Source organism: Hevea brasiliensis, chromosome 13 (assembly GCF_030052815.1).
Source record: "Hevea brasiliensis isolate MT/VB/25A 57/8 chromosome 13, ASM3005281v1, whole genome shotgun sequence".
Taxonomy (NCBI): Eukaryota; Viridiplantae; Streptophyta; class Magnoliopsida; order Malpighiales; family Euphorbiaceae; genus Hevea; species Hevea brasiliensis.
The window spans coordinates 80,238,467-80,366,563 of NC_079505.1; the positions used below are offsets into that span (position 1 = coordinate 80,238,467).

Sequence of the window (128,097 nt, forward strand, 5' to 3'; positions counted from 1 at the left end):
GACTCAATGGTAAACTCAATCAATGTATCCTCACCATTTGCAAAAGTCACCGATTTTTTCTACATCCAGCACATGCATAATGCTTCACTATCCAAACTACAGTATAACTAGAACCTACCTTATGTCATAAATTGATAAAGTTCATCAACTATTCCAAAACATAGCTAAAGGATACAGCTTTTCCTTCATAATTAATACTATCAAGCATCGAATTCACCATTCCACTTGGAAACTCACAAATGAAAACTGCAAAACGTTAAATTAAAAACCACATAAAAAAAAGTATTGTAATTAACTCAATTATCACTCAAATTCCCTGATTTTTGGATACAATATTCCCTTCAGCCACAGAATTGTAACTTAAAATAAGCAACTAAAATTGGGAATTAAATCCGTATGAATTGTTCCAAAGAAGAAAGATTTCAGTTCTCATATGCCATTCAAAGTTTCAAACTCTCACTTCGAAAAACAAAACTTTCTAGTACCAAGAAATACAATAGCAGCAATTACAAAGTAAAATTAAGTTCAAAAAAAAAAAAACCCATCATCATTGTGAACGAGAGGGTTCTTTTTCTTTCCATATTTTATCTAATTAGAAACAGAAGAAAAGGAATTGGTTTCCATGACGCTCTTGATTTTGGGGGCGTAGAGAGAGTAGACGGTGGCTTGTCTTTTAGCGACTTCGAGCTGAGCCTTACCGTCAGAGAAAGCAGCGGAGATGGTAGAGGGGTCCGATAGGTTCCGGTTTTCGCAGAAAGCGTCGATGATGCGGCGCTTCGTGTATTCTCTGATGTTGTAATCGCAGAATTGGCGGGCTGTGCGTAGAAGAGAGCGGTACAGAGACAGGATTTCGGCTCTCGAAATAGCTGACAACGACGCCATTTTATTCTGCTGTATTCTCTTCTCCGGAGAGAAAGAGGGAGGCTGCTCCTGCTCTGGCTTATCCAAGATTTCTCGCCGATTGCCTAAGATTCTTTACCATTTTAATATACATATTAGATACACGACAGGTCGTTGTTAAAATTGAATTGCATATACATATTAGATACACGACAGGTCGTTGTTAAAATTGAATTGCATCCATTTAGTGTCTTTTTTGTAAGGTAAATTGCTTTTTAAATAAAAATATTATTTTAAATATTATTAAAAAAAATAGTTTAAAAAAATTATTTTATTATTTTAAAATTTTATAATTAATTTTTATTAAATTTAATTTTAAATTATTTTTTAATTAAATATATTTTAAAAAATAATTTCATCTGTGGCAATTTCAATACCAATATTAAACAGATTTTTAATTATATAATTATTTATTTATTATAAAAGATAATTAATTTATAAAATAAAATTAATTTATTATAAAAATAAAATAATTTAATAAAAAATATTATATTTTTCATATAATTTTCATAAATTGATTTTTTTAAAAAAATTATTAATTATGAAAAATTTATAAACTTAACATAAAAGTAAAGTTTCTTTTAACGTAAAAAACAAAGAAAGATACATATAATTCAATAGTAAATTTTATTAAAAAAATATAAAAAAGTTGCTTATTCATTATAACAAATTATATTAAATTAAAATAATTAATTGTGTTAAATAACAAATTTTATTAAAAAATTACAAAAATAAATTACTCATTAATTATAGCAATTTACATTAAATTAAAATAATTAATTGTGTTACATATAGTTTTCATAATACTTAATTTTTTTATTAAATTAATAAATTTTTTGCAATTAATTATTTTACCAAAAAATGTGGCAGTTCAAAAAAATTACATAAGATGAATTAAAAAATTTATTAAATTATCTTATTCTCCGTAATAAAATAAATTTATTTTGTAATAAAATAAAATACACCTTAAATTATTATCAATAAAAAAAATTAAAATTATTTTTTATTATATTAAATTATGTTATTTTTTTTCCAACTAAAAATGTAAATTGTGCAATATTAATATCAAATAACAATTAATTGAGATAATTGCAAAAATTATAAAAAAAAAAAAAATCATTTCCTCAACCCAAAACCTGAGTAAAGAATGATATAAATTTTAAATAGATTATTATGAAAAGTTAATTGAATAATACAAATTTTAATTAGATTTAAATTCTATTTTTTTATTAATTTAATATTCTTTATGTGAAGTAATTAATTTAAAAAAAAAATAATACCATTTTATTTAAAATTTATAAAGTAATATATAAAATTTTCATGAACTTTAAATTTTATTTCTATAAAACAAAGTAATAATCTAACTTTTTTAAAATAAAATAACAATAGAAGCCACCAAATGAAAATTAAATGCTGGTAGAAAAAGGCAACCTACCCAGTACCCACACAATCAAATGTCCCCATGAGACACACACATAGAGAGAGAGAGAGAGAGAGAGAGAGAGGTGCATAATATTCAACTATCAAGTGATGCATTGCATCTTATTCTAACATCCTTGCCTCATAACATAATAGCATAAGCTATAACCTGTCATAATTACAATTACAACCAAATTACACTTTCTGCAACTTCATATACAACACAGAATAATTATAAAGCTAAGTGCAGCCAGTTATGCACAAGAGGGAGCATCAAAATTAGGGAACACTACGAATGAAATGGACAAAGGACTTATATATATAGGAGAATTCACATTATTGTGGACAGGGTCCAATCTTGGGATGTCTCCACTTTCAGTGAGTTTTAATGGGATTCCATTTAGAACCATGGTTTCACTTCGAAGGTACCCATCTTTCGGAGTTAGATGATACTCCTCCCTGGTTGCTCCGTTGGATGCTTCATTTCCGACCCACGAAACTGATCTCTTAAGGTCACGCGTCAAAGAGTTTTCTTTCTGAATTAATTTCTTTTCCACGTGCAATCTCATTGTCATACTATTTCGAACACTGATTATAAAATCAGTCTGATTGCTTAAATTGATTAGCAGTAAAGTTATACCTGCCTGTAACACAGATGACAGTAGAAAGTAGTCAAGGCATAAGTCAATTCAATGAACTAAAAAAAATTCAGCAGAGGGCTTCGCAAGCAACTTTTAAGAGGTAAACGGACATGTTATTTTGTCCACAAGGTGTCAAATTTTGAGGCATGAGTAAATGATTCAAGGTAACATCAAAATAAGAAGACCACAGGCATGTACAGGAACATACAAGTGATTGCATCGATTGCTCCATTTCATGAAAAAAGCAATCTTCTTTTCCTTGGGAAAGGGAAAATGATTGGTCTCAAATGATAAAGCGATGTTGCTTTGTGGTCTAAGCACTATGTTTGTACTTTATACACATTTTTAACATCCATTATTAGCATAAAATTAACTCAAAAATTGCAAAGAAGTGTGAAGAAATTGATTTCCAGATGAATTTCAGCAGTATACATGTAGTGAAAACCATCTGTGTATCATACAGCTCTTACAAGCTTTAAGAACTCAATGAAATTCCCAGACTAAATATTGTGTAAGCTGGGCGAGAGAAAGCAAGGCACAAGCATATTTTAGTTCAGCAATAAGAATCTTATTTTTCTTTTGTTACAGGAAAGTGTGTAATAAAGCATAAAATAGACATTCCATGTAAAGTAAAAGCAATGATACTTAGAAAGCAAGCTAAATGTGCATGCCATATATCCCTAATCAATTTTAATTTTGACCTCAGGAGACATGAGCAAGTGGGTTTCCTTAAAAGCTAGCTTACTCTAAAGGAATGAACCACAACATGCTGGCAAGTCACAGAAGAAGTTCAGAGATGTGTGGCAACATAGTGGCCAAGAGGAACTATATTTGTGTAGGAAATGCAACTAGTTTGGGATGCTGTTTGGTGTTATATTTAGGTCCCCAAACGCATATGCGACTTATGATTGTCATTCAGTAACCAAATCAAAATGCAGTGATGGGGACTCGCAAAGAACAAACAAGGCCTTCCCAAGCTAAGCCCCAAAAAACCAAACATCATGTAGAATTAATGCTATGTTTGGCAATCAAAATATGACGGGAAAAGAAAGGGAATTATAAGAAGGAAATGCATGGAAAAGAAAGGAAGTGAATTTGTATCTGCTTCCATCATTTAGATCCCTTCTCAAAATGAGAAGTTAAATTTCTTTTGGTTATATTTTCCCTATCTATTCCATAGTAATGTTCATAAACTTCTAAAATAAAGGCTATATTGGTAAATTCTTAATAATTTCTCCTTATTTCCTTTACTTTCTCTCTACTTTGGAAGGAAGCTGTAAGTGTCCAATTTTCCTACACTTCCCTTTCCATTTTAAGAGCCAAATGACAGAATTTAGCACAACTTCTCTTCCTATATTTTCTCTCCATTTTTCTCATGACAAACACACTGTAAAGCTTTATTCAGATATAGCATGAAGCCAACAACTTTGTTAGGTTCCAAGTACCAACACATATGTTCATCATAGAAGCAATAGCCATAAGAATTGGGATGATTTATATCACGTTTATCTCAAGGCTCAAATCATGCCCCATTGTAGACCATACTATACACAAAATTGTAACTCTTCAAAATAGCTGTCTAATTCCCCTACAATGCCCAACTATTCAGAGCAAATAATTTGGTTATGAAGTTAAAACAGAGTGTAGCCTTACTCGTCCTTTTGAGCAATGGGCATAAGCACGCAGATGTGGTGAAGCATCACTTCCAACAGCTAGAACACCTTTCCCCATAAGCCGATGCCACAAAAGGGCACTATTGAGAGAATCCAATATCCACAAAAAGCAAAAACTTTGGATTAGACAAGTCTGACAGGAAAACAAAAACATACAATTAAAATTTAAAAATTTATCAAAATACAGTGAATATCAGCATATGTGAATTTGGTGGATCAAAGTTTGATACAGGATAGATTAAAAGTTGGACTTTTCAAATATGTCATAGGAAGTCAACCTTTACTATTTGTTAATGTAAAATGTGGGAAGTGGTGATAGGCACCATTTTGATGGTGACAATTTTTTTTTTTTTTTAACTAAAAGAAAAGGAAGAAAAAAGCTAAGCAAAAGAACCAAATTCTCAAAGAAGTGCACCCTATTGTACATGAATAGATCGCTACTCTAAGTTGCAATCTTGGTGACGAATTGGGCACATAAGATCGCTATATTTAATGACAATCTATTACCAAGGTTGCCATTCTAAATGGTGATCTTACATGGCATAATCCTTTCTCACAAGTCGACATTTTGAATTTCGATCTATCCTAATTCCTCCTAGCATCCACCCCAAACCTAAACAAAAAATAACAATTAAAAAGGAAATGAAGAAGCTAGCATATAAGCTCCACACTTGAAAAAAAAAAAGGAAGAAGAAGAAGAAGAAAGAATGAAAGAAAGAAAGAAAGAAAAGCTGTGCTCTTGCCTGTAATAGTCAGGATTGGGAACAAATGTGGTTGTATTGAGAAGACCATAGTTTCCGCCAATTAATGTTTGCCTGCAATATACCTTTGTATGGTACTTGGCTGCCATTCCAAGCTGATCTAAGTACCTAAAAGCCATATACAAACAAAATTAAAACTAAACCATCATCACTCCACATAAACACTATAGCCTGATAGTTAAATCCTTTTTTCCTCTAATAGAAAGCATAAATGGAAAACTTAGACCAGAAAGAATACCAAAAGCTATTCACGAAAGTATTAGACACATGACGACCACCACTGTTATAGGCACCTCCAGATTCTCCAACCCAAGCAGAAGCCCAAGGACCATTCTGTTGAATGGTTTGCACAATACCACTGAATGTTTCTGATATCTTGCTCAAATGATGGGGATCTAATATCTTATTCACAAGGTTGGGATCAACACCTGCAATAGGCAAGGAATTATATATTTTACAAGGAAAATGGACTTATAGATAATAATGCATTTGCCTTGCAATCAAACCCAATCCATCAGAAGAAAATACTCCACTAGATTCGAAGCCATACGTGGAGATTTCTGATTTATAAATGACATAACCTGTATTAAGACCACGTCAGACACACCTCCTAAAGGTTAAAAAGTAGGCAATGTGATCTAGAAGACTTCCTAATCAAGAATTTCACTTATATTGGATGATATAAGACTTTTGGACGGTTTTTAGTTTCATAATAGATGATAAGTAGTAAGGTCAGAGAAATTCTAAAAACTTGTAATTAAGAGCAGTATTTCATAGTTGATATATGAAGAGAGAAATATTATACTTACCAACATTGGTTTACATGTCTTTCTAAGTGCTTATTGGCACTGATATACTAGATTATTTATTTCACAAGAAGAAAAGAACAATAGATTTCTGGAATTCAATGAAACATGACTCAAAATGCAGCATCTGACTATGCAACTGGGTTTAATCTAGTAAGTCTACAAATGGTTATTACAGATGTTTATTTCCAGAAATACCATTTCAAACTGTTAACAGGCAAACATATATATTATTGCAATTTTCAACAACAAACAGATCTCACCATGATAGTAGCTCACCTGCACCTAAGTTGTATATATGATGAGTCATAACATTGACTATGCCTGAACCTGAAACCTGAAGAAGTTTAGCATACCACTGCTGGTTATAAAATCCTCCAGGTGCTACAAGTGAAGGTTTGAAATTAGATTTCTTATACAAATCCTTGATAATTTCTTTAAGGTTGATCACATCTTTCCCATAGAGTTCTGCACTGACACTGGCACCAATGCCACTTCCACTCAATTCATTACCTGCCACGGCAAAGGCAATACAAGAGATGATGTGCAAGACAATGACTCTAAACAGAAAAGAGCTGTGTAAATTTTATACCAAATTCCCATGAATCTAACTTGTATCCCTTTGAGACGGAGTAGTTCATAAAATCATAAGCATTACTTGAATCCCAAGCTCCTCCCCAAACACCCTTCCTGATCTGGTGCCTACCATGGAGGGCATTTAAGCTAAATGTCACAATGGCCCTGCAAATACAAAGTTAATCCACATGTGAGCACCTGAACCCCTCCCCCAATATCTTCCAAAGGCCCACTTTTTGGCATGAGATATATGTTGATGAAACTTAAATATGTAAAACCTCAAGAGGACACTAGTTGTAAAGGCTTGGGAATTCCTTTGGGAGGTCTCAAACTGAAAAGGAAGAAGAAACTTAAATATATGAGATAACTAGTGTGAATGAGCAGGATAAATACATAAGTGTCTGAAAACGGTCTAGATGGTGGAAAATTTTAGTGCCTAACCAGAAAAAAAAACAAAGAAAAAAAGGACTGCAATGCTTAATTTAAAGAGAGAATTAAAGAATGAAAGATGCAACATTGTTACCAAATACAGCTTATATTCTTGGAGGAAGGCACGTCCAAAAGAAGGATATTTTGCTCAATAACATTAACAAAGCAATTTTACGCTTAGAAGACTCCAAGAAATCAAAACTCATGGAGAAGTTTCAAATCCAAAAAATATCAATTATTTAAATACCCATTAAGCTTAATAATATAGCAACGTCATATATTGTACAATTTTAAATACTTGTAGTTCACATATTTAGATAAAAATTGAACAGATAAAGCTGTTTCTTAATTAAGTTAACTACTTTGGCATATTAGCATCAACAGTTTGTATTAGTGCATACATAATTATCTGACCTGATGATTGCATTTTTTTTTAAATTGGGAACATAAAGAAAGAGGAAACAAATGGTTCACGTACTAAAATCTTACCCTGTTCTACTGAATAAATGATTCAGCTCATCCCAACGGTTCATGTGTAAACATCCCTTTGAAAATCCAAACAACCCATCTTTCATCTTTCTAAATGGATGGCAAGTAGAATTCAAATTTCCTACATCATACAACACTTGGTCTTGCAAAGAACCTCCAATTCTTATCCTCAAGTACCTGAAAGCTATAGAGCAACAAAGACTACTAAATTATGTTCTATCTAAATGTTAACCACAAATGATGCAGATTCATCGAGCTTAAATAGTTCTTAAACAATGATACAAACCTTGGATAGCTTTTGCTAGAAGAGGATGAGACAAGTCCTGAAAACACCATAACAACACTATCTGGTTATCAAAATTCCTTCAATTCTTTATGCAGTTAAAAGAATTGAAAAGAAGAACCAATAAAATTATTCAAAAGCTGATTCAATATCATTAGAATAGTAGTTTATGTTAATTTGAATTTATATAAGTAATTAGATTGCTTTACACATCAAAATAACTAATCAATTTAATGTTGCAATCCAACCACTTATATATTGCCCTTTTATTTCATATTTTTCCAATGTAGGATTCCCAACAGTTTCCAGAGACTTACCAAATTTATGACAGATGAATAGTGCCATGGACATTGGTTGTAGTCACACTTATCATGAGGCCACCAATCAAGGGTAGCGCATATGAAATTATCATCAGTTTCAGCGGTTGTGACAGTCCCATCAACCACAATTGTAGCATGTTTAACATCTTGCGCAAATATGATAGGGAGAGAAGCCAGAAAGAAAAGCAAGGACAGGCAGAATCCCATTGGCCAATTAATTATGCTAGACTCACCACCACGTCAGCCTATTCAGGTGAACTGCAACTGAAATTGATATGAGAGAAATTTTCCCATGCCGCATGACTTCACAACTAAAAAATTTTCAAATTTGATTGGAAGTTCAAAGTAACATAAACTCTAGATATTTACAGCATCCCAGAAAAAAAGGGGAAATATTCAAGGAGTGTAAGGAGCAAAACTAAATTATGAAATCAGTAAAACAATTGCAAACTGTTAATAGTTAGATTCAAACAAAGAGGGAAACTTTTAGAATACAGAAAACCATTGCTTATATTGTAAATTAAATAGCTGGTCATCCAGGAAGTCCTACTATCACTGAAGTTGAGCTATAAATTTCAGTTTTAGGCGAAGTCCAAAGTTCATCAATTTGAGAACAGAAGGACATCTAGAAAAGAAAAGACTAACAAAAACAGAAACAGGAGATATAAAGATAGGATTTATAAGCAAAATCTGTTAATTGCCATAACAGATAATTGCGTTTCTTCCTGTCGGTTACAGAAGCCAAGAACGAAATGAATACCATTAACTTCAATAATTGCAGTTTTACCCAAACTAAAATAAACAAACCTGAAGATCCAAACAAAAATCACTAATAAAAGGCCATAAAGCAGCATTCTTGAAAAGTAGTAATCATTTACAGAAAAAACATTAACTGACCAAATCAAAGCTACCTTCACATCATTCAACAAAAGCAAGAAGAACCCAGTTGGAAACTGAACTCAAAGACCAAACACCCACCTCAGCATTAAATGACCAAGACAGCAGTGAAGCTCAATCCTGAAGCGATAAGCTTTTGAAGATAAAGCCAACTAATAAAGTAACGTCTTTTATGTAAAAAAAGTCATTTTCTTCTGTCCTTCTTATCTCTGCGCTCTTGGCTTATCTTGAATTTTCTTCACATTCCTGCAGCCATCCACCAGAAGCCAATTACTTTGGCTGAAATGAAATGGGTAGGTGTTAGGAGTTAATCGAATTTGGTTAAAAAGTGCAGGAGTAAGCATGAACTTTATGAGTGGTTAGGCATGTGAAACAGTTTGTTATCTTTCCAAAATAAAATTATATATATATATATATATATATATATATATATATATATATATATATAAAGGAGGCGAGCCTTGGCTTTGACATGTGTTTGAAATTTTGTGAAGTGAGAATCCAAATTGAGGCGCGTGAGGTCTAAGCTTCTTACCTAAAAAAAAATAAAGGGTCTAAGCTTCCTAGCTTTAAGTGGAAGTGATCCCTTCACCAAATCCCTCAGTTTGTAACAATTTCACTGTTTAAGAAAAACCCATTCTTAATTAATTTTTAACCACCATTCTGAATTAATTTAATTAATTTTAAATTATATTATTGTCATAACATTATTTTTTTATTCGGGTAAAAAATTAAACAAAATTAATTTTAATTAAGAAATTAAAAGAGTGGAACTCAAATTTAAGATTATTCTATGAGAAATAGGTGAGCGGATTTTTATATGGTGAATTTTCATTTTATTTTTTATTTTAATTTATTAATATATAATATAAAATTATTTATTAAAAAATAAAATATTATTATAATGTTATTTTAACAATACATTTATAATTTTTTAAATTATAATATTTAAATATATAAAAATAAATTATTTTTAATAAAAAATAATTATATATTATTATGCAGGATAAATTATGAGATTCATGGCAAGAAAAATGCCTTCCCTTCCCTGTCTTGTGTAAATTGAGTCAAAACGAAATTGAAAAAATTAATTCGAAATAGAAGTGTGCATTATTCAGTTAACTGAATAATCGAATCAAATTGATGAAATTCAATTATTTTGGTAAAAGTAAATTCGGTTCGATTCGATTTTTGATTAATAATAATAAAAATTTTCAGTTTAGTTCTCGATTATCGGTTCGGTTATCTTTGATTTGATAACCAAATTAATAAAATTTTAATTAATTAATATATTAATTATAATTTTATTAATATTATATTATTTATAATTATTATTTTTATGATTTATAATAATATTTAACTTATAATTATTATCTCATTAATATTAAATCATATTTATTATTTTTTACAAATAAAAAAGAATAAAAACATATTTTTATTAATATTTTATTAAATAATTAATAATATATAATATATATTTTATTTTTTTTTAATTTAGTTATAACCGACTAATTATTTACCGTTTCGATTAATTTTAATTTTATCTTAATTTTAATTTAATTTAATTTAATATTTTTAAAATTAATTAATAATTTAATTAATTAAAAATTTAATCCGATTCAATTTGATTAACTGAATGCTTTACTTAGCAGGAAACAATTTGCCATTCATAATAATTTATGGTAAAAAACAATTATTATTTATTTTTTTCAATGTATCTGAACAAAACGACACAGTAATTATGCATGTTGAAGAGAATAAATACATTAATCATGCTTGCTGTCTAGACTTTTTCTATTTAACGTGCAAAAGTTTTTTTTTTATTTATTTAAATATGATAATTTATTATATTTTGTAATAGTAAATGTATTTTCTAAAACTCAAAAAATTAATTAGCTTAATTTGCAAGTGTTTTCTTTTAAGTTCGAATATTGGAACAACGCCAAAAGAAGATATTTTCTTGTCTCGTAAGTCCTAAACATGAATTTATCTTTGATTCGACTGAAGAAATGTGAACGTTGAATTGATAATAATATGTATTTTTAAATAATTTTAAGTGCTAAAAATATTATTTAAATATATTTATTAAATTTTTTTTTTTTGAAAGATAATTGTATTTCATAAGTAAGCAAACCTTACATGAGTTAAGCTTAAAATTACAGGCTATAAACAAAGTTTGAAACAATTAAAGAAAATCCAGCCTATACCCAATCCGAAACCCATAACTCAAAAAAGGCCCAACAATCCGAAACCACTATCACCCAACCCCATATTATAAACCTAACTATTGCATAAATAAACATGCAGAAGGCAGCCACGGATCAAGGTAAGCGCCGCCGTCAAGTATATTGAGCAAATTCGGAGACTTTTGAAGACCGAAAAATGCAGGAGGCCATGCAAGATACTAAGACCTCAAAGACAATCCTCAAAAACAGTGAGTCGAGCCTTGAGTCTAGGAGACCAAAAGAACGCACGAGTCATTGGGTGCCGGAGAACCACAAACAGAAAGGGCGACACAGAGCTCTTTAGCTTTAATGGCTGTTAAGAGTCCGCTGCTGCTCAGGTGGGAGAAAGACTCCCGAGTTATCGTCAATCAATATAAATTAAATCCTCCCTAATCCCAGCACCAAGAACTGTAGTACAAAAAAGAACCCAACACCGTATTATCATGAGAACGAGAATCGCCAAACCTACCCACAACACAAGGAAAGCTGGAATGGCAATGCTGGGAAGACGCACTAGTCAGCAGATCAAACATCAATCCCTCGTGTTGTAGCCCAGATCTACATCCAACAAACCAACAAAACAATATTTACAACCCACCCGATGTGGGGAAGGAAACTCACTACCGGGCAGAAGAAGGAGGAGGCCTCCTCTGCCTGAGTGGGGCAAAGGAGGCCGCTAACTCAGCAAAAATAATGAGTCAGAGAAAAGGAAAAATACTGAGAAAGGGAAGAGACGATATTTAAAATTTAATTATTTTTTAAACAAAATAATATTTAAAAATTTACTATAAAGGAAAAACAACTTACTCGTTTTTATAGCCGGCTGATTTGCAAGGTTTAATATATCAAATTTTTACTAAAATTAAAAATATTTTAATTGAAAACTCATTATTTCAAGGAGAATAATGTTTAATGCAAATATAATGCATATTTATACTAATATATGATTTTTTTAATTAAAATATAATAAAATTAAAAAGAAGCCATTTAAGTAATTCTTAAAGAATTAAATATAATTAATTTGAAATAATAACATAAAGGCTAGATGAGTATATATTAAGTATTTATGAATAAAATTTTCAGTTTGGTTTATTTTTCTTTTGGGAAGATAATTAAAAAAAAAATCTGTAATATCACTTATCATCATTGTCAAGAAGGGTAAAATTTTGCTTTTTAGTATAAAAAAAAATTGTTTATTACCTTGAAATTGGTATTTACTGTTTGGTAAAGCTGGGCTTTAAAAAAAAAAAAAAAAGAGAGTTGCACTTTTGCTATCTTCTTCCTTTGGAACAGTATAAAATCTCACATTTCTCTATTCCTTCTTTCCTCTTATTCCCACCAAAAAAAAAAAACCCTAACACAAACACTCTCTCTTTCTAATTTCACACTTAGATGGTTAGTGCTTCCACAGGAATTTATTTTCTTATTTCAACCTTTGAGCTGCCATTTCCCTTAATATTTCAAACCATTTCCCCCCCTAATTTGTTGAAATAAAAATCCAATCCTGTCTTCCGCTTTTTCCACACTCGTTGATCTTCCATTTTACTCATTATCCGTTTCAATTTTGATCGTCGTGATCGTGAACGATTAATCAAGTTTGCATTTTGTTGCACAATTTGAGAGAATTTTAGTACTTCTCGTTTTGTAAATTTAGCACTTTTTATGAGAAATCTAATTATACCCTTTTGTAGATTATTGGTTTCATTTTCTTCTTAGAAGCAACTTGTTTGTGTGTTGATGGAGAACATTGGAGAGGCAGTGGATGATCAGGGCTCAGGATGGTTTGAAGTGAAAAAGGTGGTGTTACTTTGTCATCGATTCTTTTGGCTCCCATCATTATATGTCTCATAATTTAGTTTTTAATAACTGGCTTATGTTTAAATATTAAGACTGTTAATAAAAAATAAATAAATAAAAAAAACTGAATCCTGGGTCCTATGTTTTATGTTAGTTTTGTCCTCAAGAAGGATGGAGTAGATTCTTATATATACTAATTTCTTTGACAAACACTGAAGTTAGATAAGGGTAATAAAATATGTGCTTTTTTTTGTTAACTGTATGATTATCTGTTTATTTAGGAAAAGAATATCAAATTTCAATTTTGAAAACTAGTTGTGATCACATTTCAATGAGTTGGTTTAAGGAGTTGTGAAGTACTGGTCAACAGTTGCTTAGTTCGCTCATCACTGACTGCGGCAAGCGGGCCCTAGAGATAGCTCCTCTGACAACTAAATGTTTAATGGAGTCTCTGTTTTCCTACTGGAGTGTGCTGCATGTATGTTTTTAGTGATCCTGCATCCAACAAGTACATGACCTCATTGTTTTGTTAAATGATAAGGGGTTTCTGCAACCTATTTTTTATTGTGAATTTTGCTGTCAGTCTGTGCCTTCTCTAATGAAGTCATTTTTGAAGTATTTGGTTTTTTGTGCAGTAACTTATCATCATGTTTATTTATGAACCATACATATCATGACTTTGTGGCTTTTCTAAGACGGAGTACCAAATAAAAAAAATAAAATAAAGCTGCGTGCTTGTCCATGGGCATAATTTTATTTATTTATTTTTTAATTTTTCCTCCAGAAGCATAGAAGTAGTGCAAAGGTTTCCATGAAGAGTTGGTCCGGGGGATTTTTAGGAAAAAATAGTTCTGGTTTTCAGCTTAATCAGCCCTCATTGGGTGAAAAAAGTGGGAATTTGTGTGGACAATATAGATCTCGGATTCCAAAGGCAGGAGCAAATCTATCCATACATGACTGTGATGATGTTGCTAATTCTGCTTTAGTGTCAAATGAAAACGAAAATGATGTCATCTGCACTGATAAAGCAGTGGTTAAACAAGACAGTGAAGATGGCAAGTCGCCACAGTTGTCTGGTACTAATTCCAGTGCTAAAAGTGGAAATATTCAGAAAATATTAGATACAGAGAAGCCTGATGTGTTTCCCAAAATCAAATGGGGTGATCTAGAGGATGATGTTTTGGTAATGCATCATGATAATAATTCTCGAGCTGCTTTCAAATTTGCTGATACTGGAGGTAATGATTTAGCGGCTGGGAAGCTTGAGAACAGTTGTCTTATGGTTTCTGAAGTTTGTTCTTGCACCAACCTCCAAGAAAACAAACTGATGACAACATCTGTAGATGTAGATATTTTTCCTAATCAAACTGTTGCCCCCAATAAGGAGGACATAATTGAAATGAGTGACATGATTGGTCCAAATGATGTTTCAAATAGCAAGGAAAAACATAGTGAACATTTTGAACCAATAGATACTTATTTAAGTTCTACTTGTCAATCGAGTGAGGCTGGGATAGTTTTGACACTTCAGGTGCCTGCTGTTGTTTCTGATGTAAATGATTCAGAAGTTTCTGAAGTATCAGTTAGAAGTAGGAATTTAGCAGTGGTTCCACGGGACAGTGGGTCGATTCTTACTGGAAAGTGTGATCCTGAAATTTCTGGTGATGCTGGCATTGTGGTGAAACTTCAGTTGCCTGTCGCATCTGCAGTAAATGAGTCAAAACCTTCTGAATTATCAGTTACAAATGGGAATTCTGACACGGTGCTGATTCCTCTGGATGGTGAATCTCTTCTACCTGAAAAAAGTGATCCTGAAATTTCCAGAGATTCTGGGATAGTGGTGAAACTTCAGTTGCCTGCTATATCTGAGGTAAATGAGACACTAATATCTGAAGTATCTGATATAAATGGGAATTCAAATCCAGCAATAGCTGCCCATAATATTGAGTCACTTGCAAGTGAAAAGCATGGACCTGAAGTTTCAGGAGAATCTAGAGTAACAGTTTCTGCTGAGGACTCTGAAAAAAAAAATGAACTGTTGAAGGCCCAGAGTATGAACCCCCTTGAAGAAGGTGACACAGGTGAAAGCAAAGAAAGGTTCAGGGACCGACTTTGGTGCTTTCTGTTTGAGAATCTCAACAGGGCTGTAGATGAACTTTATCTTCTTTGTGAGCTTGAATGTGATGTGGCGCAAATGAAAGAGGCCATTCTTGTTCTTGAGGAGGCTGCATCTGATTTTAAAGAACTGACTACTCGAGTGCAGGAGTTTGAGACTGTGAAAAAGTCCTCTTCTCAATCATTTGATGGGATTCCAGTTCCTTTGAAGTCTGACCATCGCAGGCCACATGCTCTCTCATGGGAGGTAAATGCTTTTTTACTTTTCTTATGAATGTGACAATTTTAATTTCAAATTCTTTACTTACAGGCGCTGTCAAATCTAATGCTAGAATTTGGCTGATAGTAAAAAGGGCAGGAGGGCAGGGGTTGTTTCATGCAATGAATAATAAATAAATTAAAGAAATTATCAAAACTGAAATGATTTCCAATTCTATTCTGTTTTGACTAAAGGAGAAGTTCCACTGGAGTTATATAATGCAGTTCTTATTATCAATATTGTCAATATTAGTTTTCTACTACGTCTGAGTCTCTGAGATGAAAATTCTTTGACAGTTATCAAATCTGAATTCTTGCTATAATTTGGAGCCTAGGAAAACATAGATAGAAGGAAAGTAGTTTCTACCGTAGATAAATTTTAATTAAAAAGTGAAAAATTAGTGTGAAAATAAAGAAAGTATAATAGTTAATCATAAAACAGATTTTAAGATAAAATGTTATTTTAATGTATTTTTTATTACTTCTGGAATTGATTTTCTTTGATTATTTGTTCTTCTTTTGAGTGTTTTCAGGTTTTGACAGTGTTCAGTTTCTAATTTAATAAAGATATATAATATGATTTATATGTGGTGTCTGCATCTGCCTGCAGATGTAAATCTTCATTGTGCATCAGTAATGGGCGGAATTCATCCTCATAATTCTTTTGGTTTCCTTTGTACTTGTGGCATCCATCTTGTTTCAATGCAGCTTGTTATTAAAAAAGCCTGCATTTACTGTGCATCATTTAATCACTTGGATTTGTGAATTTGTGCTCCCGTTTACTTCTATAGGCTTGACTTCTGTTTGTTGGTGCTGGTAACTATTCAGTTAGAGGGTGGTAACTAGTGGAATGATTTATGTATTCCTATTGGCAAGTAGTCACTAGTCAATTAGAGGATGGTAATCAAAATGTTCTCTTTTCTAACGTTGGAAGTGAAATGCTTAATGTTTTTATGCTAGGTATTCTAAAAGCATATTTATTTTCACTAGCTCTCATATGAAATTGGTTAGTGATTTCTTGCTCAGTACAGGTTCGGAGAATGACTACTTCACCTCACAGAGCAGAGGTATTATCTTCATCTTTGGAGGCTTTTAAGAAAATTCAACAAGAAAGAGCTAACACGCTTCCAGCCAATAATGGAAAAACCCTGGTACTTGAGTGTTCTAATCACCAAAATGTATCTGATGATAATGTGAGGAAATCAGCAGGTAAAAAGGATATGATACTCAATGCTAGAGATTCAATAATAAAATCAAGGAAACAAAGTGGAGGTTCAGATTTCACTCAGGGTAGTTTGAATGTTGAGAAGCGGAATGTTGAATTAGGCAGGTCCAATAAAGTAAACTTTGTGCAAAATGGTCATGTTCATTCACATAACTCATCCTCATCCTATATCAATATGTCTCGTCTGCCTTCTAGAGATACTTCTGCTGCCTCTGGTGCTGGAAAGAGCAAAAGAGAATCTGAGTCAGACAAGCAACTTCATAAGAAAGAGAAAAATTTGGCTGAAAATACCATTGAGAAAAACCCAAAACCCACTGAACCCCCTCGGAAACAGATTCCACTTTCCGAAAAAGATAAGGAAAAGAGAAATTCTGCTTCATGGAAATCAATGGATGCATGGAAGGAGAAGAGGAATTGGGAGGACATACTTTCATCTCCTTTCCGTGTCTCATCCCGCATATCACATTCACCAGGTATGAGCAGAAAAAGTGTTGAGCGTGCACGTATTTTGCATGATAAACTTATGTCTCCTGAGAAGAAGAAGAAAACTGGTTTAGATTTGAAAAAGGAAGCAGAAGAAAAGCATGCACGGGCTATGAGGATTAGAAGTGAGTTGGAGAATGAAAGAGTTCAGAAGCTTCAGCGTACCTCTGAAAAATTAAATCGAGTAAATGAATGGCAGGCTGTACGCACTATGAAGTTACGGGAGGGAATGTATGCTCGCCACCAGCGTAGTGAATCTCGACATGAAGCTTTTCTAGCTCAAGTTGTCAGGAGAGCTGGCGATGAAAGCAGTAAAGTTAATGAGGTTCGTTTTATTACTTCCTTGAATGAAGAAAATAAGAAGCTTATGTTGCGTCAGAAACTTCATGATTCTGAGTTGAGGAGAGCTGAAAAACTTCAAGTGATAAAAACAAAACAAAAAGAAGATATGGCTAGAGAGGAAGCTGTTTTAGAACGAAGAAAACTTATTGAAGCTGAAAAGTTGCAGCGTCTTGCTGAGACACAGCGGAAAAAGGAAGAGGCTCAAGTTAGAAGAGAAGAGGAACGCAAAGCATCAAGTGCAGCTCGTGAAGCAAGGGCCATTGAACAGCTTCGGAGGAGGGAGGAGCGTGCCAAAGCCCAGCAAGAAGAAGCTGAATTGCTGGCACAGAAATTAGCTGAGAGACTTAGTGAGAGTGAACAACGTCGTAAGTTTTACCTGGAACAGATACGGGAGAGAGCATCTATGGATTTCAGGGATCAATCTTCACCTTTATTGCGCAGATCCATTAACAAGGAAGGCCAAGGCCGATCTACACCAACTATCAGTGGTGAAGTGTATCAAGAAAACAGTGTTACAGGTACAGGAGATTCTACTTCTACTCTTGCTGCAGGAAATGTCACGCTGCAGCATTCACTGAAGCGACGGATTAAGAAGATTCGGCAAAGACTTATGGCTCTGAAGTATGAATTTCCTGAGCCTCTAGTTGGTTCTGAAAATGCTGGTATTGGATATAGAACTGCAGTGGCAACTGCAAGAGCAAAACTTGGGAGGTGGCTTCATGAACTTCAAAGACTTCGACAGGCAAGAAAAGAAGGGGCTGCAAGCATAGGCCTAATTACTGCTGAGATGATCAAGGTACTTGTTTGTTGCTTTACACACACATGCACACTGACACTTGAATAATTCTTATCAAATACACACACTTTCAAACACATATGAAAGTCATTTATACTGAATGCTCAGACAACCAGGGTGTATGATGCTCAAAAGTTTAGAAATCTGCACTGAATATAGTTTCAGGAAATAAGATTTTAAAGCTCTGAGTTTTATAGTAGTATTCAGAATTGTCTCTTGCTCTAATTTCTCTTCCATGCCTTAACATATTCCTGGGGCGCTTTTGATGGCATTTTGATTGAATCTGTGGTGGTAAATATCAGAAAACAACTTTATTTAGCTCAGAATTGCAAATTGCATGGCTACTGGCTAGTGCATCATTTGTGTGATGAGTTTACAACTTTCTACTTTCGTCATTACGATTCATTGACTGGAAACATTTACCACTTGAGGATTCATTGGCTGGAAACATTTACTACTTTCATAGTGAATTGCATCATATGAATGTAGTAATTGTGCCCTTGTCATATTTTTGTAGCATTGTAGTCAATTTCTTGTAGTAATCATTAATGGTCATATAAGATGTTAGCAGGACATCAATGAAAGCTTGTAATCTGATGTATTTCATGCTGAAATGTTTTGTTGACAGTGGCTTATGGCTTCTCAATTACCAGCTTCTATGTTATTCTCTACTTTTACTTCTTCACAAGGGGTTGCCAAAAATTATATCGAATATCTAATTTATTGCATTCTAAATGCTTTTGTGAATCAGTTTTTGGAAGGAAAGGAGCCTGAGCTGCAGGCTTCTCGACAAGCAGGTCTGCTTGATTTTATTGCCTCTGCGCTGCCTGCTTCTCATACATCAAAACCTGAAGCTTGCCAGGTTACAATACACCTTCTAAAACTTTTGCGAGTAGTCCTTTCTGTACCTGCAAATCGGAGTTATTTTCTAGCACAAAATCTTTTACCCCCAATCATCCCCTTGCTGTCTACTGCCCTTGAGAACTATATAAAGATTGCAGCATCTTTAAATGTCCCTGGGATTACCAACCTGGGATCAAGCAAAACATCAGTTGAAAATTTTGAGTCAATCTCTGAAGTACTGGATAATTTCTTATGGATCGTTGGAGCTGTTATTGGTCATACAAGTTCTGATGAACGGGAACTCCAAATGCAAGATGGCTTGCTGGAGTTATTGATTGCTTACCAGGTTATTCACCGGTTGCGAGATCTTTTTGCACTTTATGACAGGCCTCAAGTGGAAGGATCACCATTCCCTTCTTCTATTCTCTTAAGCATACATCTGTTGGTCGTTTTAACATACAGACCTAAAACCTATAGTTCCATTGACTGGGAATCTTCTCCAATAGTAACAGTTCTTGGATTTGACAATCAAGAAGCCAAGCCAGCAGATGTTGCTGATTTTGTATATTCCACTGCAAATATGACATCTGAAGAATGCAGACCTCCACTATCTGTATTAAATGGTAGTGCAGTTCCAGATGTATCAGAGGATACACCAGTACATGAATCATGTAGTATAGATAAGAGTGATGAGTCATTATCCATTGGCAAAGATGGTGAAAAGAAGCCAACTTATAGTTCAGCGGAGTTGAATGATGCCGATATTAACTTGAAAGACGTTTCGAATGAATTCAAAAAATTTCTGATTGAGGAGAAGGATGAAAAACACCTGGTCAACATTGGTGCAGAGCAAAAGAATAATAACATTTTAAGTATGAAGCAGCCAGTATCTTCTCTTCTTTCTGCCATATCTGAAACTGGACTAGTCAGTCTTCCCTCTTTGCTGACAGCCGTGCTATTGCAGGCAAACAATAGATTGTCCTCTGAGCAGGTAAATTGTTTCCAGATGCCAATATATCTATACACCCTTGTTGGTTCTAATTTTTTAGTGAATATTTGACTGCTCTTGGGAATTTTGCATATGTAGACTCTTATTAGTTTTATCTGTTCTCTCATTTGTCATATTCTACTTTAGTCAAAACTGAGCTTGGTGTTATCTTTATTATTATATTTTTTTTATTTATTTTCATGAATGTCTGCTACAATTTATCTTTTACTTTTTTTTTTTTTTAATGTTCTCTTTTAGGATTCCATGCTAGTAGCGTGTGTGTTCAATGTGAGGATTCTTGTTCTCTTTCAGGATGTCATTTTATGTTCTCATGTTCATTTTGGTAGATCATAGATGTTTCATTTTCAGTAGGCTGACATCAATGGTAGATGTTTATCCATATCGTTGTATTTTTTTTTTTTTTTTTTTTTGTGGCGCTGAAGGTTTTCTTTGTACATATGTGGCTGAGGGAGAGATGATTAAGAAAGAACTACTTGAGAACACTTTGGAACCTAGAGGTCATAGGTTAACTAGCACCCAATCATATTGGATGTTACTTCAGTAAGAAATAGTAAAAAAGCAAATGACAAAAAATAAAAACTTACTTCTGAAAGCAGGCATTAAGTCCTCAAATGGAAGGTTTGGAATGTGACAAGTGCAAATAGCCCATTTGGAGTATGTGAACTTCTCATGGATGTCAAGTGTTTTTTCCTGTTACATTATTTTTGTAATTTTATTTATGCTGACCTTGTGACAGAGCTCTCTATAGTGAAACGTATTACAAATCGCTAAATATTTCTTTTTTTTCAGGGTTCATATGTCCTTCCATCTAATTTTGAAGAGGTTGCAACTGGAGTGCTGAAGGTTTTGAACAATTTGGCGCTTTTGGATATTTCATTTATGCAGAGAATGCTAGTACGTTAATTTCACTTATATTGGCTTTTAGATAAATGGCAGTGCCTTCTGATTCTGAAAGATGATTTGATAGGGCTTCTTTCAACATTTTATGCATATCTAAGATTCCTCCTACTAATTAGTCCCTGTATTCCCAAATTGTTCACAGGCTAGGCCAGATCTGAAAATGGAATTTTTCCATTTGATGAGTTTTCTTCTTTCTCATTGCACTAGCAAATGGAAAGTAGCTAGTGACCAGGTAATTTTTTGTGCCACAGTTCTCAACTTCATGCATACATAATAAATCCATATAACCTGCTTTATCTTAGACTAAAAGAGGGCTATATAGTTAGTCAGTTGATGTATGAATAACTGTCCCATAAAACAGAATACATAAATGTGAAGAATCTTCTTGCACTTATTCTAATGCATGCATAAATGTAGTGAATCCATGATTCAATCAATGGTAGGAATCCTAGGAGCCTTCAACTGGAAAATTATATGCAAGAATATTAACTGATCTGTGAGCAATCTTTAGATCTATGGTAGATGTGAATTTGAAACAAATTATTTTGGAGGAAGCTAAGACACATTTCTTGGGTTAAAATGGGAAGAGTGATGATTTTAGTTGCACTATCATACAATTGTTTATGAAGTATGTTTTTCTGGAGCATCTGCATCTAGCTAAGGACATATGGAGGCTCCAGTTAGACAAGTAGAGCACATTAGGTTAGAAGATAGAAAGAAAAAAAGGGGTAGACCTAAATTGACTTGGAGGAGAGTAGTACAACATGACCTAGAAGTATTACACATTTCTGAGGATTTAACCCAAAATCGTTTAGAGTGGAGAAAGCGAATCCATATAGCCGACCCCAAATTTTTGGAATAAAGGCTTAGTTGAGTTGAGTTTATCTGCATCTAGCTAAGTTTATCTGCAATTATCAGGTTGGGTTGCTGCTGCTTGAATCTCTTTTGCTTCTTGGTTATTTTGCCTTGTTTCACCCTGAAAATCAAGCTGTCCTCCGGTGGGGAAAGAGTCCTACAATTCTTCACAAGGTCAGTAAAAAGTAACAGTAATGTTCTTACCTAACAAAAAGTTATAGATAAAGTTTAATTGTTTACCTGGAAGAAAGCAGGTATGCGATCTGCCATTTGTGTTCTTCAGTGATCCTGAGCTGATGCCGGTTTTGGGTGGCATGCTGGTTGCTGCCTGTTATGGGTGTGAGCAGAACAAGTCTGTGGTTCTGCAAGAATTGAGTATGGATATGCTACTCTCCTTGTTAATGTCTTGCAAAAATGTTTCACTGGCGGTTCAAGCCAATCAAACTTTGGACAATTTGCCAATTGAGGATTCTGGCGAAAGTAATCAGCAGAATTCTGAACTGAAAAAATCTCACGGTGATATTCCATTGAGATCCAACCGTTACAACACCAAAAGCACTAGGGTGTCTTTGGGGAAAGCTAGTGTTTTAGGAAATACTGTCAGAGGCAGCAAGATGAGAAGCCAAAGAGATTGTAAAGCAACAAAAATTGGTGAAGAAATGGCCTTGAAGCATAGTCCACTGGCTCCTGAAACTTCTGTGATGTTGCATTCTAGGTTCCCTAGTAGCTTCATTGACAGAGTAGAGCAGTTCTTTTCAGCAGGCATCCCCAGTGCGGGTGAAGTTTAATTCAACCATGGCATAACTCTTGATCTTTATATAGATATTGCTGCACATGCTATGCCTTGAGGGACATAATCCCACTTAAATTAATCGGTGGGGTTTTGTCTGAATTTGGCAGAATGATTAGCCGAGACCATTCATAAATGGGAAAGTTCCTAATTTCACTGATGAAGGCAACTTCTGGATCTTGGATTGTGGCAGAGGAAACAATAATTTTGGTACTAACACAAGCCAAGATCAAGATTGACTAGAATTTAGGTAATATTCACTTGTAAAACGCTCATCACTTTATAAAGTTGCTTAATTTTCAAGTTTTTATTTAAAAGCACGCAGTGTTCAAAGAGCAACGATTTCTGTATGAAGGCTTTGCTTTTGCTGATGTTGATTTTAGTAGTAACGCTCCTATATCTGCCTTCTTAAAATGCAAGCCGGTAAGTGTTACTTGGCCTTAGTTTTGTCTGGTGTTGCCAATGTTCCGAAAGTAATTAGTAGGCATCCATAGAAATAATGTCAAGGGAAATCACACTAAAATATCTTTGGCTGACTGGTCTCATCAATTATAAGGCTACAAAGAGAGTAAAAGATTGAACTTAACAAATATTATAAGAATGTTCGCTAAGAATTGTAAATGTTACAAAAGTTAATTAAGAATGGCAATCATGTTTTGATGTTCATCTTCGTATAACTTCACATAAGAGTAATAGCTACAACTCTCAATTCCCATTAGTTAAAAAGGAAAAAAGCGAGAGAAAAGAGGAAACAATAAAATCCATCTTTTCATACATGTCCAGGAGCCGTTGTGGAACCTCAAGTTTAATTAGCTTTAATATTGCAACTCTTTGAAAAAATTTTGAATAGACAGGAAAAGTTGGCATTCTGATGCACCGATAGATTGCTCAAAGCTTTCAGATGTTTTGCCATTAACTGTCTAAACCTGAAATTATGTGCCTTCATCAATCCGAGCCAACATCAATCCCTTTTTGCTTTAGAAATTCTTTGGCCTCGATGATGTCCTGCCAAAATAAAACAAAAGCTATAAATTCGTGAATCTTAGAGAATATAGAAAATTTTGCTTTCTAACTACAAAAAAGGCTTATGATAAGTCCTATAAAAAAAAACTAATGATTCTTGAAACTTCTTTGTGCTATAAGAAAATAAATACAACACATAGAGATGTTATTAAGGTCACTCAACAATTGAACATGCTTGTAGACAGAGTCATGAAAAGATATTATCACAAGTTGGGGGGAAAAAAAAACCATAGATGGTCACTCGTCACAATGCTTATTTATCTGTATCTAAACAAGTAGATGACATGAAAACAAGTGGATAATATTTCACTTGAGTGATTTAAAGCAAAGCTGAGTGATTTAAAGCAAAGCCATCTTAAATTTAGTGAAATTGTATAGATGTAATAAACCATTTGAGCATAATAGGGGCTCACAACATCTCTAGTATCACACAGTCAGCACCCATATTATATAATATGCTTCATTAGCATGGAATCCCGGTGGTTCTTTGGAATCAAGATGTACACACTACACACCAATTGGCATGCAATAAATTTTTGAGATATTTGGTGCCATGTTGACATAAACTGTCAAGCATTTGTAATATACAATAGAATTGAAAGCAAGTGCCATCTTGTGATTCATTGGAAGAATTACAGACCAAGCAGAGTTTGTGAAGATAAAGTCTAAAGTAACAAATCACCATCTAAGAATCTTTTAAATTGGACAAAAAAACATGCAGATTAGCTGCATCTTTCCAACTAAATGGGGAAAAAATCAATAATAGCCCACAAGATAAAGTTGAATAGCAGTACAATACCTGCTGCAATAGTAGTGCTTCTTGAGGGCAAGTTGGAAATCGCATTAAACCAATTCCAACCATTAATAAACCATAGCAACCCAACGATACAACAAAATAGATGGGTAGCTGAAAAGAAGGAGTCACAAAGCCAGGTCAGCCCAAGCAGCAAGAAAAATAAACAAAAACATGCGGATAAACAAAATTTAAACATGACTTACCAACCAAGTATGGCTATGAGGAATAATAGAGGTCTGCAAGAGGCCAACCCAAATGGAAGAAATGGCCACTAGCAAGGCCATAATCTTGACAACATGCTTCATTGGGCAGGTAATAAGATATGAAAAACACAGCTCTGTCCTGATCATTTTTAAAAGAAGCATCTCATTTGGGCAATACATTAAAACCAAAGATGAACAGTAAGAGTTAATTTAGACATTAAATTCTCAAAAAGTTGGTCTTTTTCTTATGAGATTACAGCAAGAATCAATCTTTTTGCTGTCCAAAGCTCCTATACAAGTTTAGTGCTTAATTGGATTACTACAGGAATGAACTGCTAACAAATCAAGCAATGCGCTTGCGACACTTGCATCCAATCAACTCAAAAGACAAGGATGCTAACCCTAAACATTAATCGATCTTTATAAGAGAAATCAACAAAACGGGTATGAAAAAAAATAAAAAGAAAGAGAAAAATCGATACCACATGCAAGATTTGTAAAAGGTAAGTTGGCGAATCAAACGGGATCTTGACTTCTTGCAGCTCTGAGAGGGACTAAAGTTGAGAAGGGGGTGCAATGTTAGGTCTTCTCTGATCTTCTAGGGCTGGAATTCGATCCTAAGGCGGTTGTTTTGCTTCTACGATCTATTTGATACAGCTGTGCGCGATTCGCACGTTTTTGACGAAAGAATTGAAAAACCCGAAACCATTAAAATCCAACAGCGGTTAAAGATTGAAAAAAAAAAGGGAAATTAATATTTAGTACCTATATTATACTAAAATTAATATTTTTGCTTGAAAACTATATTAATTAGTCCCTAGGTTTTCTTTCCATTGTATTTACCTCAAACTTTTACCATTGACTCAATTTTTATCATCATAAATATTTTCATTCCTAAGTTTTTACTATTATTAACATTTTTGTCTTTTATTAATCACTTTTTAATTCATTGATTAATGATTAAATTGATAAAAATGGATAAAGAGACTAAATAATTGATAGAATCAAATATGAAGAACTAAATCATATATTTTTAAAAATATGAGGATCAAATAATTAATTTTAATATAATTAAAGGGCTAAATAATATTTAACCTTTAAATTAATTAGGTAGCATTTTAAAATATTAAATCATATTTATAAACTATTATTATATTTAATTTTTTGAATATTTTATAATTTAGTTTTTAAGATCAAATGAAAATTACATTTTAATCCTTTAATTTTTTATGAGAAATAAGTTAATCTTTAAATTATATTATTATTAACAAATAATTCTATTAAAATTCACTATTAATTAACCATAATCGAATTCAAAGTTATGAAACTAAATTATTGCTAGTATTACACTATAGGAATTAAACTGTTAAAAAAAATATGTAATGATTAAACTAATATTATTTTCAACTCTTAACAATAAATTGTAATTCAAAGCACTATTTCATTAACAGAAACATGTCTCAAAAATTTATTTTTCATAAAATAAAAGAATTAAATTGTGATTTTTATTGTATTTTGGAAATTAAATTTTAAATTATATATACATGTATATATTAAAAAAATTATCATTATTAAAAAAAATTTTTATTGATGATATTTAATTGAATTTACCGAAAAAATCTAAAAATGAATGAATAGATAGTTAATTTAAAAGGTTTCAATTAACTGTGATCCCTCTAATGTTTTAGTTTGATGCTGACCATTTTAAATGCCTTACTCTCTGAAAGTATATTTTGAAAAGACAAAAAAATAATTGAATCAATCAGGACCTTACCGTATAATTAACAACAAAATATTTGAAAATATAAAGCGAGGTGATAGATTTAACATCTACGCTTATTAGAAAAACACAAAAAATAGTAATAAAAGAAAGAAAGAAAAGGAACAACTTAGTTACTAGTTAAAATACTGCTTGACTAAATACATAACAAGGTTGAGAAGGCATTGCCATGATGAAAAATATAGAGCAGAATTGTTCAAATCATTGTCAAGCCATTTATGTTTCTACTCCAATTTTGCAAGCCAGCTAGGCTGCAAACCTGTGCTAGCTTAATTTACATGTTAAGGAAGGATACACAAGCTATTATTAAATGGGACAGGTAGAATCAATGGTGCCACATGTATGAATTTAATGCTGCTGTATGCAGATTCTTCTTCACTGTATTTCTAATGAATACGTCTTCAAGTCTTTGCCTTCAGGATATGTGTCTTGTTCTGCAGAATAGGCACTTCCAGGAACTTTGACAAAAAGTTCATCTTCAACTACATCGTCTTGCATCTCAGAATGTCGTAGGCCCTGGAAATGATTATTGCAGATTAGTATGCAAAAAAATACTAGTGTAAAGCTTTTACTGACCTGAGCATAAAGAAAATTACAAGCAAGAAACCAAAAAAGAACTACAGATGAAGTAAAATAGAGAGGGAAAATCCTGCTAGAAGAAAACCAAAATAACAGGAGCATATAGACATGGTGAATATAGAAGGTTGAAGCTATCCAATGATGTCAAGCAGATGGTGAAGGTAAGATACATGCTTGTGGTTTAGGCTAAAGAATGTGTAGATATTCAATTGTCTAAGTCAAATCTTTCCTATTACTTTTGTTTGCAAATAACTCAAATAAAAACAAATATCTTTCTGACAGAATCTGTCCTGAACACATTGAGCCTCAATGATTTTATAGATTGCTCACCTTTCAAAATTTTGGAAAATAAAAACATATATTTGAAAAGACCATTCAGGATTCCATGGAATAGTCTGAATATAATGATCACCTCTACTAATCAACATATTCAGAACTTTCATGAGAGTCCCAAGTTCTCGGAATTTACCTTAGAATTACTGTCAATCTCCTCCATATTCTGGTTATATTTGAGGTCATTCATAATGACTTTGAGCTGTTCCTTGGCCTTGGCCCTTGTTACACGTCGTTCAGCACGTTGTGCTGCTGTAACATCATAATGGCATGCAACACAAAGAGTCCTCATGTTCTCTAGTCTGCATTCACCTATTTGAGAACACAATTTACTTTAAACCGGGGCTAAAATATGGTTGAACAAATCAAGTATTGGTGGGATATCAGTCCTTGGACATTAATTTCAAAGATAAAACATTATCATACCTCCACCTCGGTAGACAGGAATAATATGGTCTGCATGCCATGCATTGCCTTCATATGGATTATTCACAAGCTTATCAATTCTGCAGATGTCGAACAATGTAATTATTCAGAACAGTGGTTAACGTTTGGCAGTAATATTACACTGGCATGAAATGTCCCAATTAGAAAACTAGTATTTTGGTAACAACTAAATTCTATATCCTTATTAAGTGTAACAAGATGCCTGATCAATCCACAAAGTATTAGTGCAAATACATAATTTTCAGAGATCAGTTGCCTTTATGCATAACCTATCATTTAACTTCAGGTGCAAACATTTAATGAGCACAAAAAAAAAAAAAAAAAAAAAAAAGAAAACGTCACACCATCAATATCTTCTGAAGCACAGACACTAAATGAAGAAGAAAATCATGAATAGAGGAACTTGCTGTCATCCAACAGCATATAAATTTGACACTAGTATTCACTTTTGACTTACAATTTCTTCCGACTGGCCACATTTGGTGCTACTTTCTCTATATATTCTCTTCGCCTCTCCAATGATAAAGGTTTTATGGTCTTCACAAGTTGATGACAGTCTAACTGGCAATTCATGCAAACCCCATGTTCTATTTGAAAAAGTTCCTGAACATATGAAATTCGTTAACAATTGTGTGCCAGAGTGAATGATAGGGAACCAATGACAAAAATTCAAACAGAACCTCAAATCTTCAATCTAAATTATTCCATTCAAACCAAATTAAGGTAAGCTAATGTCTCTTTGAAATTCTCCCAGCTCCAAATAAACTAAAAAAAATGGTTGACCCAGTGCATGAAGCATCCCAAACTTGTGAGCACTGGGGAGGGTTGATATATGTAGCCTTACCTCTAATTTGCAGAGAGGCTATTTCCATAGCTCAAACCTGTGACCTTTAGGTCACAAATGGAGTAATTTTACCATTACACCAAAGCCACCTGTGACCTCCAGATCCAGCTCAAAATAAACTAATAAATAAAATTAAATAAGTAAATAAAGCTCCTTCAACTTGAATACACTTGGATATAATCCAGTCCTAACCTGACGAAGGGATCTGCTACTAGTCCTTACGCGATATTCTTCATAGCAGCTAAGGTTACAGAAAAGATCCTCAAAAAATTCAGGTGTCTTGGCATTGTTGCCCCTGAAAGTAAACAAAGGAACTTCTATTAAAAGCAAAATATAATGAAAATGCCAAGAGAAAATGAGCACAACTCTACATACACAAGATTTATACAATAGATTAAAACGCAATATAAGAAAAAGGAAAAGAAAAAGTGAGCAAAGTAATTGAAAAGATAAATAATTGCAGCAAGTGATAATTAAATTGGACCTACTTGCACGGTGTTTGACAGAGTTTACATAGTGGCTCATCCATTAGGGTCCAACCCTGCGTGTATTGTTTTTCCTTCTTTCCATAGCTACCTGATAGATTTACCTTTTTCCAAACAGCATTTGATGGTAAAGGGTAGCTAATCTCATCCCAAGGAGTCATGCGTCGCTTGCTTCCACCCTTCAGCAGTCCCTATTACAAAGATTTGCTCAATTTTTACCCAAACCATTCAATTTACCATACTCAGCCACATTTTAGTGTTAAAGAAAGATTTTATAAATTAATTATTTTCTAGAATTGACATTTCATTTTCAATTCCTTTCCCTAATCTGTCCAATCTCCAATGCACCATTTTAAGCTTCCTCATAACAGTAGACACTAGGAATTCAATAGGCTGTTAATTTGTTTTTACTCAAAAATCTAAATGATGGGGAGTAAGAGATCTTATTTTTGTTGCTTAATCTCTTATTTCTTACTGTCCTTCTACACCATGTAGAAATTTCTGGACTTAAAAGAATTTTGCAGTATTTTCTTGCAACTCATTTCACAATCATCTTATTGTCTTCCTAATTAAATTTCTTTTGCTTTGGCTACATATATATGGAAGGCTTAAGTTCCATTCAAAGTCCAGGTTCTTATCCAGTCTCTTGTCCTCAAAAAAGGAAAACAAGAGTAATTTGCGCATATTCACTGGATATTTGTGTTCTATGCTTTGAACATAGTAAATTATGCAACATTTTATCTTCTTTTTGGCACTGTTCTGTTTATTGATCCATATCAAAACTGGAATTGAAGTTGTGGGAGATTTTCAGTAGAAGTTACCATATAGAGTTTGGAAGATTTGTTGAAATTGAAAAATTTTAAGGAGTTTGATCAGAAAAATGTGGCGAGGTTATAGTGTTTTCTTTGTGTTTAGTGATTTGGTAAATTTGGTTGGAAAGGAATTCTAGGGATTTTAATTGATCAAATTTTGCCCACAGAGCTGTTATGATAAAAATTTGTTTCTTTTGGCATCATTGTGTGATACTGTTGAAGGACTATTAAAGAGTGTACATAGCTGATATCAAATTATTGAGAGCTTTATAATTTTGAATTTTTCTTTTGTTTCTTGATTTTAGTTAGAGGATACTAGTTGTAACCTCCAAATTGTAATGTTTCTTCTTTCTTTTTTTCCAATATGTTCTTCCTTTATCTTAAAAGAAAATTAAGTAACAATATATGAGAAAGGACTTGGGCACTTAGCTGCCCTAAATCTTGTGGAATAGAAGGAAAAGGATCCCTTAACCAACTCCTACTACTTTGAGATTAAAGATTAGTTGACCTGAGTTGAGCATCTACTAATCAACCATAAGCAGTTTATTATATTAAAGAAAGAAATGAAAGTACTAGATCGTGTGGACATACCTCAGTACTGTGGTTAATATTTTCATTCAAGTAGCACAACTCAATAGATAGAGGAAGCTGCAAAGTCTTTCCAACTAGTTTCCTTCTCTCAATGGGCCTTAGTTTATTCCATTCATTAATGAATGCAAGAAGAGCACGCCTATATGCTGGGTTGCCATTGAAAGATCTAGAAGTTATTTCCTTGTTGTCATTGGCCACTGGAGAATTAAGTGTCTCAAGTTCCTCTGGGCGGAAATTTTCAAATAGCGGCTGTGGCCTTGAGTCTGTCCCCGGATTGCAGGAATACAGGTGAATCCTCCCAGTATATTTACTTACCTGCACAGCAGTTCAAGCTAATTCCTATTAAATGAATTCCATATCTTTTCATACAGATAATTGTAAAAACTATAACAGGCAACCAAATAATAGGCCCTGCACAATTTCATGGCCTTTCAAATGACTAAATTCAAGTGATGACTGGTTGCAGTTGCAGCCACCAGATTTTGTTCCAAGAGTAACACATCCAAATTCTTTCAAGATAAATTTAGTACAAAAATGTGTGAAATTAAAAGAATACAATGCCCATCTGAAAGCACAATGTCTGAATGTTTGAAAATTCTACACATGACATCAGAAATCCATGGAGCATGAAAAAAACATACTGATAAAATAAGACATTGGAGAAGGCTGTTTGAATAACAAGTCACAAAATGATGAAAGTAAATATGAAAAGCAAACTGAATTACAAGTTTAAGTTCATTGAATTACCCAGCCTTAGATTAAGGCTGCAGCCAAACCACAGCTAAATGAGGTATCTAAAACCGCTTCATGTAAGTACTGACTTAGCAGAAACTTCTAACCAGTCTCCCTTTACTTTTGTTTCAACCTATTGATATAGGCATATAATGTTTGTTAGGCAGAGGAAAAGTGGTGGAAGAAGAAAACTGTCAAATTTTACAACACAACTAAATAACTAATTCATAAGTCAATCTCAATTGCATGCCTTTCCAAATGTTAAATTTGCTATTGTAAAGCCCTCTGCAGACCGACAGAACCATACAATGTATTGAACCAAAAGATTTGAAGCTTACGGCTAACTCAACTCAACTCAACTCAACTAAGCCCTTATTCCAAAAATTTATTAGGGTCAGCTACTGAAGCTTACATCTAAATCCTTGAAAATTATACTTTTACATTTAAACCTTGGAATATACCAGGTCTGATATAAAGTAAACACAGATCACTACATACACCAATAAAGTAGAAACATACAGATGTATGCATACTCAACCAGTTAAGACTGCAACAAAGCTCTCAAAGGCAGCAAATGGAGCAACAAATAGATTCTTGCAACAGAACATATCTATCAGTGGAAAAATAACCAAAAGCTGCTTCATATTGCTTCAATTGCAAAACGCAACAAGGGGACTCAACGAGTACTAAAACCTCACTTTCATGTTTTTTGTTATACCTCAAAGCGCAGAGAGTGTACTTGGTTGGAGAAAGGTTCATCATCTTCCTGAACAGATCCATGGTTGTCTATTTCTGTTGTTTGAGAATAACTTTTCTGTCCCTGCACTTTTCAGATTTATAAAACAATTATGTTTGCGAAAATCTAAAGGAACAAATAAATGGTCACCTGTCTGAGAAGACCAAAGCTTACAAAAGGCATACCTTTTCTAACTGATCCTTGCCTCCATTTCCCTTATCCAACATAGAAGAAGAAACCCCACTAATTTCACTTTCAGACACATTTCTCTCTAGGTTTTCATTTGCAACAATATAATTGTATAGTTCTTGATCAAGTACACCACTAGCCTTTTCTACCTATCAAATTTAAATATTCAGTTTCACAAGAAGAGAATATTTAAACAAATGGAAAGGAGAAGAGATCCCCAAAATAAGAACAATTCAACTCAACTCAACTCAACTAAGCCTTTATCCAAAAAATTTGGGGTCGGCTATGTGGATTCGCTTTCTGCACTCTAAACGATTTTGGGTTAACTCCGCCTAAGTAGTTTGCGCTTAACAGGTCCCAAGCCCGGATAAAGGAGGGTTGCGGTAGGTGACAACCAGCGTAAAAATTTCGTCACACCTTATGATCCCCAAAATAAGAACAATAAATTCAAATTTCCAAGTGATACCTCAAGATGAAAATCATCTGCTTGAACAGAGGCGGCACCAGAACTAGCTTGTTCTCTGGGTCTATCATTTATCATTCCAGCTGCTTCATCATGGGTTTCAAAAGGTCGTGTACCCTGTGCTGAGCCAGAATCTGTTAATTTCCTCAGCTCTGTGGCAGAGAGCTTGCCATATTGTTTATCGAGAACTTGATCTTCATGACATTGCTCAGTTTTACCCATTGTTTCTAGATAGGAAATATCATCAACCTGCCAACCAGATTAATGATAACAAATTAAAAACCAAAACCTTGTCACACAACCATATGAATAACAAAACCAAAAACTTTCTGAAAAGAATGCGAAAAGAACTCATAAATTCCAATTTCACATGTGTGCATGTTTCGTTGGGAAATACACAAACTACAAATTACTATATTTTGTGTAAAAAGAAAAAGAATAAAAAGGAAAAGAAAGAGAAGAACTAATGAAAGAAAGTATTATACTTATCTCACTGAAGAATTTTAATTAGTATTAGATTATTGGATAGCAAGACATCTAATAAATTCCAGAAACAAATTGAACTTATAACTCAATGCTTTGACATACCATCTTAGCGGGAAAAAACTATATTATCTAGAAGAAAATCAAGCCGCAACAATAAATAAAAAGGAAAGAAAGAAGGAAAATATACTGCTATCTCTGGTACTGCATCATATTTTCCATTTGTAGTTGATGAAACACGATGCAGACTCTTGTTTAAGTATTGCCAATGTCTTTCATCCATAGTTCCCTGAAATATTATAAAATATACTTATATATGTTTTCAAGAGAAATAAATGCATAAAAAAACTCTTAACAAAAGTATTTTAATGTAAACCTTTGCGCAAAAGATGTAAATGTTGACTGCATTTGTCTGCCCTCGCCTGTGAGCTCTATCTTCAGCCTTCAAAAATGTCCAAATGAAATACATCAAAGATCACAAGCAAAAGACTATGGAAAAAATTTTTACAAAAATACACAACAAAAAATGTTTCATAGACGGTAGAACCCTCCCCCAACACCTGAACAACACAATTGCCCTTTGACAGTAAGAAAAAAAAAAGACAGCAACAAATGTGTAGCAGCAACTACTTCAGTAAACAATCAGCATCCATAAGGAAATTGGATATTAAACAACACAATTTTGAAAAATTACATTCCACAATGACCATCACATATACCACTAGTAGTTTCAAAAAAGTCAATGGCTTGATAGTTATTTTTCCTATGTGTAATAGAAATTCACATATACAGGAACCCTTAAAATAACAAAAACACCTTTAAGCATATAAAAGAATATGGACCTTCGTTTCAGATTCATAATACGAACACAATTGTCACGAAGGAGGAAAAAACTACAAACAATAATGCTTATTAGTTTTCACTACGGATAAATAGCAACTAGCCAATATTTAATATCTTCACAAAAGAAAGTAATTTATTAGTATATATCAGCCTTTTCATATTTATAATAGTTAAGAATGCTCCCATATCAATATTTCTCTATTGTATTTGTCCATATCCAATGTAAGAAGTCCATAATGCTTGTCTGGCCCTTACTGAATGCTCCCATATCAATATTTCTCCATTGTATTTGTCCATATCCAATGTAAGAAGTCCACAATGCTTGTCTGGCCCTTTCTGAACTAAACATGGGGCATATGAAAGGAATGTCCAACGTAGGCCTGCAGCTCCGGTTCAAGGCTTCAAGCCAGTACGAATTGAACCATACTCTCCATTAGCATGTTCTCTCGTCAAATTTTGTAGATAATGCAGTCAAATTTTGGAACATTACATGTAACGCCCTCACTTTACGTAGTCCGTACGTTCTACTATTTCGATGACTAACGTTTGTCCAGACAGTCAGGATGTCTGGAACTACACTTAAATGATAGTGAGGAGGCATAAAATGATAGAATACATGATAAGAAAAGAGAAAATAAAAGAGATGAAATGTAAGTAGGTTAAATGAGTTGCGGTTCTAGTGATAGGTGACCACACCGGGAAGTCACTGCATAGACAGTTGAGGACCGCGAGAAACCCTAGGAAATTATTTTCGGGACCTAATTAAAGGTCTACTGAGGTATAATTGACATTGAAAATATCAAAGAAAATTTAGTTAATCGATACCGATGAAAATGAAAATTTAAGGAACCGACGGATCGGGGATTTAATCTGTATTACCGAAAAAGTGGGACTATAACCCGAAGAAAGGCATTTTGGTCATTTGACACCTAGAGTTGACTTTTGACTTAAATATCCATTAAAAATGAGTAATATTGAAATTTGAAAATTCCATAAAAATTTGAAATTATACATGTAAAGTAATTAAGGAAAAATAAGGGATAAGTGCAAATATGAAAACTTTGATTATAATAATTATTAAATCAAAGTAAGTGGGGTATATAAAGCCATAAAATGGCAAATCCCACCACTTCATCATCTTCTTCCTAAACATTCTCAAATGGCCGAATATCATCACTCTCATTTCTCCATGGAAATTCTTCATGCAAAGCTCAAATCTCTCCCATTTTCACCATGATCCTCACAAGTCCCTTCACAAAAATTAATCCCCACATCATAAGGAAGCTATTGATAATAAATTGAAAAGGTAGAATTGAAGTTTGGCAAGATAAGAATTCTCACAAGTTGAGGTTAGTCTCCTTTTTCCTTAGTTAAACATTGAAATAAGTTGATATGATGAGGAATTTGATTGGAAATGATGAGTAATTGAGAACCCCAATTTGGCAGCCTTGATAAGTAAGAGAGTTTGATTATTTCTTACACATAAATGATGATTAGGGATGTTGATTAAAGTGATTATATGTATTAGAATTTAATTGCATGTGATAGGTATAAATTGAGAAAAATTGAAGTAGGGTTTGATGATAATTTGGGGATTTTGTGTAATTGCTTGAATTTGGCAAATTGAGATTGATTGATCAGGCTTGTGTAATTGTTGAATTTTGGCAGCCTTGAGAAGCATTGAAGATTGATACTTTCATGCATTTAAATGGTGATTAATGGTGTTGATGAATAAGTTATATGTTGAGGAATGAATTTACATGTATTAGAAAATTTATGGAATATGTAATATTGACTTTGACCATTTGAATTAGGGTTGTGAATTGATTTTTGGAGACTTGTGCAAATTGCTAGAAACTGATTGAATTGAGATGATTGTTAATGTTAGAAGTGCCATGAATGCCAAAATTGGAGTTTGGGAGATGGAGGAATGAGATTTAGAAGTGTAATTTTTGTGGCAGGTTGAGTATTTGTTGAATGCAGTGTATATTTTGACCCATAAGTGAAATTGTGTGGCCCCAATTGGTATGAGGCCAATTGGAGGTAAAACTAGACCTAAAATGCACCAATTTTCATGTAGAAATCATGCCAAAATTCTATCCAGAAAGTGACCAATATGTTGCCCTAATCCGGATTACCATTTAGTGAACCCAGAAATTTTACCAAATGAACAATGTTCCTTCATTTGGTCATATCTCACTCTAGACAGGTCCAAATGACTTGAAATTTATACCATTGAAAAACTTAGACAGAGGGCTACAACTTTTGTGAAGAACACAAAGCCTAGAAATGTCATTAACCAAAAGAAATTGCTTGCTCAAGTTGGGGTACTAAATCTGTCCAGAACCAAAACAGCCCAGAATTGCTGGACATATGCAACCTGACCAGCTTTGGTAAAAAGACCATAACTTGATCCACAGAACTCCAAATGACATGAAATCAGTGCCAAAATTTCAATAAGACATAGACCTACAATATTGGTATTTTGACAAAAACTCAGAAATCAAGAGAAATAGGTCAATTAACTAGGTCAAGTTAGTGCACAAATTCTGAAAATTTGCATAAGTGACTATTGACTCCAGCATAGTCTTTTAATGATATCTCTCACTAGAAAACTTCAATTGAGATGTGCCATATAGTTCTGGAAAGCTAAGTAGCAGAACTCAAAATGTGGTATGTTGGTGTTATTAGAACTAACATATCTAGTATTTATGAAAAAGTCAACATTTTGGTTGACTAGGGAAATGAATAGTAATTACTCAATATCAAATGCAAAGAATCACATAATTAACTTTGTAACATGCCCTATTATGCCTAGTATGATTGGTTTGGATAGGTTGGCATGCCAATAGGGTTCCGATAGCAATAATGCATATGTAATTATGTCATTCTGTAATTTATGGCTTTTGTGGCCATTTTGTGATATTATGGCTTTTGGCCATTTTGATACATTTGATACACTCGGCCTTGTGCCCTATGATTACTACGGCTTATTAGCTGTTCTGTTGCACACCTGGAGACACTTTGTGATCAATGGTGTGATGGCCCGAGGTACTTGGTACCCAGTGCCAGTTTACCCGATTATCCAGTCCGGTCAGTTGCATAGGTTACTCGGGCAACTAAATTGAGTTTTAATAAAAAGCACCAAATTATTAATAATATTAATAATTACCTAAAATCTCAGTCTGCTCATAATCATACTATGAATTCTGCATATTTAATTATTTTAGTTTATTTTTATTTTATATTGGCACCGCTAAGCAGTATTGCTTATCGCGTCGTTTTTGTCACGCATAGGTACTAGAGACACAGTTGGAGAGCCCAACAAACCTCAGACCAGGTGATTAGTCAGATCTGCACAGAGTCCAGAGTCACCTCTCATCTGCAGTGCACTTGGTAGGACATTAGAATTTTGTTTTGTATTTTGTACTTAGACTTTCACTATTATCATGTACATTGTAAACTTATGAAATTTTATGTTAATGTAAATATTTTGTGAATCTTTGTTAATTATTAAAATTTGAGTATTTCTCCATGAAATTGATATTGATTATAATATGAATGGAATTGTGAGGTTATATTGAAATGTTGAGATTGATGAGAAACTTTGAGATTGGGTTGAGATAAATTGATTTTGAGAATTTGAGTATTATATTGGAATTGTTTTTAACAGGGTCAAAAGAACTGTTTTTCCAAATTACAGCCAGTACTCTACCGGATTTACTATAAAATTTGCGAAAACTCAAATTCATCAAAATTTAAAATAAAGGACATAAATGGTATGAGTTCTACATAAAGGCTATTTAAATCAATAAAACAAGTATAATAAAAATATAATAAGATAAGATAAGGTGTTCCGGAACTCCGTGTGACATGCCTTGCTCAGCTACACTGTAGACGGGTGAGGGGTGTTACATTACACATCTATAAAAAAGAATTTATAATCCAGTGATCTTTCTCTAGTCTCTGCCCAAAATTAATAAGTGAATACCAATTCTTTATCCATAAATAAAAGATTATGTCAATATAATGTCATCAACTTTCAACAATAAAATTCTCCAAAGCTGAACATGACAAATAAGCCAGACCTGAAGCATCAGTGATGGGGACTGAGGCAGCTCCAAGAACACGACATTTTGAGCTGAGGAGAAATCAAGTCCAATACCCCCAGCAGTTATGCCAATTATTGCAATCTTAACCTGGTGAATAAAGAAATGTTAGGACATGAATTCTTTAGTGTTCAAAAATTCATTATGCTGGATATATCATCTTTGTGAACATAGAAGATGCAATGGTGTCTAAGTGTGGGCTATACAGAGGGCCACCTCCACTAGCACGGCAAGCGGGCTATTTCCAAGATTTGAAGTGAACCCATGACATGTAAGTTGCAATGAAGCAACCTTACTCTAGGAGTGAGCATCAATTGTTTTGGTTCAGATTGAAAAATAAAAAAACCGAATAAACTGAAATTTTTAACAAATCAAACTGAACTGAACCGAATTATAGAGAAATTGAATTGAACCGAACCAAACTGATTTTGTTCAGTTCGATTTGTTTCAACTTATTGGCTTGGGCTTCATCCTAGGCCTTTTTAGGTTTATTTTAGACTCATTTCAGTTATATTTTATATTTTTTAACTCTAATTTGAGACCTAATAATAATTAATTTTAAAAAATACGTTATTTGGTTCGGTTCTATCAATTATTTTAAAAACAAACAGAACGGAATAGACCAAATTTCTTAAAATCAAAAATTGAATTGAATTGAATTATTGAGAAAACTGAACCAAATAAATTTAGTTTGAACCAAATTCTGCTCACCCCTACCTTAATGTGGCACCAACGCTCAGTGGTCGTCCTCAATTCATTCAAACAATAGTTTTTTACATTGTTAAAGAGTAAAGGTAGACCCTTTTGTGAGTGCCTATATGCATTCAAACAAGGGAGATTGGCAACATCAAACTTTAGCCAGAAGTTTCTGGAAATCAAAACACACAGCATACAGACTTACAGAGGGAACTAATATTTTGGCACATAGACAAACATGAACTGAGATTTCAAGTCAAATATTAAAACTACTCAATCCTTATTATAGTGCACCTAGAAAAGCTCCAATAAAAGATATGTCAACTGAACAAGATGAAACATTGGAATGCAGCCAAGCCATCAGATATTATGTATGATTCATTTGTTGGATGCCATCATTTGTTGAATACGTTACATTACTTCTTTTTTTTCCTTTGGTCCAAGGAGGGCTAAATAGATATAATCTAGTTAACTAGTCTAGGAGATAACTTGTACATTTATGTTTTAAGTCAAGTCATCTAATGTACAAATACATTGCTTTAATTTATTTACAACTCAATCACCTTTAGCACAAAATGTCATGTTATGGCTCCTATCAAGAGTTAATGGAATACCAAAAAGTTGTATCAATGTATTAATCCTAGAAATCTCATATACATCTGGAATATGTGTGGAAACAGGTTGTTCCTTTTTTTTCATTATATTCCCTCCTCTTCATTTTTTTTTCACTTTCGTAATGCACCTAATATTTAACTTTCTCATTTCTATGGCTATTCTATTTCCAGAAACTTAATAATAATAATAATAATAATAATAATAATAATAATAATAATAATAATAATAATAATAATAATAATAAGGATAGTGATCTTTCTTCATGGCAGAAAGTCCTCTTCCTTTCATCCTTCTAAAATGGATAAGGGAGCAGGCCTTGGAGTGTCTTCAAATGTTTTTAAGTCAATCTGTTGCCCATCTTAATCATTTTCATTAAATACCTCCTTTTTCATCAAATCCAATAAGGAAACAAAAAAAAAAAAAGAAAAGTTTTACATATTGCAAAGAAGAAAAAAAAGGAAAAATAAAGCAGATACAAAAGCATGATATGAACCTCATTTGAAGATTGGAATGAATGTACAGCTGATTGCCTATCTTTAGGAAGCGTGTTTCCATCAATGCGAACAAAACAAACCCCTTTCTCACACATGAGCTCCTGACCAATTCATAGCAATAAATTATATTAGGACTAGCATTTGGACATCATACAGTACTATCAGAGGCCAAAATGCAGGCAAAAAGTTCAGAAATATTAAAGCCGTTAGGGGCAGTAAAAAATGTAAACTCACCACTATCATCCAGAAACACACAGGAAACTATTAGTTTAGAGATAAATATTGGATGACTTTACAGCTTCACTAGCAATCTAGTACAATTTGTGGTTAATTGTGACTCAAAGTCTCATTTGTCTTCTTTCCATGTTCCAACTTCCAATGAGTCAAGTCAAGTCATAATAATTTGTTACAACTTCATTTCCATACGATTCATGATGGATTGAATTGTGCAACAATTCACTCACAATCCACACAGGTTTAATAATTCTTTGTTCAATTGTTACTGTCTCATTTGGTTTCATTTAACTATATTTATTAAGAGTTCACTTTCTAGGATTCTTAGACAATGTAAAAGAAGTATATAGGTTTTTCAGTTTTTGCCATTAATATTTACTAGTAAGTGTTGATAGAAAATAAGCACTAACCTGAATTTGGACACTGTGAAAATAACAATAACCCAGAGAATTCAGAGAAATCAGGCAATGTTTAAATATTCCAGTGTATTTTCCTAGGAGTAATTGCAATCACATCCTCAATCTTAATCAAGAGAGGTTAAAACTTCAAAAGCAAAGAGGAAGAACAAACATTAAAAGCATCTCACCTGCACTCCATCAAGGACTTTATGGTGATGAGCAAAAATTATCATTTTTTGAGCATTGGGGTTTACATCCAATTCTGCTTCCACATCTGACTCTGAAATGAGTGGCTGAATGCAAAGCCATTCACGAAATCCAGACAGTTTTGCAACACCAAGCTCTTGATAAGAAAGTTGGCTTGACTTGCAAATAGCCCTACTATCTGAAAGAAAAAGAAAATGGTGCAGGGTAAGAGGTATGAAGAAAGCTATGTACATGACTGTATACTTAAGTACAGTTTGTTCACCTATCATGAGTAGCTACTTCTCGATTATGCTTTAAACTTGTTACCAGGCTAAGCACTTGAAAAGTGAATTGCAAATTCACAACATAAGCTTCTCATTGACATTTTGGATACTAGTTCGTTTATTTTATTTAAGCCTTTATCCAAATAATTTGCAAAAAATGGGACAAGCTGGTTAATCAGTTTACCACCATCAAAAAGAAAAAGTGAAAAAGGTTCAAAACATAATTGAACTTAAAAAATTTGGTAACTTTACAAGACTGATCAGAGTTCTGACAGATAAAGAAAAGGGCTCCAGTTGCATTACCTTCAGAAGCATCATCAGTCACAGTCCCAACAGCAGTCATTGCTAAGACTATGTCAGATCTCTTCAACAACAATCTTATGATTTTTCGACGTTTTGGTGGTAACTGCTCCATCACATGCTTCTTCAAACGCCTTATCTACAATAATAAAATAAAACATAAACCTATGAATGAGAATTTCTCAAAACAAAGCACATGCAATATGTTACATATCAGAGAAGAAGACTGAGGCAGAATAAGGGTTAGTTGCATGAGTTGTAATTGGTGGGAGAATAGTTGTCAAGTAGCTAGTTGTATGAGTTGTAATTGGCGGGTGAATGGTTGTCAAATAGCTGTCAAGTAGTTATAAACTCTGTTGTAGTTCATTGTAAAGGCATTCTAATGCTTTCTCAAGAAATAACAATTCTTTCTCTTTTCTGATTCTATTTCTCTCTCCCTACTTCTTCTTCTTCCTTCCTAAATTCTTCTAATTATTCTCTGTTAGGGTTTCAATCCTAACACAATAATGTATAAAATCATAACTCGAAAGAAAATTTGACTTGGAGAAAGGCACATTATTTATTGTTATATCATAACTTCTTATCTACTTGTTTACCAATAATTAATTGTTTAACTTCTCACAACACAAGTATTCTGAAAATCTTTAATATACTAAAAGAACTAGGAAAATGAGAAAAGATAACAAAGAAAAAGTGGTAGCGATTTTTGGATGTAATGTAAAGTTCCATCTCTATCACTTCTCGGTTTGACAATTAAGAATTAACAATTGGACAATGACAATTACAGCTGATACTTTTCAAAAAAAAAAAAAAGTAATGTGAATAATAGTCCACACAACATTAAGCACAAAGGCAAGAGCATACCATAACAGTTTGTCTAAGTAACATGTTCAATTCCTCCAAGCGAATGCCCTTTGAGAAATCCTGCAATAAAGATTTCATATTTTATTAAATAACTCAAAGCTTCATTTAGAGCCAAGATGCAAAGAAAAGTTTTTGTAGACAAAGGGCAAAGAGTTTTTGTCTACAAAAACTTTTACACTATGGTCCATGAGTTTCTAGCCAAATAACTCACACCATCGCCAATGAATAAGAAAGCCTTTATGAAATCATATAATGTTATTTTATGGCTGCTGTCAAGGTTACCTGGAAGTGTTTCCCTTCAGAAGTCCGGACATATTTAACCGCACAATATGTTTTTGCAAAGTCATACTTGGTCTGTCCCAGTAAACCAGGCCTAAAATCAGAAGCATTGTTAAGGAATGGGATCTGAATTAATCAAAACTTAAGAAAAGCATATCAGCTGTGTAAGATTGGAAGAACACTTGCCATAAGATATTTATCTGATGAAAAATGTCATATGGCCTATGATCACCTAGGAATTTACACAAACATCACATTAGAATGCATATTTAATACTAATCCAAACAGAACTTGAGAACGCTATTAACAGTAGAGGGATATTACAAAATGGATAAGTAACACATTTTCAATCCAAAGATAATTCAAGATCACTACAGAATAAAGATAATTCCATTTTGCCCCAAATAAACATGCTATAACCTGGATAAAGAAGGTGTCCCAGATAAAAGAACTATGCGCTTGACCTTTGCTGCCACTTCAAGAACAGCTTTTATCTGTTAACACAAGAAATGACCAAATAGTATTAGGCACTTGAATACTATGCAACTGCCAATAAAAGCAAATTAAATGGGATCTATATTTGAATAAAGGAGTACTTCCAATTCAAGTACTTACAGCTTATTTAACATAATGGAAAGCATAAAATGGCAGATCCTAATATCAATTACTTGTCTTTTTTCCTCTATTCCTTGTCTTATGCAATGGCAACAAAGGCCTGGATTTTAGCTATGTTAATTAAGAACACTCTGGTAGTAATGAAAACTTTGTGATGTCAATATTTTATTTTATTTCAAAGTAATTATCTTCTATAAATCAATGGATGCGAAGACCAACAACCACATACATTATCTTACAAATCTACCAGTTACACTGTTCTTAATTGAGTTTACAACTGCATTGCATCACCAATTGATCATAGTAGTTCCACCTAGCCTAAACCAAAAGATAGTACAGTTCACAATGTCAACTTTAGTAATATATTTTCCTGACTAATTCTTGTAAAGCACACCAACTCACACACACAGAGAATCTCCAAATTATCAAAAGAACTCCATGATGCCAGAAGTTCCAAATGAGAATCACAAGTAATTCACAAGACAATGTCAACATTTATATTGTACAATTTTTTTTGCAAAAAGAAGTAAGAAAAATATGGGAATCCTCAACTATCTAAAAGCTAAATATTACCTCACTTGATTCTGACTTCTTCTTTGAACAACGCACATGGTGAGATTCATCAACTATTAAGAGAGCCCATTCTCGCTCAAGCATGCTCTTTCTCAAGTGATGAAGCATTGTATAAGAAATAACCACAACTCTTGGGCATCTTGTTAGATATGCAGGATTATTTCGATGACCAAAAACTGAATTAAAAAAATTGTAAGTAATACAGAAAACAAGTAATTCTGGCTGCAATGAAAAGATTTGAGATTTGGTCCAAAAATAAAGGGCTAAGGAAGAAGATAATGTCTTGATGATTTGTTAACTCTAATATACAGAATTACAGAAATAAGAAATAAAAATAAAATCTACATTAAAGAAGATGTTTTTGGTTTGCCTTATTAAAACCGTATAAAGCACAATCTCAGAACAAAAAATATATATACAATAAAATCTATCACGAGGAGTTCAGAAAAAAAAAAAAATAGATATATATATATATAACTAATATTTTATGCAACCAAGTGTTATGTGTTGTTGAGCCAATGACAATCTCGAATTTAAGATAACAAGTTCAATCCCATTCAACAATATGCCCTACCTCCACTCAGAATGATTACTGGACAAGAGCAATTAAAGTTAATTTTTTTTTTTTTAAAAGTCATATTATTTTCCAACTCAACTCAACTAAGCCTTTATCCTAAAAATTTATGAAGGTCAGCTATATGGATTCTCTTTCTTCACTCTAAACGATTTTGGGCTAAATCCTCGAAAATGTGTAATGCTTATAGGTCATGTTGTACTACTCTCCTCCAAATCAGTTTAGGTTTACCCATTCTTCTCTTCCTATCCTCTAACCTAATGTGCTCTACTTGTCTAACTGGAGCCTACTTATATCTATGCTTCACATAACCAAACCACCTCAATCTCCCTTCTCTCAACTTATCCTCAATTGGCACCACTTGTAGAAAACAGAGAATTTTGATAATTTTCTTTTATATTTCTTCATACAGAAATAATTTACAAACATTCTAATTTATATACAAAGGCTACGACTAACTAGGAAATTAATAATAGCCAATAAATACAATAATTCCTAATTATATTCTAATTTACAGCTAATTTACACTGATTAAGAGATTTACACTAATTGAGGAATTCTAACACCCCCCTCAAGTTGGTTCATGTATGTTGCACATGCCTAACTTGCAAACTAGGGTATGAAACCCCTTACAACTTAATCCCTTAGTGAACACATCTACTAACTGATCTTTCAACTCTACGTAAGAGATACTTAAGGAACCATTGACAACTTTTTCTTTTATGAAGTGTCTGTCAATCTCCATATGCTTGGTCCGATCATGCTGAACTGGATTGTGAACTATACTGATGGTAGCATTATTATCACAGAACAGGGACAAACCACTAGTTTCCAGCAATTTTAATTCCTTCATTAACTTTCGTAACCACAATAGTTCACAAATACCTTAAGCCATTGCTCTAAACTCAGCCTCTGCACTCGATCTAGCTGTCACATTTTGCTTCTTGCTTCTCTAAGTGACTAGATTACCACCAACAAAAGTACAGTAATCAGATGTCGATCTCCTATCATCAAGAGATCCACCCTAATTTGCATCTATAAAGGCCTTAATCTGAAGATGGTCATGCTTTGAGAAAAGAAGTCATTTCCCAGGTGAAGATTTTAAGTATCGCAAGATGCGGAAAATAGCCTCCAAATGAGATTTATGAAGATCATGCATATACTGACTCACTAAACCCACTGCATATGTTATATCTGGTCTGGTATGCGACAAGTAAATCAGTCTGCAAACTAACCTCTGATATCTCCCAATATCCACGGATTCCCCAACTTCAGCTTGCAATTTATGATTTGCCTCAATGGGAGACTTTGCTGGTTTACAACCTAGCATTCTTATTTCCTCCAATAGATCTAGTATGTACTTCCTTTAAGAAATAAATATTCCTTTAAGAAATAAATATTCCTTTATTTAGCCTTTTCAAATCTTTAATTTCAAACTCCTATGCTAGTTGTTCCTTTAGATGAATCATTTTTTCTCTATCATCACTAGTTACCACAATATCATCCACATAGACAATAAGCAGAGTGATCTTACCCCTATAGTGTTTTATAAACAAGGTGTGATCAGCATTGCTTTGGCAGTATCCAAAAGAAACCATAGCCTTATTAAACCTATCAAACCATGCCCTAGGTGACTGTTTTAAGCCATACCGTGCTTTCTTCAATCTGCAACTTTTCCTTTGGTCTTCCCATTCTCAAACCCTGAAGGAATTTCCATATATACTTCTTCTTCCAAATCACCATGTAGAAAGGCATTTTTTACATCAAACTGCTGCAAATCCCACTCAAGATTTACTGCACATGATAGTAAAATTCTGATGGTATTCATTTTAGCAACAGGAGCAAACGTTTCCTGGTAATCTACCCCATACGTCTGTGTGAAGCCTTTTGCTACCAGCCTAGCCTTATACCTTTCAATTGAACCATCTGCTCTATGTTTCACAGTGAACACCCACTTGCATTCAACTAGTTTTTTTCTCCATTGGAAGAGTAACAAGTTCCCATGTCTCATTCTTTGCTAGAGCTTTCATCTCCTCCACCATGGCTGCCTTCCATTTTGGATCAAGACATGCTTTCTTCCAATCCTGTGGGATAGAAACAGAGGAAACAGACAATAGAAAGGCTCTATAGGATGGAGACAAAGAATCATAGGAAATGAAGTTAGAGATGGGATGTTTAGTATAGGTTTTAACACCTTTTTTGAGAGCAATAAGAATATCAAGATCATTATTAGAAGAAGGAAGAGTACAACTCAACTCAACTCAACTCAACTAAGCCTTTATCCCAAAATTTGGGGTCGACTATATGAATTCTCTTTCTCCACTCTAAACGATTTTGGATTACATCTTCGGAAATGTGTAATGCTTTTAGGTTATGTTGTACTACTCTCCTCCAAGTCAGTTTAGGTCTACCCCTTCTTTTCTTTCTATTCTATACCCTAATGTGCTCTGCTTGTCTAACTGGAGTCTCCCTATGTCTACGCTTCACATGACCAAACCACCCCAATCTCCCTTCTCTCAACTTATCCTCAATTGGTACCACTACTACCTTTTCTCTAATACTCTCATTACGGACTTTATCTAGTCTAGTATGACCATTCATCCACCTTAACATTCTCATATCCGCAACTCTTATCTTAGACACATACGACTCCTTCAATGCCTAACACTCACTGCCATATAACATGGCCGGTCGTATGACTATGCAGTAAAATTTTCCTTTCAACTTATTGGGAATCTTGCGATCACATAAAACTTCCGTGGCACGTCTCCACTTCAACTATCCGGCTTTAATCCTATGACTAACATCCTCCTCACATCCTCCATCTACTTGAAGGACTGAGCCGAGATATTTAAAGTGATTACTTTGGGACAGTATCACTCCATCCAAACTAACTCCTTCCCTATCACTAGTTCGGCCTTCACTGAACTTGCAATGCACGTATTTTGTCTTCGTTCTACTTAACTTAGAGCCCTTTGACTCTAGAGTACTTCTCCAAAGCTCTAACTTTCTATTAATTCTTTCTTGCTTCTCATCTATTAGAACTATATCATCCGCAAACATCATGCACCAAGGGATACTTTTTTGTATATATTTCGTTAATTCATCTAAAACTAATGTAAAAAGGTAAGGGCTTACAGCTGAACCTTGGTATAATCCAACTGAGATAGGAAAATCTCTTGTGTCCCTTCCCACTATGTGCACAATAGTAGTTGCTCCTTCATACATGTCTTTCAACACTTGTATGTACCTAATAAATACCCCCTTTTATTCTAACACTCTCCATAAGATATCTCTTGGAACACTATCATAAGCCTTCTCCAAATCGATAAAAACCATGTGTAAATCTTTCCTTGCATTTTATATTTCTCCATCAAGCTTTTAATGAGAAAGATAGCTTCCATAGTTGAGCGACCAGGCATTAAGCCAAATTGAATGGGAGAGATAGAAGTATCATGACGTAGTCGATGTTCCACAACTCTTTCCCACAATTTAATAGTATGGCTCATGAGTTTAATTCCCCTATAGTTTGAGCAACTTTGTATGTCTCCTTTATTTTTAAAAATAGGTACTAAAATACTCATTTTCCATTCATCAGGAACCAAAGGAGACTCATCACATACCTCAAGATGTTCAGGAATTGAATCCAAATTCTGGTTGATCAGCAGTCTCCTGCTTGATGGCTATATCTGTCCTGTTTCGCCGAGTATAGATTCTCAAATCTTGTCCATTCAGTCTCCCTTGAGATTTAGGTGACTCCCCTTGAGTATCATTATTAGGTATAGGCTTTAGACCCAAATTTTCCCATTGAAGTTGAAAGTTGGGAGAGCACAAAGAAGAAAGGAAAGACACCTCTTCTTCCTTCCTATGCTCCCCCTAAAGAGGTGGATGAAAATAAGATTCAGATTCCCTAAAGGTAACATCCATGCTCACAAAATATTTTCGTGTAAGAGGGTGATAACACCTATACCCCTTCTGAGTACTGGAATAACCAACAAAGACACACTTGAGGGCTCGAGGTTCTAACTTCCCCCTATTAGGCTAATGAACAAAGCAAACACAACCAAAGATCTTTGGAGGAACAGTATATGAATTTTTACCTTGCAAAACCTCTAAAGGACTCTTAAACTCCAAAGTCCGGAGTGGCATCCTATTAATAAGATATGCAGCAGAAAGAATTGCATCCCCCAGTAAGGTTTGGGAATATTCATTGTAAACATAAGAGACCTAGCAACCTCTAGTAAATGTCTATTTTTTCTCTCAAACATTCCATTTTGGGCACTAGTGTTAACACAACTAGTCTTATGCAAAATTTCGTGTGACTTCAAATATTCCTGAAAAACTTCATTCATATACTCTGTGCCATTATCAGTTCTCAGTATTTTAACATAAACATCAAACAGGGTGCTAATCATTTTGTGAAATTGCTGAAAACATGAAAATACTTTATTTTTTCCTTTCATCAGATATACCCAAATTAACCTACTGCAACAATCAATAAAGGTCACAAACCATCTATAACCTGATAAAGACACATTTGAGTAGGCCCCCACACATCAGAATGGATAGTCATAAAAGGAACTGAAGCCTTATTATTTATTGCAGGATAAAATTGTCTAGTATGTTTGGCAAACTCATAAGCATCACATACTAACAATTCAGTTTGGCATTACTTAAACAAAAGAGGATAAAGTTTCTCTAAAACAGTAAATGAAGGATGTCCAAATCTCCTATGCCATTGAATAATTTCTTCCTCAGCACCCATAGACTGTCCCAACATGGCCTGATCAACACAATCATTCAATAGATATAGCCCATCTTGCAGTCTACCACTGTCAATCGTTCTCCCTGTTATCAACTCCTAAAACACACAGTGAGTGGAAAAAAATTTAATTTTGCAGTTGAGAGCTTTTGTGATAGAACTGACAGACAAAAGGTTAATAGAAAAGCTAGGCACATGTAAGACAGAACTAAGACTTATAGTAGGAGTGCATTTAACAGAACCTGTTCCAGAAACATTAGATAAGGATCCATCCGTAATGCGGACTTTTTCTTTGCCTGAATATGAAGAATAGGATATGAATTTATTCGAAGAGCCTGTCATATGTTTATTTGCTCCAGAATCTATAACCCAAAATGAATTATTATGATTGGCAAGAAAAACATTACCTGAGTTGACGAAGTTAGAAAAGGCAACTGTAGTTGATTGTGATTCAAACTGTGATAGAAATCGTCTCAGAGTCTGTAAATCTTCATTGGAAAACATCCCAGTGATAGCAATATCTTCAGAAACACTCACAAGCTCAAATACATTTGCTTGTGATCTAGCAGAGCCCATCCTTTTTTCCTCCACGCCCTTTAGTTGGGCGGCCGTGCAGCTTCCAACATTGTTCTTTGGTGTGCCGAGATTTCCCATAGTAGTCACAATGCAAGTGATCCTTATCTGATGGACCATATGACTGCTCTCGAAAGTAGTTAGCAGCCAGCCCAGCCTTATCAACAACTGTAAAATTGATCATGACACTCATTCTGCTCTCCTCCTGCTGAACATAAAAATATGTCTGTCTTAAGGTGGGCAAAGGATTCTTACCAAGCATTTGGACCCGAATCTGATCATACTTCACATTTAGCCCAGCAAGAAAATCATATATGCGCTCCTTCTCAACCAATTTTTGAAACTTAACTGCATCAACCGGACATGAAGCCTGAAAGTCCTAATAGAAATCCGACTCTTGCCATAGACCACTCAATTCCGCATAATACTGAGCAACAATCAACTCACCTTATTTCATTCCATGAACCTTGTTCCTAAGCTCATAAACTTGTGCATCATTCCCAACTTGAGAATAAGTCTGAGAAACAGCACTCCAAATGGTAGCAACACTGTCCAACAGTAAATACCCACGAGCTATATGAGGTTGCATAGAATTAATGAGCCATGACATAACAAGAGAGTTCTCCGACTCCCACTGGCTGTAGGTAGAACTAGTACTCTCTGACTTTTTTCTATCTCCAGTGATATACCCCTGCAGTCCTCTAGCCTGAATGAATAGTAGACAAGATCTAGACCATGTCAAATAATTAGTTCCATCCAACTTTACAGGACTAATTTGTAAAGAGGAATTATCACCAACAAATCCAGTCTTTGTTTCAAAAGCTTTCTTCTTTTCATCAATCATTTTTCAATTAAAAAAATAGGTGTTAACACAGAAAGCAAGAAACTAGGCAACGGAAGGTACCCAAAAAAATAAATGTGCAAACCAGGTGTGGAAACACGTTGGTCAGAGGTGTGTCGGACAGGAAAGGTCGTCGGCAAGAGGGGCGGTCAGAGAAATCACCAAAAAAAAGAGTGCATGCACCAGTGCGTGACAAATGATGAGAGACTTCTGGAGGCTCGTGAGCTCACGCACTTCACCGGACGGTGGTAGGACTCCGGGCGTAAGCGATCGGCTGGTGTCCTTCCTCCTCAAGTGGGTGGTGACAATCACCTCCCTTCCTAGAACGACGTAGAAGCTTGACAAAAAAAAAATTACCAAAAACTACACTGTTTACGCCAATAAATTTTGGCACTGCTCTAATACCATATAGAAAACAGAGAATTTGAAAATTTTTCTTTTATATTTCTTCATACAAAAATGATTTACAAGCATTCTAATTTATATACAAAGGCTAGGACAAACTAGGAAACTAATAATAGCCAATAAATACAATAATTCCTAATTATATTCTAATTTACAGCTAATTTACACTGATTAAGGGATTTACACTTATAACACCACTCCTACCTTTTCTCTAATTCTCTCATTATGGACTTTATCTAGTCTAGTATGGCCACTCATCCACCTTAATATTCTCATCTCTGCAACTCCTATCTTAGACACATACGACTCCTTCATTGCTCAACACTCACTACCATATAACAATGCCGATCGTATGACTGTACGGTAAAATTTTCCTTTTGGGATCTTGCAATCACATAAAACTCCCGTGACACATCTCCACTTCAACCATCCAGCTTTAATCCTATGACTAACATACTCCTCACATCCCCCGTCTACTTGAAGGATTGAGCTGAGATATTCAAAATGATTAACTAACTCCTTCCCTATCACCAGTTCGGCCTTCATTGAACTTGCAATACATGTATTCTGTCTTCGCTCTACTTAATTTAATGCCCTTTGACTCTAGAGTACTTCTCCAAAACTCTAGCTTTCTATTAACTCCTCGCGTCTCATCTATTAGAACTATATCATCCACAAACATCATGCACCAAGGAATACTCTCTTGTATATGTTTCGTCAATTCATCTAGAACTAATGTAAAAAGGTAAGGGCTTACAGTTGAACCTTGGTGTAATCCAACTAAGATAGGAAAATCTCTTGTGTCCCCTTCCACTGTGTGCACAATAGTACTTACTCCTTCATATATATCTTTCAACACTTGTATGTACCTAATAGATACTCTCTTTTGTTCTAACACTCTCCATAAAACATCTCTTAGAACACTACCATAAGCCTTCTCCAAATCGATAAAAACTATCTCTATATTTCTCCATCAAGCTTCTAATGAGAAAGATCGCTTTCATAGTTGAATGACCAAGCATGAAGCCAAATTGATTGAGAGAGATAGAAGTGTCATGACGTAGTCGATGTTTCACAACTCTCTCCCACAATTTCATAGTATTGCTCATGAGTTTAATTCCCCTATAGTTTGAGCAACTCTGTATGTCTCCCTTATTTTTAAAAATAGGTACTAAAATACTCCTCCTCCATTCATCAGGCATTTTCTTTGAGTTTAGAATTTTATTAAACAATTTAGTTAACCATGTCACTCCCATATCTCCCAAACACTTCCACACTTCAATTTGTATTCCATCGGGTCCACAGGCTTTACCCACTATCATTCTTTTAAGTGCTTCCTTTACTTCTGAAGATCTAATCTTTCTCATATAATTCACATTCTTTTCTATTGCTTTGTAATCTATATTCATGCTATTACCACTTTTACTATTGTTAAAGAGATCATCAAAATAATTTCTCCATCTTTCTTTAATGTTCTCATTTTTCACCAACACTTTTCTTTTCTTAATCCTTAATCCACCTAACTTGATTAAGATTTTGACATTTCTTGTCTCTCCTCCTTGCTAATCTATAAATATCTTTTTTTCCCTTCTTTAGTTTCAACTTTCTCATATAACTTTTCAAAGGCATGTGCTCTTGCTTGATTAACTGTCTTTTTTGCCTCTTTCTTTGCTATCTTATACTGTTCATACTCATTATTATCACACTTGGGTAATTTCTTATACTATTCCCTCTTTCTCTTCACTGCCTTTTGTACTTCCTCATTCCACCACCATCTCTCTTTTGAGGGTGGTCCATGTTCTCTAGACTCTCCAAGTACTTTTCTAACTGCTTCTCTAATCTTTGATCCAAATATGAGAATTATTAAAAAATAAAAAATGCATAACCTTCTAGTATACTCACTAGATATAGTTTGTGTTCAGAGTTCAGACTCAGCTTCATGTGACTAATCTACAATAAGTGGATATAAAATATACAAATACATAGATGCAGATAGGAATATGTAAGTATAACTAGTAACTATAAAAGAACTTGAGGATTCAATCTAATCAAAGACCAACAAACAGACAAAAATTTATTCACAAAATGACAATTTTGTAATAGTGAGTTAACATTTCTAAATTTATTTTTCAATTTTTTGTGCAACATAACCATCTTCATTAATTTGCATGTCCAGAAGATTAAACTTTAGACAGTTACTTCACAATCTATAAGTGCATAGCATTGTAGTAGAAAAGAGGCAAGAAAAAAATAAAGAAAGAGACACGGAATGAGAAGCCAATACCAAGGTGGATTTCAGAAGGTAAACAAGAGGGCAGCCATCGCTCTAATTCTTCAGCCCATGAAAACCGCAAAATGGCTGGGCAAACAACAAGTATAGGACCTTCATTCATGAAACAGCCTGCAATAGCTATTGCCTGAAAACAAATCAAGCATATAAAAGGAGTCATCTTATGAGAATCCCATTTTTTTGAGGCAAAATTTTTTTCTCCTTTTAATAAACTCAGAAATCAGAATAAACATTATTGATTAAACATATATCACATGCACAAATTTGCTAACATGCATTGATATCTTCACTTTTACCCAAATATGACAATCTTCAAGACCAATGACCATTAATATTCACTCATGTTGTAATAAAGCACCAAAAATAAGCCTTGAAGGACCGCTAATGCATAAAACCGGTGGGCTTAAGCAGGCATCCAGACCACAATGCTTTTACATATGAATCATTGACATATTATCATTAAAACAACCTGAAGCGTTTTTCCAAGACCCATTTCATCTGCAATAAGGCAGCGACCACCCCTTCTCAAACCAAATCTTAAACCATCCAGTTGGAAGGGCAACAGCACATCCAATATCTTTCTTGGCAGTTTCCCTATCAATTCATCAACATTTTCATCAGTCAAATGTTCAGGCCTGAGGGGTTCCCATTGCCCAGTCTCAAAGGAATGTAAAAGTCTTTGGACAACATTTAGTGTGCCAAAAGGTATCTTCTGAATTTCAATGCCCTTATAATTCTTTAAACAGGACAAAACTCCATCATAATCTCTAAGCTTATAAACGCAGGCTTTTCCACCTCCATGATTTTGCGTGTAGTGTGATGGGATTACCTAAAACAAAAAACAAAATTAAATAATTCAACATAGTATAAATTGCATAATTTTTTTTAAAGATTGAATTGTTTCTCTTTGTAAAATGTGACCCCAAGTTACAGAATTAAGCAGAATCCATTGAGATAATGCTTTCAAGATCCATTATAAAAGCGAGTATTCGTCAATAAAATAACATCCTTTAAAAGTTAAAGTCCTCTATTTTGTCCCTGAAGGAAGGACAAAACACAAACTATTCCCAGAGCATCAGCCTTTTCCTTCAATTCTTCTCTTTCTTTTAAGCTCCTTAAAACAAATACTATAATGCTAGTATTATCCACTTTCCAGAGCAACGTTTTCTTGCCATTTCCTCCTTATTATTAAAATTTTTAAATAAAAAAAAAACCATTAATTCCGTTGGAATAAATCACAAAAAAAAAAAGAATTCAATTGAATTCACAAACAATCATTCTTCATTTCTATTTCTTTGAAAATGAAATTTCATGTAAGTTAAAAAGAATTTAATTCTTTGGTCAATGACTACAAAGAAATTGAATTGTATTCTTGTAAAATTCTAGATTCCAAACAGGGGTGAAAGAACCAAAATACAACAGTTAAACTACATTTTTTTTTACTTTCCCTCTGCTAGGAAACCTAATTCTCCAACCCCATTTCATCTCAATTTCCGCCACTTTCTCAACGGTCAAAAAAAAACAAAGCTTGCAACCAAAAATTATAAGAACCCCACTTACATCGGATAAGCAACAGTTTAATCTCCTAAAGCACTCCTCTTCCCCCGGATAGGCAAACCCTTGTAAAGCCTCTGGCGTGACGGAGAACGAGTCAGGAGAGCATATTTCGAGCCGGACCCGGAACTTTTGCTCCAAATGAGTATTCGAATTCCGGCAAAGGGTAGTAGAAGCGAGCTCGGGAGTGAGCTTTCGGCACTTGAAGAGCCGCCATGGATTATGTTGGTCTTGTTGTTGTCGTTGGTTGATGATAGATTCCGTGAATGCTTTTCTCTTTGCTAAAGCCGCCAATCGATTCGCTTCTGCTCTCTGTCTCTGCTCTTCTGTGATCGGCATTTTCGCATTTTTTTGGGATTATTAGGGTTTCTACAGCGAGCAGCGAGTGACAGAGAAGAGGGGGCTTAGAAGTTGGACTGAAAAAGGCGCGGAAAGTTTGTGAAGTTTGTAGTTGTGCACACGAGTGGGAAAATAAAACGTGTGATACCATAACGGTGTCGTTTCATCATATGCCAAGCAGGTATGTGCTACCGTTGAATGCTATAATTTAAAATTTCCTTTAATTTTAAATTAACCAAAAGCAGGCCGGGCCATGCAATTTCCATATTTTTCCAGCAGAAACATCAGGGATACTTGATGGCGATTATCAATAGCTGCTTCTGAATATGATGAATAGCATATTAGCTACTGGGTGTAAGGGTATAAATCAACCTGAATTTTGAAGAGCTTGTTTTTGGTTTGTTAAAATGTTTTCAATTTCGAGCCAAATTTATTTTAAAATGGGCTGAAAAAAAAAATCGTATTAAGTTTTTATTGAATTTTTACCGAATATAAATATTATCTGTAATTTCAACTCTTATTACCATTAATATTGTTTGGATACTTATAATTAACTTTTTCACCTCATTAATAAATCTGTTGGAGTTTTTATTGAGCCGAGCCTTAAGTAGCTTGCATACAACTCGGTTCATTTACTGCCATACTCAGTTGAGAAATTTGCTGCTCTTGCTTAATAAGTTGTGATCCTCACAAGTCACAACAAAGCCACCCAGTAGCATAGTTCGAAATGGAGAAGGTATCAAAGACCACGAGCTCAGTTACCTTTCAAAATGGACATTCCGTTTACATATTACATTACCTACCCGCCATTTCTGCACCCTGCCAAGGAATAGTTTGGTAACATAGATAACCCCTAATTTTTACCAACTCAACCTTCAATAACACTGCTATTCATAATTTATTATTCATTTCAGTGGAGACAAAGAGAAAAAGAGGAGTTAGAGATGGAAAACAACTTGACATTTGGTGCATAGAAAGGTAAAAAGATTCTTTGCTTCCCTGAAAAGCTCAAATATGCTTCGCACAAATTGCAAAGCATATTCATCTTTGCTTGCTTGCACCAGTCTCCTGCTCACGAGCTAAAGTTCTTAAAAGGTTTCAGAACATCCTTTCCAGGCCGTTTATTATCGTTTCTCAACACTTGCCACCTGAAAAAGGCTGGAAAAAATATCAGATGAAAAATTGACACGTGCATGGAGTATTTGCTAAAGCAAAAGAGGTATCTCCAACCCTGTTCCTTTTAAAATCAACTATACATTGGGAAAATATTCTTTAAACATTTGTTGGACTTTGGCAACACTTTTCATAGTTAGCAATTCCTACAACTTAAAGAAGAATTAATTAGCAGTGGCAACACTTTTCATAGTTAACAATTCCTACAACTTAAAGAAGAATTAATTAGCAGCAAGTTCATTAGAATTGGAAGGGAAAACCCTCTTCATATCAGCCATTTTTTTTAGAATTATTTCATAAAACAAACGAAAATGAGCATGAAAAAGCAACCTATTCTATATATTGTGTTTCTGCTTCTTCCTCCCAGTTTCATTCGTCTTGATTGAATTATTTACTTGCTATCTTGGTACAGTGTGATTCTGTGGTCCAGAACAGGAGGACTCTAGCAGTACTCAGGACACAGAATCCTCCAAAAGAGGTGGTAACAGAATCCTCCAAAACAGCTGCTTGCTATGCAAATCAGTTAAATTGTATATAATTCTATTAATGTGTATTAACGACTCAAATAGTTGACTGTGGAAAGATGTAAATTAACTAATAGATATAAAGCATGAGAAGTTGCAATTGCCTACAGAAAAATTACCAATGCAAATGACTTCAAAAACTGGCAAGAGAATGTATGGACACCTATAATTAGCATCTGCCAGTAGGCTATTCAAGTAAAATCTTATTTATATGCAAGAGTAGAGCATTGAAGAGACCAACATTTCTTGGTTATTGTACATTATTATTTGTTACCTTACATTAGAAAATGTGGAAACCAGCATACCACATACAAACCAGTTATGTTGGCGGTTGATTCCAATTTTTGTTGCATATTTGCAGCAGGCAGATGGGCTGATTCCTTCCATTTTCCAGCCTGTGCATGCAATGCATTTTTCTGACCTCTCGTTAGAAGAGGAATTCAGAAAAAGAAATAGTTTCGTAAGATTGGGAACAAGAATAAATTCCTTGCTAATGCTATGTATCATTCACCTTTTTTTAAAACAATGAAAGAATAAAATGCGACTTTTTTGCTAAACGTGTCTAAGAAGTCAAAAATATCAACAAATCAGTGGGTGTATCCTCTGTAAGAAAGAGAAAGTAAAGAATCTTAGGATAACAGAATGTCAAGCGGCGTCTTCTCTTGCCTGAAACTGTTCATTTTCAAGAGCTGAACGCTATAAATTATCACAAGTTCTTCATCCAGATTTCTATCTACTTATAGCATCTTTCTCTCCAACTCATTTTTGTGTTCACAGAGTTTCTTCTTGTGGAAAGCAGGAAAACCAGGCAGGATTGGTAGAGGAGACTAAACATTGAAGTATTTGATAAGGCAAAGTAGTATTCTCTAATCCCAAGTTTCCTTTTCTTATATTTTACAAGTTTGGTTTATTTTACATTATAAATGTGTTTAGCAACTTACAGGATTGAGATTTGATTAGCTGAATAATACATCAGAATTTGTTAGATTCATTGGCTATGCTTAGTGTTATCTAAGACAGACACACAAATCGTACAATCACTCCGGTAAAAAAGAGAAGAATAATAACACAGAATTTAACTTGGTTCAACCGTAAGGTTTACATGCGGGGCAAGACAAGAGAAAAAAGTTTCACTGTGATGATGAAAAGAGGAAGATACAATCAATCAGAACTCTCAAATCCTAATTCCAGTGCGTTTCCATAATATCCCAATCGGTCGCAAAGCGAAACTTTCGGATCGAGTCACAACTCGGGTCCATGAACAAATATATCCAAATTTCAAGCCACAAAATATAATACTTGGAATGCTAAATGTATGGCTCATAGTTTTCACAATCCAATAAATGATAAAAATAAATAAATAAATAAACATGATCACTGGTAAATCACACATAATTAGTCTGAACTAGATTACATGATGGAATAGAGTGATACATATGCTAAATTTGAGTTATGCAGCTTCTTAAACAGTATTGCTGATCTTACATTTGTTCTCAAGCATGCTATTCCTATGCATCACCTTACAATGTTCGGTGAAAGGAACTTAATTTGGTGTTGTTTTCTGGTTAATCGTGAAGCAAAACATATGAAAAACAATATGGGAAAATTTTTTATGATTTACATTTATAGATAACATGAATTGGTTGCGAAGGCAGAGTGGCAGCCAAATGAAGCAAGATCAAGATTCCATTTACAATGGATTTACAGCTGCAGTAGCAGCAGCTGCATTTGCCATTCAGTCACTTGAAGAAGCTGAAACCTTAAAGAATAAGAATTGGAACAAAAAAAAAAAGATGCCACAGCTAAACTACCGCATTCAAATGAAGTGACCAGGAGATTCTCATCCAAGAAAACAAAAAATGGAGGTAAACTCTCAACAACATAACCTTCTTTATAAAAGTTTTTGATATTAATTCATTCCAAGAAAGTAACCAGCCATATGCAACAGGTGAAACCTTCATGAGACAGCCACTGAAACAGAATCATGAGGGACTAGAGAAGACTTATTCAAATAGAAAACCAAGTCGTTCGTCCTCCAATAAACTCAAAGTCCATGAAGATACTCGTGGAAAAGCTGAACGCGAACAGTAAGCATTCTTCAATCCGGAAATACTTTGAAGTAATGCAAAGTAAATGCTATGAGCAATTTTCATCTTACAAGCTCTTGCATTCTGCGTGGTTTCAGAATCTAATTTATGACGAATTTCAGGAATGACAAACTGAAATCACTTCTTGCTTGGGCAAAGGTAAAGAAGACGAAAGTCGAACACAAAATGGAATTGAAAAAGGTTTCTAACTTGCACTTTATGTTCCATTTTTTAACTTTCTAAATTCCAAATATAAAGGTAGTGTCTTACCTAATTGTTGAAACTGCAGGACTAAATGCAGCAGAGAGTGGGCAAGAGACCTTGCAACTTTAAGCATAACATGATAGAATAAGCAGCAATTCCTGCAGAGAGTGGCATGAGCAAGAACATATATACTTGAAAAGTGAGCTGAGCTGAAAGAGAGTAATTGGAACTTGGAAGGTATAGGTATATTACATGAAAGTCTGAAAGCAATAAAATGTCTTTGTATCAGTCATAGAGGTGTAATGATCTGTCTGATCAAGTTGTATCAGCACAAAAATCTCCAGAATCTACCCAGAAAAAGGTAAATGAAGTGAACTTTTTTCCCTCTGCCTCTAATGCAGAAAAGTGAATTTTCCAGAGTTAGATTTTAAGGTTCTGCAATTCTTGTAGAATGACATGTTCACTTGTTCTACTTCTAGGATAAAACTTAATGATTATTGATCTATAGACACAAATCATCTTTTGTGGCATCCAAAGTATGGTTTATCAGTCTTTTTCTACCTTTGAAGCTGCTACAGGGTTACAGAAACACTGAAAACCTTGGTATTCATTTTTGTTTGTCCAGCCTGGACAATGGATTTATGGAATTGGACAACTCTTGTGTGAAAATATTTAATTAAGTTGTTTAACTAAGATCTCTCGTAAGGGACATGCAACTTCATTTTTTGATTGGTACAAAGGAGAGGTCATATCCTGCGCCCTGAGCTATTAATACTGCCTCTAAATTCACTCACAGGATGGCAAATCCACCAGCCAGTCCGTAGCTGCAAAAGGCACCTCACTATCAAATTGCAACAACACAACCTTATGTGACAGGATTGCCAATGCCCCTTGCAAAAGATATATTCAAAATACTATTCATTTTTAACATTATAGAATTTATTATATGGTCCTAAACCGACTAAAATTGAGGAAAAGAATCTGCATAGCTAGCCGACCCTCACCAGATCAAGATTGAAGTCTACTTGAGTTGCATTGAGTATTTTTTTTTTTAAGTGGAGAAAGAATATTCTAAACCGAAGATTTGATACATGAGACTGAACATTCCTTCAAACGAATCTAGTAGCAATGGGCACCAGCTATAGCATTCTTTGTTAATGGGGATATACTTTGACGTTGGCACAATATGGTAGCTAAAACCAGGTGTACAATATATTGCCAAGGGAACAAAAGAAAGAAAACAAGGTACTGGCAATCATTGTTACTTGTAAATTGGAGCTACATCATTCATAATCTTGTCATTGATTGGCCATGGGTCTCTTTGATGCCCTAAGGCTTGTGATGTAACCTTTGTATTGGATGGGCTCTTTTTTATAATGGGTTATAAGTCTTTTTATTATCACATGTCTTGAATTATAATGACTCAGGTTTCATATTAAAAATAATATTATATTTATTACTTATAAATATTTACAGAGAATTAAATCGCTGTTAAAATCAAAATTTGAGATATCTTCAATGACCATATATATCATAAGAATTTAATATTTCATTGAATAAATCATTTTCTTCACTTCTTTTATTTTAATAATAAGGCGGGCATAAGTGGCCCCAGAGTAAGGGAGAGGAGACAAGAGAGCCAGGGTATATCCGATTCAGTCCAAGGAGTTGTGTTAGCTACCACAAGTTTTTGTGCAAAATCTCAATCAAAATTCAAAATCAATGTGATATGTGAGCTTACGAGGGGACCATATAGCTAGGGCTAATTGCATGACAGTGAAGTAACAAAGAATCCAAAAATCTCTATATCTAAACTCAAAGCAAACTTCTGTTCATGGAGAGAGGGAATCTATCGATCATCATCATTATCATCGATCGGTCAGTGTACAGAACCCAAATGGAATCTAAATCACCAAAGACAAGAAGACGTCGAAGGAGGAAAAAGTAGCATATCCTTTCATGTGCATCCCACTACCCCCCAGCTGAAGAATCCCACTACCCGCCTTCCTGTCCCCATGTATGCACTCAACGTGCAACTCCTTCTGGTTTTCGTCTTTAATTATTCTTTTTCAACATCCTTTTTTTGCTTTTGATCTTTGTTTTCTTTTGTAGAGAGAATCACTTTTTTTTTTTTTTATTATCTTTCCAATTGTTACTTTTTCCAAACATCACTTGTTATGGGTATCTCTCCCGCTGCTGCTGCTGAACTTTGTTTTTCTTCTATATTGGCAGCAGCTTTTTTTCAACAACAGATGGGTTTGCTTTCCAGGTTAATTGAACAGCTTTTTGAATTTCTTCCCTTTCTGAATAACTGTGATCAAATATTATCGTTTTCACAACGTCTTTCTTAACATTTTCTCTCTTTTCAAAAATGGGTTTCCACCTTTACTTCTTTGTGTTTCTTTGTTCAAGTGCAAAATTATAATTTCATGACCATTTTATATTGCATACATTCGTTGTTAGGTAGCTACCATTTCTTGATTTTGGTTTATGAATTGCTTTCTTCTCTTAAAATTTGTCAGCGACAAACAAATTATTTTCTTTCCTGGCACCTAAAAAATAAATAAATTTATGGTAATTTGAGTTGAATTCACATATGTATTCAGGTCGAATTCTTATGAGGTAGCAGAGCTAACATGGGAGAATGGTCAGCCAGCCATGCATGGGCTTGGTGGGCTGCTTCACTCTAGCCAGGCTACAAAGGCCACATGGGGTAGGACCAGTGAAACCCTAGAGTCTATAGTCCACCAAGCCGCATCATGCCACAGTACACAACAAAACATAAACTCAAACCACCACCAGGAGCCGGCAAAGATAGCCTCCGCTGTCGCATCATCGGACGGCAAATGGGCAGAAACGTCCTCCGGGCAACAACAGGCACAGATGGACCCCTCGATAAAGAAACGTGCAAGATCAGAGTCGAACCAATACTGTCGAAGCAACAGGGATCATGAGCATGTGGACCGTAGTGCATGTGCAAGTGCTAGTCCCATAACGACTTATGCTTCTTTTGAGTCTACCCCTAGCTACAAGGCCAAGACCACTGATAATGAGGATTCTTCTTCTCATGGTGGATCGGTAAAACAAACAAACACACACACGCACACACACATATATATATATAGCCCTTGATTTTAATGTTATAATTAGTTTCATGCTTAATTAAGTCGTAGAAATTAAACATGTAATAATATGTAGTTCTCCTATATGTGTAGGAAAACCAATATGAAGATCGAGAGACCAAAACAATCAGATCTGATTCAAGTAGAAGAAGTCGAGTTGCTGCCGTTCACAATCAATCAGAGCAGGTAATATGGAGTTAAGGAAGACTGTGCTCAAGAAAATAGAAGGGTTTATGTAAATGAGACAGAACTAAATTAAAATATTTTATGGTAATGGAGAGTTAATTTTAAGCCGCTGTTAGCTTATTTGTTTAAGCACGGTTGATATTTTATTGGCAGAGACGAAGAGATAGGATCAATCAAAAGATGAAAGCTCTCCAGAAGTTGGTTCCTAATGCAAGTAAGGTCAGTAGTTCATGCACATGTTAACTAAAAAATTAAAAACTGAATATTAGACTCACAATTGATAAGTTGTGAATATTAAAAAAAAATTCAAAATTTCAATTCAAAATAATTGCAGACAGATAAAGCATCAATGCTGGATGAGGTGATAGAGTACGTGAAACAACTACAAGCACAAGTTCAAGTAATGAGTGTGAGAAACATGCCTCAGATGATGATGCCTTTAGGGATGCAACAACATCTTCATCAAATGTCTCTCCTAGCACGTATGGGCATGGGGGTTACTCATCTTGGTTTGGGAATGGGGATGCTTCATGACATGTCCACAATAGGACATACCACTACTGCACCTCCACTACTCCACCCTGCACCACCAGCCGCCACTGCTGCCGCCGCTGCATTTGCTCCTCCTCCTCCTCATCCCTTTGTAGTTCCCTCTATGATCCCAGCAGCAAATCCGGACCCTGCCGCCAATAGTTCAGCTCCTTTGCCTGATCCATATTGCAGTTTTTTAGCGCGAGTATGCGTTCCATTTTTATATGCTTAAACATAATTCCATTTTTTTTATTCTTCTTTTAATTAATATATTTTTTTTTTTCTTTTATTGGATATGATTTTTAATTCCCAACCGATGAAGTCGATGAATATGGAGCTTTACAACAACATGGCAGCACTGTACCAGCAGACCACACAAGCAGCAAGCGGCCCTTCACAGCCCAACCACCCCCAAGGTGATTAACAACAATAAGAGTATTTGTAAAACAATAAGAAAGAATAGGAGGAGGAAAAAGAGTATAAATATATGAGCCTAATTAATGTAACTTAATATGAACAATTGTTTATGTATTATTTTATTGCTAATTAATAAAATTAATGTCTTGTATAATACTTTAATAATGTCCCATTGATGTAGTAACAACCGGTAACCTCCTTTATCAAAATCACATAAAAATCTGTTTTTAGTTAAAAAAATAAATAAATAAAAGAATATTCATCCAATTTTTCTGATAACTGGAAAAAACACACACACATTCATACACTCGATAAATATCCATCTCCATACAATATTTTTTTAGCTTACAAAATAAATAAATAAATAAATAAATTTGAAACGAGCAAATGCTCTACCATTTCAGTAAAGAAAACAGAACAAACAACAAAAGCCCTTTCATTGTTTCAAAGAGCTTAGACAGATCATTTTGCCAATGCAGTTTCACAAAACCTTGTAAGTTTGCATTCATGTCAACTCCAATTTTCCCTTTTCTTTTCCTCGATTGTATTAGTATATATACAGCATAGATATATATATTTGAATACAAGTACAGACTTCAGTAACTCAACATGCATCAACTGTTGATAATGGTTTGGGATCCTGAAGAGAGATCACTGTTTCAAAAGCACCAACCAATGCCTTGACCTTACTCTTCCTGCTCTTAGCAAGCTTATTTGCCGTCTCCTCAATCATGTCATTCAACAAATTCTGCTCAACTTTCTGTCCTTTAACATCTTTGCGTTTTAAAACAACTTTCTTGCTTTTCGATTTTCCAACATTAGGGTCGCCTTCATCAACACAAATTTCTGTGTTCTTAATGGTACTTTCTGTAGCCTCAACTTTCCCAATTTGGCTATCAATGAGGTTTCTTCGCCTAAATTTGAGTCTCCTTGGAGAACTAATTACAGGAGGAAGCTCAAGTACCTTTCCTTTCCTAAAAGTTAGCTTTCTGGCTGGGGAATCTGTATCTTTTGTTTTAACTACTCCACGATTTCTAGGTTTGTTCCTCGGTTCCACTTTTGCATTCACTATATTATCGATGCTAGTTTCAGGATCTTCAGAGAAGGTACCATCATGGTTAGACTTGGAGGATGACAAAGAAGAAATGGATGAACCAGCAACATGAATTCCCCTTTTATTGAGTCTCAAGCTTTTGCTCTCAGAAAATTTAGGTGATCGACTGACATGGATTCCACACTGAGTGCGTCTCAAAATCTTCCCAGCAAAAGGTAGAGACAATTGAACTGGGGAAATTCTTTTCTGATCATGTTTCAAGTTTTTGTCCCTATGGAATGAGGACAGTGATGGAGAACGATCACTGTGTTGAGTCAGTGCTTTATTCTCAGTATTCAATTCAGTTACATGCGAAGTCTTCTCTGGCACAGACTCATTGCTGGGTTGCTCAGATTCAGCTTTTCCAACATTACTCCGATCCTTCAAATGAGAAACTCCTTTCAGGCTCTTGAATTTTTCAGTATTCATATTTGAAACTCTCTTTTCAGAACGTTTGGGAGACAAAGAAGCAATTGGTCGAGTGAAAACCTTCTTAACAGAATGCAAGGCATACAAAGAAGAAGCAGTTGCTTGTGCCAAAACCTTTTTCCCATCCAATACGGAGTTCTTCATTTCATTAGCTCTTCCGAGTTCTGTTTGTTCTCTACTACTTGAAGCTCCATATGAAGTCACCAAAGAAGTACCCATTTCTTTGTTTTCTTGGATTTCACCATATTCTTTACCACTTAAATGCTCTTTTATTCGGAGACTAGGTGATTTTGGTAGCATAGGCCTTAACCTTGCATCTACTTCCTTGACAGGTAGTGAACGCTTTTTTAACAGGACAGTTTCTTTCTTAGTCGATGATTTGTTTTCTTGAATTTCACCATATTCTTTACTGCTTAAGTGCTCTTTTATTGGGAGACTAGGTGATTTTAGTAGCACAGGCCTTGACCTTGTATCTACTTCCTTGACAGGTAGTGAACGCTGTTTTAACAGGACAGTGTCTTTCTTACCTGACGAAGAAACTTCTTTCTTGCTGATAACAGGAATATCAGGATTCTGGATCCCGGAACCACGAGAAGACACATAATTGACTGCTAATTTCTTCTTTCTCTCTCCTAAAGTTAGAACCTTTCCCATGTCCTGTCCTTCACCTTGCCTTTCCATTATTGTTTCCAATATAGAATTGCTTGTTGTCTTCGTCTCAAGGTCTTGTCTTTGTCCATATTTACAATAATCATGGCAGGAACCTGTTGAAGCTGCAAGATAACGGGAAAGAATCTTTACACTTTTGTAGGGAATACCAATATTCCCAGCAGAGTACCTTTGGACATGACCGTCTTTGGGCTCAGTACCCTCCAAGACAACTGGGGTATCACTTTCAGGAACCACAGATGCAGAATAGGTCTCTGGGATCAGTGAGATAGAATCACTCTCCTGAATCACCAGTAAAGAATCACTCGCAGGGATCATTGGAGTAGGATCATGTTCTGGGATAGCATAAATTTTCTCCTCAGTCATTGTTGACCAAATAAAATTGCAAACTTCGCAATCCTGCAACAGACAGGAACATTTAGAGAAAGAAAAGCAACAACGGTTGAAATAAATGTGTATTCTTTTTTATTGATTTTTTGAGAAGAACATGAAGCTCTGATCTTACCAAGGATTACAAATATGAAGCAGCAACTATCTTGAGCTCTGAAAACTTCAAAGGTTTGCCAACCTGAAACAAAAAGAATCAAAGAAACCCCTGAGACCTGTTGGCATTGCATTCATGGTTTTCCAATGAAGAATTTGCACAATTAGCAATTCATCCGTTCAATTCAAATCATCTTATAATTACTTTGAGTTAAAAATGATCTCTATCAAATTATGAATTCCAATAATCTGTTTCTGAACCCCAAAAAAAAATCCACACAAACAGAACTAATAAAAGCCCATACAGCAATATCAAACTAATCAAAATATATATACAGATTAAAACATGTTTTAATTGCCTTCAAAAGAAAAAAAAACTTGAGAAATTTTATCTAAATTACGTCTCCAAAAGACCCCCATCAGAATTTTTCTGAAAAGCACATTTTTGTTTTGGCAAAGCCAATGTTTTAAGAAAATCATAAACAGCCATACTCATAATCCAAAAAGACACCAACCCAGTTGCAGAAATTGTTTCAGAAACTCATTTCAATCAAAACTCACATTCATAAGCCAAAAAGAGAGATACCCATCTTGCATTTTGGGTAATGCAAAGGGCAAAGAAAAAGAAAAAACGAAAAGGAAGAAGAAACAACAGAAAGAGAGAATGGGGGAAAAAATGAGGCAAGAACGTACCTTTGTGTCGAGTGTTTCTTGAAAAGAAAGCAAATCAGGGAAAGGACCCTCTCCCCAAGAAGAGGGTCTCCACCTTCTTTCAGATAAGAAAGGATTCCAGACAACAAAGGCAGGGGTGTTCTTCTGGGGCAAACAAGGCAACGAAATAGCGCATTTGTTGCAGGCATAGCGTCTGCCAACCGGACATAAAAACCGAAAACCCGTAGGAACAGAGAGATAGCAGGGCCCCAACTAATATGGAAACGGCCTTTCTCCTGATTCAGGATGATTTGGAAGCCAGATTTTATCAACCCAAAAATATCACAATCAATCCAAAATAAATAAATTCCATGCTTATAAATATTTACAATGAGCATCAGACCTCACTAATGTTCAGCGGTAGGTATTTACTTGTTTGCCCAACGAGTGTGATTTATTTTAGAATATAAAATAAAATTTTCATAAAAATAATTAATAAATTTTAATTTAATAATATTAATTTTTTTTTTAAATGGTAAAATTTTAAATTTAAATTCATTATAAAAATATAATTTTAAAATTTATAATACAGTGTGATATTATTTTATTTTTAACAAAAAATAAGTTTTAGGGTCTTTTCTCAATCATGCCTTCTCCTGGGATTTTTTCTTACTGGTTTTCTGGATAAGTAATAAAGGCATCTCTGATTTTCTCTTATTCTTTCCTTTAGATTTTGGGTCGTTCGGTTCAATTCAATTATATGGTAATAATGGCATCATAAGCCATTTCTCCCTTAGGACTGTTGCAATCCGCTATTGATGGTCATGGGTAAGAGACTTTCAATAACTCTTAATTTTTTAATATTGTTATAAATTTGAAAATTTATGAAAATTTTATTATTTAATTTCATAAAATTAATAACTTAATTTTTTTAAAAAATATATATATTAATTAATTTTTATATTTAATTATTTATTTTCCTTAAAAATATAATTATATAATTTATTTATTTTTTAAGGTAATTCCACTCAATATTATTAGAGTAATTTCGCGAGTAGCAAAATATCAAATTTAAATTTTAATAAAATTATTTATATACAAAAAAATATTTAATAGAAGGTGGTGAAAACGACTTTCGAAGTACAGGTGGCTACAACAAATAAAACTAGTGAATTTTTACCATTAAATTAATAATTGAGTATTGCATTTTTTAAAATAATTGATAGGATATAGTGTCCGCCAATAATTTGTTTTGATTTAGAAGTTTTTCTAGAACTAGGATGGAATGTTTATTTATAATAATTTTTTGTTTTATAAATTAAAAAAATTTAAGTTGAGATTCAATTTTTTATTTTAATATTTATAATTTTATATTTATAAGTTAATTTGATCATGTATTTTACTATATTTATAACATCTGAAAAAAATTTTAAATTTAATAAATTGTATAAATAATTATTTTAATATTATTTTTATTTCTTTTAAACATATTTTATAAAAATTAATTCAAAACTTCTAACATTTATTCTTTTTAATAAAAATAACAACATAAGTACTACAATAATAATAATTATGAATATAAAATTTAACTTTAGAAAATAATCATTTAATTTAAAATTTAAGTTGTGAATTAGATTATTATTAATGATGTTTTATTTAAAATATTGTTTTAAGGGAATTTAAATAGGATAGACTTAATTTAAAAGCATTTTGGACTTTTTATTATAAAATCATGAAAAGCTCATGGATTAAAAAGATAGTTAAAAGTTATAAAAAAAAAAAAGCTTTGAATTTTGAAAACCAGCAGCAACCCTCCTCCCCAAAATCTCTCTCTCTCTCTTCCTCCCGCATCTCTCTCTCTCTCCATTCACTATCCTCCGGCCAGACTCAGCTGCGAACAATTGCCAACGACCCTCCAGCAACCATCAATAGCATCAACTCATTGGGCAGTGAACAGCAGCAACCGGCGTGCTTTTCCAATGAAACATGCAAGGGGAGCTAAACTGTTTTTCATCATTTTCTTGTGACTTCGACGTTGGATTGGAGCCAAACTACCAGCGTTCAACTCCTCTTCCTCTGGGCTACCAAATCCAACCAACCCCACTCCCAATCATCGTTAGAATTTGGCAAATTGAGGAGAGAGACACAAAAAATTTTGAGGCCAATTCTAGCGAATCCGACTGTCGTATCAGCGATCTGAGACTACTGATACACTCAGAGCGACGAAACCTTCAAGATGAGACTAACCCCACTTGTAATACCCCCGTATTAAATAGTCTATACATTCTACTGTTCTGATGACTAGTGTCTGTCCAAACAGTTAGGATGTCTAGAACTATATCTATGTCACCTAGAAATGTCATAAATAAAAATTAATAAAAATTATATGAAGGAAAAATGGAAATAAGAAAAATAAAGCATAAATCGATTAAATGAGCTGAGGTCCCGGCGATGGGTGATCGAACCGGGAAGCGGCTGCGAGCTCAGTTGCTACCCTAAATTCGTGTGGAACCCTAGGACACCCCAGGCCTTTGAATAATGAGAAACTATTGGAATGTGAAAGCCACAAAAAAAAATAGAGAACAATATCAAATAATTGAATCAGAATTCAGGAAGTAACCAAGTACCATTAGAAAAATTGATCATACCCGATAAGGGGCATTTTGGTCAATTCACTCCTAGAGATGATTTTTGACCTAAATGTCCATTAAAATGTAAGAAATTAAAATATTGAAAAAGGGGTTAAAGATGAAGAGGTGTAAGAAAAGAAAAGAAAAAGAAATGAAATTCAAATTTTAATTTGAATTATGACATCACCATGACCTCACCATGATACAATAAACATTATAATTTTTAATTACAAAAGTTGTGGGGATAATTATTATTATTAAAAGAAGACAAAAATCACTTAAAAATCAATTAAAAGTTTCCTTCTTCTTCTCATGGGCAGCCGGCTCACTTTCTCCTCTCTCTCTCATCTTTCATTTCCACCATTGATGCATATATCAAGCTTGAACTTTTTGAGTTTCTTTCCATAAATCACCTAGCCACCAAAGTAAAACCTTGTTATTTAGCCTTGATAAGAAGAATGAGAGGAAGAATTTCAAGGAAGAGTGAAAGATTTGAAGAGTGGAAAGGAGCTTGATAGAGGTAAGTCTCCCTCTTCATTTAAATTAGCATATACTCATAAGATTAAATAAGTGAAAATAAGGTGGAAAATGAAAGAAATATTGTTGTTTTGGGAAGAGGGAAATTCGGCCAGCCATGGTATAGTGAGGTTTTGATGTACTTTAATCTAATTAAACATGGATTCTAGCTTGATTTGGGATGTGTATATAATTATTGACTTAAGCTTGCATGAAGTGCATGAAAATTTGTAAGGTGAAAGAATTAGGGTTTATGAAAATTAGAGTTTTGATGAAATGCTGACCAATTGGTGTTATTATGTCTAATTGTGGTTATTTGGTGTATTTTGAGTTGAGAATTAAAATAAATTGATGAATGGAATTGAGATAAATGAGGGATGTTGAATTACTGAATTCTAGACTAATGAGTCCAACAAGGTCAAATGGCTATAAGTAGAATTGTATTGCTCCAATTGGTGTGAAGTCAAGTGGAGATGAAACTAGGGTCATAATTCCACATTTTTCATGAAGAAACCTTGCCCAAAAACTGATCTCAAGTTGACTTAAAATTGGCTTGAATCCGAAATTGGTGTCCTGATTCTGGATGGAATTGACCAAATGAACAATATATGTTCAAATAGCCATAACTTTGTGTAGAGAGGTCCAAATGACCTGATTCTTGAACCCATAGAAAGCTTAGACATAGTAGAACAATTTTTATGAAGAATAGAAACTCAAATTTTGACCATAACCTAATCAAATTGCTAACCAAAATTAGCTCATTAAAACTGTCAAAACCAAAATTTGACCAGAAATTCTGGACATGGACCAATCCGGCCAGTCATGGTAAAAATACCATAACTTGAGCTAAAAAATTCTAAATGGAGTGATTGAAAAAAAGAATTAAAGTAGAGACATTAAGAAACAACTTTGATGAAGAAAGTTTAGCCAAATTCTCGCTGTAGATTGGTCCAATAGAATAGTAAACATTGGTAACAAAAACTGAAATTTTGAAATTTCTTCTAGGAATACTTTAATTGTAATTGGCAACTAATGCCAACAAGTTTATTATCCAAAATGTGGTACTAGCATGAAATTAGAATTTGTATACTTATTATTTATGAAATAAAAAAAAAATTTGCATGAATAGTAATATGAATAGCAACCACACTAACATCAAATGCAAAGAAATCAAACCTTATGAGACTTTATAAGTAAATTAAGTATGCAAAATTCAATTGTTAGATTAATTATTATAAATGATTTGGATGGGTATTGAAACACTTTATGTCACGACCCAACCTATGGGCCGGACCGGCACTAGGACCTGGGCCAGCCTAAAGCCCCCGAGGCCCGTAGTAAGCCTTAACTATTCATTAACCCAACTCTAAGGCCCATTTGGGCCCAATTTCAAGAAAACAAGCGGATGAGTCAGGCCATAAAATGGACTTTCCAACGGGGAGTTTTTGACTCACCCGACCTGTAAACACAATAAATACTCAATTGGGGAGCTCAGCTCACCCTCCACATACTCATCAACATAAAATAAATGGGAGCTCAGCTCCCTCATCCAATCCATCAACATGCATAACATATTTAAGTTTACAGGTCCAACATGATAAAAATATTACAGACCAATTTCAAATAAATACTGCTAACACATGCGGAAATTCTAGGAGTAATTAAAATTACACAATATTGATAAACAACCTGCGAGGTAGAAAAGCAGGTTAACCCAAAACAAAATATCCTCCTGTGGCCTGTAAAAATTTTTGAACAGGAGTGAGCGTTCGACTCAGAGAGTAAAATATCAATCTTAACTATAATCTCTATAACTATCTGAAACTAATGCAACCTGTAGAGTGAAATGCAACATCAACACCATATTCACATCATAGCATCAAAAAGGTAATTTGGAGCACTCACACACCCTGTAACATCATTCATAGTATATGGGAGCTGATCCCCTATACAGCTCTCTTAAATCCAACGGTGCGGTGAAGAACTCAAATTTCGGACTTCCACTTAAATACCAAATCGGGGTCCTGAAGAACTCAAGCCGTGTCTACCCCAAGGACCGGTCCGTGAAGAACTCAAGCCGTGTCTACCGTCCTATCCATAGTCCACACCATCACACGCACGCCGCGCCACGCACGCGCTGCTTGCTCCAAACTACCACGACAACACTCATGGCACATTACGATTATCAATGCAACATAATTCGTGCCTAGAGTTTAACTACATAAATATATGCATATAAGTGATGCATGGGCATCTTGAACATATAATAATATCGAAATTACGATTAAAATTAATATTTTACTCACGACTTGACGACAAATCACTTTGTGGTGGTAGGCGGAGGAAGAAGGCATCGCTCACTGACAATTACATTACATCTATTTAATAAATTAGACTCAATACAACAAAGAAAAAGATCAAGTACGTCATAAGTCGTGCCGAAAATCCGGCAGAGTCTCCCCTATACCTAGGACCTACCCAACCTGAAAAAGGGCTAAAAACGCACTTCTATATTCACAATTCATACATCAACAGTTCAATCATATCACACAGCCCCTCCTGGGCCCATCAAATCAATCATCCATCACAATGCGCAAAATTTCAATTTAGTCCTTATTATTGATCATTTTTTCAAAAGCGCCCAAACAAGCTCTAAAAATTATAAAACTTTGCCCCACGGTCCTGAGCAATATTACTAAGCTATTGCAAAAAGAATCGTAATTTTCTAAGCTACCACGAATATTTTATGGATTTTTAATCCTATTTAAGCACTAGAAAATTACGTAAAAACAAGGTTCGGGTTTACCTTTGCCGATTCCGACTTGAGGCAGCGCTGGGGCGTCGACAATGGGGGCTAGCCAAAACCTCGGTCCAATTCGGAGACTTTTCCAGCAGTGCATGCGGCGAAATTTGCGAACGATCAATGTCGAATTTCCGCGAATCGAGGATACCTACACGAAGCCCATAACACGGGGGTTAGTACATAAATTTTCAGAATTTTCTAAGCTCATTTAATGCTCGGAAAAACAACTGCGAAATTCCGTGGGACCCACCAAAAAGCGTTGTCGGAAAATTTTGAAATTAATATCCCGAAGCCCTCGTCGAGTGGAGCGTCTTTGGTAGCCTCGGTTTTCGTGGGATTCACGGTTTTGAGAAATCTAGCCCAAAAGTCGAAATGGCGAAAATCTTCCCGAGCAAAAATCGGACAATCCGCTCGATGGATTTCGGCGTTCTTGGTGTCTATGGAAAGCTCGCCGAGTAGATGATTTTGGACACAAGACCGGTCCAATCGGTGGCGGATCGGCCGGTTGGCGAGCGGAAGCGGCAGCGCGCGAGGAGAGGAGGAGAGAGAAAAGAAAGAGAAAAGAGAGAGACGCGCGCGGGAGAAGAAAAAGGAAAGGGGGCCGGTTCGATTCGACCGGTCCGATCCGGTCCGGTTCGATTCGATCGGTTCGATTCGAAATACAAAATTTTGAATTTTTACTCTGCCTCGGGACCAAGCGAGGTCAAAAATTAGAAAAATTCGGAAAATTGAGAAAAATCGTAGACTCCAAATATATTTTTAGTTTTGCCACGTGGTCTTTAAATTAATTTTTAAAAATCATCAAAGTTTATATTTTCGGAAAATCGAACCCGATTTTTAAAATCCGAAAAATCTCAAAAAAATTACTAAAATTTAAATAAAATTTAAATATAAAAAATACTCATAATTAATAAAATTTTGGGGTGTTACATTCTTCCCCCCTTACAGAAAATTCGTCCTCGAATTTTTTTACACAAGGCAGAATAAAACACATGATTATGCATTGAACAAGTAAGGGTACTTGCTACGCATGTCCCGCTCTGACTCCCAGGTGCACTCTTCCAGCGATGACTCCTCCACAAAACCTTAACCATAGGGATCTGTTTGGATCTCACTGTCTCACTTGGTAGTCCACTATGGCTCTGTTTGCTCCTCAAATGTCAATTTCTCTTTTAGCTCTATCACATCCAGTGATTACATGAGAAGGATCGGGAATGTATTTCTGAGCATGGAGATGTGAAACACGGGATGAGCGTGAGAAAGGTTGGGTGGTAGTTCCAGCCGGTGAGCAAGCTGCTCCAACTCTATCGGTAACCTCAAAGGTCCGATATACCGAGGTGCCAACTTGCCCTTCTTTCCAAATCTCATGACTCCCTTCATTGGAGAAACCTTTAGGAATACATAATCGCCTATTGCAAACTCCACATCCCTCCGTCTGGGTGCATAACTCTTACATCTCTTGAAATTTGTCCTCGATCGTTCCACGATTAAAGGAACTACTTAAAGTGTCTTGCACTAGGTCTACATCATGCACCCTTGCTTCCCCATTTCTGTCCAACACGGAGGAGACCTACACTTTCTTCCATATAGTGCCTCATAGGGTGCCATCCTATCTTTGGAGTGATAAGCGTTGTTGTAGGCAAACTCCACCAAAGCTAATTGCTCATCCCATTGACCTCCAAAATCCAAGACACTCATGCGAAGCATGTCTTCGATGTTTGGATTGTCCTTTCAATTTGTCCGTGCATGCGAGGGTGGAAGGCATCTTGAAGTTCAATTGTGTGCCAAGTGCCTCCTGCAACTTTCTCCAAAACCGAGAAGTGAATGGGGCCCTCTATCGGATATTATGGGCGGAAATCCATACAATCTGACTATTTCTCGAATGTAGAGCCAGGCATATTGTGCCACAGAATATGTAGTCTTCACAGGTAAGAAGTGAGCTGATTTGGTCAAGCGGTCTACAATTACCCATATCGAATCACATCCTCGCGTGGTACGAGGCAACGATCCACAAAATCCATAGTGATCATTTCCCACTTCCATGCAGGATAGGGAGCTCTTGCGGCTTCCGACGGTCTGGTGTTCAAACTTCACCTTCTGACAAGTCAAGCACTTGGACACAAAGTCTGCTATGTCTCTCTTCATGCCATTCCACCAGTAGCTATCTTTCACATCATGGTACATCTTGGTGGAACCTGGGTGGACACTGTACAGTGTGTAGTGTGCCTCTCGCATGATTTCATTCCTGAGGTTGTCCACATCGGGCACACATATCCTAGAACCTTGCACTAGGGCGCCATCATTGGCAAATCCAAACTCACCACCTTCACCTTGCTGTACTCTTTCTATGATCTTCATCAATTGTTGGTCTCTGTGCTGGGAAACTCTAACTCTGTCCCTCAAGTCTGGCCTCACTGAAAAGTGAGCCAACAATACCCCCTCATCAGCGGATCTAGGATTAAACCTTGATCCATCAATTCATGTACCTCCCGAATCAACGGTCTCTTCTCTGCAGAAATGTGCCAAGCGCGAGAAGATTTTCTGCTCAAGGCATCTGCCACAACATTGGCCTTTCCAGGGTGGTACTGGATGGTGCAATCATAGTCCTTCAGAAGCTCCATCCATCTCCTCTGTCTCAAGTTTAAATCCCTCTGTTGAAAGATGTACTTCAAACTCTTGTGGTCGGTGTATATCTCGCACACTTCACCATACAGGTAGTGTCTCCAGATTTTTAGTGCAAAAACTACACCGCCATTTCCAAATCATGGGTGGGGTAGTTACGCTCATGTCTCTTGATTGCCTTGAAGCATAAGCCACTACCTTTCCATTCTGCATCAAAACACACCCTAGGCCAACTCTGGAGGCGTCACAATACACGGTGTATCCTTCACCACTCACAGGTAGTGTCAACACAGGGGCAGTGGTTAGACACTCCTTGAGCCTCTGGAAACTCACCTCACAGTCATCTGTCCAAATGAATGGAACATTCTTCCTGGTCAACTTAGTTAGGGGAGCCGCTATCCTGGAGAAATCTTGCACAAATCGACTGTAGTAGCCAGCTAAACCCAGAAAACCGCACCTCGGTGTTATTTGTAGGCCTAAGCCAATCGATTCTGACTTCAATTTTCTTGGGATCCACTGGAAGACCGTCACTAGAACCCTCTTGACCCAAGAATGAGATGCTTTCTAGCCACAATTCACATTTTGAAAATTTGGCGTATATTGGTGCTCCTCAAGGTTTGCAACACCATCCTCAAGTGCCACACGTGTTCTTCCTCGGTCAGAGTATGCGAATGTCATCTATGAATACGATGACAAAGCGGTCCAAAAATGACTTGAACACCTGTTCATCAAGTCCATGAAAATTTCTTTGGTGCATTAGTGAGTCCAAAGACATCACCAAGAACTCATAATGACCATATCTTGTCACGAAAGCCGTTTTGGACACGTCCTCATTCACGATTCTCAAGCGATGGTAGCTTTGATCGCAGTCTATCTTGGAAAAGAATCTAGCTCCTTGGGTGATCGAACAAATCATCGATCAGGAAGTGGATACTTATTCTTCAGATCACCTTGTTCGGTATGCGTAGTCAATACACAACCTCAATGACCCATCCTTCTTTCTCATAAATAGAGCAGGAGCACCCGGGGTGAAGTGCTCGGACGTATGAAACCCTTGTCCAAAAGCTCCTGTAGTTGCTCCTTGACTCTTTCAATTACTGGTGCCATCTGTAAGGTGGCATGGATATGGGGTTTGTACCGGAATAACATCAATGCAGAACTCTATTTCCCTTCTGGTGGCAACCTGGAAGCTCCTGCAGGAAGACACCCATAAATTCTCGACAACAGGAACATTTTCCATCGACACCTTCTACGGATGTATCTCTCACCAATGCCAAATACCCTTGGCATCCACGCCTCAACATTTTTCTAGCACTAATTGCGACACCAAATTATATGGAGCCACGCTCTGTCACCATCAAAGCTAAACTCTTCCACACGGTATGTGGAAATACACCTTTTGTTCCTGCGTCTAAGGTGGCATAATGAGTCGCCAACCAGTCCATCCCGATTACATGAAATCCATTCTTGGTAGAGGAACCAAGTCTGCTGGGAGGATCTTTCCATCCACTACCCTTTGGGCTACCGGAAATACCATGTCTACTTCTATGTTGTCACTAAGTGGGGTAGCTCTTGACAAAGGGCACTCTAAAGTTGTAGGGTTTCTACCCAACCTCATGGCAAACACGGGGAGACAAATGAGTGCGTAGCACCGGATCTATCAAAACACGAGCCTCATAAGAGCAGGACCGGAAGAATACACGCCTGGCGCATTTGAAGCTTGAGCATCACGGTGGGTCAGGGTGAAAACTCGAGCTTGTCCCCTACCCTGAGTGGCAGAACCCTGATACTGACTTCTACCTCCTGATCTGCCTCCAATTCCACGTCCCCCTTGTCCTCGGCCTGTTGTATCGGCCCGCTGCCATGTTGGAAGCACCGGATACAATTGTCGAGAACATTTGCAGAACCCTGTGACCCCATCTGTGGCTCACTGAAAATGGGGCAGTCTCTAGCAAAGTGGCCCGGTTGGCCACACCTGAAGCATACTCCTGACCCCATCAAACAAGGTCCTGAATGTCCTCTTCCACACTGTGCACACGGTGCCAAAGAGATCTGAACGAGCAGGCGCCTTGCCTGAGCTGTTACCACTGCTGGATCCGTACCCTAGTCTGAACCCTCGGGATTTGTGTCTAAAACCACTCCTCTTATTTCTGCTTCTTCCTCTGTAAGTAGTTTGGCCACCACTATCCATAGTACCCGTGTGGGGAACACCTGAAGAACCCTCTGCTCTGTTTTTCTTTGCTCTTCCGCTGTCATCCACAGCATAGCTAACCTCAATCTGTCTGGCTCGATCCACCACCACATCAAAAGACTGATCAGACATCATGGCCAGGTTCGCATACCTCCTGTCAAGCCCCTTTAGGAATCTTTTCACCTTCATCTTTTCTGTAGCTACTGCTGCAGGGGCATATCTGCTCAATTCGAAGTGCAGCATATTCATCTCTGGACACGCCATTCTGTCTTAAGGCCTCAAAGGCCCACTGTTTCTGATCTCTGAAGCTTTCTGGCACGAACCGATTGATGAAAAGTTCCACAAACTGAGCCCATGTCAAACCCTCCATCCGAGGTAACACATAGTCATTCATCCATTGCCTAGGCATGGGCCCCATGACGTGCTGCATACATTCTATCAATCTCCTATCGATCATTGTAATTACATTCTGCTGTCTGCGGGAATCCAAAAACCGATATCGTCGTCGACACATCATAAATCCGGGCACCAACTTCTTGAAGTTTATGATGCATTTGTAAGATTCCTCTCTTGGTGCGGTGGGCTGCTCTTTGCTGTGGAGGATGGACCATATCTTGAGCCATCATGTCGATGGTTCTCTGTGAACCAGACTAGAGTAGGCGCCATAGGGTCCATGGGACCTGTGCCATAAAGGCCATTCTGTCTTTGGGGTTGTTGCTCCTCTACTTGGCGACTCTAGGCCTCCTACCCGGCCTCCTCGGGGCGGCGCCTCATCTGTCTGACACTTCGTCGGGCACATCTGGTTCAGTGCGATGGCGGCTCTCACCTTCTACGCATTTTCACGAAATTAAAGACATTAGCCCACAAAATTCAAAGCGCACATTATACGACTCTATAGACTCATATTTATACATAACATATGGAGTAGAAACTAGAAGCAAAGATGACAATGCAAGGCGAATGTGGACCCTATATTTCCGCATGTGACTCTATTAGACTCTTCCCAACACTTTAGACAACATTCCCTAAGAATGGAGCCTAAGCTCGATACCACATTTGTCACGACCCAACCTATGGGCGGACCAAGCACTAGGACACAGGCGACCTAAAGCCCAGGGCCCGTAGTAAGCCTTAACTATTCATTAACCCAACTCTAAGGCCCATTTGGGCCCAATTTCAAGAAAACAAGCGGACGAGTCAGGCCATAAAATGGACTTTCCAACGGGAGTTTTGACTCACCCGACTGTAAACACAATAAATACTCAATTGGGAGCTCGGCTCACCCTCCACATACTCATCAACATAAAATAAATGGGAGCTCGGCTCCTCATCCAATCCATCAACATGCATAACATATTTAAGTTTCTGGTCCAACATGATAAAAATATTACAGACCAATTTCAAATAAATCTGCTAACAAATGCGGAAATTCTAGGAGTAATTAAAATTAGACAATATTGATAAACAACATGCGAGGTATAAAAGCAGGTTAACACAGAACAAAATATCCTCATGTGGACTGTAAAAATTTTTGAAAAGGAGTGAGCGTTCGACTCGAGTAAAATATCAATCTTAACTATAATCTCTATAACTATCTGAAACTAATGCAACTTTGTAGAGTGAAATGCAACATCAACACCATATTCACATCATAGCATCAAAAGGTAATTTGGAGCACTCACACACCTGTAACATCATTCATAGTATATGGGAGTGATCCTATCTGACTCTCTTAAATCCAATCTGGTGCGTGAAGAACTCATTTCGGACTTCCACTTAAATACCAAATCGGGGTCAATGAAGAACTCAAGCCGTGTCTACCCAGGAAGGGTCCCATGAAGAACTCAAGCCGTGTCTACCCGTCCTATCCATAGTCCACACCACATCACCACGCCAACGCATACGCTGCTGCTCCAAACTACCACGACAACACTCATGGCACATTATGATTATCAATGCAACATAATTCGTGCCTAGAGTTTAACTACATAAATATATGCATATAAGTGATGCATGGGCATCTGAACATATAATAATATCGAAATTACGATTAAAATTAATATTTTACTCACAGACTTGTGACAAATCACTTGGTGGTGGGGCGGAGGAAGAAGGCTATCGGCTCACGACAATTACATTACATCTATTTAATAAATTTGACTCAATACAACAAAGAAAAGATCAAGCACGTCCTAAGTCGTGTAGAAAATCGTGAGTCTCCCTATACCTAGGACCTACCCAACTGAAAAAGGGCTAAAACGCACTTCTATATTCACAATTCATACATCAACGGTTCAATCATATCACACACCCCTCTGGGCCCATCAAATCAATCATCCATCACAATGCGCAAAATTTCAATTTAGTCCTTATTATTGATCATTTTTGCAAAAGCGCCCAAACAAGCTCTAAAAATTATAAAACTTTGCCCCACGGTCCTTAGCAATATTACTAAGCTATTGCAAAAAGAATCGTAATTTTCTAAGCTACCACGAATATTTTATGGATTTTTAATCCTATTTAAGCACTAGAAAATTACGTAAAAACAATGTTGGGTTTACCTTTGCCGATTCCGACTTGAGAGCAGCGCTCGGACGTCGACAATGGGGCTAGCCAAAACCTCGGTCCAATTCGGAGACTTTTCCGTAGCAGTGCATGCGGCGAAATTTGCGAACGATCAATCGCCGAATTTCCGTGAATCGAGGATACCTACGAAGCCCATAACACGGGGTTAGTACATAAATTTTCAGAATTTTCTAAGCTCATTTAATGCTCGGAAAAACAACTGCGAAGTTCCGTGGGACCCACGAAAAAGCGTTGTCGGAAAATTTTGAAATTAATATCCCGAAGCCCTCGTCGAGTGGGCGTCTGGTAGCCTCGGTTTTCGTGGGATTCACGGTTTTGAAAATCTAGCCCAAAAGTCGAAATGGCGAAAATCTTCCGAGCAAAAATCGGACAATCCGCTCGATGGATTTCGGCGTTCTTGGTGTCTATGGAAAGCTCTCGCGAGTAGATGATTTTGGACACAAGACCGGTCCAATCGGTGGCCGGATCGGCGGTTGGCCGGAGCTGGAAGCGGCAGCGCGAGGAGAGGAGGAGAGAGAAAGAAAGAGAAAGAGAGACGCGGGAGAAGAAAAAGGAAAGGGGCGGTTCGATTCGACCGGTCCGATCCCGTCCGGTTCGATTCGGCGTTCGATTAAATACAAAAATTTTGAATTTTTACTACGCCTCGGGGCCAAGCGAGGTCCAAAAATTCGAAAAATTCGGAAAATTCAGAAAAATACGTAGACTCCAAATATATTTTTAGTTTTGCCACGTGGTCTTTAAATTAATTTTTAAAAATCATCAAAGTTTATATTTTCGGAAAATCGAACCCGATTTTTAAAATCCGAAAAATCTCAAAAAAATTCCTAAAATTTAAATAAAATTTAAATATCAAAAATACTCATAATTAATAAAATTTTGGGGTGTTACACTTTAATTATGTATTTCAGTTGAAAAGGAGCTCTTCAAGGAAGGAGGAAGAGTAGATTAACTCAAGGCAAGCAAATGAGGTTTGTGCACAATAAATTTTAAATTCTTTGTTTCTACTTGAAAAGCTATTTGAATAAGTGTTGTGAATAATTTTTTATTGTTATGACTTTGAGAATTTTATTTGAGAAATAGTGTGTTGCCTACTTTGTAAATGAGAATTTGGAATGAAATATGATTTGTGAATTGTATGAATTATTTGAATGATATGGTTTTGAATTGGACTTTGAAATCACACTTGGCATGACAGTTCTATTGTGTTCCTCCTCCATCTATGGAGTTGAGATTGATTATGTTCCTCCCTCTCTGGCTTACTAGTTTGAGGTTGAGTTCGGATGAGTACTTATATAGCTAGCTAGCCACCTCCCTCATTAATTTTGATTAGTGAGGTTGTAGATTGTTTTGTCATGGTATACAACACGGCATTGATCGTGAAATTTTGTATCATGACCTAAGTTGTGTTAATTATAGGTAACGCTATTGTTTACAATTTATTTTGATAAATTATTATTAAAAATATTGGCATCAGTTTTGTGAATTATGATTGTGAAAATTTTTAAATTTTTACTTACCAATGGATGATTATATTTTGGTGAATTTTAAAAATTATTTATTATTGTGCACCACTGAGTAAATTACTCAGCGATAGCTTTTTTCTGCTGTCGCAGATAAGGAAAATGATAAAGCAGCAGAGTGAGCTGCTTATAGCTGCAGTTGAAGAAATCTTGGGATCTTTTTCGAGTATAATATTTTATATCCTTGTAAGTTTCTTTTTGATGTAAATTACTTGTTCATATGTATCTATAGAACCAAATGAGCAGTTGTATAAAAAAATTTGTAATAAAATTGTTTTGCTCTCTTTCCCTTGAATTGAGAATTTTATATATGAATTGCACTGAATTAAATAATATTGAGATTGCTGGAAATTTTGTTGAGTTTAAATGGAGTTGTTGATATTATTCATATTGGAAGTGTTTTTAACAGGTTTTGAAGAATTGTTTTTTCAATTTTTAGCCGGCACTCTGTTGAAATTTCTGTAAAATTTTCGCAATACCGAATTAATCAAAATTTTAGCTCATGACATAAACTTCAATTAAAGACTTTTAATAATTATTCAATATTACCTTTCACTTTAAAACGAATTGAATTGGTTCAAATGTAGTATATTTATCAGTATGTGAAGTTCGGCAATTCATTAGGTATACTACGGGATCATATTATGCCTTATAGAGATGAAAGGTGTGACACCGCTCCTATCGAACACCGTTTTGAAAAGACAATCATTGGACGATCTAAATCTCTTGGTGAGATTTTTGAGTTTTTTTTATGCCTATAAATTAAATATAATTATATTATAATTATTAACAATTTATGAGTTTTGTTTAAATGCGATCGGATCGGTTATAACTCACAGGCACTTGAGACAGAGTTTTAGGACCAGGTCGAGCACCCGACGGGCTGTCCCGAAAGGTGATCGTATTTATAGTCGTTTTTAGCATTTTAAATATTTTGGACACGTTACATATAATAAAATTTGTAAAGGTAATCCCTAACTTAAGTTGTATAATTTTTGCCTTGATTAAGCTAACTGGTTAAATCTGTAAAATATTATTGGTTGAGTAAAATTAAATAAAATGAATTTATATAATACAAGGATGAAGCAGAGAACTTCCAAGAATATTTTTATAATTTTTGAAATACTAGAAATAATTATTTGACTTTAGAAGAGTTAAAAACCCGAGCTAGAATTTGGATTATTGGACTTAGGTTAGGTTCTTGTAGGCCCTGGATGGGCATGTATTGTTGTTGCTGTGGGCCTAAGGCCCTGTATGTTGCTTTTTGCTAAATTTTTTTTACAAAAGATTAGGTCCAGTTATTGGGGAAATTCTATCGAAATTTCAGCAAAACCTCAAGATTTATTCTTGCTTCTGTAAGTTGAATTAATTGGTTAATTCTATCAGTATTTTGATAGAGGTCAGTGTGTCTATATAGATGAATGAACCTATCATTTTCTTATTTTAACCAACCAGCTACAATCGAGTCAACTAGTCTCTGAGTTATATATTGTTTATTTTTATAATTTTAATGTTATTTATATTTTTGACATGTTCATGTATTTTATAAATATAGTTACATTTTTAGTTAAATAAATTAGAAGCATTATTATTGTTACATATTTAATTATTGTTAAATTAATTTTGTTTGCTGCCCTAAGAATAATTTTAAGCAGTGTGTGTGTTATATATGGCATATAATGGATATGCATTAGACGAGTAGTCACGGCTTAAGCTAATTTCGCTGAAACCTAGTCTTTGTGGATATGGAAAATTGGAGTGAGGCACGACTTTGAGTTGATATTGCTAGCACCTGCAATTAGGTTTAAGTGAAAGTCCGGCTTGAGTTGAACTCGCCGGTGAAATTTGAATTGAGAGAGTTGTATAGAAGATCAACTCCTATATTTATACATGAATGTGATACAATGGGTGCGTGAGTAGCTCTAAATTATCTTATCGTGCGGGTATTGGATGAATTATTTGATGTATGTGTTGAATGTACATTTCATGGTAAATTGCATTAGTTTTAGGTAGTAGTAGTAGTAGAAATTGCATCCGTAATCAACAGCTAAACTCACTAAATCGAATACTCACTCCTATTCAATAATTTTTTTCAGGTTGTAGGAAGAGTAATTTTCTTCAGAATCCAACTTGCTTTTTTTCCTGCAGGGTACAATACTGTTAATTAGAAATTTTTATTTATTTTATTGTTTATTTAATTATTTATTTTATTATTGGAACTCTACTATGATACTATTTCATAAATATGTGCTATTAATTAATGGTATTATATAGTTTATGCATATTGAATAGCATGGTTAAGCTGGACTCCCCGAGTTATAAATTTCAAATTGTTATTTGAGCAGGTCCAAATTGATTTATAATATTTTATTTTTATTCTGTATGTTGAACCTTAAATTTGGGGCTAGTCATGGGTTTGAAAGTAGTAAGGTTTACTACAGGTTTCAGAGGTTTTATACTGATCCAAGTCTTTATGTCGATCTGGCCCATAGAGTTGAATCATAATATTCTCATTTAATTTTTAAAATTTTATCATAAATCTTATTTAATATATTTTTTGTCATTTTAATAATAAATGTACTTATAAACTATTTTTTTACTAAACACATTAATTATCTAACTATCACTCAGAAACACTTTAATCAAACATGTAATTATCTAAAATTTTAAATACTTATAAACTCAAATTAACTTATAAGTATTAAGTGTTTATAAATTGATTTTTACAAACTAAGTCAAAAACCCTCTTAATTGGGTATTATATTATTTGTTGATTATGAAACTAATCATTGATTTTATTTTCACTTCTGAATTTCCATTTATAAAATAGTTAAATATCTTATTATTTCCGTTTATAATTACTTAGTTAAGAAGAATTGAAATTTGCCTTTTTCTTTATAATATAAAATTTTGTTTCTTGATTATTTACGATAAAATTTCTATCACAAAGCTGAATAGTGAAATAGGAAAAATTCTAACCCAAACCCATCCTATAATTATGAATCGAATCAAATTAATTCAATTTAAATCAATTCAAATTAAATTTTTAATAGGATCAATTTATTTGATTTTTCAGTTTTTCATACCCAACCAATTGTTGTTAACCCTGCAAGTCAAAAACAAAAAGAGAATGACCCATTCCTTCTACGCATGCCTTCAATTTCACAATTCAAAACTAGCATTTAGAGATATCATGGGAAGGACATCAATTCCTTGAAGATACAAAGACTAAAAAAAAATCAAAGCTGCAGCTAAACAAACATCCATTCGTTTTAAATTGATGCTCATGAAATGTGCTCATACAATCTCACACGAAAACAAAAGGACATAAAAGGAATGCAAAGACAAAATACTCACAAGATCATTACCCTCAACATACAAAACAGGGACAATTTTCTAAGCACTTTTCTTACACAAAGTGCCTTGACCAGCTTATATATGTACACTGCCGCAGAATAATACTCGTGTGTCACCGTTATATTTCCACTAGAGACCATTGATTACTTCCCAAAATTTTGGAATTACAAAAGAAAGGCGTTCTCAAGACCAATTTAACATCTGCATTCAACTTACATGGTATGTAAAACGAGGAAGCTGGTCAGCATCGAATGGAGGGAAGTCGTCAAATTGCACCATGTAAATAGACTGACAAGAAGATAAATTCCACAAGTTTGTGGCATCACCACATCAGGCATGTAAGAAAATGTTAACTCAAGTGATGATTTCTCTAACCAACCAATCCAGACTGGGTAAGGCAAAGTACAAGATGAGAAAAGAAGGGAGAGCAAAAAAAAAGGTGATAAGGATGTAGAGTGCCAAGATGGCTGCACTGGCCGGTATTGCGTATAAAATAATCAGAAGAAATATGAGAATCAATGGAAACTTAGCTGTCAAATGAACAAAGAAAACAAATGACTTACGAATGGATAACTGAAATCTCAGAGAATTGAAGTATCTAATGTTAAGGCGACCATCACCATGGTTAGAAGCTGATTGTTCTGGGGGATGAGAACATGGAACTCGCCTGTTGCTCGTATGGGTGGCTTGATTTCCGTTTGAAGAACAAACAGGCTGGTGATCACCATGAAAGGAGAAATAGGACTTTGACCTATCACCATTCATGTTTTCAACCATCCAGAGTAGAAAGTAGTTCTTCCGAGGAAACCTAAGATGTCCATTGTGTACCAATCTAAAAGATAATAGATTACACCAAGGACAAGAAATGAAGCATGGAAGCTGGATTGGGAGGGTAGGAAGTTTCACCATAGCTCTTTGCAGCCCTAGCACACAATTCTTACAGAGGGTGTGGCCACACCACAAAACATAGGGCACGTTTTCAACAATGTTGAAAGATTCCCAGCATATGGGGCATTCCAGTCCCTCTTCTCTGCTACTGTTTAAAGATGGTTCATCATCTGAGCATTCTGAAGGAGCTTGACTGGGCTTTGAAAGATCATTCTTCAACCTGACGGATCTATTAATGGCTTTAGAAGCAAAACCCCACATGGTGAATGTGAAACAATACGATTTAGAAAAATGGTATTTGTCTAAGGACGCTAAGCCTGCGAAAACATTGAAGAGTACCAGCAACCATTAATGAACTGAAACCTGCAATGACTAAACAGTGCCAAACATTTAATTGTCAAAATACCAAACTATAATTCTATAGTTTTTACAACACTTAACTGAACATGACAGACCAGATAATATGCTATAGCTCCTAGCAACATTTATGTTTGTTCTTTGGATTGAAGGAAGTCTCGCAGTCACATCAGAGCATCACTTGTTCATTCTAAAGAAAGTATACACTCTCACTTTGGCATACACCTTTCCATTAAGCTCATACAAAGAAAATTTCTTAGAGCAGCCGAGCATACAATAAAATACTAGAAACAAAATATTTCTGCCCTAAAGAATCAGCATACACCATAACCCCACACGAATTGACATTGTATTTCATATGAAACCAAGGAAATGCAATTGCCCAATATTTCAAGTATCATCAAAGCAACCAAATACGCCTACGTTGATTAACTTCCGCCAACTTCACAATCAGTAAAGACATGCAATTAGACACTGCAGGTTTACAGTAACTAGTGGCCTATAAAAAGATTAATACCTTACTAATCTAAATGTCACATATAAATAGTGAAAGATCAATAGACAAGCGCCGCAGACGTGGGAAAATTTTGTAATACCATAATAAAAAAGACAAAAAAAATCCTCTGTTTTTGATCATCGATTTCTGGAGGAAAGCATATTCGCATCTACACTATAGAGAGATTCACAGAAATAATGAAATCATTCCATAAAGAACCAAAAATTTGGATCAGTTGATGGTTGGAGGAGGTGGGGATCTCTCCGTTTGCAGAAAAAAATATAATACCCACCTCCGATTACAAATTCAGAAGAAAAGAAGCAAAGTGAAAGAATCAGAAGGGTGAGCACTGAGCTTACCAGGGAGGTAGAGGTTTGCGTCTCTCGCTATCTCGATGACAGGCAAAAATAAATAAATAAATAAATAAAAAGAGGTCGCTTTGTATTTTAGATTCAGCGAAATCAGAAAGAGATACAAATATATATACAGATACTGTCTTTCCAGTCGACATCCATGTGTAGCCAGGGAACAAGGCGACAAAATATGGCCGACTATCGCCTTTTAAACGGTACCGTTTTCATTTTCATTTTTTTTAATATTTTTAAATTTTAGCTAATAAAATAAAGGATAACCATTAAAAAAAAAAAAAACCTTTTTTACAATTATATATGCTATGAAAATTATTAAATAAAATTTAAATTTTTTAATTTTTACCAATTTTACTTCATTATTAAGAAAATTATTATCACATTAGCCAATATGTTACGTATGTATCATGTAAGTATGCTTAAGCATGCCACATAAGCATCAAATGAAATTTCAATGTTTATAATTCAATGAATGAAATTTTACTATTTTATTCAGTCACTTTTCCAATAGTTACTCATTTTAATTGATGCACTGTAATTACTAATTTTCGATTTCACATGTTGTTAACGAGTACATCACTAGTAACTATTGTCAAATATTACTATCAAATGCTTACGTGGCGTTTACATGGCAAGTTTAAGAAACTAGTTTAGGAATTAATTTGAAGATAATTTAAAGGTTGATTGGGGTTGATGTGCCATACATAAGTGGTACTTACATGGCTTCCAATGATGAGGTAGAATTAATAAAAAATAAAAAGTTTAGAGCTGTAATTTTCATAATATAAGATAAAATAATAAAATTAAAAAAGAAAAAAAAATATATATATATATAATTTTTTTGCACTTATCCCTAAAATAAAAGCATCATTATCTTTCTAAAATAAATATTTGTTTTCTTAGAAAAAAAAAATTATTATCTTTAGGTGGGCATGTGATTGGAAGTTTGCTAATGGTTCAGTTGCGATCAATCTTTCAAATGATGGTAATGTTGTGAATTTATGATTTATAAATAATTAAGGCTATATTTGAATGAATAATATGGGAATTTTTTTGAAGAAGAGAATAATATGAGATTAACATAATAAATTTGTGAAAATTTTTTTAATAAACTCAATTTATCATAATTCAAGCATAAATATTTAAAATTCATATATTTAATTACAGATTTCACTATATATTTTATATATTAATTTTATGATAAATTAAATTTAAAAAAAAAATCTAAAGAGTGGTAAGTCTTTTAATGTAACATTAATTATTTCAATAAAAAAAATTAAAAACTGAGTAAACCGAGCATAATTTAATCAAATTACGTACTCTATTCTGGATCCATAATTTGAACTTTGGGGATGTGAGAAATCTTTGGCCAATCTTCCCCACCAAATTCACACCTTTGTTTTAGCAGAGGGCAGTCAGAAATATCCAGCGTAGAAAGTGAGGAGGGCAACCCTTCATCAGGCAGCGATTGGAGATTATAGCAGCTATGAATCCATAATTTTTCAAGAGATGTGAGATGTTGAAGCCCCCTGTAATCCAGAAATTTCAGATATGGAAGATCACAGATTATAAGAGAGGTAACAGTGGAAGGCAGCAGCATCTTCCCAGGGAAGGATTCCACATCAGGGTCATAGCACCCACCAATCTTTAGGTGTGAAAGAGAGGACAGGACTTGCAAATCACAATGCATGAGGTGATCAACGACTTTGCCGCAATCATTGAATTCAAGCGACTCTAGTGTAAAGGGCAAACCTCCTTCCAGGAACGACTCAAGTTCTGGACAATTATATACTGTCAATTTTGTCAGGGAAGGGACGATGGAATGCATACATTCTGGCATGAACATGAGCTTTTGGCAGTTCCTGACCTTCAATTCTCTAAGAGAAGTGAGGTGTCGAAGCCCCTGGAAGTCTAAAGATTTCAGATTTGGAAGATAACAGATTTCAAGACAAGTTAGAGCGGACGGCAGCAGCATTTCCCCTGGAAAAGATTCCCCGCCTTGACAGTTTTCAATCACAAGTTCTGTAAGAGAGGGAATGGTTTGTAGATTCCACTGCATGCACCCTTCAATGAGTTTGTTGCAATCACTGATCTGAAGTGATTGCAATTTGGATGGTAAACATCCTCCTGGAAATGACCTGAGTTTTGGACAGGATCTGATGCACAGAGAAGAAAGGGAGGAGGGCAGGCCATCTCCGGGAAAGGACTCGAGTGCTTCACAACGCTCTATACTCAAATCAACAAGCGAAGGGAGAAGAGAGCGCATACGTTGAGGTAGCTTCTTCAAACTTGAGCAATCAAAAAATGAAAGCCAGGTCAATTTTGAGGCTGGTAATCCTCCTTGTGGAAAACATACTAAATGATAGTTGCTCTTAATTTCCAAGGAATTGAGAGATGTAAAATCCCCATTTGCCTCTGTTGTAAAAAAGGAATCAAGATTTCCACATCCTTCTAATTGAAGAGTCTTGACCTTAGTAAACAACTTTAGTGGAAGGCAGAGTGAAAAGCAGTTGATGAGAACAATTTTTTCTAAATCATTGGGAAGGACACCAATTGTCTCCTTTAGTTCCATTTCGAAGTCGAATTCATAACTTGTAAGACTGAACAACCCAGAAGGCAGTTTCTCCAATTTCATATCCAACGTACTCACTTTAAGGATAGCTGGAGCCTTATTAAGTGCACTCGCAAACTGCTTACATTCACCAACATCTAGTATTTTTAAACTAGGAAGATGACTGGGAAGGGTAACCTTCTGTAGATTGGCACTTCCCTCTACGTGAAGCTCTTCAAGGAGGGGAAAGGCTCCTTCGCATGAAATCCACTCGCTCCATCTGCTCATATATTTAAATTTCAGAACTTTCAACGATCTAAATGGCTTCTTCATGGACGTGCAGCTTCCATAGAACTCAGGACCAATAACCTCAACCCGATCAAAATCTTCGATTGTGAGGTATTCTAGAGAATCTAGCTGCCCAAGTGGTGGTAAAAAAGAGCAGGGACATTCATTCAAATTCAGCGATAGCATACGAGAGAAAGATGAGTGTCCTACCCAAATTGGAAAACTGGCACCCCCATAACCATGTATTGAAAGATGTTCCAACCCCGTATGTGGTTGTAATGACTCCAGCACAAGCCTTTCATTTTCTGAATCAGTACTAGCATATCTTTGCCATGTTAATTCCAACTTTTTAATTTTCTCCTTACCCTTCAAATTGGCTTCCAGGGCATCTCTGGCTTCCTCAACCTCCTGGAGATTCCTGATACAAAGTTCTCCCCGAAGTTCTTCAAGTTTCCTCAATTCCTTGATGCTAGATCCACTCTGTTTTCCCACAAAGAAATCAGTCAACTTTTGGAGCTTTGTAAGCTTACCCATTTGTGGTGGCATGTCTCGAAGTTTTGTTCCTTTAATATCAAGATGAGATAAGTTGATCAATCTTCCCATGTTAGTTGGCAACACAACCAATCTTTTGCACTCACGCAAGATTAAAATTTGCAAGAAATACAAACTGCTTATAGATTCGGGTAAGCTTTCGATCAACGTTCCAGAAAGATTCAGATATTTCAATTGCCTCAGTTCTCTAATTGAATCAACCAACCCATCCATATTAAGTCGAGGTAAAGATAGTACTCGCAGGCGAGTGAGAGTCTGCAATAAACCATGTGTGACCTCATGTTTGATAGATGACCTTCTCCCCGGCGTTGCCTCCTCATATGGCTCCATATATATGAAAGTGCGCAGATGTTTGGCTTCATAAATGTCTGGAAAGTTATTAAAGATGCCATATTCTGATTTTGCAAAAGAGAAATGGCGAGTCCTGTTAACAATTTTGCAGGAATTATCACCCTCCTCGAACCTAAAGCAAAATTCTCCAGAAACAAATTTAGCCAAGTCGTTGATGAGATCATGCATGACAAAGTGAGATTTTCGGCTGCTAGATCCTTGGAATAATGACCTAGAAACAAGATCATCGAAGCACTCATTACCAACTTCTTCCATCTGTTCATCTCCCAGAAATCCCTCTGCCATCCATAGATGAACTACCTCTTCCTTGCCAAATTCATAATCCTTGGGAAAGATCGCACAATACGCAAAACATTGCTTTAACAATGAAGGTAGATGGTGGTAGCTCAATCTTAGGCTGGAAGAATGTTGCCATTCGATAAACCCCATATATTGCTCTTGGATATCTTCTCCCATTTCCCAACATCTCTTTCATAACGTAGCAGACCGCCAAGTGTTTTTGCTGCTAACGGCAGGCCATCACACCTTCTAACTATTGCCTTGCCAATCGCTTTTAAGTTAGGATGTGCACTGGAATTTTCATCTAAAGCTGCATGCTTTTCAAACAAGGACCAGCAGTCCTCGGTATTTAATTTCTCTAAATGATAAATTTCAACGGTGCGCACCATTGTGGCCAACCTTTCGTTACGAGTTGTAACAATAATCATACTACCATTTTCTCCATGTATTAAAGGTTTCAGTAAATATCTCCAATCAGCATACTCTTCGTTCCAAAGATCATCCAGAACAAGCAAATATTTTCTCCCACTCAATCCCTCCTTCAGCTGGAGCTGAAGCTGATTCATAGTCTTGTCGTTATGAGACCCCGAACTGATCTCCTTAAGAATGTCTTCGGTTATCTTGAAAACGTCGAATGCTTCTGATACACAGACCCATGCTCTGAGTTGAAAGTGCTCTCGTACACTTATATCATTGTAGACAAGCTGAGCAAGAGTGGTTTTACCAACACCACCCATACCCACTATAGGTATCACATTTATCCGGACATTGACAGAAGAATCAGATAGAAGAAACTTGATTATGGCTTCCTTGTCCACATCCCTACCATAAATGCTGGATTGATCATCATCTGGCAGAGAAGTAGTCGGTGTTTTCAACGAAGACAGTTTTCCTCCAACACCTTCAGTCAAACGAAGTGTATCCTTCTGTTTTAATAAAAATTCAACGCTCCCAAGAACCTCTTCCAGCTTTTCTTCTATAATCTCCTTTTTGAAGGGATTGTGAGAAGAGAGATATTTCTTTACGTTCCGTCTCCGAGATGCAGGTTCCAACTTGGATTGTAGAGCCTTGTAAGCAATCTCATCCAACAAGTCATCCGCTTCGTATACAGCTTCTTTAAGGTCATCCAACCAAATTTTTACTGCTGCCTGAGTAATCTGCTTCTCCTCCGCATCAGCGAGCAGTCCATTAACAGAATTCAATGTTGTCTTCAACCTGTTCAGCAGTCCATCATTGAGTTTTCGGCCCTTGAAGAAGTGCAGAAATTCTTTAGAAGCCATCCGATCAAACAAAACTGGAAGAAAAGCAGAGAGAATCGCTCCTCCTACCAATCCTTCAGCCATGTTTTTTCCACTGCAAAATCAATCAAGTGGTTTAAGAGATAAGGGAAAACGGATCAAGGAGAGCTTGTGAAACAGAAGAACTTGCAGAAAGATTTTTGAGATGTCGGCCTAATGCATAGATAATTTCAACATCATTTGGTTGCATTTTACAGGAACTTTCATCTGCAACATCGATCATGGCCGGCAATTTTTGTCACTAGCTGATAACACATGAGAATAGTTGAACTGTAACATTGTAATCATCATTTTTAGTATGATCAAATGTTGAAAATATTCTCCTTCTACCTTTATTTTCATAATCTTGATTTTAATCAATAATAATGATAAAAATGTGTACATGAAATTGTATTAGGTGTATTCAATACGATAAGACTCGTTTAACACGAAATAACTCATTTAATACGATTTGACACTACTTTAACCCATTTAATGCGCTATATAAGTGTGTTCAAATAAGTTAATGGGTCACGGGAACACGAATATTAAATCGTGTCATAAATGTGTCTAATCAGATTATAGGTTAACCTGTAATACGATTATAATCGTGTCATAAATGGATCGACACGAATTCGATACGAACACAAATAAACTTAATCCAAATCTTATATTTTCTTGTCGTGTTCGTATCGAGTTCACGAATCATATCTAAAGTTATCAACCCTATTAAATATAATTTTAATAATATTTTAATATATTTTTAAATTATAATATTAAAAACATAAGTATAAAGAATTAATTTTTTTTAAATAAAAAATAATACATTAGTATATAAAATGAGTTACGAAAATTTGAGATGAGAGGTCTTTCCGTCCCTATTCCACACAATCACGGAATCAAGATAAATTGGTTAAGTTTGAGATAGGAAGGATCGGACTTGTGAACTTTTACCACTTTTGACTAATAAAAAGCCCAACCACTCTCATCGGCCCGAACTCTTTATAACAATCTTACGTCCAAATCCCCAACCAACCGCTCTCCTTTTATTAGCTTAATAATCTTTGAATTTAAATAGGAATAAACTAATGTATTATGTTACACATAATTCATAATAAATATTATGCTAAAAAAAATTAATAATAGTCAAATGATGATGCATAATTTTTCTGAACAATAATAAAAGCAACACAATATGTTTAATATTAATCAAAATAATAACTTTTAATTATTTATTAATCATAATATAAGAAATGACCAAGAAAAATAGTGAGCTAAAAAATTAAATATTAATAAAAATTTATTGTTTATAATAACTATATTGATTATAAATAATAAAAGTAAATAAAAATTTTATTCATTTGGGAAGAGACAATAATATAAGAAAGGAAGTATTAAAAAAGAATTTGAGTGAGGGCAGCTGTTCCTCTATGAAAAAGGGACCGGGAAAGGTAAGGAAGAAATTCTTTTAAAGGGAGCTGATGGAGTTGTAGTTCGAGGGGATTTGGTGATAGAGGAGTGCAAGGCAAAATTCTGGCTGCAAAATATGCTCGTGAAAACAGAGTTCCATTCCTAGGCATTTGCTTGGGCTGCAAATTGCTGTCATTGAATTTGCTTGATATATTCTTGGTTTGCATGACGCAAACAGTACAGAATTTGATCTGATACTTCAAATTCATGTGTTCTGTTCATGCGTGAGGGTTCAAAAACTCACACGGGAGGAACCATGCGTTTGGGATCAAGGACTCATTTCAAGGTTCCTGAATTGTAGATATGGAAAACTGTAGTACTTATGACTTAATCGTAAGGTAAGGATCTTTCAAAAAAAATTCGTAAGGAAGAAATGGGTTTGTGGGATGATGATAACGAATTGTGGGTTTGGTTTGCATTTTGTATGATTTCTGGTTTAATGTTCTTCCTTTCTTTTTAATATATATATATATATATATATATTAATTAAAAATATTAAATAATTTTTAATATTTAAATTAAAAAATAAATATTTTATTATTAAACTATAGTGAAATTAAACTCATTACTATGAAGTTGCGGAGAGAGAGTTGTGGAGTACTTCTATCTCTCTCAATTAATTTGACTTTATCCCCGATCGTTCAACTATAAAAGCGGTCTTTCTCATTAGAAGTTTGATGGAGAAATATAAAGATGTAAAAAAAGATCTACATATGATTTTTATTGATTTAGATAAGGTTTATGATAGTATTTCAAGAGATATCTTATGGAATGTGTTAGAATAAAAAACATATACAAGAGAGTATTCCTTGGTGCATGATGTTTGTTGATGATATTGTTCTGATAGATGAGACGCGAAAAGAAATCAATAGTAAGCCAGAGTTTGGAGAAGTACTCTAGATTCAAAGGGCTTTAAGTTAAGTAGAATGAAGACATAATGCATGCATTGCAAGTTTAGTGAATGCCAAACTAGTGATAGGGAATGAGTTAATTTGGATTGGATGGTACTGTCCCAAAGTAATCACTTTAAATATCTCGGCTCAGTCCTTCAAGTAGATGGGGGATGTGAGGAGGATGTTAGTCATAGGATTAAAGCCGGATGGTTGAAGTGCAGACGTGCCACGGGAGTTTTATGTGATCGCAAGATTCCCAATAAGTTGAAAGGAAAATTTTACCGTACAGCCATACAATCGGCTATGTTATATGGTAATGAGTGTTGGGCACTGAAGGAGTCGTATGAGTCTAAAATAAAGGTTGCAGAGATGAGAATGTTAAGGTGGATGAATAGCCATACTAGACTATATAAAGTCCATGATGAGAGTATTAGAGAAAAGGTAGGAGTAATGCCAATTAAGGATAAGTTGAGAAAAGAGAGATTGAGGTGGTTTGATCATGTGAAGCGTAGACATAAAGAGGCTCCAGTTAGACAAGTAGAGCCCATTAGATTAGAGGATAAAAAGAAAAAAATGGATAGACCTAAATTGACTTGAAGGAGAGTAGTACAATTTGGCCTATAAATATTACACATTTATGAGGATTTAACCCAAAATCGTTTAGAATATAAAAAGCGAATTCATATAGCCGACTCTAAATTTTTGAGATAAATTCTTAGTTGAGTTGAGTTGAGTTGAAAGATTTGTTTTACAATTTTTTTTCTTTTTAAAATAAAAGTCATCTTTATTTTTTAAATTTTAATAATTTTATTATATATAATATAAATATATATAATTAATTTAACATTGTAATTAAATAATAAAAATATATATATATATATAAATTATTTTTACAAAATAAACTGAATTTAAATTTATTAAATTAAAATTATTTATTCTAAAATTTAATTTTAAGTTTATTTAGCAATAACTAAAAGCATAAGAACTTATATACATCGCAACAACTGATGAGAATATCAATAATTAATTACAATATAATTTCAGAGAAATTACAAATTATATCGATTGTTCTATATAAAATAACTTATATAAGATAATAAATTAACAATTAATAAATAAATAAATAAATAATATATATATATATATATATATATATATATATATATATATATATATGATAAATCTCAATAAAATATAATTATTTTTTAAAAATTTTAATAATTATATTACCGATCTCTTATTATTTTATCATTATAAAATATTACCGTTTCGCTTTATAATTTTTCGTAACTTTTAGATAAAAACTTCGAATTGGAGGCGGCGAAGCAAGGGCATATAAATGGACTTTGGATAGAGGCGGCGAAGCAAGGTCAGCGGATAATAACTCCGATGATGCGTTGCCCGTTGACATTAATAGTTAATCTTATTGTCTCTTATTTTATTTATTTATTCTAATTCTGCTTGCTCTGCAAGCTCATCTTACAATACTTAGCATTTCTTTATATTGAAATTGAAAAAAAAAATAAATTGTAATAATTAATTTTCAATAGTAAACAGTAAGATTCAATCCTCGTGAAAATACAATATTTGATAAATTAGTGTTAGTGGGAGTAAACATTTGATTTATATGAATCTAAGTATGATATTAATTACCCAAGTTGATATATATTAATTAATATTTTACTCAAATAATTGTTATAAAATTTAAATTAAGAGAAATAAATTATAAATAACTAATTCATTATGGGATTTGTTCCATTTTATGTTATTTTAATTAAATCTCCACTTAAAAGAAGAATTGAATTGTATAAAAAAATAAAATATATTTATTAAAACAATATCATATTACTTTTTTAAAGAAAAAAATATCCTATTTCGTAAACTTGCACGGCAATTTATCAACCGAGCAAACACATTTATATATAATTTAACATTAAAATATGATAAACTTTAATATTATGTAGAAAAAAATATATCAAATTTAATTTCATCTTAAAAGATAATTTAATGATTCAAACCTTATATATAATATAAATATTTTATTTCAAATCAACGTAGGATATCGCTCTTTATTGATACATTCTATATAATTAAAATTTACGTGTAATATTGATCAACCATATTAAATTTGCGTTGTATTTATAGCTTATAAAGAAAACACATTATTGCATTACAAAAAAAAAAAGTATTTTTAGTTACACACTTGGTAAAACTTGGAAGCTTTAGTTTTTAATTTAGTGACATTAAAATTATTTTTATAATATTTTAAATTTTAAAATTTTAATTTTTAATTAAAATTAAATAAAAAAAGCTTTAATTAGAGTGCAACTTGTGGGATAATCCATTAGACTTGTTTTATTTATTTCTTGTTGTTAACTCAGTTACGCTCCTCTTATTTATGTCAATTTAATTATAATTATATGTACATCATATCAGATATACTTATAAGCTTGGTTCACTTCATGTATTAATTATAATTAATTAAAAAAATATATTTTGATTATTACCTAACTTTCTACAAACCCTAGGAAGAACTAATGATACCACATGCCTTTTGGGTCTTCTTGAGGGTTCAAATATTTTTTGGGTCTCAAGGCAATTATCAACATACATAAAAGTAAAGTGAATAATTAATAATAAAAGAGAAAATATACATATATTGATCACCCAAATTATTAATTTAGCAATAAACAGCAAACAACTCAAAATATTCTCAAAAATTGAAAGTATTCAAAGGTCTTATTTATTGTAGTAATAAAATTATATTAATTTTATTTTTTTAGTAAAAAAAATAAGAAATATTAAAATATATATATATAAAGATAAAATTTAGCTTAATCACTTACTCATAAGCTATTAGCCTTTCATATAAGGGAGAAACAATCGGTTACAATTCGTGAACTACCGATAATAATTTGTAAATTGTAGGTTCAAATTTAATAAAATTATAAATTTAACAAAATTGTTATGTGACGGTTCAAGAGACAGTTATGAACTATTGGTTTTGGATTGAATCCCAATTTAAAATAGTTTAAAGAAGGGTGGCTCAATACTATTTGGAAGCTAGGTTAGACAAAAAGGTAAAGAAAAATTTTATTGATTTGGAATTAAGTTATATGTGTGAAAATATTTTATTTTTTTTTAGAGACATTTAAATTAAAAAAATTAATTTATATTTAAAAAAATTCAATAAAAAAAGCTTAGACTTAATTAAAAAAAAAAAGAGAAATAAAAAGAGATGAAATTAAATTTTTCTTAATTTTTTTTTTGTTCTAAAAGTGTATAAATTAAGTACTTAAGCACCCACTTGGAATTTAGTAGAATTAAAGTTTTCAATTCTACTGGTTTCCTTTTTACCAAAAATTATATGTTAAAATTTGATAATTAAAAAAATATATAAAAGAGAAAAAATAAAATAAAATAGAGAGTATTAGAAATTTTATTAAGCTAAGTGTAAAATAATAATAAAGTAATTTTGAGAGTATTAAAAATTAAAGAGAGTAAAAATTAATTATTTAAAGAATTTGTGAGAAATTAAAATAGTATTAAAAATTAAAAAGAATATATATAATAATTGTGTAAAGAATTTGATATTTTATATAAATTAATTAGAAGTGCGGTAGAATATTTATAAATATTTTTTTATATAAATTATTAATTTAACCTTATTAGGAATCGTTTGATCATTATTCTTAAAAAAATATAAGCCTAAATCAAATTGTACGAGGATGGTTCGTTAGGCTCAAACTAATGAAATTGGTCAAATCTTTAGCAAACTTTCAACGTCTAAATCAAGGGTAATTTTGGTATATAAATAAAAAATTTCCACAGTTTCTTTTAGCAGAAAATTTTATTTGTTAACAAAAAAAATTAACCTTGTTTTAAATATGTAAGCTCAATGGAGAAATTTTTAAATACTAAAAATTTTTCCTTTTAGAATTTCTTGGAAATTTATTTAAAAAATATTTATATTGTAAATAATTTTTTAAAAAATATATTTTTATGAAAATATTTACACTCACTTATTGCCCTTCAAAATATCAGTGTTAATATTTTCTTATAGAAATTTATGAGGATAGAAATTTAAATTTAACTCTGTGAGTAATATATTTTTAATTACTAAATTAAAATAAAATAAATTCTAGTATTAATATGATTGGAGAAAAAAACATGCATTTTTAACCACACTCACGTGTTAACGCTAACATGTAAAAAAAATCATCAAGCACATTTCGCATCACCTCTATCTGGTCAATGGAAATTTCAGCAAAAATAATGAGATCATCTGAAAGAATAAATGTGTAAACCGCGAATCATATTTTAAAAAACCAAATTGATTTTCATTTCCATTGATTAGCTGTCACTAAAATTCCATAAGATAATCTCTCTACATGCCAAAAAGAGTTCCCTTTACCAATATCATTTGCTGAAAAATAAACAAATATATATATATATATATATATATATATATATATATATATATATATATAATTTTATCTCAGTGAAATGTCTTTAATGACAAAAGTCTCAAATTTAAATTTCAATCAGAATCAATTATTTTAAAAAAAAAATCATTTTAAACTGTTATTATTATTATTTCAGTTTTTTTTCCATAATTTTTTGGTGCGTATTTACGAGCACAGTGGTTAGTTTTCAACTATAAAATCGCAAATCACCTACGCACATTTTCATACGCACCAACCAATTAGCCACCTTTCTTGCCACACGAAAACAGAGAAAAAAAAATGGTCTCTGAGCTGAGCCTATCGAAAAATGTCTGTGTGATTGGCGCCGGACCGTCGGGGCTAGTGGCGGCTCGAGAGCTGAGGAAAGAAGGTCATAAGGTGGTGGTTTTGGAGCAAAAGCATGATGTTGGTGGGCAATGGTTGTATGAACCAAATGTAGAGAAAGAAGATCTTTTAGGGAGGAACAAGTTCTTAGAAGTGCATAGTAGTATTTATGCTTCTCTTAGATTAATATCCCCAAGGGAGATCATGGGTTACACAGATTTCCCATTTTTGATGAAGAAGGGTAGAGACACGAGGAGATTTCCTGGGCATAGGGAGCTTTGGTTGTACCTTAAAGATTTTTGTCATCACTTTGGGTTAAGGGAGATGATAAGGTTTAATACTAGGGTAGAGTATGTGGGCATGTTGGATTATGGTGATCAGTTTAAGCAAGATTTGAAATGGCTTGTGAAGAGCAGAGCAGAGGAAAACAATGGAAATTATAAGGAGGTGGAAGAGGTGTTTGATGCAGTGGTTGTCGCTACTGGTCATTATTCTCATCCTCTGACGCCTACCATTAAAGGTCTCTGAAACCACCTCTCCTCCAATCTCATTCTAATCAGCTCAAGAAAATGTCACTTTACACTGAAAATGAAAAGAGAATCTATTCATGAATTTTCTTCTTTCATGTCCATGTCAGAGTTACATTGAAATCATTTTTTTTCCTTTCCAGATTGTCTTTTTCTTTTCTTGCTTTCGGGGTTCATGTCTCTGTCTGTTTTGGTCAATAACTTTGATGTTCTCTGTGTGTGTTTCTTGAAGGAATGGATACATGGAAGAGGAAGCAAATGCACAGTCATATTTACAGAGTTCCAGAGCCATTTCGCAACGAGGTACATTATTCTGAATATCTACAGCAGTTGAGGATCAGAATTTAATTTCTATAAATCTACAGGTAGTTGTGGTTGTGGGGAATTCATTCAGTGGGCAAGATATATCCATGGAGCTGGTAAAAGTAGCAAAGGAAGTCCACCTCAGTGCCAAATCCCTTGATATCACACTGGGTTTATCCAAAGTCATCTCTAAACGTGAAAATCTCCATCTTCGTCCACAGGTACTTACAGATTTATTAGATTTCATTTTAAAAAAAAAATAATCTCTTTAATTACCCAATTAAGTAGTAATTACTTTGTTTACATATATTTAATCACAGCAGATCATATGACACAAATTTGCTTTAGTTTTTCTGATAATATACATCATTAACAATTTGCAGATAGAATCCCTTGAACAAGATGGCAGGGTTGTATTTGCAGATGGGTCTCAGGTCACTGCTGACACCATCTTATACTGCACAGGGTAAATTTGAAAACTCACTATATAATTAATGAATTTCCAATTACATTATTTTCTGTAAAGTGATGATATAATTTTCTGTTATTGCATTAATAATATCAATAATCAATAATTTATTTATAATAAAATAAATAATTCGATTAATAGATGTTCAGATTGTGTTTTTTTTTCTTTTTACATTTTCAAGAAATCTTAAATTACTTGCCATCATGACTACCAAGCAAGAGATTTCAATTTTCCAAGGCCTAAAGTTTGCTGATTTGATGATCATGAGTTTCTGACTTTTGACCATGAGATACTTTGGTGGGTCCTTATATTCACATATGGGGGCGCAAATCTTTTAGCACTATGTTATGGGCAGGGAAGGGAAATTCAATTAGTCTGTTATCGACCAAGATATAAATACGTGAAATTACTTAATTTATGATAATGATAATAATAATAATAAATTGATCATGTGTAGGTACACATACACATTCCCATTTCTTGACACTAAAGGAATGGTAAGTGTGGAAGATGGTGGTAGAGTGGGACCTCTGTATGAGCATACCTTTCCTCCATCACTTGCTCCCTCTCTGTCTTTTGTAGGCATACCTAGAAAGGTACACATCTTATGAGTCTCTTCTACTAATTCCAATGCTATTTATTTATAATTATGCAATGCAAGCAATTATTTTATAACATAAATATGTATATTGGGACTTTTTTTTTTATGCAGATCATAGGGTTCCCTTTCTTTGAGTCACAAGCAAAATGGATAGCTCAACTGCTATCTGGGAAAAGAAGACTTCCATCATGGGATGACATGATGCTTGCCATTAAGGAATTTCATCAATCAAGGGATGCTGCCGGTGTTCCTAAGCATAAAACCCATGACATTGCAGATTTTGAGGTACACACACCAGTGCACTTCTCTCTCTCTCTCTCTCTCTCTCTTTACGAGAAAATTGCAACTATAATCAAGACATCTTCTACCCATATTCATATTAGTATAATATCACTAATTAAGTTTTAGGGTTAAGGATATTATATTAAGATTTGAATATCTGTCTGAATCACGAGGCATGTATTATTTTATCCATGGTGGACCTGGTTGGGATAAAAAAAAATTCATACCTTCAAATCTAATTTTTGTGCGAGGCAAAAGAGTGCAATTGAAGCTAAGTAAATGCAAAATAACGTGGCCTTGTGTTGCAGTATTGTGACAGATATGCAGATCATGTTGGATTCCCACACTTGGAAGAATGGAGGAAACAGCTCTGCTTATCGGCCATAGTAAATGCTGATGCCAACTTGGAGACATACCGTGATTCCTTGGATGACCATGACCTGCTTCAAGAGGCTTTTCAAAGTACTCATTTCACTCCACTACTTGGGGTTCCAGATTTCACTGTTTAGACTTATTTTCTGTGTTTTGGTTAGACCACTCTTTTCAATATCTATCCATCCATGATTCATTGTTTAATGTGGAAGGGAAAAAAACTTGACTGTAATTTAAATCCAAAAAAATATATAAATATAATTGAAACCACTTTGTCTCTGAACCTTCTATCCATTGTATTCTCTCTAACTAGTTTCTTAGGGGAAAAAATATATGAGTTGGTGAGTGGGGTTAGGGGATTTCCTCAAATATTAAGAAATAATGATTGATTATAACTCTAGCATGATCTTCATGTACAAATGATCACACAAAATATTTCATGTACAAGCATTTCCATTGCTCACTATAAATTCAACCAGACGGGAGGAGCACGCTCGTTTTGTCCTTTTCCTCTAGGATGCTCACCAATTATCAGTCATATACAATATCTTCCATGTATAAGACCATGTCATGGTTCACTTGCTATTAACTCGCCCCAAAAACCATAAAAGCAAAGTGTTTAACTATACTTGGTTCAAAATTAGCCGAAGGTTACTAGCAGGACATCTCTGCCCCCTGCGCCGTCTTGTTATCTTCCCCCACCCTATTAGGCTGCTCTCCTTGATGCTGTGTTCGCCATTTGTAGTTTGCTGCTTCGACAGTGCGCACAATGAGGTTTCTGCCTTGACAGAAGATACTGAAAACCTCCTCCTCCTCCCACTTGTCCACCCATTTCTACCTGTTCTTCTGGCATCTGTATTTTGATGAGCAGCTTCAATTAGCCCCCCTATTGCCTGAAGATCCTCAGTTATTTCATACCTTGACAAAGAGGCAAGACTTGGGAGAATTTCACTTTGAAAGTCCTTCCGCTGCTGCCCCCATCTTCTTGTCCGGCCTCTTGGCAGAATTGGCAATGAAGGTGAAGACGCTGCTTCCTCTTTTAAGATACTGGCCTTGCAACAAAACTGTTCTACCTTTGTCTCCTTAAGTTTCAATGTCATGGCCTCAAAGTAGTCAATCCCATCAGAAAGATTCTCGTCATGGTGATCAGTGTTCTTAAAACTCAAAACCACACCAAATTCACTCTCTGGATCATCTACTACAGAAGACGCTATCTTGGAAAACCAATAAAGAGGGTCATTCTGTGAAGCCCCAGCTGGTTTGGAAGTCATTATCTCTGTGTAAGTTTGAACCTGAGATGATGACATGGAAACTATAGTCTCTGCTGCAACTGTAATTAGATCCTCTAGCAGATCCCTACTTTCTTGTTTTGGAAGTTCACAGGGCATCTCAAGTTGATTTTCATCTGATTCTCCCCCAGGTGGAGAAGTCTCCTTGTTTTCTGGACTTGCAGGAGCCTGTAAATCTATTTCTGTTGACAGAGTGGGCATTGGTGAAGAATCTTCATCATTTATGCATGAGTTGAGGTCAACATGAAATCCAAAGCCTGAAGATATATTATCATGTTTACTCCCAAAAACTAGGTCATTTTTGGTTAGCTGTTCTCCTGAGTCAGGCATAGAATAATCCAAGTGGAGTGATTTATTGGAATTCACAATATGTGCTGGGTTTGTTCTATGCAAAGCTAAGCCCCCTGTTGACTCTTTACATTTCTCTTCTCCCTCAGTGATCCAAATAGTGTGGACAGCCACATCTGAAGAACAGTTAGGAGACATGGAATTCAGGTCTATATCCCTTGTCAACTTAGGATCCACAGAACCCTTAATGTGCTTTCGAGTGTCGCTATCTTCAGACACAAATTCATTGTCACTATTACAGAAGCTGCTTTGAGCACTTGCGCTACAAAATGTTGATCTGAATTCAAGATTTATACCACAGCAAGACTTATCTCCAGGAATTTCAGGGCTTCTGAACTTAGAGCTTCTAATCAACTGTACAGGGTTAAACCATGGAATTGCTATAGGGGCTCTCACGAGTTCACATGTATGCTTTCTCCAAGATGAAACGGATGATGAATCATATGTCTTTACGTCATCCAGAGGAATGAGTTCAGTTGAGGTATGCTTGCGAGCAGAAGCAGTCTTTTCAGGATTGCTTTCCAAACCAAAATCCTTCCTTTCTCTATGCAATTTTCCACTGTTTAGATTCAATAAATGAGAAGTTGCAAGTTCACTGGCTTGCTCAATCTCAACATCTTTGGATGATGCAGATAGTTTTTCTGTACAAATCCTTGCAGGGAAAGAATTCATTTCACCGCTACTTTGCACTGAAAGGAAAGATACCAGTCATGTAAGTCATCAGCAGTAATAAGAAATGAAGAATAAAATTGAACACAACATAGGATATTGCACGACCCAAAAAAGATAAAAAGGAATAAGAGAAGAAGCTTCTAATCTGATGCAACCTTCTAATAAGTTCTCACCAGCTTCATCATTATCAGATAGGCACTCCTGTCGACTTTCATCCTTGTCCAGGTGTAACACACTTGAGAAAGCTTCAGGATCCACTCTTGTCTGGATATTTTGGACCGTCTCCTTTGGTTGAGATTGGACGTCTGAATTTCTTTTTGCAGACAGATCCTGGCAGGGGATCTCTCTAAGGTCTGCCACAGGACCAAGAAAAACATTGGATTCAGGATTTGTTTCTTCCTCAAGCTTGATGGGTTCATTCAAATCAGCTAGGCATTTGGTTTTCCTAGAAAATGGAGCTTGAGACACATTATAATCCTGGAAAACCAAGTTACCATCATTAATGCCATGAAATGGTTCTACAACACTCTTCTGCACATCCTCAGCAATGTTTTTCATAGGATAACATGAAACTTCAGGAGAAGCTGTTTCCCCAGCTAAAGATTCCTCTTGTTCACTATCAATGTACTCATCAGCTGGAAGTTCTAGATCCAATGTCCTTTTACCAACTTTCTTGCACTTAGACTCCAACAACGCAGTTTCTTTTCTAGAGCCTTCATTTTGAAAAGTACTGAAACCATCCTGCAGGATCTTTCCTTCAACATAATTCAAATGATTTTGGTTGTTTTCAGCAACCAAAATGGAGGATTGACTACAAGCAGGATTCAACCAGGACAAGGCAGAAACCTTGTGTGTCCTTTGGAAACACTCAAATGAGGCTTCAGAGAAGATTTGATTTGACTGTGGGGTTTCTAGCTGTAGATGATGTCCATAAAACTTGATCCTTTTCATTTCTTCCATCAATTCTCTCTGTCTGTTGTAAAGGCGATGGAGTTCATGGATCTACACAGCCAAAACACAATTTACACACATTTCAACAACTGCAACAGGTTTTGATCACATACTCAATTCATATCAAAGTTTACTTATTATGGAAAAGTATAATTGAAGAATCAGACAAGAAAAAGGGTCCAAATGTGTTCTGTTAGGTCAGATTTGGATGACCAAAGGAAGTACTTTTTTTTTTTTTCTAATTGAAGCATGGGCCATGGCTCTTCAAGGTTTCAAGCTCATCACTTCACCTGGGTTTACCACAAGTGCACTGGATGAGCCAATCCACATAGGACAAAATACTATTATTTTAGATTGAGAATTACTGGCATGTTTTAAATTAAGAATTACTGGCATGTTTTAAATTAATACATATCATCAATTTTTTATTTTGCAACCTGAGCAGAGTGCTTGGACATTCATCTTTTCGAGTGAAGCAGCGAGAGTTATTGCACCCTTAAATTCACAAACACAAAATACATGGTGAACTCTTCTCAGAACTTAAAATAAGTTATACCATAATCCTATTGCCAACCAGAAATCATTGTTCGTCAACTAGCCTCTATTATCCACAATATTTTGAGGAATATTCAAATTAATTGCAATTATATGTCTCAGAAACAGAGTTTATGCTTAGCAGAATAGGCTACTTCCATTAAACATGGAATGTGATTATCTAAGTAATAGGTAAAAAGCAAAATACTCTGCACTAAAACTTGAGACAGGACATACCTGATCCCTAAATATAGCTTCATGCTGGAGCATTGTTTGCTTCAGTTTTTCCTTGTAAGTCAGATAATGGTCGGGAAATTGAGGTGCCAAGTTCCCATTGAAGTAGTGTCCATTCTTTGAGATTTCATCAACGTTATTTGAGGGCCAGATACTGCAACTAGCATTTAAATTAAGATCCCTAGTGGAACAAAATCCTGGGAAGTACCACTGCATTTCTGTTTGCATTCCTAGCATTGCCATGAAACTTGGAGCATAAGTCTCAATTTATCCTTTGTAACATTACTCCATTAGCAGAGAATTCTGCAGCCAAATCATAAATGGTTTAAAAAAAGAGAAAACACCTAGAAATACAAAATATTATTCCTTCCTTCACTGATGGCTTCTATTGGCAAGCAGCATGCTTTAAGTTCATGCATTTCCATAGCTCAGTAGAAACTTGTTAAATAATACAAATATGGATAAGCCAACTTTCTCCATTATAGCAATCATAAATTTACAAAGCACTACTTCAAGAAACTGAATTAGAGAGGTCAAATTATGTCAAGAATTAGAAAAAACAAAAAAAATTGAACCTTTCGTTTTAAGTTCTTTTTATTCTTCAAAGAAAATTTAAATTCAGTGATTAAATTAGATTCTATCAGAAGTTGTTGACACAAGAATGTGAGTGACGGTAGCGCAAGCACATTGCAGATAACCAATGTTAAAAATAATATCTTTCTTATTATATACAATTGATTAAGGCCAATCCTACTACAATGCTCTCAGGCAGCTACAATTCATACAACACCAGAGCATTTAAGAAGTTCTAAAATGAGTAGAATGGCAGATCTAGATCAGTGCACCATTCAATCTCAAATATTCAGAAATGTCAAAACTACAGGGCAAAAATATGAATGAAGTTCATAATTAACAAGAGAAAAATGGCAATCTGCATATGACAAAGGATGTAATGTTATTTGGGAACCCAAAAATTTAGGAAAAAAAAAAAGGTGGCTTCGTACACGGCACTCAGCATCCACAAAGACATAGAGGACAGATTTATATGGATGAATTGAAAAGAAAAATGAAAATAATTAAAAATAAAATGCCACGTCATCAGAGCACCATAACATTCTCCACACTAATGGATGAACAGGGAAATCATCTAATGAAATCAGAATCAGATGCCCCACAAAGTACTCTGTCAATCCCAAATATTCAGGATGTAACCAATTTCTACAACTTTTGTGCCAAATGCTAGGCAAAGAAGGAAAAACAAATGCGATCCGCGTTCTCAGCATTCAGTAAAGCCAGAATCAACCTTAGCTCATTTAAGCTTTTCTTTTAGAAGAAAAACGAAAAGCCATGGATTGAAATCACCCGACCGAAAGGAAAAAGAAAAGGAAAGGAGGAAAAGGAAGAAGAAGATGGGAAAATCTGGCCTACTGGAGCCAGCCATAAACATAAAACACCAACATATCTCGGAGCTTATTTAAATCATCAACATATCGAAAGGCTTCCTTCTGTTGTTCATAATGAGTTAACAACGGAGAGAACTAAAAAAAAATCCAATCATTGAAATGATCGGACACTAAACTACCAAGAACAAACCCAATAACAGAACAAGAAAATAAAATCATCAAACCCCTTAAGGAAGTAATCTTGAAGCCTCAAATCCATTAAAAGAGAAAATTAAAACTTACCTTGACAATCCAAAAGAAAAGCAACTCATTCTTGAAAACCCACCAAGGAATCACTCATTGAAGGAACTCAAATCACTAGAAGCCAACAGAAGAAAGCAAAATATCAAAGTGGGCGTATTTAGAAAAAGCTAATGGATCAGAAAACAAAAGAGTTAGGTACCTCAAAACTCAAAAGAGCCGAACACAAAGTAGGCATTTTGGAAACACCAAGAAAAGTAAAAGAAATGAGGATTTTGGATCTGCCGGGCCATTCTCTCAAGGAAGATTTAGAGAGAGAGAGAGAGAGAGCCTAATAAAAGGAAATACACACAGAAACAAACGAAACTTACATGAGAAGTGACATGAATGTTGTCAAGAATAATTTCTCTCTCATTTCTCATTTATTGTTGTTGTTTCGAGTGAGAGAAAATAATGGTAAATGGGTATGTTTTTAAGAGAGAATCTATATTCTCTCCATAATCCCATGTTTTCTGTACAAAAACATTTCATTTTCTTGAGAATTTCCAAGAAAGAAAAACGGAATGAGAAGAAAATCAGAAAAGAGAGAGAGCAGCAAACAAAGCTTGTTTTGATATTGGGACAACTCAGAACAGACAAAACACTAACAAATTAACAAATATCCTTAATAACTTTTAAAATAAAACTGCCTTGATTTTTCCAATTTCATATTTTCAATTATATTTAACTAATACTAGTCAGAAGTGGGGCCCATTTCAAAGTTTAGGGTATCAACCATCAAGCAACAGCCATGCAGATTTTGTGAAAGCGTCCCTTACAAAAATATCCATGCCTTTTTCCTACTTTTCTTATAAATTTTATTTTTTTTCTTAATTTTAATTAATTTACCTTAATTATTTATTTTTTAATAGAAAAAATAATAAAAGATATATTAGAAAAAATATTAAATAAAAGTTATTATTTTATTATAATTATTATATTTTTAAAATTATGTGATGATATAAATAAATAATTTTTATGGGTTAATTTTATTTATAATTTTTAATTTAAATAATTATATAATACATCCCATTTTCAATTCATATGATAAAAATTTTAAATTTTAATTTAAATATCATTAAAATTAATATGATCTATTATTATATATTTCGAGATTAACTTATAGTTAAATTTTATTAATTATTTTTTAACTTAAATTAATATATCATAATCATCCATCAACTGTATAGGTAATTTAAAGTTTTAAATTTTCATATATTATTTATTTAAAATAAAATTATACTTTTACAAAATACTATAATAGTTTTATAAATATTTATAATTAATATTTAATTTATTTTTAAAAAATATTTTTATATGTATAATTTTTTAATATGATTTTAGTTAATATTTAAAAGATTTATGCATAATTTATTTTAATTCCTTTAATTTTATTTTAATGTAAGAAAACTTAATAATATATATTATTTTACTTTATTTTAATAATATTCAAATTATAATTTACATATGGATGATTTTTTTTATTAAATAGTTTCTGTCTTCATTTCTTACATTAGTAAAATAATTTTCTCAGTAAAATTTTACTGCGAGTTAACTTGAAAATCTATAATAGCAAATTATAGAGATTTTAATACTATTCAAATTGAAGTTAATAAATTTTTATAATACAAATTTAAAGTTAAAAAATATTACTGATATAATTACTTAAGTTGAGGACTATTAATGAAATTAATCCATTTTTATGAGGGGGTTAAGTCCTTAAATATTTTCTACTTTGAAACTGTAAAATGTGGATTTAGTGGAAGGTGGCACAAACTAATCAACTAATTAAAGAAAAATCACAAAACCAATGGAAATTTTAGTATGGAAGAAGGATAGAATTGTTGGTGGGTCAATTTAATGTTATCAAGATTCAAGAGTATTTAGACCCAACTAATTTGTGGACCCACACACATCATCTCATAATTTCTAATTAATAAGACATTGAAGTGTTAAATAATTAGAAAGTTGTAACATAAAATTAATTTTTTTTAACTCATATATATAAAAAAAGTTAATAATTAAAAAAAAAAAGATTTGAAGACTTCCTGAAATTTCTGTTGGTATGATGGGCTCATCCAAACTTTTATAATTATATCAATAAATTAAAATTGATTGATTCTTTTGAGTTGAATGAGATGAAATTTTACCTGGATTTTCTCCCTTTAAATGATTATTAATTATATAAAAAAAGAAAATGACATTTTGCCTTTTGGGAAGGAAATCAAAAGGCCGGAAATTTTGTCCCCATCGGCCCACCGAAATCAAATTCTAATCATCATCATCATCAACAGAATCGAATTGGAGAAGAAAGTGCAAAAGCTACATTATATTTTATTGTAATTTTAAATTTATAACATATTAATAATTCATAAAATTGTTCATAAAAATAATTTAAATAATTTTTATAAATATGAAATATAATTTTTAAATCATATTAAAAATTAAATTGATAAGAAAAAAAAATATTTCACTTATATCCTTGCTTTGTAAAAATAGCCAATATGTGGTGTTGGTGTGTAGGGGTGAGTAAAAATCAATTGTAATTCAATAATTAAATTAAACGATTTTAATTTAATTTTTTGATTGGTTTGATTTGATTAAATTAATATTTTTTTAGAAAATTTAATTTTTAATTTTATTTTATTATTTTTATAACAAAAATGAAAAATTAAACTGATCGATTTTTTTTATGATTGTTTTTATTAATTTTATAAAATATAATGTATAATTTATGAAATTTATCATATACGTAAAGAATAAAAATATAAAAATTAAAAATGTTCAATAAATAGGAATAAACCGATTCACTGATATATCAACTCTAAATTCTTTAAATTTTGTTTGATTCGGTTTAATATATATTTCAATTCGATGAGGTTAATATTATTTATATTTATATAAAATTGGCCAAATTTATATTCATGGAACCTTTTCTGTAATGCAATATTGCGTTTTATTGTGTTTTAATTTACATGCTCAATTCTCAATTTTAAATAAAATAAAAAATAAAATTGGTAACTAATGTCATGATAAAAAAAAAAGGATTTTACAAAAGGGAATTTAATATTAAAGTTGGGCTTGCGTCATAATTTAGTGGAAAGGTTGGGCCAAAGCAGCCTAATTAATTAACAGGTTATTCAAGACATCCTTTGTTTTGCTATGAATTTTGAGACACTTTCTTTCAAGGTCGTATAACGCTGTAGCAGATAGTTTAGCAGCTTTAGCGTTGCAGGATCCTAATTTCTTCTTGTATATATTCAGAAATTCCCACTTCAGGCCTAATAAAGCTCACTTGAGGCCTAATAAAGGTTATCTTTGAAAAACAAAATAAAAAATAAAGTTGTTTTTAAAGCTTTCTAACTTCTAAATTTTATTATTTACGAGTTTAACATGTATGATAAATATTATAATTGGAGCAATTTTCATTAATAAGCAGTTTAAAATTACCACAATAAGGTTAAAAGTAATAATTCCTACATATTAATATTTTGCTTATCAGTCATTAATATTAATTTTTTTTTAATATATACATATAAGATTTACTATAATACATTTAAATAATCATTGACTGAACGATGCACCTGTCACACTTATATACACTAACACCAAACTAATCAATTGATGTGGAGCAAATCCAAGATCAGAAGCCACTCACAATCATTAATATTAATTATTATTAACTTGGGTATTTTCAAAATGAAAGTAGGTTAGGGTTATGCTCTCTCTCTTCCTCTCATCTAGTCTCTTACCCTTGAGGCATTCGGCCTCCATCACTGCCATTTAGCGATATCATTTGTCCCATCGGGGCAGGGGAGACTTCTCCTTAATCCTGAAAGTGGGTGTACCCTCCCTGTTTTTAGGTAGCATTGTGTGTATAAATAAGTATTGTGTTTTCTTTTATAGTTGTTTGGAGTAGATTAGAGAGGGTTGGGATAAAAACCACCGTTGATGTTTGCTTTGATTTGTTATGGTGTTATATTCAAGTTGTGTACTTCAAAAGGGAAGTTTTTTTTTTTTTTATGGTTGAAATCGGCCTGCTGTCTATGCTAAGTGAAGAAGTATTCATTGTTTACTAGCTTGTGTGTTTGTCATTTTAGGAGTATGACTGTTTGTTCTCTGCTTGTCGGTGGTCCGGAGAGTATAGTGCGAGTGAGACACCTATTGATAGAAAGTATCACGATGTTAATGGTGTGAACTGCTCCTTTGTATTCCCGCAACCTTGGGTTCTTGCTGCTAGCCTTTGCCCACCCATATTTCTCTGTTTCTATTGTTTGTATGTCATCCTCGCCTGTCTAAGTTTTTCACCGTGGATGGTTACTATGAGTCTCTCTCCGGCTTTGGCCTTATATGACCTTGTTCCTCACTCGATGTTCAAGTTCACCAGTGATAGTTGGTTAAGGCAATGACGGTGCAGAGCTATGAAGTCTCTGCTAGGTGTCCTTGCCCAAACTAGGCTTAGAGTTGAGCTTGGGCTTTGTAACAAGATGGGTCTTACATATCTCTTTTAGAACATGGGGTGGTTATTGTGGGTTTGGGTATGTGGTTCTGTTTCATTAGGCTTGATGCAAAACTTGTATCTAAACTTTGATCTAGTTTGAACTGAAAAATGGAATTAAATCGAGTCAATTCGATTTAATCAGTTTAATTTTAAAATTTAATCGATTTGGTTCATTTGATAAATTTTGATAAATTCGATTAACCGATTCTGTTTGATTATTTTCAAAATAAATAAAAAAAATTAAATCGAACCAAAATTACTTATATATATATATATATATATATCAAGGAAACTCTAAGATTTTTGAGTTCTGATTTCTAAGTTTTTTTTTTTATGTTTTTGTTATTGAAATTTAATGTTGAAAATATGAAATCTTATAAAATTCGATTTGATCAATTTAAAATCGAACCGAACTAATATTTATCGGTTTGATTTGATTCAGTTATCTCTTAGTGATCGGTTTGGTTCAACTTTTAAAATTCTTGATTTTTGATTTTTAGTTTTATTAGTTTGGTTTGGTTTAAAACCGAACCGACCGTTTGCACATCTCTACTTCGATCCTTTTTCCTAATGAATGAAATCCCATCTTTGAAAAAAATTTAATTATTAATAATTTGAAATTTAGTCCTACAGCGAATCATACTCAATTATTATTATATATATATATATAATTAGCTCAAACTGGGATTTATAATCGAGACCTCATAATCCTAGGGAATTAGGGGTGTTATTTATATTCGTTTTACAATCTATATAAGACTAATTTCTTTGATATTTATGACTATTTATCTTAACAACGCATTCTTTAAAAGTCGAACCTGAATTCTCCTATAGAAGTGCAGTGGACTTGACCACTATAACCAACACATATAAATCTTAATTTTTTTTTGAAAAAAATCTCTTCTGTTTAATACAATATAAAATAGACTTTTCATATTGAAGATGATACCTATCTTTAGACATGGTCCGATTTCGGTTTGGAATTAAAATTGAACCAGCAATTATGATCCTAAAAGTTGGAAATCTAAGATTGGTTCGAAGCGTTTCTCTCAGTTTTGATCTCTATTTCTGATTCATTTCTTTTCCATTAAATTTAATGGTCATCAAATTCAGATTTTACCGATTCCGGTTCAAATCCAGACCGCGGCATGTGAGAATGAAGATTGCCAGAAGGAGACCATGTGAATCACACATTCATCATTATTCTCTATAGCTGCATAGCTTAGCTACCTTAAACAATAGAACAGAGTACGTTTAGACAGACACAATATCCATCTATTCAAAGGAATAGTAAAACTATTCTCTTAACATATGATTTTGTCTTCAATCCTCCTCCCCCTCCTCCTTCCAAAGTTCAGAAAATAATTTCACAAATACAACTTATTTAAATGTGAAGAACACTAACATTACACTATCTGTATTTAATAATTTCACTTTGGTAGCTAATAGATTAGATTATCCCATAAAATGTGAAAAGAGATTAATACATATATAGTACAAACTCAACTAATTACTTGTTCTTTATTTTGAAATAGATGGATCATGGAAGAGTTCGATATAATTAACTAAAACTCAACTAAGTCTTAATTACAATATATAAGATGCATTGAAAATAAAGAGAAATTATTGTCTAGAGAAGAAGGGTACAAAACTTGATATATATTTGTAGTTGAAAGGTGGGAAGATCAAGTAGTTTGATGAGCAGCAACTGGGTATTTCCTGGCATTTTTAACAATCTTTGTTAATGCAGCCTGGCCAAGATCAAGGCCACAAACATCAGCAAGACGAATAAGATAGAGCAGAACATCTGAGAGCTCTTCCTCTAGATGCTCCTTATCACTAGAACTCCAGTTGGGTAACCCTTTTGCAACCTCTCCTTTCCATTGGAATATCTCTGAGAGCTCTCCAACCTCTCCCACCTGTATACAGGAAAATAAGTACGTATATTGGTCCAAAAGAAAAGGAAAAAAAAAAAAAGATTTATGTTCTATTGAAATATAAGTATGGCTTTAAGTGCTTACTAGGGCTAATAGGAGATTTCTAGGACTGTGATATTGCTCCCATCCTCTAACCTCAGCAAACTCTGCAAGCCTATCTCTCAGTTCTTGAAGGGAAACATCCGTGGAATATTTTCTTGCATACTCACATGAGCTCTCCATAACTCTTCCTCGATCTTCTTCTGTTGGCTATGTTTCACTTTCAGCTCATGCATGTCCAAATTTAAAGAAAGCAGGGGGAGAGAGAGGCGGCAGATGGAGGGAGGGGTTTGATTTTCTTTTCCTTTTCCTTTTCTTTTTTTGGTTTTATTATTTGTTTCATTGGCTCTCTTTTTAGGAACTAAAACTGCACTATCGTGCTAGTGGAGAAGCACTTGAGTGTTCCTAGCCAACAGAAGTCATGTGAAGTATGGCAAAGATGTCTCCATATCTTTTCCTCCACCCATGACTTGATATCACTTATTCACCTCACCTGCCTCAAAATTCTTCCCCAGGATTACCATCAGGGCTTTTTAACCTCTTCTAAGAATCTAGCTTAGCTTAGTTCCCTGGCTAGGCACTTTTGGACTCAACCAAAGATGATAATGCATGATAAAAAATATGGCGAATCTTAAACATGCTGTGCTATAAGGGACCATGGAAATTTGGTGTAAATATGGACAAAATAAGCATCATGGGTCAGGCACCAATCCCTGAAATTGCGATTCCAGTGTGGACAATTTTCGACATTCTAATCCCAAGGGGCCAATGAGCTCACAAAAAACACGGGGTTGTGTTCATGTGTGTGTTTGTGAGTCATGTATGTCTATATATAGATAAAGGGCACTCTAATATACTATGGCTGCCTTTTTTACCTCTACTATGCAATCCTGACTCTATCTCGAGTTTGGTCATATATTGCAGAGTTACGGAACCATTTGCTCCCTTCATGGGAGAAACTTTAATGCGTGCCTATTGGTATATGTCTAAGCCTGTTGGCGTATCCCGAGAATATAAATTTTCTCAAGGGAAATGTTGGAGCAGGTGTTGGGATACCCTTCAAATAGGCCCTAACCAAATGAATTTGGCAACTTGATCCATGCGTGCAAAGTCCACCATCAAACTGATAGCCGCAGCACTACACTGAGGGGTCCCCCCCCTCTTGTTTTGCCTTGTAAAAAAGGCTCTAGAAACATATCAGTTTCTTTATCATGATGATGACTGTGATGCAAATTGGAATTGGAAATCTTGCAAATAGCTAGGAGGCTAATCAAAGGGCAACAGCTTCAACCCAGCAACCAAACATGTTTATGTTTATGGTTAACTCGAAAGCATCCACTAACTTAATTCCCTCCCATATGATTTATCAAGGACAGTGACCATGGATGCAGAAATGGAATGAGTTCACATCGAGTTCAAGGATACAACGGGGGTGCTTGACACCGTGCACATAAGACTTGAAATCAGAGCTCAGTTCAGCAGTTGCCCAAAGCAGTCAAATTTACAAGCAAACCGAATTACAGGTTCAGAAAATCCTAAAGGACAAGATTAAACCATTTCGGATGCAACACTTAAACTAAATTCATACCCTGCTTACCATGCATGCATTTACTACAGCAAAGTTAGCGCCTGGATTCAGCCGTGTTGCCTGGGTTCAGCAAAATTTTCACAATTCACACTGATATTGCTCCGTTGCTACTCTCACTAGTTCCTTTCCTAGCACTCTCCAACTATTGTAGTTCAGCCTTATGGTTTTTTTCCATTGAAGTGCATCAAAGTGACTGCCCATCAGGGCACAATATTACACAATTTGCACCTGTTTGGTGCTATTGTTATCTCCCCACCATTTTTCCAACCACTTTCCACCTTGGAAAGTACATTCTTGTGCTTTTGACCTTCCAAGTGTGCCTTGAGCTCATATTCATTCGTGCACCAAATTTTACAGAACCCACACCAGAGTCGCTGATTTCCTACCTCATAGGGCTTTTCTTTCTTACAAAATTTCAGCTCCCGCATTTTTAACTTGTGTTTTTTACCTTCTATGTGCTGCTGGAAACTAATATAACCCGAACATGGCACTTGGCAAACCTTGCAAAAAAATCGATCCATCCGATTCTCTAGTTCTTGTGGCTGTGGAGCTGTCAGTAATTCAAGGCTGTTTGTTAGGGCTTTCCGTTTTATTCCTGAAAGCCTAGCAGTTGAAGCTGAATTTGGCATTGGGTTAGGACTTGGACTAGGACCTGAACTTGAAGATTTAACCTGCAAGTGACAATTTAGTTCATAAGATACTGATCAAGAAACTTACTGTTGCAGTGGTTCATCAATCCAGCTAAAAAGCATTAAAAAACAAAATGAAAAGAAAAGTAACAAAACAACGAAGAAAACAAACAAAAATCTTGTGATAATTTTAGTGTCACAGGTTCAAATTGCTTTAATTTTAAATTAAACAGCATCATAAGCATAGGTAAACCACTAGGCCTGTTGGCTTAATAACCCCATGAGTTATTTATCTGTTTTTCATTGCTTTTGTGCTATAATTTTATTTGTGCAAACGAAACAATGAGACACAAATATTCTGAACATGATTGATTCTTTCTTCATCTTCATATGACCATTTCATATTTATTTAAACATACTGAAGCAAGTATATTGCAAGATTAGCAACCGCAAATTAACATGTAAAAAAGAAAAACTATGCAAAACTGGCATTCAGGATATGGAAAACTATCAAAACAAAAAGATTACAGAAGATCACAGTCTGTTGCATTTTGCTGTTGCTGTTTTAAAAAAGCATTAATCACATATTTATTGTTTTAAAAAGTAATTTACCTGTTTGGTAACAAAATAAAAAATTGTTGTTAAGCAAAAAGTTACTTATTATGTGTGTGGTTAAAATTATAATTTAAAATATTTTATGCATAGGATGACCAAAAAAGGGCATATAACCATAAATATACTATTTTAGCTTTTTTTTTTTGGTAATAATCAACAATTTATTTTTATCCCTATTAAATTTCTTATAATTATATTCATTACTTATTGAAATGCATTTAATCTTGAAAATTTGTAAATTCATAAAATATTAATAAGCATTAATAAACTAAATTAAATATATTTGCAAAATATTTGTCAAACTAATACTTGATTATAAAGTATGAGTATTTAATGCAATTAATTATGGTAGAGTTCCACATTTTTCTCTAATACATTACATATTATGGTAGAGTTCGAGAAATTTCTCTAATACATTACAAACTACCAACTCAACTCAACTCAACTCAACTAAGCCTTTATCCCAAAAATTTGGAGTCGGCTATATGGATTCGCTTTTTCCACTCTGAACGATTTTGGGCTAAATCCTCAGAAATGTGTAATGCTTCTAAGTCATGCTGTACTACTCTCCTCCAAGTCAATTTAGGTCTACCCCTTTTTTTCTTTCTATCCTCTAGCCTAATGTGCTCTACTTGTCTAACTGGAGCCTCCGTATGTCTACGCTTCACATGACCAAACCACCTCAATCTCCCTTCTCTCAACTTATCTTCAATTGGCACCACTCCTACCTTTTCTCTAATACTTTCATTACGGACTTTATCTAGTCTAGTATGGCCACTCATCCACCTTAACATTCTCATCTCTGCAACTCTTATCTTAGATGCATACGACTCTTTCAGTGCCCAACACTCACTACCCTATAGGATAGCCGGTCTTATGGCTTGACTGTAAAAATTTCCTTTTAATTTATTGGGAATCTTACGATCACATAAAACGCCCGTGGCACGTCTCCACTTCAACCATCCGGCTTTAATCCTATGACTAACATCGTCCTCACATCCCCATCTACTTTAAGGATCGAGCCTAGATATTTAAAGTGATTACTTTGTAATGCCACTCCATCCAAACTAACTCATTCCCTATCACCGGTTTGGCCTTCACTGAACTTGCAATGCATGTATTATGTCTTCGTTCTACTTAACTTAAAGCCCTTTGACTCTAGAGCACTTCTCCAAAGCTCTAGCTTTCTATTGACTCCTTCTCGCGTCTCACCTATCAGAACAATATCATCCGCAAACATCATGCACCAAGGAATACTCTCTTGTATATGTTTCGTCAATTCATCTAAAACTAATGTAAAAAGGTAAGGGCTTATAGTTGATCCTTAGTGTAATCCAATTGAGATCCGAAAATCTCTTGTGTCCCCTCCCACTGTGTGCACAATAGTAGTTGCTCCTTTATACATATCTTTCAACACTTGTATGTACCTAATAAATATCCTCTTTTGTTCTAACATATTCCATAAGACATCTCTTGAAACACTATCATAAGCCTTCTCCAAATCAATAAAAACCATGTGTAGATCTTTCTTCACATCTCTATATTTCTCCATCAAGCTTTCAATGAGAAAGATCGCTTCCATAGTTGAACATAGGGCATGAAATCAAATTGATTGAGAGAGATAGAAGTATCATGACGTAGTCGATGCTCCACAACTCTCTCCCACAACTTCATAGTATGGCTCATGAGTTTAATTCCCTATAGTTTGAGCAACTCTGTATGTCTCCTTATTTTTAAAAATAGGTACTAAAATACTCTTCCTCCATTCATCAGCATTTTCTTTGAGTTTAGAATCTTATTAAATAATTTAGTTAACCATGCCACTCCCATATCTCCCAAATACTTCCACACTTCAATTGGTATTTCATCGGGTCCACAGCTTTACCCACTTTCATTCTCTTAAGTGCTTTATTTACTTCTAAAGATCTAATCCTTCTAGTATAATTTACATTCTTTTCTATTGTTCTATAATCTATATTCACGCTATTTCCATTTTGACTATTATTAAAGAGATCATTAAAATAATTTCTCCATCTTTCTTTAATGTCCTCATCTTTCACCAACACTTTTCCTTCTTTATCCTTAATGCACCTAACTTGATTGAGATCTTGACATTTCCTTTCTCTACTCCTTGCTAATCTATAAATATCTTTCTCCACTTCTTTAATTCCAATTTTCTCATATAACTTTACAAAGGCACGTGCTCTTGCTTGACTAATCGCCTTTTTGCCTCTTTTCTTTGCTATTTTGTACTGTTCATATGCCTCATTATTATCACATTTAGGTAATTTCTTATACCATTCCCTTTTTCTCTTCACTGCCTTTTGTACTTCCTCATTCCACCACCATCTCTCTTTTGAGGGTGGTCCATGTCCTTTAGACTCTCCAAGTACTTTTCTAGCTACTTCTCTAATCTTTGATGCCATCTGTATCCACATATCATTGGCCTCCATATCTAGCTTCCATACTTTGGACTCGAGAAGCTCATTTTTGAACTTCACTTGCTTTACTCCTTTGAACTCCCACCACTTTGTTCGAGCTACACTATTTCTTCTTACCTTACTTGAATTGTTCCTAAACTTGACATCCAAGACCACCAACCTATGTTGACTTGTTAAAGCCTCTCCTGGAATGACCTTGCAATCCTTGCATAGAGCTCTATTTGTCTTCCTGGTTAAGAGGAAGTCGATTTGGCTTCTATGTTGTCCACTTTTGAAAGTCACTAAATGTGACTCTCTTTTTATAAAGTAGGTATTTGCTAGTATTAGGTCGTATGCCATAGCAAAATCCAAGATGTTTTTTCCCTCCTCATTTCAGCTGCCAAAACCAAAACCTTCATGAACATTCTCATAACCTTGCCTATCACTTCCTACATGTCCATTCAAATCTCCACCAATGAAAACATTCTCTTCATTCGGTATGCTTTGCATTAAATCATCCATATCTTCCCAAAACCTTTGTTTACTCTCACTGTCTAGTCCTATTTGTGGGGCATAAGCACTAACTATATTTATTATTTCTCCGTCTAGTACTAACTTTACTAGTATAATTCTATCTCCTACTCTTTTCACATTCTACTCTGCGTCTTTCAATGTCCTGTCTATGATTATACCCACTCCGTTCTTGTTTCTCTCCTTTCCAGAAACCACAATTTGTACCCTTAATTAACCACTTCCTTACTTTTCTCTCCTAACAATTTAGTCTCCTGAATGCAAGCAATATTCACCCTTCTCCTTTCCAAGGTATCCACAAGCTCCATTAATTTTCCTGTAAGTGATCCAACATTCCAAGTACCAACCCTGATCCTCCTCCTATCCTGCTCCTTCCTAATTGGTCTCCTTCTATGATATCTTCTATTATTTTCTATGTCTATCTTGTGTTCTGTTCCACTATTTGTTCTATTATCTGTCCTATGGACTAACTTCTTTACCCACACCCGTCCATGATGTGGGAACCCTTGCTCACTTAACACCACACCCGGCGCGGCATGGCGCTGCCGCTTTCGGTGAACGCCCTACACCCTTGCATATTTATCACTACACCCGGGCTCCGATGTAGCGCGTCGTTAGTAGAGGACGCCCCAACGTTTATATCATTTGAATCCATAACATAGGGTGTGACGAAATTTTTACGCTGGTTGTCACCTACCGCAACCCTCCTCCTTTATTCGGGCTTGGGACCGGCTAAGCGCAAACTACTTAGGCGGAGTTACATTACAAACTACCATTAAGCCAAAAAAAAATAAAAAAAACCTTTCAAGGTGCTGGAAAAAAAATCTTTCTTTCTAGATAAAGGCAGTAGATTGCTCTCCTTCATTTGCAACAAATTCCGTGCATCTATAATAAATAGCCCAAACAAATGAACAATACCCATATCATAGGGAGTAGGGAGGAAAAGTTCTTTCTGGAGAAAAAAAAAAAGAGATTAGTTTTGAAGAAACCAAACTCAGTTTGGGTACTTAACCAAACTGATTAGAAACCAGCTCTTCATCTAAACCTGCCCTTTTTTTTTCCTACCGCAATGCCAAACAGAGCCTATTAATTATAAACAATAATCTAGTCACTAAATGAAGTTTCTGTCAATAAAGGCTTGATGTTAAGTCCTCTATATCCCATACTCCCATTCCCATTTTACCTTCATCACTAACGTAGCAATCATATCACCAATCCTATGTGATTGAAATATAAACAAATAATAGGTGAGAAAACATATGTTAGTTATTACTTATATGACCATCTTTCCAATTAGTAACAAACAGAGATTTATAGTTATTATAGGAATTCCCACCTCCATTGGTATAATGTCCCTGTAGAAGTTGGAATTGGAAGGTGATTGCAACATGGCCACCTTCCTCCTGTATGCCAGCTCTCTTTGAACAGCAACCTCCACTGACATATTATTTACTCCCCTCACATCAGCCATTTCTCTATCAATTATATCCTCTTAGAATACCCTGATTTAAACTTGGAGGTCCTCAATATTAGACAGGTGTTCAAGAAACCCAAACATCAAAGCATAGCTCCAATTAGGCATATTTCAAAATTGGAAGGTAAGTCAAACAAGCACGATTAAACTAGTAGCGTAAAATTTTTCAATATCAACTAAAAAGTTAATGAGAAAGCTTTCAAGCCATGGAATAATCATGATCAATTTAGTAGACAATTGCAGTAAACCAATTTTGCCATGATGAAGGCAATAAGAAATACAAAACACAATAACAAGTTCAAATTTAAAAGCACTTAATTAGACTAAAACTAAGAAATGATACTCGAACTGGTAAATAAGACATACTGTCACTGTATAACCCTAAAGTACGAACACACTCAGTCCAGCAAGAGTTTCCACATGCCCTTCTCAAGACAATCACTGTGGAAGCAAAATACAGCCATGAGAGAAAATGACAAACAAATATATCATCGGCACACACAAAGACATCCACAATGAAGAACGATATACCTGAAAATGTCAAAAATAGAGGCAGATTTTGCTTACCCACATCAAGGAAGAAGTTCAAAGCACTCAATTTTTAAAACCCAGATTAAGGACAGCCCAAGGATCATAATGAGAGAATTAAATGAAACCCATTATCCTCAATCCCTCATAAATGAACTACTCCTTGGATTGGATGTGACATAGGTTTGAACTGTAAGGAAATTGGAGTAATGGTCGTAGACGGTCAATTTAGTCAATCGAAATGGCTACAGAAGGACCCACTATTTGTAGAAAGGGAAACGGGAAACTATTGCATAGTCCGGTGTGCACCATGTCACATGCTGGTGCACCCAACCAATAATAGTAAAATAAACAACTTTATTGCGTTAATTTATAATATATTTAATAAAAAAATTAAAAAATTAAAAATTAAATATTTTTCTTATAAATTTTTATTTTTTTAAAAAATAATTATTAACTTAATTCAAAGTTGATACTTAACCTCTCTCTAAAAATGTATAAATATTATTGAGCTGAAAAATTAATCTAATCTTTTAAAATATTTAAATATCATTAATAAGATATTAAAATTTATAAAAACCTAATCTTTGTTAACATTGTACCAAACCTCTCTCTAGCTTAAAAATTTTAACCTATATTTAATTTAGTCTAAAATTTAAAAAAAATGTGCAACTTACTCACCATTGGGTGTGTAATTGCTTTTTTTTAAATTATTTTTAATGTTAATTAAATATTTATAATTAGTTAATTTTATATTTTACTTTTTAAATATTAATTAATAATATAGAAATGTAAACATAATATTTTCATATTTTTAACTTTAGTTAATTATAATTTTTAATTTTAATTAAAAATATGAAAATATAAATGATATTTTAATTTAAATAAAAAATTAATTATAGTCATATTTTTAATTTTAATTAATTATATGAAAATAAAAATATATTTTTATTATTTTCAACTTAATTAAGTATAATTATTGTAATTTTTATTTTTAATTTTATATGGAAAAATAAAATAATATTTTTTTCATATTTTTATTTTAATTAATAATATTAAATAATAATACTAATACTTTTATATTTTTATTTAATTAATTATAAAATATAAAAATAATATTTTAATATTAAAAAATAATTAAATATTTAGTAAATATTGCGTGCAGCTCAAATTAGAAAGATTGAGCTAATTTTAGCTTCAATCAACACTTTTGAATTAAATTTAACTAAAAGTTAAAAATAGTTAAATTAAAAATTTTTTAATAAATATAAAAGTGAAATTAAGTTTTTTTTTTTGTAATTATGTCACGACCCAAAATTCTGAACCGTGACCGGCACATAATTTAAGTATTCTTAAATCATGCAAGCCTTAGCAGAATATCTTGAATAAATATATTGTTACTTACTAATCCCAAAAATAGACAAAATCTAAATAAACAAAATGTTGAATAACATCATAAATATCCCATAAGTAAACTGCAGAGTCTCTACAGATTTCAAATAAAAACTTAAACTGTTCAATAAACTAAACTAATTATTAGCCCGAGAAAACATGAATTCGGGCATACCATGAGAACAAATCAAAGTTGTCATTCTCCAGAAAATGGACTGAATATTTGGATCACCGCAGATTCTACCGATCTCAATGGATAAATGCATGAGAAAACGTGGTTTGAGCTAGATGCTCAGTGAATGATAATTATAGCACACAACGGAATAGGAACAGGCAGACGCTTGATTAATTTCACAATAAATTTCTATTCAATAAAATCATGCTCATGCTGTCAAAATCATTAATAAAATAATTTCATAAAACATATATATAAAATAAATTCATTCAATAAAAATTTTATGGTACGATTGCACGGGTGATGATACCCCACATCACCAAAGGCGGATGGTAAGCGCTACGGATATCGAATATCTTCCTCCTCCTTCACAGATATCAATGCATATGATACTAAAGCAAACCATAAACTGCAATGATGCATGACTCGACAATGCAACCTAATACCGTGATAGTCCACACGGCGGGGCCAGATAACAGAAACAGATACTGGGCACAGGTACCAATTATGTAACAACCCTTTAAAAAAAAAAAAAAAAAAAAAAATCAAAAGAAAAACGGGAGGAGGAACTCCCCCCCCCCCCCCCCATTTCTCTTCTCTCCCTTTCCTTCCCTCTCTTCTTCTTCTTCCTTTCTCCGGTGACCGGCCGGCGACGTCCCAAGCAGCTCCCCACCGGCCGGAGACCCTCCGGCGACCACTAGGACCACCAGAAACGGCGGCAAGAGAGGGAGAAGAGAGAGAAAACGCGCGCACAGTGGGCAGCGGCTTTCCGGCGCGATTCCGGCTTCATCCGACGTCCGATCGAGGCGATTCTGGTGGCGTTGGAAAGCTTGTTCTGAGAGCTTTCTTTTGATACTAATTTTGAAGCAAATGGAGGTCGGATGAGTGAGATATGGAGGAGAGAAGTTTCGGGTTTTTCAAGCTTTTTCGTCAGATCTACGACAATCCGACCGTTGGATCGACGATCCGAGACCACATATGGACTGAGGAAGAGGAGAGGAACATGGGGGTATGATCAGATTCGGAAAATGTTGCCGGCGATCGGCCGCCACCGTCTTGCGGTGGTGCCGGTGGTCAGTGAGCTATGGAGATGGTTCAACTTCCAGAGGCTTCCTCATAAATTTTTGGAATTTTTGAGACACAGATAAACTTCGGGTAAGACAATTTCTATTATTTCTCTGTCTGTGAAGCATAAATACAGTGTTTCTTAAACAGGAAAAATTGGAGAAAAATTCTAAGAAAAATATATGATGAAAGTAAAATTATTTGGAGATATTCTATGGTGTTAGTTGAATTTTTGAGTGATCGTAGAATATTTTTGAGAAATATGGATGGATTTTAGTTAGATTTTTAGCATATAGGCATATAAGATTGTTTGAAATTAAGATAATTAAATTTTATATAATTGGTTGAAGCTTGAAGATGGAAGTTTAAATATGTAAATATTAAATTGGGTTGAATTAAGAATATGTTAGCTGTTGAAAACTTAGGAAATTGAGTAAAATTCTTGAATAAAATATTCATGGGTGATTAGAAAATTACAATTTATTTTGCCATAGCCTTATAATATTATTAAGGACCGCGGGGCAAAATTTTAGAATTTTTAGAGCTTGTTTGAGTGGATTTTTGAAAAATGTCAATTATAGGGACTAAAACGTAATTTTTAAAATTTTGAGTATTGTCTGATTTGGAGGGCCCAGGAGGGGCCATGTGATATTGATGAGATGTGGTTGTGGAAATTGAGAATTTAGAAGTGCTATTTGAGCCTTTTTGCAGGTTGGGTAGGTCCTAGGTATAGGGGAGACTCTGCCGGATTTTCGGCACGACTTAGGACGTATTGGTCTTTTTCTTTGTTTGTATTGAGTCAAATTTATTAAATGATTGTAATAAAATTGTCGTGAGCCGATGAGCCTTTCTTCCTCCGCCACCAGTGATTGATTGTCCAAGTCTGTGAGTAGAATATTAATTTTAATTGTAATTTCGATATTATTATATGTTCAAGCATGCCCATGCATCACTTATATGCATATATTTATTTAGTTAAACTCTAGGCACGATTTATGTTGCATTCATAACTGTTGATGTGCCATGGATGTTGTTGTGGTAATTTGGAGCAGCAGCGTGCGTTGGCGCATGCGTGTGATGTGGTGTGGACTATGGATAGGACGGGTAGTCACGGCTTGAGTAATTCTGGGACCCGATCCTTCGAGGGGTAGTCACGCTTGAGTAATTACTGGGACCCTCGATTTGGTTATTAAGTGGAAGTCCGAGCTTGAGTAATTCGGCACCGGGTTGGATTTAAGAGAGTCGTATAGGATCAGCTCCCATATGTTATGATTGATACTACAGGGTGTGTGAGTGCTCCAAATTACCTTTTTGATGTTATGATGTGAAAATGTTGTTGATGTTGCATTTCACTCTACAGGGTGCATTAGTTTTAGATAGTTATAGAGATTATGGTTAAAATTGATATTTTACTCTCTGAGTCGAACGCTCACTCCTGTTCAATATTTTTCAGCCACGGAGGAGTTATTTTACAGAGCAACCTGTTTTCTTTCTCGCAGGTTTAACGTCGATTATTTAATTGTATTATTATTCTCTAAATTTGTAATTTAGAGCTCCGCATGTGCTAGTAGTAGCATTAAGCCTGTCAGGGACTGTATGAATTCAAGTTTGCGTATTAATCTCTAAAAAGAAAAATTTTACGAGTTTTAAATGGTTATAAATGAGGTAACAGGGTTGAGCTGGGCTCCCCTAATTTTTGTTTCTGATAATTTCTGGGTTAAGTTGGCCCGAAATATAATTATAACAGTTTAATTTAAATTATTTTATGTGCATATTGGGCCTAAATTGTGGGCCTGGTTATGGATTTGAGGAATAGTTAGGCTTACTACGGGCCTCGGGGGCTTTAAGCTGGCCCAGGTCCTAGTGCCGGTCCGGCCCATAGGTTGGGTCGTGACAAAGTTGGTATCAGAGCTTAGGCTCTAGATTCATGGGAAAGAATATAATTGGGAGTGTAAAAAAAAAAAAAAAAAAAAAAAGAGTCTTGTTAGGATGTTACATGCGGAGTATAGGATTCTGTTTCGTCTTTTTCTGTAATTCTTTGTTTCTAGATTCTGCGTTATACCTCGGGAAATATAAAAGTTTTTCAATTAGTGTCTTGATTTTCGTGGAGTACATAGAAATGTGAAATAGAGTTAGTAGACATGTGAGGTCCATCATGAGGATACGTACTCCAAGAAATGATATGTTTCTGTCTGTATGGGTTTAAATGGTGTGCCCATTTCGTGTAAGGCACGAGTACATAAAGGTGAGTCTTGAACGTACAGTTGCCCTAGATAAGGATGAGGATACCACTGCTGGCAGTCATCAGTGGATGACCCAGTCAGAACAAGTTTATGATAATAGAAGATTCAAGAGAGATAAGAGATTAAGAGACTTAGTCTGTCAGGACGTATCGTAGTAACTATACAATGTTCTCAATACGCCTCGTAGCTGCAGATTACGATGCACATGGGATTATTGTATAGAGCTGCATGCATCCCCGTGGTGCTCCATAGTGAGGGTGTTTGCGGATGGCTTTTGTTTTGGTACAGTTATGCCAAAACAGAGTTTTATATCTGCAGAGGAGTTGGGAACTCCTGGTTAAGAGTCTAGAGTTAGAATATTGAAAGGTCACAGTTGGGTGGTAACTAGAGTCAGTGACTCAGTTACCCTAGCATGAGCTAGAGTTACAGTAAGAGCTGCCAACAGACCAGAGGTTTCAGACTAGTTGCAAAGTAAAAAGTGACACCTATAGAGTGAGACCATCTAGTCTTCGGTATGAAATTTTGGATGATTTTTGCAGAATGACAGACGTTTTACTTAGAACTTAGTGAGAATAGGATACCTTGTGTGTATTAGCAAGATGTAAAGTGCAACCCTACTACCTAGGGAAGGTCGAAACTATGAATTGAGGATTCACAGAGATATGATATGATAGGAGAGTCATTAATTTGACATGGTTTGGGCAAGGTGGTAAATGTAGTACCTTTGTTGCAGCAAGTTAGGGTGTAGTCCTATCTTTTCAGAAGGGATCGAAAGTTATTACTAATAATGGTGACCAACCAAATAGTGCCCCAGATGGGACTGTAGAGTGTGGTAGAGAGTAGTTGGCTTGGGTATCCTGCAGAGGATACAAGTTCCATTATAGGAATCATATATAATCAGATCACGATGGATGTAAATCCTTTGAATTGGATGACGGGTTTGGGTGCCCGGAATCTTGAGTTTTAGCTAATTGAGTAAACATAGAAAATAATAATAATAATAAATAAAAATTACTGCAGAATCAGTTCTCGAGGTAGTAAGGGTATTATGTAAGCTAAAGGATAAGAATAGAAATCATACGATAAAAGTATGACTGTAATTTCCTGAGTTCCTTTATGACTTCATATTGTTCAAACAGTAGTATAATCTAATTATAATAGTGTTAAAAGTAATAAATTAGCAAAG

The 128,097-nt window shown here is 34.5% G+C and overlaps 11 protein-coding genes, 1 long non-coding RNA gene and 1 pseudogene across 36 annotated transcripts; 4 read left to right on the forward strand and 9 right to left on the reverse strand.

The window, feature by feature from the left end:
- Positions 1 to 412: 412 nt before the first annotated feature.
- LOC110636236 (uncharacterized) lies at positions 413 to 991 on the reverse strand. The gene has a single exon (XM_021785853.2). It carries the CDS (start codon positions 880 to 882, stop codon positions 589 to 591), a length of 294 nt encoding a protein of 97 aa, XP_021641545.2. The 5' UTR covers positions 883 to 991; the 3' UTR covers positions 413 to 588.
- A 1,424-nt stretch (positions 992 to 2,415) lies between these two features.
- On the reverse strand, positions 2,416 to 9,547 carry LOC110636252 (heparanase-like protein 1). 10 transcript variants are annotated; one of them, XM_058132423.1, is made up of 11 exons: positions 9,276 to 9,547; positions 8,295 to 8,561; positions 7,981 to 8,017; positions 7,695 to 7,878; positions 6,793 to 6,941; positions 6,480 to 6,713; positions 5,901 to 5,975; positions 5,633 to 5,822; positions 5,377 to 5,502; positions 4,614 to 4,713; positions 2,416 to 2,963 (listed from the first exon to the last, which is right to left on the reverse strand). In XM_058132423.1, exons 2-11 carry the CDS (start codon positions 8,502 to 8,504, stop codon positions 2,574 to 2,576), a joined length of 1,695 nt encoding a protein of 564 aa, XP_057988406.1. In that variant the 5' UTR covers positions 8,505 to 8,561; positions 9,276 to 9,547; the 3' UTR covers positions 2,416 to 2,573. The 10 variants fall into 10 exon arrangements, with proteins under 10 accessions (XP_057988406.1, XP_057988405.1, XP_057988404.1 ...); XM_058132422.1 differs by having other exon boundaries at positions 9,209 to 9,547; XM_058132421.1 differs by having other exon boundaries at positions 8,295 to 8,555; positions 9,276 to 9,546.
- Positions 9,548 to 12,728: 3,181 nt separating this feature from the next.
- Positions 12,729 to 23,203, forward strand: LOC110636238 (uncharacterized). The gene is made up of 8 exons (XM_058132428.1): positions 12,729 to 13,216; positions 14,001 to 15,578; positions 16,621 to 18,435; positions 19,187 to 20,269; positions 21,077 to 21,181; positions 21,330 to 21,419; positions 22,106 to 22,216; positions 22,297 to 23,203. The coding sequence occupies exons 1-8, from the start codon at positions 13,157 to 13,159 to the stop codon at positions 22,828 to 22,830; spliced, it is 5,376 nt and encodes a 1,791-aa protein (XP_057988411.1). The 5' UTR covers positions 12,729 to 13,156; the 3' UTR covers positions 22,831 to 23,203.
- A 198-nt stretch (positions 23,204 to 23,401) lies between these two features.
- LOC110639205 (dolichol-phosphate mannose synthase subunit 3) lies at positions 23,402 to 25,556 on the reverse strand. 2 transcript variants are annotated; one of them, XM_021790059.2, is made up of 4 exons: positions 25,337 to 25,556; positions 24,855 to 24,988; positions 24,655 to 24,762; positions 23,402 to 23,837 (listed from the first exon to the last, which is right to left on the reverse strand). In XM_021790059.2, the coding sequence occupies exons 2-4, from the start codon at positions 24,954 to 24,956 to the stop codon at positions 23,778 to 23,780; spliced, it is 270 nt and encodes an 89-aa protein (XP_021645751.1). In that variant the 5' UTR covers positions 24,957 to 24,988; positions 25,337 to 25,556; the 3' UTR covers positions 23,402 to 23,777. The 2 variants fall into 2 exon arrangements, with proteins under 2 accessions (XP_021645751.1, XP_021645749.1); XM_021790057.2 differs by having other exon boundaries at positions 24,855 to 24,993; positions 25,337 to 25,553.
- Positions 25,557 to 26,747: 1,191 nt separating this feature from the next.
- LOC110639187 (uncharacterized) lies at positions 26,748 to 55,259 on the reverse strand. Of its 2 annotated transcripts, XM_021790024.2 has the most exons (24): positions 54,824 to 55,259; positions 53,733 to 54,092; positions 53,258 to 53,390; positions 43,819 to 43,994; positions 43,051 to 43,124; positions 42,817 to 42,852; positions 42,634 to 42,724; positions 42,352 to 42,411; positions 41,491 to 41,626; positions 40,906 to 41,102; positions 40,085 to 40,186; positions 38,260 to 38,370; positions 33,705 to 33,770; positions 33,519 to 33,617; positions 32,849 to 33,094; positions 32,379 to 32,531; positions 32,176 to 32,277; positions 30,726 to 31,040; positions 29,326 to 29,513; positions 29,030 to 29,132; positions 28,451 to 28,596; positions 27,973 to 28,052; positions 27,683 to 27,858; positions 26,748 to 27,150 (listed from the first exon to the last, which is right to left on the reverse strand). In XM_021790024.2, exons 1-24 carry the CDS (start codon positions 55,154 to 55,156, stop codon positions 27,010 to 27,012), a joined length of 3,624 nt encoding a protein of 1,207 aa, XP_021645716.2. In that variant the 5' UTR covers positions 55,157 to 55,259; the 3' UTR covers positions 26,748 to 27,009. The 2 variants fall into 2 exon arrangements, with proteins under 2 accessions (XP_021645716.2, XP_021645717.2); XM_021790025.2 differs by lacking the exon at positions 32,379 to 32,531 and having other exon boundaries at positions 54,824 to 55,254.
- Positions 55,260 to 57,488: 2,229 nt separating this feature from the next.
- On the forward strand, positions 57,489 to 59,554 carry LOC110639180 (uncharacterized). 3 transcript variants are annotated; one of them, XR_009142605.1, is made up of 5 exons: positions 57,489 to 57,709; positions 58,483 to 58,718; positions 58,802 to 58,940; positions 59,063 to 59,141; positions 59,230 to 59,554. It is a non-coding gene; the product is annotated as an uncharacterized LOC110639180 (long non-coding RNA). The 3 variants fall into 3 exon arrangements; XR_009142606.1 differs by having other exon boundaries at positions 57,490 to 57,709; positions 58,505 to 58,718; XR_009142607.1 differs by having other exon boundaries at positions 57,490 to 57,709; positions 58,509 to 58,718.
- Positions 59,555 to 61,183: 1,629 nt separating this feature from the next.
- Positions 61,184 to 63,556, forward strand: LOC110639202 (transcription factor PIF7). Its single transcript, XM_058132430.1, has 6 exons — positions 61,184 to 61,413; positions 61,751 to 62,222; positions 62,360 to 62,452; positions 62,606 to 62,671; positions 62,787 to 63,188; positions 63,306 to 63,556. The coding sequence occupies exons 1-6, from the start codon at positions 61,322 to 61,324 to the stop codon at positions 63,405 to 63,407; spliced, it is 1,227 nt and encodes a 408-aa protein (XP_057988413.1). The 5' UTR covers positions 61,184 to 61,321; the 3' UTR covers positions 63,408 to 63,556.
- A 213-nt stretch (positions 63,557 to 63,769) lies between these two features.
- On the reverse strand, positions 63,770 to 67,003 carry LOC110639203 (uncharacterized). Its single transcript, XM_058132429.1, has 3 exons — positions 66,768 to 67,003; positions 66,097 to 66,159; positions 63,770 to 65,990 (listed from the first exon to the last, which is right to left on the reverse strand). Exon 3 carries the CDS (start codon positions 65,955 to 65,957, stop codon positions 64,005 to 64,007), a length of 1,953 nt encoding a protein of 650 aa, XP_057988412.1. The 5' UTR covers positions 65,958 to 65,990; positions 66,097 to 66,159; positions 66,768 to 67,003; the 3' UTR covers positions 63,770 to 64,004.
- Positions 67,004 to 84,845: 17,842 nt separating this feature from the next.
- On the reverse strand, positions 84,846 to 87,200 carry LOC110639200 (uncharacterized). Of its 4 annotated transcripts, none has more exons than XM_021790045.2 (2): positions 87,051 to 87,200; positions 84,846 to 86,155 (listed from the first exon to the last, which is right to left on the reverse strand). In XM_021790045.2, exon 2 carries the CDS (start codon positions 86,097 to 86,099, stop codon positions 85,305 to 85,307), a length of 795 nt encoding a protein of 264 aa, XP_021645737.1. In that variant the 5' UTR covers positions 86,100 to 86,155; positions 87,051 to 87,200; the 3' UTR covers positions 84,846 to 85,304. The 4 variants fall into 4 exon arrangements, with proteins under 4 accessions (XP_021645737.1, XP_021645738.1, XP_021645739.1 ...); XM_021790046.2 differs by having other exon boundaries at positions 84,846 to 86,210; positions 87,051 to 87,160; XM_021790047.2 differs by having other exon boundaries at positions 84,846 to 86,201; positions 87,051 to 87,152.
- Positions 87,201 to 88,288: 1,088 nt separating this feature from the next.
- Positions 88,289 to 92,620, reverse strand: LOC110639176 (putative disease resistance RPP13-like protein 1; annotated as a pseudogene).
- Positions 92,621 to 99,392: 6,772 nt separating this feature from the next.
- Positions 99,393 to 102,354, forward strand: LOC110639196 (flavin-containing monooxygenase FMO GS-OX-like 9). The gene is made up of 7 exons (XM_021790043.2): positions 99,393 to 100,030; positions 100,270 to 100,340; positions 100,403 to 100,561; positions 100,724 to 100,806; positions 101,267 to 101,405; positions 101,522 to 101,695; positions 102,001 to 102,354. Exons 1-7 carry the CDS (start codon positions 99,466 to 99,468, stop codon positions 102,199 to 102,201), a joined length of 1,392 nt encoding a protein of 463 aa, XP_021645735.2. The 5' UTR covers positions 99,393 to 99,465; the 3' UTR covers positions 102,202 to 102,354.
- Positions 102,355 to 102,435: 81 nt separating this feature from the next.
- LOC110639197 (uncharacterized) lies at positions 102,436 to 108,363 on the reverse strand. 3 transcript variants are annotated; one of them, XM_058132435.1, is made up of 5 exons: positions 107,938 to 108,363; positions 107,778 to 107,852; positions 106,096 to 106,395; positions 104,547 to 105,375; positions 102,436 to 104,390 (listed from the first exon to the last, which is right to left on the reverse strand). In XM_058132435.1, the coding sequence occupies exons 3-5, from the start codon at positions 106,333 to 106,335 to the stop codon at positions 102,688 to 102,690; spliced, it is 2,772 nt and encodes a 923-aa protein (XP_057988418.1). In that variant the 5' UTR covers positions 106,336 to 106,395; positions 107,778 to 107,852; positions 107,938 to 108,363; the 3' UTR covers positions 102,436 to 102,687. The 3 variants fall into 3 exon arrangements, with proteins under 3 accessions (XP_057988418.1, XP_057988416.1, XP_057988417.1); XM_058132433.1 differs by having other exon boundaries at positions 104,529 to 105,375; XM_058132434.1 differs by lacking the exon at positions 107,778 to 107,852 and having other exon boundaries at positions 104,529 to 105,375; positions 108,107 to 108,363.
- Positions 108,364 to 113,767: 5,404 nt separating this feature from the next.
- On the reverse strand, positions 113,768 to 122,353 carry LOC110639195 (uncharacterized). 7 transcript variants are annotated; one of them, XM_021790042.2, is made up of 5 exons: positions 122,076 to 122,353; positions 121,875 to 121,949; positions 121,371 to 121,536; positions 114,297 to 116,510; positions 113,768 to 114,194 (listed from the first exon to the last, which is right to left on the reverse strand). In XM_021790042.2, exons 4-5 carry the CDS (start codon positions 114,432 to 114,434, stop codon positions 113,961 to 113,963), a joined length of 372 nt encoding a protein of 123 aa, XP_021645734.1. In that variant the 5' UTR covers positions 114,435 to 116,510; positions 121,371 to 121,536; positions 121,875 to 121,949; positions 122,076 to 122,353; the 3' UTR covers positions 113,768 to 113,960. The 7 variants fall into 7 exon arrangements, with proteins under 7 accessions (XP_021645734.1, XP_021645729.2, XP_021645730.2 ...); XM_021790037.2 differs by lacking the exon at positions 113,768 to 114,194 and having other exon boundaries at positions 115,636 to 116,510; positions 121,371 to 121,546; positions 122,076 to 122,333; XM_021790038.2 differs by lacking the exon at positions 113,768 to 114,194 and having other exon boundaries at positions 115,636 to 116,510; positions 121,371 to 121,556; positions 122,076 to 122,333.
- Positions 122,354 to 128,097: the final 5,744 nt, after the last annotated feature.

Excerpts from the sequence above, each read along its gene's own strand:
- LOC110639195 (XM_021790037.2), bottom strand. The coding sequence starts at position 121,505 with ATGGCTGATGTGAGGGGAGTAAATAATATGTCAGTGGAGGTTGCTGTT. Across the intron at positions 116,511-121,370 it reads GGGACATTATACCAATGGAG|GTTAAATCTTCAAGTTCAGG; the intron begins GTGGGAATTCCT and ends TGTCACTTGCAG.
- LOC110639187 (XM_021790024.2), bottom strand. The coding sequence starts at position 55,156 with ATGCCGATCACAGAAGAGCAGAGACAGAGAGCAGAAGCGAATCGATTG. Across the intron at positions 42,853-43,050 it reads GGGACACCTTCTTTATCCAG|GCCATATGACATTTTTCATC; the intron begins GTTATAGCATGT and ends AGGTGATCATAG. Across the intron at positions 33,771-38,259 it reads CCCCATCACTGATGCTTCAG|GCTGAAGATAGAGCTCACAG; the intron begins GTCTGGCTTATT and ends ACATTTTTGAAG.
- LOC110639202 (XM_058132430.1), top strand. The coding sequence starts at position 61,322 with ATGGGTATCTCTCCCGCTGCTGCTGCTGAACTTTGTTTTTCTTCTATA. Across the intron at positions 62,453-62,605 it reads TTCACAATCAATCAGAGCAG|AGACGAAGAGATAGGATCAA; the intron begins GTAATATGGAGT and ends TTTTATTGGCAG. Across the intron at positions 62,672-62,786 it reads TGGTTCCTAATGCAAGTAAG|ACAGATAAAGCATCAATGCT; the intron begins GTCAGTAGTTCA and ends AAATAATTGCAG.
- LOC110639200 (XM_021790045.2), bottom strand. The coding sequence starts at position 86,099 with ATGTGGGGTTTTGCTTCTAAAGCCATTAATAGATCCGTCAGGTTGAAG.
- LOC110636238 (XM_058132428.1), top strand. The coding sequence starts at position 13,157 with ATGGAGAACATTGGAGAGGCAGTGGATGATCAGGGCTCAGGATGGTTT. Across the intron at positions 15,579-16,620 it reads CACATGCTCTCTCATGGGAG|GTTCGGAGAATGACTACTTC; the intron begins GTAAATGCTTTT and ends TGCTCAGTACAG. Across the intron at positions 18,436-19,186 it reads TTACTGCTGAGATGATCAAG|TTTTTGGAAGGAAAGGAGCC; the intron begins GTACTTGTTTGT and ends TTTGTGAATCAG.
- LOC110636236 (XM_021785853.2), bottom strand. The coding sequence starts at position 882 with ATGGCGTCGTTGTCAGCTATTTCGAGAGCCGAAATCCTGTCTCTGTAC.
- LOC110639196 (XM_021790043.2), top strand. The coding sequence starts at position 99,466 with ATGGTCTCTGAGCTGAGCCTATCGAAAAATGTCTGTGTGATTGGCGCC. Across the intron at positions 100,562-100,723 it reads ATCTCCATCTTCGTCCACAG|ATAGAATCCCTTGAACAAGA; the intron begins GTACTTACAGAT and ends AACAATTTGCAG. Across the intron at positions 101,696-102,000 it reads ATGACATTGCAGATTTTGAG|TATTGTGACAGATATGCAGA; the intron begins GTACACACACCA and ends CTTGTGTTGCAG.
- LOC110639197 (XM_058132434.1), bottom strand. The coding sequence starts at position 106,335 with ATGGCAATGCTAGGAATGCAAACAGAAATGCAGTGGTACTTCCCAGGA. Across the intron at positions 105,376-106,095 it reads AAGCTATATTTAGGGATCAG|ATCCATGAACTCCATCGCCT; the intron begins GTATGTCCTGTC and ends TTGGCTGTGTAG. Across the intron at positions 104,391-104,528 it reads TGGTGAGAACTTATTAGAAG|TGCAAAGTAGCGGTGAAATG; the intron begins GTTGCATCAGAT and ends CTTTCCTTTCAG.
- LOC110639205 (XM_021790057.2), bottom strand. Across the intron at positions 24,763-24,854 it reads CTCATAGCCATACTTGGTTG|CTACCCATCTATTTTGTTGT; the intron begins GTAAGTCATGTT and ends CCTTCTTTTCAG. Across the intron at positions 23,838-24,654 it reads AAGCACTACTATTGCAGCAG|GACATCATCGAGGCCAAAGA; the intron begins GTATTGTACTGC and ends TTATTTTGGCAG.
- LOC110639203 (XM_058132429.1), bottom strand. The coding sequence starts at position 65,957 with ATGACTGAGGAGAAAATTTATGCTATCCCAGAACATGATCCTACTCCA.
- LOC110636252 (XM_058132423.1), bottom strand. The coding sequence starts at position 8,504 with ATGGGATTCTGCCTGTCCTTGCTTTTCTTTCTGGCTTCTCTCCCTATC. Across the intron at positions 8,018-8,294 it reads ATTCATCTGTCATAAATTTG|GACTTGTCTCATCCTCTTCT; the intron begins GTAAGTCTCTGG and ends TGGTGTTTTCAG. Across the intron at positions 7,879-7,980 it reads TCTAGCAAAAGCTATCCAAG|CTTTCAGGTACTTGAGGATA; the intron begins GTTTGTATCATT and ends GTTGCTCTATAG.